We start from the raw sequence: 144179 nt of genomic DNA, 5'->3' as shown, positions 1-144179 counted from the left end.
GCTGACCTCCAGTCCTCTGGCACCTCTCCTGTGACCAGAGTGGTATTGAAAATTATTGCCAGCGCCCATGCTATTTCATCCCTTGCCTCACTCAACAGCCTGGGATACATTTCATCCAGGCCTAGAGATTTATCTACTTTTAAACCTGCCAGATCACTTAGAACCTCGTCCCTTTCTATGCTAACTTCTTTAATTATACCACAGTCCTTCTGTCTGATTTCCATACCCACGTTGTCCCTCTCACTTGTGAACACCGACACAAAGCATTCATTTAGAACCCTACCTACGTCTTCCGGCTCCACACACAAATTACCACTATGGTCCTTAATGGGCCCTACTCTTTGCTTAGTTATCCTCTTACTCTTAATGTACTTGTAAAATAACTTTGGATTTTCTTTTATTTTACTTGCCAATGTTTTTTTATGCCTCCTTTTTGCTCTCCTGATTTACTTTTTAAGTTCCCCCCTACACATTCTATATTCCTCTAGGGCTTCCGCTGTTTTGAGCTCTCAGTATCTGCCATTAGCCTCACTTTTTCTCTTTATCCAATCCTGTATATCCCTCGACGTCCAGGGTTCCCTGGATTTGTTGGTCCCACCCTTTATCTTTACTGGAATATGTTGGCCCTGTACTCTCCCTATTTCCTTCTTGAATGAGTCCCACTGCTCTGACGCAGATTTACCTAAAAGTAGCTGCTCTCAGTCCACTCTGGTCAAATCATATCTGATCTTAATAAAATCGGCCTTTCTCCAATTTAGAACTCTGATTTCTAGCCCATCCCTGTCCTTTTCCATAACAACTTTGAATCCAACGGAATTATGACCACTATCTGCAAAATGCTCCCCCACTGATACCTCTACCACTTGCCCGGCTTCATTCCTTAAAATTAAATCCAGGACCACTGCCTCTCTTGTAGGACCTTCTACGTACTGGCTTAAAAAGCTCTTCTAGGTGCATTTTAAGAATTCTGCTCCCTCTAAACCTATCACACTATGACTAACCCAGTTAATGTTGGGGAAGTTGAAATCCCCCACTATTACTACCCTATTATTTTTACACTTCTCTGAAATTTGCCTACCTATCTGCTCTTCTATTTCTCTCTGACTGTTTGGGGGCCTAGAGTACACTCCCAGCAAGGTGATTGCTCCTTTTTTGTTTTTCAGTTCTACCCATATGGCTTCATTTGAGGAGCCTTCTAAGATGTCATCCCTCCTCACTGCTGTAATTGATTCCTTGATCAATATTGCGATACCCCCTCCTCTTTTACCTCCTTCCTTGTCTCGCCTGAAGACCCTATGTCCTGGAATACTGAGCTGCCAATCCTGCTCCTCTCTCAACCATGTCTCTGTGACAGCAATGACATCATATTTCCATGTGTTAATTTGTGCCCTCAACTCATCTGCCTTATTCGTCAGACTCCTTGCATTAAAATAAATACCAGCCAACCTTGCCAAACTCCCTTGTGCCTTAACTGGCCTATAATTTCTATGTCTTCCAGACTCACTTGCTCTCTCTTCTATTTTAGGCTGTGCATCTCCCCCTTCTGAACCTCCTCTCAGGATCCCATCCCCCTGCCAAGTTAGTTTAAACCCTCCCCAACAGCACTAGCAAGCCTCCTCGAAAGGATGTTGGTCCCATTCCGGTTCAGGTGCAACCCGTCTGCCTCGTACAGGTCCCACCGCCCCCTGAAATGGTCCCAATGTCCCAGAAATCTAAAGCCCTCCCTCCTGCACCATCTCTCCAGCCACGCATTCAACTGGTCGAACCTTCTATTTCTATACTCACTAGCGCATGACACCGGAAGTAATCCAGAGGTTACGTTTGAGGTCCTGTTTTTTAATCTGCTTCCTAGCTCCCTAAATTGTGCTTGCAGAACCTCATCCCTCTTTCTACCTATGTCATTGGTACCAATATATACCACAATCTCTGTCTGATTGCCCTCCAACTTTAGAATGCCCTGCAGCCATTCAGCGACATCCTTGACCCTGGCACCAGGGAGGCAACATACCATCCTGACACCTGTGTGGTGCGAATGTTACTTGTCACTTGTCAGCCCAAACCTGGAATCAATGGGAATCAGGGGGAAAACTCTCCGCTGGTTGGAGTCATACCTAGCACAAAGGAAGATGGTTGTGGTTGCTGGTGCTCAGCTCCAGGACATCACTGGAGTTCCTCAGGGTAGTGTTCTTGGCCCAACCATCTTCAGCTGCTTCATCAATGACCTTCTTTCCATCATTAGGTCAGAAGTGGGGATGTTCACTGATGATTGCACAATGTTCAGCACCATTCATGTCTCCTCAGATACTGAAGGAGTCCATGTCCAAATGCAGCAAGACCTGGACAAAATCCAGGTTTGGGCTGACAAGTGGCAAGTAACATTCGCACCACACAGGTGTCAGGCAATGACCATCTCCAACAAGAGACAATCCAACCATTGCCCCTTGATGTTCAATAGCATTACCATCACTGAATCCCCCACTACGGGGGTTACCATTGACCATAAATTGAACTGGACTAGCCATATAAATACTGTGGCTACAAGAGCAGGTCAGAGGCAAGGAATCGTGCGATGAGTAACTCACCTCCTGACTCCCCAAAGATCTTCCACCATCTACAAGGCACAAGCCAGGACTGTGATGGAATACTCTCCACTTGCCCAGATGAGTGCAGATCCCACAACACTCAAGACACCGTCCAGGACAAAGCAGCCCACTTGCTTGGCACCACATCCACAAACATTCACTCTCTCCACCACTAATGCACAGTAGCAGCAGTGTGTACCATCTACAAGATGCACTGCAGGAATTCACCAAGGGTCATAATACAGCACCTTCCAAACCCACAACCACTACCATCTAGAAGGACACACGGGAACACCACCACCTGGAAGTTCCCCTCCAAGTCATTCACCATTCTGACTTGGAAATATATCGCCATTCCTTCACTGTCACTGGGTCAAAATCCTGGAACTCCTCCCTAACAGCACTGTGGGTGTACCTATACCACATGGACTGCAGCGGTTCTTTCAGGCTGGAACAGGTGACAGCTCTAACAGTTGCTGTTAGTCATCTACTGTTGTTTAAAGGCAGTCACTGAGCACAGAGAAGGGGATACAGTGCATTTTCTCTTTCCAGAAATAAGAAGGTGGAGCATGTACATGCCTTCACCAGGGTAGCGGGTTTCCCCATAGTGCAGGGTGCCATTGACTGGACACACTTGCTTTGCGGACACTGTATTTAAATTCAGAGATTACTGCAGCCACAAGGGGTTCTGGCCCCTGAGTGTCAGGCTGGTATACAAACATACTCGACGCATCATGCAGGACAATGAAAGATATCCCGAAGCAGTCGTGATGATTCTATGCCACTCCAGTATACCATCAGACTTTGACTCACCCCAAGAAACCAGAGGTTAGCAACTGGGTGAAAAGGACTATGTGCTGACCATCTGGCTCATGACTTCAGTGCATGACCCAGGCATGTGTAGGTAGCATGCTTATAATAAGAACCATGCATGCATGGCATGTCATTGAACAGGCCAAAGGAGTTTATCCAAAGGAGCCCTACAGTACTCTCCAGAGTGCAGCTTGTGATTTGTTGTGGTCTGCTGGATCCTGCACAACGTCGCCATCAGGAGGGAACAATCCATGCCACCAGGCAGTGGCTGAGGAGAAGGAAGAGTAGGAGGAAGGGAGAAGGCTAACCAACACATTTTTTTTCTGGCCGGGCAGCTGTGGTCAACTCACCTAATTGAGAAAGCTGTGAAGACAATTCTAATTCCCCATTCACCAACAGTCCCACATCTTAACTTCCCTCTGTCACTGACCATCACAGCATCGTTTTGGTCAAGTGGGGAAATAAAAGCCACAACAAAATAAATAATCCAAATTAACTTTATCAAATTATCCAATATGTCATATAAAAGTCAACTAATCACCCTTGTGCACGCCCTTAATGCCTGTCTTCCATGTGCCTTTGCATGTCCCAGTGCTGCTGCGCAATGCTACCCCAGTGGCTGGCTGAATGACGGTAACTTAAAATGGGGAGAACACTGACAGCTTTGCAGGATGCTTTGCGCAGCTGTGAGGCCTAGAAAGCCTGGCTTTGGACCCTACCAACTTGGCAGGGGCAGCAACAAGCTGGGATGGCTGACAGGGTATAGCAAGAGCACCAGCAGAGTGACAGTGGTGGGAAGACAAATGCATTATCCTGAGAGAGGACGACAATACATGCTCCAGGGAGCCACTGGCACTCTCCTGGGGTGGCAACTAGGCAATCCTAGCAATTTGGAGGACAGATTGCTGGACTGCTGTGAGGCTCTGCAAGCCCCTTTGAACACTGGTATCCACAGCACTGATTCCAGAAGTTTGAGCTTGCATAACAACAAACTGCAATTTTATAACTTCAGTCTAAACTTCCACTGCAGCAAACATTGGATGGTATCTGTTTGTATTACAAAGGAAGTTGAGACATTGGCCATCAGAAGCCAAATCATGGTTGGTCCACAAGTGTAGCAGTGGAATTGGCCACCACTTGTATGCTGGGAAGGATGGACTCCAAACTCTGCATAAAGCTCTTTGCAAATTGATGCTGAACTTCTCCATGCTCCTTGAGAATTAACATTGGCCGGAATTTTCCATCCCTGTTGGCGTTGGGACTCATGATGGGTGTGAACAGATAATAAGGTGGGAAGGCTAAATATCAGTTTTACACCATTGTGAAATCAATTTGCGATCATCTGCTCTGCCCGTCCATGGCGCCGCACGCCAGGAACGCTATTTTAATATTTCTGCATCTCAGTATAAGCCCTGCCTGCTGTAATCATTCCCACACGTCAAATCTACCACCTACGTCAGCGGGAAAACACACCAGCCCAGAACACCTCTTGACAAGTGTGACGTGCAGAAGTCGGGACTTATCATTGGGACCTTGCTCACATCGCGGACATCCGAGGAGCAGAAGATGCTGGAGCCCTACAGCTCCCGGACCCTGGAAGAACACATGCATCACATGCTGGGCGGATTCTCATGGACATGGTACTGTGAAGCAGCTCACGGAAGGTGGAAGACCCCGTTGATGTCTGGGGTCTGCTTCGGGACATCAGTGTCTTGGCCATGGCCTGCTACAGATGATCGTCGAGGGGGTGGAGAGGAAGATCTAGGTTTGACTGAGAGAGGAAGGTGTACTGGGGTGGGGTGAGGGTGGGAGGGGGCAACGAAGATGTCAGGGTGGGGGGAGTTGAGGTTAGGAGGGGGGTAATGAAGGTGTGAAGAAGGAGTCCTGGCAGAGGAAGGAGTTCAGAGGGGGGGAAGGAGTCCAGGAGGAGGAGGGATTTGGGGGGTAAGAAAGAGTAAGGGTGGAGGAAGCAGTAAGCGGTGGGGGGGGATATTCATGTGAATGTGCAAGGGGTCTGTGAAGTTGATGACTGCCCCCTGGGGAGTGAAATGAGAGTGTGCGTGATAGGAGGGAATGGTGAGTATGAGAGGACAGAGTGAGGCGGTAGGGGGGAGGGTGATGGTGCGATGGTAGCAGTAGAAGGGATAGCAAGTGTGGTTGGTGGGGACTTGAAGGCAGGCACAGACCCTGGGGGTGAGATGGAAGAGGTCGTGGAGGTCAATGTGGATGGGAGTGGGATTCTTGGAAAGACAGGGAACATGCACGTTCACCTGGGCATCCCCGAAAGAAAAGGGTTCTGACTGATATGTGATGTTGGGGAGGTAGAAGATGATGCCAGGGAGGCCAACAGTGATGGGGGAAAGGATATGGGTGATTAGGGGAGGGGAAAGGACTGGGGAGCTGAGGACATGCCTCACAACAACCATCTTGTAAAATCGAAAGTGAAAGGAGCCTCGTGTTGGGAGAGCACAGGTGCTGCATGGGAGTGCGTGGGTGGGCGGAGATGCAGGTCAGCTCAGATGGACAACTGAAAGAGAACCCCAGCAGGCAGCATTGAAAATGCTTGGGAAATTGAGCTGAGTGTGATGGATGAAGGCTCCGCGTGCGTGGGAGAATGCTTCCATGAGTCTCTGAAAGGCCCTGCCACAAATATACTTTTCCCTCCAGAATCACTTGTGGGCCAGTTATGCGCAGCTGAACTGCTAATGGGGAGGGTTTGGGTGTTGATGCAGGGGGAACACTCACAAAGCCTGTAAATGAAGCTGAAAAACACCATTACATGTTATTTAGCGAAAGTGAATAAGACCATAAGACATAGGAGCAGAATTAGGCCATTCGGCCCATCGAGTCTGCTCCGCCATTCAATCATGACCGATAAGTTTCTCAACCCCATTCTCCTGCCTTCTCCCGGTAACCTTTGATTCCCTTACCAATCAAGAACCTATCTATCTCGGTCTTAAATACACTCAATGACCTGGCATCCACAGCCTTCTGTGGCAATGAATTCCATACATTCACCACTCTCTGAAGTTTCTCCTCATCTCTGTTCTAAAAGGTCTTCCCTTTACTCTGGCTGTGCCCTCAGGTCCTAGTCTCTCCTACTAATGGAAACATCTTCCCCACGTCCACTCTATCCAGGCCTTTCAGTATTCTGTAAGTTTCAATCAGATTCCCCCTCATCCTTCTAAACTCCATCGACTTTAGACCCAGAGTCCTCAAACATTCCTCATATGTTAAGCCTTTCATTCCTGGGATCATTCTCGTGAACCTCCTCTGGACCCTCTCCAGGGCCAGCACATCCTTCCTGAGGTACAGGGCCCAAAATTGCTCACAATACTCTAAATGTGGTCTGACCTGAGCCTTATAAAGCCTCAGCAGCACATCCCTGCTTTTATATTCTAGTCCTCTCGAAATAAATGCCAACATTGCATTTGCCTTCCTAACGACCGACTCAACCTGCATGTTAACCTTAAGAGAATCCTGGACTAGGACTCCCAAGTCCCTTTGCACTCCAGATTTCTGAATTCTCTCCCCATTTAGAAAATAGTCTATGCCTCCACTCTTCCTATCAAAGTGCATGACCTCACACTTCCCCACGTTGTATTCCATCTGCCACTTCTTTGCCCATTCTCCTAACCTGTCTAAATCCTTCTGCAGCCTCCCAAATACTGCAAACTTAACCAGAAGGCCCTCAGTTCCTTCATTTAGATCATTAATGTATAAAGTGAAAAGTTGTGGTCCCAACACTGACCCTTGCGGAACTCCACTAGTCACCGGCCGCCATCCTGAGAAGGACCCCCTTATCCACTCTCTCTGCCTCCTACCAGCCAATCTTCTATCCATGCTAGTACCTTGCCTCTAACACCATGGGCTCTTATCTTACTGAGCAGCCTCCTGTGCGGCACCTTGTCAAAGGCCTTCTGGAAGTCCAAGGAGATAACATCCATTGGCTCTCCTTTGTCTAACCTGCTCGTTACCTCTTCAAAGAATTCTAACAGATTTGTCAGGCATGACCTCCCCTTGATGAAACCATGCTGACTTTGCCCTATTTTGCCATGCACTTCCAAGTATCCTGAAATCTCATCCTTAATTTTGGACTCTAAAATCTTACCAATGAACGAGGTCAGGCTAATCGGCCTGTAATTTCCAGTCTTTTGCCTCACTCCCTTCTTAAACAGGGGGGTTACATTAGCGATTTTCCAGTCCTCTGGGACCCTCCCTGACTCCAGTGATTCCTGAAAGATCACCACTAACGCCTCCACTATCTCTTCAGCTATCTCCTTCAGAACTCTGGGGTGTAATCCATCTGGTCCAGGAGATTTATCCACCTTTCAGTTTTCCTAGCACCTTCTCCTTGGTAATGGCCACCATACTCACCTCTGCCCCCCTCTCTTGAACTCTGGGGATGTTACTCGTGTCTTCCACCGTGAAGACTGACGCAAAGTACCTAGTTAGTTCCTCCGCCATTTCTTTGTTCCCCACTACTACTTCTCCAGCGTCATTTTCCAGCGGCCCAATGTCCACTTTTGCCTCTCTCTTACCCTTTATTTATCTAAAAAACTCTTGCAATCTTCTTTCATATTACTGGCTAGTTTACCCTCATATTTAATCTTCTCCCTCCTTATTTCTTTTTTAGTTGTTCTCTGTTGGTCTTTGTAGGCTTCCCAATCCCCTGGCTTCCCACTGCTCTTCGCCGCATTGTATGCTTTCTCTTTAGCTTTTATGCTGTCCCTGACTTCCCTTGTCAGCCATGGTTGCCTCGTCCTCCCTTTAGTATGCTTCCTCTTCCTAGGGATGAATTTTTGCTGTGTCTCCCAAATTACTCCCAGAAACTTCTGCCATTGCTGTTCCACTATCTTTCCTGCTAGGCTCATCTCCCAGTCAATTCTGGCCAGCTCCTCCATCATGCCTCTGTAGTTGCCTTTATTCAACTCTAATACCGTTACATCTGATTCCAGCTTTTTCCTCTCAAATTGCAGGGTAAATTCTATCATATTATGGTCACTTCCTCCTAAGGGTTCCTTTACCTTAAGCTCCCTTATCAAATCTGCCTCATTACACATCGCTAAATCTAGAATTGCCTGTTCCCTAGTGGGCTCCACCACAAGCTGCTCCAAAAAGCCATCTTGTAGAGCCATCTTGTAGACATTCCACAAATTCCTTTTCTTGGGATCCACTACCAACCTGATTTTCCCAGTCTACCTGCATATTGAAATCCCCCATGATCACCGTAACCTTGCCTTTCTTACACGCCTTTTCTATCTCCTGGTGTATCTTGTGCCCCACATCCTGACTACTGTTCGGAAGCCTGTACTTAACTCCCATTATGGTTTTTTTACCTTTGCGGTTCCTCAACTCTACCCACACAGATTCTACATCATCTGACCCTATGTCGTTTCTTGCTATCGATTTAATTTCATTTCTTACTAACAAAGCAACTCCACTCCCTCTGCCAACCTACCTATCTTTTCAATAGGATGTATATCCTTGGATATTTAGCTCCCAGTCCTGATCCCCTTGCAGCCATGTCTCCGTAATACCCACCACATCATACCTGCCAATTTCAATCTGCGCCACAAGCTCATTTACCTTATTTCGTATACTGCGTGCATTCAGATACAACACCTTCAGTCCTGTATTTCCCGTACCCCTTCTCATTGTCGTCCCTTTATCTGATGTGCTTGAAGTTAGATTCCTAACCCTTTCCAAACACTCTGTCCTATTTTGTGTTCTGGAGACTTTAATGGCCTCTGCTGGACTCTCCTTTCTTCTCAGTTTTTTCATAATTTTCCACGAAGTTGAATCCACACCCCCCACACGCTAACCTGCTGCTTTGTTTCCCATTAGTCATACTTCTTGGAGTTTTACCCTTTCCTTCCCCCCAACTTTCTAGCTTAAAGTCCTGTTGACAACCCTATTTACCCTTTTCGCTAGAACATTGGTCCCAAATCAGTTCAGGTGGAGACCGTCCCAACGGTACAGATCCCTCCTGTTCCAATACTGATGCCAGTGCCCCACAAAATGGAACCCCTCTTTCCCGCACCACTCCTTTAGCCACATGTTTACTTCCCTTATTCTCGTGTCCCTATGCCAATTTTCACATGGCTCGGGTAGTAATCTGGAGATTATAACCCTTGAGGACCTGTTTTTTAATTTAGTTCCTGATAATCCCCAAACAGGTCCTCTTTCCTAGTCTTACCTATGTTATTTGTCCCGACGTGGACCACAACAACTGGATCCTTCCCCTCCCTCTCAAATATCCTTTCAAGCTGGTTAGAGATGTCCTGAATATATTTTCTGATTACGAAGTGACAAAATATGTTCACCCGTGCAACCACTTGTGATCAAAAATTCGTAACTTCTCTAGGCCTACTGCTTCTTCTAGGTGCTGCCCTGACATCCGCAGGAGTGGAGACAGTCTGTGCAAGGGATGGCCCTGTTGCCTCTGATGACTTGGGCATGGGTCCTCTGGACAGCTGAGGCCTTGAGGGCCCTTGCTTGCTTTGGGTGTCCTCCTGTGGGCTAGCTGCTCCCTCTGCAATGACAGAGGACAAGGTTAAGGGGGTCACAGGCAAAGCGGACTCGGAGGGAGAGGACAGCCTCTGGGATTACTGAGTGGATGACACAGCAGTGTCAAGCTGCTGCTTCTCCTCCCTTCAAGTGCCAAGAGCCCTGGCCTGACTCCTTGAGGGAAAGAAATACCTGGAGGAATGTTGAGGTGCCCCGTTTCCCTCTTGCGTTGCCACTGTTGCTACGGCGATGGAGTGCAGGTCTGCGTGCATCTCCGTGTTCTGCTGGACCTGTGGCTCGATGGCATCTGCCATCCTTCCCATGCGCACATGTGGGCACCATTTCTTCAGAGAGCAGGCAAATGCACTCCTCCGATTTGCGAGCCACTCTGCTGAGGGCTAACAGCAGCTCTGCATGATGTTCCCCCGCCTTCTGCTGACTCTCCACGATAAGTTGGAAGGCCGAATCTAGAGTCTTCTCATCTGACTTTGACCTCACAGATGCCTCATCTCCAGCAGTTCTCCAAGTGCTGGGGAGCTTGGCTGAACCTGCCTCCTCCTGTTGCGGACACGTGTCTGTGTGGTGACCACCAGATTGTGAACCTGAGCCTGCTTTAGATCTAGGTCCCACCGAGGCGCGTGTCTCTGCGCTGATGCAGGGTGTGGTAAGTGCTGTGACGGGTCTTCCAGGCTGCTTATTTCCAGCTCTTCAATGGAGGAGCTCTCCTCTGGCTGGAGGTGAGGACCTGGAAGGAGCTGAGGGACTGGCTGGCTGAGGGTGTCAGTTGCTTGGCAGAGTTCCCTGTGAACCAAAGTAGAGCTAATTAGTGCATGGCAGTAGAGTCAAAAGCAGGAGAGAGAACACTCACAGTTGCAATGAGAAAGGGATAATGTGGTGCAGGATCCTCATGTGGGTGTTCACCCCCGACTTCACCGTCGCCACACGTACGGTCCACATCCTCATCAGCCAGTGCAATAGCATGCTCCTCAAAGTGAGTGAGGGGCCTAATGCGGGCTACTCCACCCCCGGTCTAGGACATCTCCCTGTTGTTGTGAGCCAGCTTCTCCTACATGAAAACAGATGGAGAGTGTCAGCAGGACACATGGCACTGCATGGAATGTTTGTGTGGGGAGCAGAGCCATGGACGGGATGAAGACGCAAGCTCCTGAGGATATGAGCCTGATAGAGATACAAACATACAAATTAGAATCAGGAGTAGGCCACTTGGCCCCTCAGGCCTGCTCCGCCATTCCATAACATCATGGCTGATCTGAATGTAACCTCTACCCCACATTCCTGCCTACCCCCGATAACCTTTCACCCCCTTGTTAATCAAGAATCTATCTAGCTCTGCCTTGAAAATATTCAAAGACTCTGCTTCTACCTCCTTTTGAGGAAGTGAGTTCTAAAGACTCACGACCCTCTGAGAGAAAAATTTCTCCTCATCTCTGTCTTAAATGAGCGACCCCTTATTTTTAAACAGTGACTCCAAGTTCTAGATTCTCCCACAAAAGGAAACACCCTCTCCACATCCACCCCTTAGGATCTTAAAGGTTTCAATTAAGTCGTCTCTTACTTTTCTATGTTCCAGTAGATACAAGCCTAACCTGTCCAGCCATTCCTCACAGGACAGCCCACCCATTCCTGGCATTAGTCTAGTAAACCTTCTCTGAACTGCTTCTAACACATTTACATCTTTCTTTAAATAAGGAGACCAGTGCTATACACAATACTCCAGATGTGGTCTCACCAATGCCCTGTACAACTGAAGCATAACCTCCCTACTTTTGTAAGTAATTCCCCTCACAATAAATGATAACATTCTTTTAGGTTTCTTAATTACTTGCTGACTAACCTTTTGAGGTTCATGCACTAGGACACCCAGATCCCTCTGAATCTCAGAGCTCTGCAATCTCTCACCATTTAGATAATAAGCTTCTTTTTTTATTCTTCCTGCCAATATGAATGATTTCACATTTGCCCACATTATACTCCATTTGCCAGACCTTTGCCCATTCTCTTTACCTATCTATCTCACTTTGTAGCCTCCTTATGTTCTCTTCACAATTTACTTTCCTACCTATCTTTGTGTTGTCAGCAAATTTAGCAACCATTACTTCATTCCCTTCATCCATGTCATTTATATAAATTGTAAAAAGTTGAGGCCCCAGCACTGATCCCTGTGGCACACCACTCGTCACATCCTGCCAACCAGAAAAAAGACCCATTTATGCTAACTCTCTGCTTCCTGTTAGCTAGCCAATCTTCTCTCCAATATGTTACCCCATACACCATGAGCTTTTATTTTCAGTACTAACCTTTGATGTGGCACTTTAACAAATGCCTTCTGGAAATGTAAGTATAGTACATCCACCAGTTCTCCTTTATCCACAGCACATGCGACTCCTTTAAAGCTCTCCAAAAAATTGGTTAAACATGATTTCCCTTTTACAAAATCATGTTGACCCGATTTCCTTGAATTTTTCTCAGTGCCCTGCTATAACATCTTTAATAATAGCTTCTAACATTTTCCCTATGACAGATGTTAGGCCAACTGGCCTTTAGTTTCCTGTTTTCTGTCTCCCTCCCTTTTTGAGTAAAGGAGTTATATTTGCTATTTTCCAACCTAGTGGAACCTTCCCAGAATCTAGGGAATTTTGGAAAATTAAAACCAGTGCATCAACTATCTCACTAGCCACTTCTTTCAAGACCTTAGGGTGAAGTCCATCTGGACCTGGGGATTTGTCAGCTTGCAGCTCCAACAATTTGCTCAATACCACTTCCCTGGTGATTGTAATTTTCCTGAGTTCCTCCCTCCCTTCCATTTCCTGATTTACAGCTATTTCCAAGATGTTACTTGTGTCCTCTGTAGTGAAGACTGAAGCAAAATACCTGTTTAATTCATCTGCCATCTCTCTAATTTCCATTATCAATTCCCCAGACGCACTTTCTACAGCACCAACACTCACTTTGTTAACTCTTTTTTAAATTAAATATCTATAGAAATTCTTACTATCCATCTTTATATTACTAGCTAGCTTTCTCTCGTACTCTCATTTTTCCCTCCTTATTGGCCATTTTGTTGTTCTTTGTATGAGGATGTGTGTGAAAGTTAGTGGTCATACCTTGAGGCATGAGATCCCTGTGGATGTGTGATGGGTTTGTGAGCGTGAGAGCTGAGAGTGATGAGAAGAGCGAATTACCCTTGTGGAATGGATGAGAGCATTCATTCTCTTTCTGTATTGGATGGCTGTCCTCTTTTGCAGGGCGTTGGCGCTGACCATCACTGCCACCGCATCCCATGCTGGATTGATAACCTTGCTTACTGGCCCTCGCCGAGAATGAGGGTAGAGGACATCGCAGCGTGCCTCCACTGTGTCCAGTAGGTGCTTCAGGGAGGCATCGCTAAATCTGGGGGTGGCATGTTTCCTCTCTTTGGCAGCCATCAGTTCTCAGCAGCTTCCCATCCCTTGAAGAGTGCTAGCTCCTTGCAGGGATGGCCATTAAATATGGCACCTGGTTTACTGAAGGACTGAAGTGACGGTGGGGCGGACGAATCAGAGGATGCCCCGCCAGCGAACCGGCGTGTTTCCTGGGAATACATAATTAATGCGGCAGGAATGGGACAATATGGCGTGAAAACCTGCCATTGTAACCAGCGGGTGAAACGTTCTTTTTCCGGCCCGCTTCCACACTTATTACAAATCTGGGATGATTCTGCCCATTGGCTTTTTGACAGGCCTGTCAATGCACCAAGCATTCCATGTGCATGCCCTTCAGCCCTTTTCTGTATCACATCAAAATCCTCAGCTGATTCTTCGGCAGCAGAATATAACATAAAACCATTGAAAAGTTATTCACAGAACGAGGCCATTCAGCCCATCGTGTCTGTGCTGGCTGAAAAATAAAAAAATAAAAAGAAACTAGTTGCCCGTTTTAATGCCACCTTCCAGCATCTGGTCCGTAGCCTTGCAGGTTAAAGCACTTTAGGTGCAGATCCAGGTGCCTTTTAAATGATTTGAGGATTTCTGTCTCCACCACCAAACCAGGCGGTGAATTCCAGATATCCACCACCCTCTGGGTGAAGAAGTTTTTCCTCATGTTCCCCCCTAATCCTTCTACCAATCACCTTAAACCTGTGCCCTCTGGTAATTGACCTCTCCGCTAGGTGAAACAGGGCATCCCTGTCTACTCTATCTAGGCCTCTCATAATTTTGTACACCTCAATCATGTCACCCCTCAGCCTCCTCAGTTCCAAGGAAAACAACCCCAGATTGTCCAATCTTTCCTAATAGCTGCAATTTTCAAACCCTGGCAACATTCTTGTAAATCTCCTCTGTACTCTCTCCAGAACAATTATGTTCTTCCTGTAGTGTGACGACCAGAACTGTATATAAAATTCCAGCTGTGGCCTAACCAGTGTCTTATACAGTTCCGCCCTTACATCCTTGTTTTTGTGTTCAGTATCCACCGTCAAGGATGTCAGTTCCTCCAGTAGATCTTTTCTCACTATGCTTATTGTATCTAATATTTCACACACCCTTCTCTTTAACTAGAATATCTGCATCATCCCTCTCCTTAGCAAAGACAGAGACGAAGTACTAATTAAGAACCCAGCCCATATCTTCAGCATTAGAGCACAAGTTACCATGTACATCTCTGATAGGCCCTACCCTTTCCTTAGTTATTCTCTTGCTCTTAATGTACTGGTAAAACATCTTTGGGTTTTCTTTGATTTTACCTGCCATTTTTTTTTTTACTTCATTCCTGTGCTTTCTATACTCCTCTAGGCTTTCTACAGTATTAAGTTTTTGTGACTGTCATAAGCTTTCTTTTTCTGCTTTATCTTACCTTGTATACTTCTAGATAACCAGGGGGCTCTAGGTTTGGCAATACCGCCCTTTTTCTTTGTGGGGACATGTCTACACTGTGCCCATAGAGTCTCGCTTTTGAATGCCTCCCACTGGTCTGTCACTGATTTCCCTTCACAGAATCACACACAGAATCACAGTGCAGAAGAGGCCCTTCGGCCCATCGAGTCTGCACCGACACATGAGAAACTTCAAGTAGCTGCAACCAGTCCACTTTCATCAGATCACCTCTCAGCTTCATAAAATTTGTCTTTCCCCAATTTAGAACTTTTACTCCTGTTCTATCTTTATCCTTTTCCATAATTATATTAAATCTAACTGTATTATGGTCACCATCTTCAAAATGGTCACCCACTGCTACTTCATCCACTTGCCCTGTTTCATTTCCTAATGCTAAATCTAGAATTGCACTCCCTCTTGTTGGGCTTGTTACGTGCTGGCTAAAAAAGTTCTCTTGAATGCAGTGCAAGAATTTTGTGTCCTCTGTGCCTATTGCATTGTTAGTATCCCAGGTGATATTAGGATAGTTGAAGACCCCAACTATTATTGCCCTATTGTTTTTGCACTCAGAACTTTGCCAAATATTGGCTCTTCTATCTTCCTCTCACTATTTGGGGTTCTATAGTACACTTCTAGAAGTGTGGCTGCCCCCTTTTTATTCCTGAGCTCAACCCATATGGCCTCATTTGATGATTCATTTAGTATATCATCCCTCCTCACAGCTGTAATTGATTCTTTAACCAATAATGCTACATCCCCGTCTTTTTTAGCATCTTTCTATCCTATCTGAAAACCCTATATCCAGAAACGTTGAGCTGACAATTTTGCCCCCCTTTAACCCAAGTTTCCCTTGTAGCAATGATAACATGCTGCCATGTGTCTATCTGTGCCCTCAGCTCCTTGGCTTTGTTTGCTGTACTCCTTGCATTTAAATAAATACCTCTTAACATTGCCAAATTCCTGTGCTGTAAAACTTTTAACCTTTGCTTCTTCTGTCTTTCAGAGTCACCCATTCATTTTCTGTCTCTTGCTCCCTGCTCTGAATTTGTCCTATCTGAATCCGCCCTCAGGTTCCCACCCCCTTGCCAATCTAGTTTAAACCCCTCCCCCCCACCAACAACTCTAGAAAATCTCCCTGCAAAGACATTCGTCCCAGTCCTATTCAAGGGTAAACCATATGGCTTGTACAGATCCCACCTTCCCTACAACCAGTCCCAATGCCACAGAAATCTGAAGCCCTCCCTCCTGCACCATCTCTCCAGCCACACATTCATTTGGCGTTTTTTCCTATTTCCATACTCACTAGCACGTGGCCTTGGAAGTAATCTGGAGATTACTACCTTTGAAGTCCTGCTTGCTAATCTTGTGACCTTGCACTCCGACGAGCTGACACCCATGTTACCTTTCCCCCTACGCTTTCCCGGTGTGCACCACATGCAGATTCCACTTCTCAGCTACCCTCTAAAGTATGTGTACTTGCAGTGCAGTTTCTGAGCTGGTGGTTGCAAGTATGAGATCAATTGATAATGTTTCTTCATCATCAGTTTCTTCTTCCCCTCCCACATCTTGTTTCTGCATCACTCTCTGGCTAGACTGGAGTTCTTGGGTGCCTGAAAACATAAAGGCACAAGGGTAGGGTTGGGGTTAGGGCAGAGGTGCATCCTTACACCATCTGTAGCTTGTAAATCATAAGAGATTGTGGGATGAGGGGGAAGTTGGGAGTGAGAAGGTGGATTAGGTATGATCAGGCAATCAGACCCTCATCTTTGATGTTTTCAGACTTGTCACTGGGCACAGTCTCAGTTATGGCTGTTCCAATCATAGAAATCATTGAAATTTATAGCACAGAAGGAGGCCACTCAGCCCACCATGTCAGCATCAGCAAACAAATAGACATTCATTTCTAGCTCTTGGTCCATTACCTTGTAGGTTACACACTTCAAGAGAGTGTGTGAGGGCCCTGAGCCAGGCAGTCAGCAGCGCCTACAGGAGAGTGTGAGAGGACGACCCCGAGCCAGGAAGTCATCAGCAACTAGAGGAGAGCAGAGGAGATATAAAAACAGCGCAAGAAGTGGTGAGAGTTTGAGAGCAGAGGTGACTGAGGGAGTTTGGTGAGGAGGGAGGGGGTGCTCCTTTCCTTTTCTACCTTTCCTCAGAAAGAAGAGCGGCGGCCTTGTTAAGTAGGACCTGGTGAGTAAATTGGAAAAGTGTAATATTTTTAAACAAGTAGCTATATTTGGATTTAACTGAGAAGTGCCAGGAATAAGGGAAATTTAAAGCTAATATAATAAAGTAATATAAATAATCAAAAGTAGAATAAAGTGGAATGCGTGTCCAGTAATATGTGCGACGTCACGGACGCAGCCGGTGTCCCAGATGACCACATGTGCAGGAAGTGTTGCCAGCTGCAGAAACTTGAGCTCCGGGTTTCAGAGCTTGAGCAGCGGCTGGAGTCACTGTGGCGCATCCCAAAGGCTGAGAGCTACATGGATAGCACATTCAGAGAGGTGGTCACACCGCGCTTAAGGACCTGGAGGTAGAGACGGAATGGGTGACTACCAAGAGAATTAGGCAGGTAGTGCAGGAATCCCCTGGGGTCCCATCTCACAAATTGGTTTTTCGTTTTGGAAGCTGGTTCTTCAGAGAAATGTAGTAAGACCCAAGTTTGTGGCACCATGGATGGCTCGGCTGTACAGGACACGAGGAAGAAGAAAGAAAGAGCAATAGTGATAGGGGATTCATTGGTTAGGGGAGCAGAAAGGCTTTTCTATGGCTGTAGATGTGACTCCAGGGTGGTATGTTGCCTGCCTGGTGCCAGGGTTAAGGATGTCACAGATCGGCTGCAGGATATTTTTCTGGGGGAGGGTGGACAGCCAGAGGTCATGATCCACATTAGTGCCAGTGACATAGGTAGGAAGGAGGATGTGGTCCTGCGATCAGACTTTAGGGAACTAGGTAGAAAATTAGCAAGCAAGACCTCAAAAGTAGTAATCTCCGGATTACTCCCAGTGCCACGTGCCAGTGAGAACAGAAATAGGAGGATAAGGCATATGAATGCGTGGCTGGAAAAATGGTGCAGGAGGGAGGGCTTTAGATTCCTGAGACATTGGGACTGGCTCCGGGGGGAGATGACACCTGTACAAGCCGGATGGGTTGCACTTGAACAAAGCTGGGACTGAGTTCCTTGTGGGGTGTTTTGCTACTGCTGTTGGGAGGCCTTTAAACTAACTCGGCAGGGGAACCAAGAGAAAATATTAGAGAGGAATACCACGGTGCACAAAATACTGAGAGGGACAGATAGCACCAGTATAGAGAATAGTAAGTTAATTGGTGAAGTTGGTAGTAATAAAATCTAAATTAGGGTTACTATGCATGTATATGAATGCACGGAGTACAGTAAATAAGATTGGAGAGTTACAGGCGCAGATTGCCATGTGGAAATATGGTGTTGTGGCAATAACAGAGATCTGGCACAAGGAAGGGCAGGACTGGGTGTTAAATATTCCCGGGTACAAGATGTTCAGAAAAGATAGGAAAGGAAGGAAAGGAGGAGGGGTGGTGGTATTGGTTAAGGAGAACATTACAGTGCTGGAGAAACAGGATGTCCCAGAGGGTTCAAGGACAGAATCAATTTGGCTAGAGTGAAGGCACAAAAATGGCGCAATTACATTGCTCGGTGTAGTCTATAGACTGCAACTAGTGAGAAGGATGTAGAAAAACAAATCTGAAAGGAAATTGCAGAGATTATAGAGTAGTTATAATGGGTGACTTTAATTACCCGAATGTAGGCTGGGACAGTGGTAGCGTAAAGAGCAGAAAGGGACAAAAGTTCTTAGATTGTGTTCAGGAAAATTTTCTACTGCAGTATGTGTCCAATCCAACAAGAAAAGATGCACCGTTGGGCCTGGTTCTTGGAAACGAGGTGGGCCAAGTAGGTCAAGCATCAGTGAGGGAACATGTAGGAGATAGTGACCATTGTATTGTATGTGTTAGGATGATGATAGAAAAGGACGATAGACAGTCCAGAGCAAGAATATTAACTGGACAAGAACCGACTTTGATGGGGTAAGAATGGAGCTGGGCCAGATAGGCTGGAATGAAAGATTGGCGGGAAACGCTATAGCGGAACAATGGGCTACCTTCAAGAAAGAATTGGTTTGGGCACAGTCAAGGTATATTCCATTGAAAGGGAAAGGTAGGGCAAACAAATCCAGAGCTCCCTGGATGAAAAAGGATATAGAAATTAAGATAAAGAAGAAAAAGTGTGCTTATGACAGGCCTCAGGTAGAAAATATGATTGAGAACCGAGGAATACAGAAGGTTCAGAGCGGAGGTGAAAAAGCATATTAGAGAAGCGAAGAGGGATTATGAGAAAAGACTGGCAGCCAACACAAAGGGAAATCCCAGTCTTTTATAGGCATATAAATAGTAAAAGGGCGGTAAAAAGGAGGAGTAGGGCCGATTAGGGACCTAAAAGGGAATTTACACATGATCGAAGGTGCCATGGCTGAGGTATTAAATGAATACTTTTCATCCGTCTTTACTAAGGAGGTAGATGCTACCCAGGCCATGGTGACAGATGAGGAAACTCTGTCACTAGGAGGGTTCAAAATTGATAAGGAGGAAGTGTTGAATAGACTTTCGGTACTTAAAGTGGACAAGTCAACCGGGACTAGATGAGATGCATCCAAGGAAATTGAAGGAAATGACAGTAGAAATTGCAGGGGCACTGGCCATAATTTTTCAGTCTTCCCTAGACTCATGGGAGGTGCCAGGGGACTAGAGAATTGCAAACAGCATGCCCTTGTTCAAAAAAGGTTGTAAGGATAAGCCCAGCAATTACAGGCCAGTCAGTTTAATTTCAGTGGTGGCAAGATTCTAGAAACAATTATTCGGGATAGAATTAGTAGTCACATGGAAAAATATGGGTTGATAAGGAACAGCCAACATGGATTTCTAAAGAGAAAGCCGTGTTTAACTAACTTGCTGGAGTGTTTTGAAGAGGTAACAGAAAAAGTCAATGAGGGTAACGCTGTTGAGGTGGTGTACATGAACTTTCAGAAGGCATTTGATACAGTGCCACACAACCAACTTGTGAGAGAAGTATTGCTCATGGAATAAAAGAGACAGCAGCAACATGGATACAAAATTGGCTGAAAATGGGAAGCAGAGAGTAATGGTCAATAGATATTTTTCAGGCTGGAGGAAGGTTTGTAGTGTAGTTCCCCAGGGGTTGGTATTGGGACCCTTGCTTTTCCTGATATATATTAATGATCTAGATCTTGGTGTGCAGGGGAAAATTTCAAAGTTTGCAGATGATACGAAGCTTGGGAGTGTTGTAAACTGCGAGCAGGACAGTGTAGAACTTCAAGAGGACATAGGCAAGTTGGTGGAGTGGGCAGATAGGTGGCAGATGAAGTTCAATGGGGAGAAGTGTGAGGTAATGCATTTTGGTAGGAGGAACATGGACAGAAAATATAAAATAAGGGGTGAAATTTTGAAAGGGGTGCAGGAGCAGAAAGACCTGGGTGCATATATGCATAGATCATTGAAGGTGGAGAGAGCAGTTAATAAAGAATATACTATCCTGAGCTTTATTAATAGGGGCATAGAGTGCAAGAGCAAGGAGGTTATGCTGAATTTATATAAGATACTTGTTAGGCCTCAGCTGGAATATTGTGTACAGTTCTGGGCACCATATTATAGGAAGGGATGTGAACACACTGGAGAGAGTTCAGAAGAGGTTTACAAAAATGGTTCCAGGAATGAGAAACTTCAGTTATGAAGATAAATTGGAAAGGTTGGGGCTGTTCTCCTTGGAGAGAAGAAGGCTGAGAAGAGATTTGATAGGGGCGTTCAAAATCAAGAGGGGGCTGGGCACAGTAGATATGGAGATGCTGTTCCTGCTCGTAAAAGAATCAAGAATGAGAGGGCACAGATTTAAAGTGATTTGCAAAAGAAGCAAATGTGGCATAAGAAAAATACTTTTTCACACAACGAGTGGTTCGGGTCTGGAATGCACTGCCTGGAAGTGTGGTGGAGGCAGGTTCAATCGAGGCATTCAAGAGGACATTAGATGATTACTTAAATAGAAAAAATGTGTAGGGGTACGGGGAAAAGGCAGGGAAATGGCACTAGGCCACAATGCTCATTTGGAGAGCTGGTGGAGACACGATGAGCTGAATGGCCTCCTTCTGTGGCGTTAAAATTCTGTGATTCTGTGAAGTGCATATCCAGGTATTTTTAAAATGTTATGAGCATCTATGTCTCTACCACCTATTCAGGTAATGAGTTCCAGATCCCCAACACCCTCTGGCAGCTCGCCTCCACCTTCTCAGGGGCAATTAGGGATGGACAAAAAATGCTGACCTAGCCAGCGATGCCCACATCTCATCAAAGAATAAAAAAAAATCTCCTTGAATCCCCTCTAAATTCCTACCTCTAAACCTAAATCTATGCTCCCGGTTCTGAATCCCTCACCAAGAGGAAAAGGGCTTCCAATCCACTCTATCTAGAACCCTTATAATTTTATACACTTCAATTAGAATACTCCCCTCAGACTCCTCTGTTCCTAAGAAAATAACCCTAGCCTATCCAAACTTCCCTCATAACTAAAATTCTCAAGTCCAAACAACATCCTTGTAAATCTCCACCGTACCCTCTCTAATTCACCTTATCAAAAGCCTTGTTAAAATCCATATAGACTATATCAAATGCACTACCCTCATTACCATCCTAGTTTCCTCCTCAAAAGATTCAGGCATGTTAGTCAGGCATGACCTTCTCTTAATAAATCTGTGCTGACTGTCTTTAATTAATCAGTATCTTTCTAAATAAATATTTATCCTGTCCCTCAGAATTTTTTCCAAGAATTTTCCCACCACAGAGGTTAAGCTGACTGGCCTGTAATTACTCAGTATATCCCAATCTCCCTTTTTAAATAATGGTACAGCATTAGCTGTCCTCCAGTCCTCTTGTACCACACATGCAGCTGGACAGGATTGGAAAATGATGGCCAGAGATTCTGCTCTTTCCTCTCTTGCTTCCCTTAACATCCTATGATACATTTTGTCTGGGCCTGGGGATCTATTAAACCTCTCTCATTATGTTAATCTCATCTAATATTTCACATTCCTCCTAACTGATTGCAATGTCTGTATCATTCCGCTCTTCTTTTGAAAACAGATGCACAGCATTCATTAAGAACCATATGAATGTCCTCTGCCTCCACACACAGGTTACCCTTCTGGTCCCTAATAGGCCCTATTTTTTTATTTTGGTATTCTCTTGCTCTTTATGTATTTATAGATATTCTTTGGGGTTTCCTTGATTTTACTTGTCAATATTTTTTATGATCTCTCTTTGATTTTTTCATTTCCTTATAATTTCACCCCTTGTCATGCCCAGTACAGGCATGGAGATATGACATATTTTAAAGCTATATTTTTAAAAAGTGAGCATACAAGCTGTTGAGGTAAGTGCAACACGCCATGTGACTTTTAACATTTAAACTGTAGACAGTAGAGTCTGCCGCCAATACCTGATTAAATATGGACCTCAGTGAAGGAACCTCATAGCCACATGTGAAATTCACATATCTCATTGTTTAAGGATGGACCAAAACCTACAGACAATGGGATTTTCAGGCAAATCACCTCCATGTTTTACCTGGAACATCAAAACTCAATGGGTGTTAGACAAACGTGAAATGGCTCCCATCGTCCTTTCATTGCATAGTGATTCCCCCTCATTTAAACACAAAGACTTTGGCTGTCTCAAACTCTCAAAGTGTGAAAAGCCACAACACAGGATGTTTATTGGCCTAACACACCACCTTATTTGGAAAATGACTTTGGACTTGTATCAGGTCACATGGGTAAGTCATCACGTATGTGTCTGCTTTTAAAATAACAGCAGAAGCTGAGGTAGAGAGGCCAACAGAAAATCATTGAACCAGCTGCTGTCAACAAAGCAGCCAAAGTAATAAACAGCAATACCTTGAAAGTGGGAGAAGCGCTCTCTCCAACCTGCTCCAATCTCCTGGCAATTCAACTACAAGAAGCCTTGCAGCTAAAAGTATCCTCTGGTTTTTAAAGCTTCACTCCAGCCAAAGCATCAACTCATCTAAGAAACTACAGGCATGCTGCAAAAAAAACCTGAAATAATCACATGTTGTAATTGTAATTTTTTTTTCTTTATCTGTATCTAATTTCTGTGTGAGTGATAGTGTGTGTGATTTGATTGAGTGAAACCTCCAGGGCAAGTATGGGATAATAAATTAACATTATTTATTTTAGAACTCACAAAAAAGCTTGCTGCTGGGATTCTTTAAATGGGACAACCACCCTGAGAATAAAAATACACACACCTCACATACAAAACATTTTGATCACAGGCAATAAGAAAATATAAATTTTGTCTGTGACATTCCTCCAATTTTTATACTCCTCTAGGTTTTCTGCAGTATTAAGCCATCAGTAAGCTTCCTATTTTTTCTTTATCCTCTCCTATAACCCCTTGACAGCCAGAAGACCCTAAATGTGTTAGTTCTACTCCTTTTCTTTACGGGAGCACACTTGCTCTGAACCCTCACTCGGGCCAGGATATTTTGGAGGGTGGGGTTTCCCAGCCCATCATCCAAAGAATTGGTGGGAAATACATCCCCACCAACACTGCCTGACCTGCAGCCATTTCACGCTCCAATGAGCATTAATTGGTTGCAAACGGAAATTCTGCCCCTCTCTCAGGAGGGAGTCCTGCCTTACAGAGCTGTTGGCCAACCTGACTGGCTGGAAGCTCTCTAGTCCCTGCAGCAACAGAAGCTGTAGTAGTCAGAAGTGGAAGTTCATGAAGTGCACAGAGCATAAGTCACAGGAGAGTAAGGAAAGGTGAGTTATCATACTATTCGTACTATTTCACGCTCCCCCCCACCGCCTAAAAACCCGCCAGCAGGATAGTGTGAAATTCAGGCCTATCTCTTCTTTAAATGCCTCCCACTAGTCTGGCACAGATTTACCAGCAAGTAGCTGCCCCCAGTCCATTTTAGCTGAATCAGTTATCAATTTAGTAAAATTAACTTTTCCCCAATTGAGAACTTTTATTCCTTGACTACCTTTGTCCATTTCCATAACTACCCGTAAATCTAACTGAATTATGATCACTTCCACCAAAGTGCTTCCCACCTGATACCCCTTCCACCTGCCCAGATTCATTTCCTAAAACTGAGTCCAGAACTACCACTTCTCTTGTTGGGTTTCCTACGTACGTACTGGCTAAAAAAGTTCTCCTGATGCATTTTAAGAATTCTGTTCCCTTTTTCACACTATTTCTGTTCCAGTTAATATTGGGGTAGTTAGCATCCTCCACCATTAGTGCCCTATTCTTTTTGCACTTCTCAGAAATTTGCTTACATATTTGCTCTTCTAACTCCCTCTGACTGTTTTGGGGCCTATAGCCCACCCCCAGTAGTTTGTTCTTCAGTTCAACCTATATGTCATCATTTGTTGATCTTTTCACTATGGCCTGAATTTCACACTCCCCAGCAGGTGGGTTTTTAGTTGGGGGTGGGAGCGTGAAATAGCACGAATGGACTTCCTGCTGGGTTACCGCCATCCCCCACCTCTCAGCGATCTTACAGGCCGCCCGCCCTTGCCCCAATTGAAGCCTTAAGTGGCCAATTATTGACCACTTAAGGGCTGTTTCCCACCCAGCCTCAATTTTTAGGCTGGTGGGAGGATTTCCTGGGTGCGAGCGAAGCTCGAAAATAATCGGGTTTATGCCTTGGGCGGAAAGGGGGTGGGAGGCGCTTCCATTGGGTAACTTCGGGAAACTCCCTCCCCACCTTTAAGGTCCAGTGGCCGCTGTACCTCTATCCCACCCAGCCTCTCCCCCGACTGCCCAGTACCCCACTATTCACCCTTTCAGGCCTTCCCTACCCTCCCTGCTCTGAGACCCTGCAAACTCGCCTTCCTGCGCACTCCTGGGCCTTAGGCTCTGCAAACTTCATGAGCTAGGGTCAAAATCCTGGAACTTGCTCCTGAACAGTACCGCGGGGGTACCTACATCACATGGACTATAGCGGTCCAAGAAGGCAACTCACCACCACCTCCTCAAGGGCAATTAGGGATGGGTAATAAATGATGACCTAGCCAGTGACGCCCACATCCCATGAACACATTTTAAAAAAAACTTCCATTTATGCCCGCTGCAGCTTCTGTTGCTGCAGTGACTAGAGAGCTGCTGGCCAGTCATGCCTGCAGCCATTTAGCGCTCATTGGAGTGTGAAATGGCTGCAGGACAGGCAGTGTCAATGGGGATGTGTTCCTTGCCGACTCTTCGGATGGCAGGACGGGAAACACTGCTATCCGAAATATCCTGGCCCATATCTCCCATCCTCTCTTTAACCAATATTGCAACCTCCCTCCTCCGTTTTTTATCTCCTTTGCTATTTCATTTGAAAATCATAGTTAAAACTGAGGGCGAAGACATGCAATTGTTCTTATCCCCCATCAGTTAACTGCTGTCTGCAGTTGTTAACCACCTTGACCTGCAAAAGAGAGGGAACTGTGTCAGTGAATGTGGTGTAATGTTTTTGGGTGATGTGCCGTTGATGACTGAACAATGTGTTTAATCTGTGAGATGTGGGTGGCTTGTGGCTTGCAACAGTGCGAAGTGCATGAGGGCGAGATGAAACAATGAATGCAAAGTGTGAGTCACGTTTGATAGAGATTGTTGGTAGATGAGTTAAGTGGGCTGGTAAATTAAGCAGTGTTAGAGGTTAGCCATTCAATTGTTTGGTTATGTCATTTGAAAATGCATTCACTGTCTTTGGCCACTTGTAAACTTCTTTTGGTAGTGCATCCAGGTTCTTGGGCATTGATTGCTGGCATTGACTGCAATGGATCTCTGCTCCACTGCCTTTGCACTCTCCATCTGGAAAGCCTCCTAGCCTCCTATGATTAGATGATTTCTCTCCTCCTGTCCACCTCCTGCACCAAGTCCTCCAAGTTCTCCAAGTATGTGCTTGAGAACCATGGGTCCCACCTTCTGATAAGTAGTGCTATTCTTGTGTCTTTTCAAGGTTAACCTCACTCTCAGAATGCCTTCCAGTCCTGCACCTCCCCTTTAAGAGGTGCATTCTGGTTTTAATTAGCACAGGCTAGCTTGAACTTATGCTGGTTTCTCATGATTTTGCACGCCCTGCTGAGGTGTGCAGCCACTCAACAGTGCGGTAGGTGCTGGTTGCATGTGGCAGCCATGTAAATAAACAGGCAAAACAATGTTTGTGTGCTGCCTGCATCACAAGAAAGAAGCGCAGATTAATCAGGAATCAGGGCGATCCTATATTGCCCCATGTCTTACAAGGACGGAATTAGAGCTTTGTCACCAGGTCACTATCAGGCATTTCCTCACCATCATTTCAAGAGTGGGATTGCTGGATGCCCGGAAGCATATATCCCAGCTACAGAAAGTTCCAAATGAGATCAGTCGTCAAAAATAAACCCAGGCTAAGGTATATTCAAAGAAGTGAGGGAAATTCAGTTTAAGATCAATAATCAACAGGTCAGTATTGAACGTTCTCTTAATTCCTTACAATCTTTACAAGGGCTGTTACTGTATAATGAGAGTCATTGTTAATCCTGTGGCGCCAGTCTGGAAGACTGCAAGTATCATATCTGCTGAGTGGTATATGCTCTTGCCCAGTTGTACAAAAACTGAGTGCAGAAATGGCAAAAAAGGACGCCAATCTTACATTTTAGGGATTATTCATACCAATGACATAATGCCACAACGCCACTAATTTTGTTAGTTAAATGCCAAGTTCTCGCAGAAGTAGCAGCAACTCCAGCACTGACTCAATCCACTTTTTGAACAAATAGTTTTTCATCGAAAAGTAATTTACAAAGAGTTTTTTGACAGTTGTGATTTATATTGTTTTTGCATTTCTTGAATGAACTTGTCATTCAGAAAGGAACCCACAGTTTGCAGCCAGAGTTCCTCTTTAAAATGAGTTATTTAGAACTGATAGGGTTATTGAAATACAGAAATTCGAGTGGCTGAAAATGATGTTCCCCGTGGAGCTCCTTTGATTGGTTTGGTAGAGTTTATGCTCTGAGCTCAAGTTAATATTAAACCTGAGTCATTGGTTTACCCACACAGCAGGGCTCGTCTATGTGTTGCTCCCTGCGAGGAGTATTGTATTCTGAAAGAATCTAGGTTAGTTTACAGAATTGACTACTGTCATCATTTCAGTTATTTAATTAACTAGACATTTATTACACAGAGATTTACCCTGATGAGGGCTATGTAGCTACATATCAGGTTGGGTTCTCCCTGTATTAAGCGCAATACAGTAGAAATACAAATTATTAGCAACTGAAAAAAGTGACATAGGGCAGAATTTTCCTGTTGGCGTGCGGGGCGGGCCCCACACACCGACGTGTAAAGTGGCGCACGGTGACATCGGGCGAGTGTCCTGACGTCACCACACGCCATCGCGATATTTTGGTGGGTGGGCGCACGATGATCTCCGATGCACACCCGCCATTAATTAAGGGACCACTTAAGGTCCTTGAGGCACCAATTGACGACGATTTTTCGGGGCCCGTGCGATCTTCAGGTCGTCGCATGGGCGCAACGGGCAGGCGGGTTGGACACATTTGTGTAAACCTCATCCACGGGCAGGATAAGAGGGGTGAGTGGGGTCACGAATGTGCTCAGTCAGATATTTATTTTTGAAAGTTACTGATACTTGCCTGTGTGAGCAGAAATACTTCAAAACTCATACCAGCTGCTTGGACAGGACTCACAATCTTCAGCTCAGGACTCTACAGTGAAGATGCTTTTTGCGGCCTGCAGGTTTCAGGAAGCCTTCCCTTAGCCTGGGAATGGGAGTTGTGCTCTCCACTGAGGAGGAAGGGAGGGCCAGAAGGGGGAGGAGGCCAGGAGTGCACATTCAACCTCCAGGGGAGCCACCTTTGGGAGGAGAGGCGCAGCCACAAGGGATGCAGGGCCAGCGGTAAGTCCAAGGCGGAAGGGGCTGCAGGAGACGCCACTATCCTGCTGCCAGGGTTTACAGGTGGTGAAACAGCTACCTCAATATGTCAGAGCTGCAGTGCCAAAGGAGGCTCCGTCTCTCAAGGGAGACAGACAACTGTATCTGTCAAATGATTGGTCCTGAGATCTCTGCTAACTGTGTGGGTGGACACCCTATGCCAGTGGCTCTAAAAGTCACAACTACCCTCAACTTCTATGCCTCTGGCTCTTTCCAGGGCTCGGTGGGTGATCTTTGCGGTGTCTCCCAATCAGCTGTCCACACCTGTGTCAATCAGGTTACAGATGCTCTGTTTAGGCATGCATTGACTTTCATCCACTACTGTTGGGGCCAGGCAAGCCAGACAGAGCAAGCCAGAGGCTTCGCGGCCATGGCTGGCTTCTCCCGCGCCCAGGGTATAATAGACTGTACACATGTGGCCATCAAGACGCCAGCAAGTCAGCCCGGTGCCTTCGTCAACAGGAAGGGCTTCCACTCAATGAACATGCAGATAGTGTGTGACCACAGGATGCTGATTTTACAAGTCTGTGCAGGGAAACCCAGGCAGCTCCCACGACGCCTATATCCTCAGACACTCCCAGGTGCCGGGGCTCTTCAGTGCTCCAGCCCGGCTGGATGGATGACTGCTGGGTGACAAGGGCTATTCCCTCAGGAGGTGGCTCATGACACCTCTCCGTCATCCAAGAACAGAAGCTGAGCAGCGCTACAATAGGAGCCATGCCTCCTCAAGGGCTGTGGTGGAGAGAACCATCGGTCTTTTCAAGATGCGCTTCCAGTGCCTGGACCATTCAGAGGCCGCACTCCAGTATCCCCCAGATCGTGTGTCGCTGATAGTGGTTGCACTCTGCACTCTCCACAATCTTGCGCTGGAAAGGGGCGACGCAGTGGACGAAGATGTAGATGCAGTGGCTACGGCTGCACACGATGAGTCCAGCAGTGAGTCAAAGGATGAGTACGTACAGGGAAATGCTGAGGGGGTAGACAATGACCCGGGCATACTCCAGGGAGGCAGGGACACCCGGGAGGCTTTAATCCAATGAACCTTCAGCTAGAACACCACAGAGGGACCTATAACAAAAGCCTGTGCTGCAGGCTCTATACTCGATACCTGAGTGCTATATCTGCCTGGATAGGAACATTAACTAAGGGCCTTGTTAATAAATCTCAATGTGACACAACTCACTCATAACATCATGGGTAACCATCCACCTGCATAGGAAAAGCAGCACCCTCAGCCATGGTCACATGTCTAAATTTAATGACATAACAAAATAAACTTAAGGAAACAAAATGACAAAGGTGTTAAACACCACACCATCTAATCATGACCTCATTGCGGGGCAACACAAAAGCACCAGTGAGAAACCCGTGGTGTGCCTAAGGTGCCTTAAATATACGCTTTCGGGTGCTACATCTAAGTGCTCCCCGCTCTCTGGGGCTAGCATTTGAGACAGCCTGCTCACTGTGCTGTCCTGTTGGCCTCGATGACCTTGGTGGTTGTCCTCTGGCCCGTGGAGCCTGTGCTGGCCCCACCTGGGAGGGAGCGGCCAGTTCCACAGCTGGCACCTCCCCAGTCGTTGCGGCCTCACTGGATGCAATGGTCACTGGCAGAAGGGCGGAGGAGCTGCCGCCCTCATCTGGAGCTCCCTGAGAGGAGCCCACAGAGATAACAGATTGCTGCTGCGCCAACGTAAGGTCGCTTTGGACCTCCATGCTCACTGTAAATGGATGGGCACCGAGCTGAGAAATTTGGTGCCCAGACCATCTCCCACACTGGCACTGCCCAGCTTAGGTCAATGCCGATGTGAGGGCTTGCTGGTCCGTGCGCATCCCCAGGAAGCCCTGATTGGTCTCCTGGAGGAGCCTCTCCACGGGAGTCGCCACTCTCTCCATGAAGGACGCATGGCGCTCGGCCATGAGGCTCATTGCATTGGCGATGGTCTGTGTGGACTCCTCCACCAAGGAGACCAAGCCAAGCATAGCCTGATGTATCTCTGCCAGATCCTCCTGCACACCCTGCTGGACTTCCAGCGTTTGCTGCCTCACGGACGATTCCAGAGGCACATCATCAGCCACCAACTGAGCATGTGCCTGGTCCCCTGCAGTCCTCCAACTGCTGGCACCATGGGCACTCTCTGTCTCCGCCAGCTGCTCCAGCGACTGTGAAGTGCCCTCACTGCTGTGCCCCGGGACACTAGCCGATGATCTAATGGGAGCTCAGAAACAGAAATACCTGGAAAAACTCAGCAGGTCTGGCAGCATCGGCGGAGAAGAGCACAGTTGACATTTCGAGTCCTCATGACCCTTCAACAGAACTAAGTTACTTGCCTCCTTGGCTCCTCTGACTCAGGATCTATGCTTGCTGCAAGACAGATGCTGTCGCCGTAATGATGCAGGTGCAGCAGCCTTGGCAACCTCCAAGAGAAGGATTGAAGCTACGGGCATCTCAGCTGGACGCAGGTACAATGGAACAAGTTGCCTCCACCTCTTCTTCAGCCACAGGGGGATCAGCGAGTAGGACTGGGACAGAGTACAATGTGCCACGCAGTTAGTTGCACTTTATGGATCACCTGGGTGATGTTTACTCTGTGTGAGTTTTCATTTATGTGGTTATAAAAATTTTGTTTGTCAGTGTTGCTGAGACTTCTATGTATTATGGATGGGGTTGAGACTGAGAAGAAGGCTGAGGGTGATTTGGGGGATGGGGGAGACCATGGACTTGCTGCGGGCGCTGCGATGGTGGACACACCATCCTCCACTTCTGTGAGTGACAATGGGATTATTCGGATGTGTGTGCTGGCTGGAAAACAAGTTTCAGTGGTTCAAGTTCAGATTGGGAGTCATCTGATATAGATCTGGGAGCCACTCAGGTGAAGCGTTGGTGAATTAGTTTGGACGTGTGGGCATGTCAGCCGGCTGATGGTCGTGAGGCCTGGGATGGTGTCAGCGGTCTCCCTCCAATGTGTGGGCACCGTACTCCTCTGCAGCGCCACCTTCTTTCTTCCCTTCCTCCTCTTCCTCTTCTTTCTCCTCCCCTTCATCCTCTGTGAAAGAGTGGTGTATCATTCCACCATCCTCATTTAACTCCAAATCTCTTTGGATATACATGTTGTGGAGTTTGCAGCAGATGACCACAATACAGGGCACCCTAACTGGCTCATACTATCGGAAACCCAACTGGTCAAGAAAGTGTAAACTCATTGCAGGTACGTGTAAGTAGGTGGCTCTGGTTGTAGTGTCTCTGTGCCTCTGTGTCTAGATACTGCACAGGTGTCAAGAGCCAATTCCTCAGGGATAACTCTTATCTTCCAGTAGCCATCCACAGAGTCTGGATAAAAGCAAAATACTGCGGATGCTGGAAATCTAAAACAAAAACAAAAATACCTGGAAAAACTCAGCAAGTCTGACAGCATCTGCAGAGAGGAATACAGTTAATGTTTCGAGTCCGAATGACTCTTCATCAGAACAGAGTCTGGACGTTGGCCTGAAGTGGTACGACACCCAGGGCTCTTGAAGGTTGAAGGCATCAGGACAGCTGCCCTGGAGCCAAGAGCAGGCCTACAAAATGTGCTTCCTGTGGTCACAGAACACCTGCACATGCAATGAGTGGAATCCCTATCTGTTGAGGAATCTTGCTGGTTGTCTATCAGTGCCTGATGGCTATGTGGATACAATCAATGACCCCCTAGACCTGAGGGAATCCATCAATGCCATTAAATCTCATTGCTCTCTGTGCTGATGCTGGCCCCACTCAATTAAAATGAACATATTACCTTGCCCACTGGAAGAGGGCATCCATGACCTGTCTGATGGCATGATGAATTGCCAACTGTGAAATGCCACTCAGGCCCCTAGCTGACCCCTGAAACAAGCCAGATGCGTAAAAGTTGAGGGTGATGGTGACCTTGACGGCTACAGGTAGTGGACTGTCATGGGCCACAAGGCATCACTGTGCACCATAGAGCAAATGCCCAAGACCTGGACAGGCACAGTCTCCTCTGGCACAGGCACTCTGCCTCCGGCAGCTAGCTAACTCTTGGGTGGTACATCAGATGTCATGGGTAGTGCCTTCTTCTCATTGTAGCCTCCCTCTGTGCTCCTCTAGCCTCCTCCAGACCAGAGAATATCTCCACTGAGGCTCCCCCTCGCTCCTCTGCCTGATTTAATAGCCTGTCCCCATCTCCAGTCCCTGAGTTGTGTTTGGTTTGTGCAGCAGGCCTTCCTCTGCTAACCTCTGCTGGCCAGGTAAAACAGCAGCCTGATGCTCCTCTCAGGACTCTGACCTCTCACTAGTGAGATATACAAACCTCTCAGCACCAACGATGGCAACCCTGTACCATTGTTTGAGCAGCTGGGCATTATTGTCTATCTTTTATATAAGTTGACCAGTGCCTCCATTGACCCTGATGGCTCCCCAATGTGTACACACCAGGTTCACCCTCACATTTGTCATTGGAGGTGAAGGGGGATGGGGCAGTGGAGGAGGGGGCAGTGGAAAGGAATTTTAAGATAGAGTTGCCAATGGAGGAAAGAAGCCAGAATTTATCTTTGCTCTTCGGGATGATTCTGTAGTGAACGGTTTCGTCAAAAGAACGTGAGCACTTAAGTGTGGTCCAACCAGACCTGGTGATGGATGCCTGAACTAGCCGTGCACCAGATATGGTCATGTCTGTGCCCCTTGAACTTGGAGGAGTGAAGGTGGGGCCCATGCCAGGGGAATCATCTTGAGTGGGAGAGAGTAAAGGTTTGCTGAGCACAAGAGCATCAAAGGTGGATGTAAAGAAGAGGTTGATTGATGTTGGCAGAGCTATTGTGATGAATGGTCAGCCAAAGATACCACGTTAGATTTGATGGAGGACATCAGATGACACCTAATGCCTTGCTGTAACACATGATTGAGGGGGTGATAGAGCATCTGAGAAATCATCTCTTCTGATGAACTAACAACAGTGCAGCAATTTCCAGTCATGTTTGAATTTGGATAAGTTTTAAAAGCTATGAAGAATAAGGAATTTTTTTCAAATATAAATAAAAATGATAATTTAAAGCAATATATATCCTCTACTTTATAGGGCAATTGAGAACACTGTAGCCTCACTTTTCAGACCGATCGTCTTTTTACTTCCCAAACAATACAGAGGATTGTCTATATCTTTAATGAAATAGTTCACGCAATAATTCACAGAAAAGCTCCCATGCTCAATGTAAGGGTTTTGTATAGAAAAAATATACTTAGTTATAATCCAATAGAATTTTAATACTAACAGCTTTATAACACTGAAATACAAGTTATCTTGGCAAGAGAATGGGCAGCAAGCATGCAGCTTTGGTTTTATAAATCCAAACCAATATGTTTCTAATATAGAGAAAATAATGTGAACATATTACTGCTTAAAGTACATCACATTTCCCATGAATCTAATGGGAATTTTAGTTTGACTAAATGTGCATTGAAACACTCCACTCCCAATCAGGAAAAATTAAGTAAGAGAGTTGATGACACTGAAATCAGTCTTAATGGAAAGGCAAGGGTGAACCTTGCCACTTTCAGACAACGGGACTCACCGGATATAAAAGTGTTAATTGAAATAGCCTAGCTCTCCAGTGTATGCTAGACTTTCCAGACTCTTTCACTGCTTTGAACCTGGAACATGAAAGAGAGGTATTTATTAGAGGCTGCAGTTTGTGCAACTTTGTTCAGTTTGCTCCTGGTCTGAAGATATCATTAGCCTCACACTCCACTAAATAATGAGACTTTAGGGCTGTCTTATTGAACAAGTCCAGCACACTTGTCCAATTTCAACTGCAAAAGGTCATAAAAGTTAAGTGTTCCAGCAGCAGACTGACTTCAGTGGTAACCTTCAAAGGCTTTTCTTTTCTTCAGGGTTGATAACTTGGATTTGGAGATATCAAAGCTATGCAGCTTTTTACATCAAGACAATTTTCCCCCTATTTAGCACTTCATACTGTTTCTTTTCTTGGAGCATATATGGCCTAAATCCTCCAGCTAGTTTGTTGTGATACAATTCAATCAATTTTACTAAAGCAAGCTTTATTCTAATAGGTATGCAATCCTTTGACTTCAAACTGCATTAATGTCTAAAATAGTAAGGATTTATGAATAGCTTCAAAAATATTCTTTTAAGATCCCGTTAGGTCAATAAGATAGTAAAAATGCCAAAGGATGTTCGAGATTATTTGTTTTTTTAGGGAAAGGACCAACATTGTCCCACCTAATGCATACATATATTTTTTGTTTAATGACAATCCTATATAAATTAGTACCTTGACATTCTACAGATCCTGTTCCTTTTTGCAATCTCTCTTTTGCCTCCACCTATCACTGGCCTTCTATCCAGCTTCACCTGTCCCACCCCCCCTTAAACAGTATATATTTCACCACATTTTTACTTCGCTTCAGATCTGAAGAAGTCATATGGACTCGAAACGTTAACTCTGTCTTTTTCTCCACAGACACTGTCACGCCTGCTGAGCTTTCCCAGCACTTTTTGTTTTTGTTTCAGATTTCCAGCATCCGCAGTATTTTGCCTTTATCCTGTTACTTGATTTATTTTCTTCTTAAGATTTGATGAATGATTAGGCCTAAAGCCCAAAAATACTCAGATTCAGAGAATCATTCCAAATATCTCCTTCCAACATACCTGTACCCTTCCTTTATGGAAAAAATGGATATGATACATTATGATCCTAATTATGATTTTAAAAAAAATCACTGTGGACTTTCCTGGCCCCACTCTGCCGCAGCAATGAATTGGAGCAGCAAAGCTGAAGTGTACTGCTCTCGTCCAGGTCGAGGAGTGCCAATATTTCCCGTTTTGGACCATTTACAGGGTGTGTGGACATCTCTAATAGAGTCTAGTGCTGGCAGAAAAGAGAAGAAATTTGAGTGTAGCTTAGAGTTGCCAAGATGCATTCCTGGAGTTTTGCTCACAGGCATTTCAATCATGATTCCTGACCATGTGATGTCTAATCATATAACATCTGACCACATGGCATCTGATCACAGGATGCCTGATCACGAGTGGTCTGATCGCATGATGCCTGCAAATGTGATTTCATTTACCTTATAAAGAGTGGCCCCCGTGTCATTCCACTTGTGGTTGTAAATTCATGCCAATAGCTGTTGTGCAAGAACTTCTGAAAACCTGGAAGCTACTCCAAGGTGAAGAATGGAAACCAATTGTGGGATGGGGAGCAAATTTTACAGAGAGGAAACCAGAGGTGGGAGGAACTTTGATTCAACTAGTAACTAATAGTAACTCACTGAAAGTGCACCAATATTTACCCGCATAACCAATAGTAATTTTGTAGTTCAGTGAGGGGCTTATATGTAACTGATATAGTAGGTGTAAGCCCCTATATCCTCCATGTAACTAGTAGTAATCCTGGCACCTGTTGATATTCACCAGACATGACAAGTTCCCCAGTCAATGCCCTTTTTAATAGATCTAATCTCTCTCCTTATCTCCGTGGACACTGGCTTGAACTTAGGTTCTGTATGAATCTGCACTGGGAAATGCAGAGTCGATCTGTACTTGTACTTCACGGACTGAATTTTTGTTCTGGAGTTGGGACCTCAGCAACAGGTGAATTTCTGGGCCCCAACCCTAAGTCAAGTGTGCCTGACACCCAGCCCAATTTTTGAAGTATAGGCCAATTAGTGACCAGGGTGTGCTCTCACCATTCAGTTAAGAACAGTGGATAGTCTCCTGAGGCTGAAGGGCCAATAGGAGGCCCCCCCAGCACTTATAGATCATCAGTCCCACCGCAAGAGATGGGCCCTGTCTGCGCAGATGGAAAGAGAGAGAGGGTGCCTCAAGATGGAGGCAACCTCTGAAGAGAGTTTAAAAGTATTAATAAAGGCTGCAGTTGCCCGGCTGTCATTGTGGAGGGGCAGACTCTCCATTAGAGAGTCAGTGGTCGCAGCTGTGGCCGGGTGGGGGTGTACCCTAGGCGGATAGAGCAAAGACCCCTCACTATGGTCTGCCACCAGGAGGCCATCTCCATCCTGTCTGTTTATGGATGTTAGCCTTAATATGCCTTTTAATTGGCTTAATAGGCTACCCACTGCTTGTGGGTCAAAAATGGGCTGGAGGCAGGCGGTGCCATGGTGGAAGACTGGCACACTGGCCGGTAGTGGGAGATTTCCAGCATCCGCAGTAGTTTTTTGTTTTTATCTCAGTGGGAAATTATAGGCTGGTCTGCCTCTAGCCCCGTCTCCACAGCCATTTAAAAATTTGGCCCCACATGTCAAAACTGGCCTGAATCAAAGCGAGAGGCCACATAAAGAACAGATGGCTCGGTATTTGAGGGACTTCTCACAGGGCATATTATCCTAAACTCAGCTCAGCACCAACATTTCTAAACCACTCCCTCAGCTCAAGAAAGGAGAATTTTTGTAGAAATTCCAGCAAGAGGAGGCCATTCAGCCCCTGGTGCCTATGCTGCCATTCTCACCTTTAATTCTCCCAGGTCCTTTCATATTTCTCTTTTCAAATACTTATCTCATTCCCTTATAGATTATGTTCTAGTTTTGGCCTCAATAACCACTTGTGGTGAAATATCTTGAAATCTAATGACCCCCAATTCACAAGCAATCCTTTTCCTTCCCTCCTTGGCTTTTCCAGTGAGAATCCTCTGTTCCATCTACGGAAGCCATCTTTCATTTTTTACCCACGGTACAGTCCCCAGGTTTTGTTCACTCATTTACTTGCTGTCCCTCTCTCGACATCACTGCCATTCACTGTGCCATGGTTGGTGCTCCTGTCTTGCAGATAATGCGAGTCCACAGCCTCACCTCATTCCTCAGTCTCCCTGCCTCTGTTCCCACTCAAACCCCATTCTCCAATTCTGATCATCCTCTCTCTCCCTCCAGACTCCCAATCACCCAACCCCTATTCCTCAGGCTCTCTCTGCCTTTTCCCGAGCATCAATCTCACATTCCAATCTTCCTGTTTACCCCAATCCCCTTCCATCAACCTCCATTCCCCATCTTCTTCAATGCCTGATCCCTATTCCCCAGTTTCCCTGTCTCATTTTGACTTCTGAGCCCCACTGATTCCCAAGCATTCCCACTCCCACTGATTCCCAAATTCTCTCCAACTCTCCCACAACTCCCAACTATTTCTGGTAGAGCAGCTGGTCCTGTACCTCCCCTGTGGTTGGGGTGGAGGGATGGGGTTTTCTGGGGTAGGTTGATGTCACTGCGATGGAGGCCTTTCTGCTACAGCAGTGATTGGAGTGAGGGCATGAGCTGCTACTGTGGTGGCAGGAAATCTTAAATGGCAAAATCCCCTGGGCTGCTGGCATGAGCATCTGGCAGACATACATGTTCCATCCAGGGAGACTCCAGGGAAATCCATGAGGCTTGACAATCCTATTATAGTTGCACACCTCTTAGACTAGAACTTTCTGTTTGTTGATCCTGGGGGACCATCAAATACTAAATACAAATACTAAACCTACTCTTTGCCTTTGACAGCCAGATACTCAGCAGAGTTGATGGGTGAGCAGAAACTGGTGCTGGATAAGATATGGGAAGCAGAGTTTCAGATGACCGGACATTAACAGACCATAGAGGATAGAAGGCTGGCTGGCAGAGCATTGGAATAATCAAGTCTGGAGGAAACAAAGGCATAGAGGTCCTGTGGCAGATGGGCAAAAGTGAACAATGTTATGGAGCTTGAAGTAGACAGCCATGAAACGAATATGAGGTCACAAGCTCAGTGAGGAATTAAGTGCCACCCTGAGATTTTGAACAGTCTGGTTTAACCTGAGACGATGGACAGGGGGATGAAGGCAAGAAAGCATGATTTCCCCTTCCTGCCTCTTTAGCATATCCGGAAAGAGCCTGTATAGGTCCAGTTCTAGCTTCCCAAGAACGCTTAGGAAACCTTGGAGTAATGGAAAAAGGGGGTGGATACATGAGAAACCAATTCTTTCAACTGAAGAAATCAGATTTCTTCAGGGGTAAGGATCAGGAAAAACTGTCCTTTCACTTTAGGAGTACACTTATAAGTCTGGCTTTAGTCTCTCATGCCCAATGAGAACAGATCATACAAGAAGCTAAAATTACAGCAACTTTTTTGGCCTCTACATTTGTACTAATCCAAAGCTTGTTGTTATTTTCCTTCCTGGTTTCCAGGAGGTGTGTGAGATCCAAAAGACTGTAGCCAAGAGACTTTTTAATTCCAAAAGTCGAGGCTGACTTACTGGTAATTTGAACCCCAATGCAAATTTAATCACAAGTCACAAACGCTGTCATCTGCCCTCTTAAAGCTGCCAATGGATCAGAGCCAGAAGAGACCCAGGTAAGTTATGATTTACATTTTCTTAAACAGGGAGTTGGCCAAGTACACAGTGTTGCAAGGGAACATAAGAATTAGGAGCAGGGATAGGCCATTTGGCCCCTCGAGCCTTCTCTGCCCTTCAATAAGATCATAGCTGATCTGATTGTGTCTTCAAATCACTTCCTCCCTGCACCCCTGCATAACCCTTGACTCCCTTGTCAATCAAAAATCTAACCCAACATTGAACATATTCAATAATGAAGCCTCCACTGCTCTCTGGGGTAGAAAATTCGAAAGATTAATGGCCCTGGAACAAAGGCAGTGACCAAATACACCAATTCCAAGTAAAACTGTTCAATGTAATGAAAGAAAATCACGCACTTCAACTGGTCAACAATTTAGTTTAATGTATGTTTAAAACCTATCTCTTTGAACAAGCTTTTGATCACCTGTTCTATTATTTCTTTCTTATACATGTTTTGCATGAGGCCCCATTGACCTGATTGGGTGGATTGTAAAAGGACCCATGGCACTATTTTGAAGGAGTGCAGGGGCTTATCCCCAGTGTCCTGGCCAATAGTGACCCCTTAATCAGCATCACAAAAAACAGTTTACCTTGGTCACTATCACATTGCTGTTTTGTGGGAGTTTGCTGTGCAGATATTGGCTGCCATGTTCCCTACATTACAAGTGACTACACTTTAGAAGTACTTCTGTAAAAAACTTTGAGACATCCGGTGGACATGAGAAGGGCTATATAAATGAAAGTCTTTCTTTCTTTTCCTGACGTGACTTGGTATCAAATTTTGTTTGATAACACTGCTGTGATGCACTTCAGAGCATTTTAAAATGGTAGAGGTGCTATATAAATGCAAGTTCATGTTGTTGTTTAGCATTCTATGATCTACAAATATAGTTGATTCAGTTGAAAATGCTGCATAGATTCTATTATATGCATAAAGATTGGCTAAATTAACTACTCGTGAGAAAGTTGGCATTACAACCATGATGAGGGTGCTTTTCTTCACATATTGTGGCTTTCTTCACAATATTGTTCATCTAGTGAGCTATGGTAGGTTCCAAAGTCATGGCAGGGTCCAGCTATGACAGCATCTGGAGAATACAGTAGGGATTAAGGATTAATACTGTTGTAGAGGCAGCAGAAAGACCATTTGTATCTTTCAGTGGGCTTACTGGAATTCGGCCAGAATGAAACATTGGGGTTTCGCGGGGGCTGGCGGGGGTGGGTGCGAACCCAATTGGCGCCCCCAAACGGGGCCACGCCGACATTTTATGTGGGCGGGCCAATTAAGGCCCGCCCAGTGTGACACGCACCCGGAAGCGCTGAGCGCTCCCTGTGAGGGCGGGGGGAGATTCCGAGTCTCAGCATGCGCACGAAAGAGCGCAGAAATCTCCCTGAGGCACAGAGCTGCCTCAGGGTGATTACATTCGGAATGTAAGTTTTTATTAAAGTCAGAAAAAAAATTATTTAGACATGTCCCCTCATGCGGCAGTGTCACATGAGCCAGGATATGTTTATCAAATGTTTGAAAACTCTCTATTTAATTACTAAACCCTTCATGAAACCTCATCCCGCCCGTGGATGAGGTTTCATGAAAAATGTGAAGGCCGCCTGGGCACTTTGTCTGCCTGCCAGCCTTAAGGTTGGACAGACAGCTCAGGTTATTGTTTTAATTAATATTTAAATGGCCTTAATAGGCCTTTGACTGTTTGGTGGGTGCGCAGCCGAGTCAGCTGCGCACCCGCCGAACTGAAAGACTAAATGACGTGCGGTGACGTCGGGACGCACGCCCGATGTCACCGTGCGTCATTTTACACGCTGGTGAGCGGGCCCTGCCTCCGCTCGCTGACCCGAAAATTTTTCCCATGGTGTAATTTTAACTTTGGTGGTAGTGTAAAATGGGTCACATCAATTTAGTCAGCCATTATACAACAAGCCTGACTCCCTTTGCTTTAAAATCAATAAAAGGGAAAATTTGGCCAGATATAAATTGTCAGTATTTCCATCATTGAGTATAAAGGAATATCAGCATTCTGCAACAGATACTGAATCAATAAAATAAATTGTTATTAAAAAAAGGTGAAAGCAAAGATCTTTAGGGCGATACCAGCCTGTCCTTTAAAACAGATAGGAGCTAAGTGGCAGGAATCAATAGCGCCATTTTTTATGGGAGCAGTTTGCCCTTGATCTGCACCCACCGTTAGTTCAGGAAATCTGTGTCCAGAGCCATCTGATATTCATTTGTATGTAACGACATTACAGTGCCTCTTCAAGTCTGGTGCAACCCTAGAAAAGCTGCACAGGAAATTCAAAGACAGTTCTATTCAGGAGCAGAATGAGGGCAAAGGATTAACACACAATTTTGTTGTGCACATCATCCATTTTTGACATATTATTTGAATGTTAAACCTGGGAAAATCCTCCCTCCAATTGAAAATTATGTGCTTAACCATCTGAGCTCCCAGTTCTTTGCTTCCCATTACCTGGTAGAATTCCCAATAACATTAGGCAATGATCCCAGGGAAAAGATACCTTTTAGATTCACATTCGCTAAGTCAAATACTAAGCAGACTGAGAGTGAGTAGCTGAATATCAGATAAATAGCACTGAAGAGCGAATGTTGCAGTGCTAAATTATGAACTCACCCAAGATGATAACCAGACCTCGCTTTACCAGACCTATTAAAATCACCAACTACAGCCTTCCTTTTTGAAATGCCCATCAACAAGGTGAGAAAATGGTCTTTTCCTTGGCTGTCATTGTCTATCTGTCTGTTCACATGTTCATTTATCAATTGATCATTTCCTAAATTTGTCACTTACCCATCTTGGTCTTTTGTTCAGATTTTCACTTGCTATTACTGATAATGGGACTCAAGAGCAAATCAACTAAAAAGTAATTATGTTCTTGGAAAGCAGTTCAGGATATTATGCCATCTGTTTATCTGTCACTGCAATTCATTTAAAGTAAAAGTCATTTCCCTTATAAATGTTTCAGCTCCATTGCACCATTGTGATGTAAGCTTGACCTTCCACCCTGTAAGTCCTTCGGTCTACAACACCAATCACTCATCAATGATCCATAGCCACACTGAAAGAAAATCCCTGAATGTGCTAATCCCTTTCTTAAAAGGTGAAACATATATGCCCTTTCACTTTAGCAAAGCAGATTGTTATGACTAGTATGTTCTCAATGAGGTGTCAACTATCAAAGGTTTTGTTTTAAAGAATGCACAGTTTTATGTTTTACAAGTTAATCAAGTTGCTTAAGAGCAGCAGAATATATCCAGCAATGTTGGTAAGCAAGGAAGATTAATATTCTGAACAATGCCAATGAACAGCAACTTTATTGTTATTGGAAAATCATACTTACTAAAAGGAATTTCCTGCATTTCCCACATTCTCACCCTACGCTCTCCTTGTCTTCTCTTCTAGTTAGTTTTCTTTTACAAGCTTTGCTGTCAATGTTCTATTCTATTCATTTTTTCTCTCCTCATTTCCCATTATTTTTGCTTCTCCTTGCGTTTTGTTTCTAATTTTCATTCTTTCTCATTTCATGTCTTTTTTGCTTAGATTTTGATTCGTCTCCATTATTTTCTGTCTCCAACCTCTGACACCCATTTGCTTTCCCTGATTGTAGAAAAATTCGAAGAGCAAAAACAGTTCCATTAAAAATATCACACATGAAAAGTTAACCCGCCTCCGCCCAGTTCAGAAGGGTTGGTGTATATTTATAGCATTGCTTCGGCTTAAATTCAGATTTTCATCTTTTAGGACGAATCTTATGGTGGTCTCAGCCGCTGGCTGGAGAGCCGGGGAGAGGACCGCGTTACCTCCTTTGGCGAAGGCCCACTGGATCAGGAGCCAATCAGGCAGCGGAGAGACCATTGGCGGGCCTTTCCGCCCAATCAGGATCTCGGGGATGGAGGTCCCGCCTACCGAGAGCTGCCGGCCAATCAGAGGCTAGCAGCATTTTATGTTCAGCCATGCCATGGGGAGGAGGTGGTGGCTACTGCAGGAAAGGCACCCGCTGGAGGCCCAGGATCGTGGAGTGGTCCAGACCACGGAAAGTCATTGCAGGAGGGGTTTCATGGGTGGGGGGCCGTAGGGGAGTGTAGGATGGGTCGGCAGCAAGGGCAGGGTGTTGGCTCTCAGTGAGCCCTGCCCTCCCTGATGTTGGGTTCCTTGATCAGGCACTATGTGCCTTTGAAGGATCCCCTCCCCCCAGGAAACGACAGCAGTCCGCACAAGTTTACTTATTGTGCACACCGCATGGCGACAGGCCCACCCGCAGCTGGGTTGATACCAGCGGCAGCAAGATGAGGCCCTTAAGTGCTCATTAATTGTCCAGTTAAGGGCTTCAATTGGCGAAGGAGCGAGAAGGTCGACCATGGGCCTTTCCGCCCCGGATTAGAATCGGAAAGGTGGCGGGGTGTTCACCTACCACCCTCCCTCTGAATAGATGCCCTCCCCACCTCCAAACATGCCAGGAGAGAGGGAGAAAGATTTTAAACAAATGGCAATACTATCAAAATTTTTAAGAGATTATTCTCTTTAGCTTCCATCAAACCACTAAGAATATCCAGTCCATAGCTGGTGATTGTGCCAGACAAAGCGTGGACACCACAAGCGCCAACTATTAATTCATCATCCTCAGTACCATCATCAGAGACAGTACAATAAATCAGTGTCAGCAATCTCCCTTGGGGAACATTGATAAAATCATATTCTAGAATGATTTAAGTTATAACCTCCAAATTACTAAAATATGGCATTTTTAACTTTTGTCCATCCATCATTATTGTTAACAGGCAGATATAGATAGGTTAAGTGAGTGGGCAAAGATCTGGCAGATAGAGTATAATGTGGGAAAATGTGAAATTGTCTATTTTGATAGGAATAATAAAAGAGAAGCATATTATCTAAATGGTGAAAGATTACAGAGTTCTGAGGCACAGAGGGATCTGGGTGTCCTAGTGCATGAATCACAAAAGGCTAGCATGCAAGTTCAGCAAGTAATTAGGAAAACTAATAGAATGTTATCATTTATTGTGAGGGGAATTGAATACAAAAGTAGGGAGGTTATGCTTCAGTTGTACAGGGCACTAGTGAGACCACTAGTGAGTACTGCCATCCTGAGGGGCCTTGACAGGATGGATGTGAGAGGATGTTCCTTGTGGAAGAATCTAGAACTAGGAGTCACTGTTTAAAAATAAGGGGTTGGCCATTTAAAACAGATGATGTGAAATTTTTTCACTCAGAGGGCTGAGTCTTTGAAACTCTTCCTGAAAAGGTGATGGAAGCAGAGTCTTTGAATATTTTTAAGACAGAGGTGGATAAATTCTTTGTACACAAGGGGGTGATAGGTTATTGGGGTAGGTGGGATGCAGATTTCAGGGCCTGAATCTTCTGGTCAGTGTGCAGGGGACGGGCCCCGCTCACTGACGGGTAAAATGACGTGCGGTGACATTGGGCGTGCGTCCCGATGTCACTATGCGTCATTCTGATCCTCAGTTCGGCGGGCACGTAGCGGAGTTGGCTGCATGCCCGCCAAACTGTCAAAGGCCTATTAAAGCCATTAACTAATTAAACTGATTCTCAGGGCTGCCCATCCAACCTTAAGGTTGGCGGGCAGGCGAAGAGTCCAGGCGGCCTTCGCATTTTTCATGGTACCTCATCCACAGGCGGGATGAGATTTCATGAAGGGCTTATAAGTGTAATAAAAATTTTTATTAATATTCATTGACGTGTCCCAGCTCATGTGACACTGCCACATGAGAAGACATTTCTGAATATTTTTTTTCTTATTTTTCATAAGCAGACTAATCTCCCTGAGGCAGCTCCGTGCCTCAGGGAGATTTCTGCGCTCTTTCCCTCCTCCTGCCGCCCGCACAGGGAGTGCTCAGTGCTTCCAGAAGCACGTCATGCTGGGCAGGCCTTAATTGGCCCGCCTACGCAAAATGGCAGCACGCTCTACATGCCCGCCCACACCCGCTCCTGAACTGCCCACCTGACGAGGAGAAAATTCTCCCCCAGGTTACTGTCAGATCAGCCATGATTTTATTAAATGGCAGAGCAGGCTGAATGGCCTACTTCTGCTCCTTGTTCGTAGGTTCATATGGAAAAAAACACATTTGTTGAGAAAGTTTTCCAGTGACATTTCATGGTTTGGGAGGGAGAGCCAGAGGCCACAGACTTAAATAGTGGAAAAAAACTACCACAAGTATTGCAAGATTAGACAGCATGTTGCTATAAAATGGTAGGTGTAATTTTTATATCATCAATCTGAATAAAGCCTCACTTTTGGTAGCAAGTCATCAGCTTCTTGAATAAAGCAAGATAGCGACTGAAAGAATTTAGAAAAAATACTTGGGTTAATTTAGTTTGTCCCTTATCCATTTTTGATCCATAGTGGAACTTCATGATCGATAGTTGGTGATCCTGTTTTTCCATTTTGATTTGTGTTCAACTGTGACTTGTTTCTGTTCATTGAATGTGAAATCTGAGCCAATCAGGCGCAAGTGTGTTACAGAAATTTGTCTAAGCGCCAATTTTAATTTGGCCAAACTGTCCTGGTCATGGACCATTTTACCCCTGCGCTCACCTTTATTCCCCCAGACTACTGACTGCCCAAAACTAATGAAAAGTGGCAACTGCCCAGCTGGTGGGAGCACAATGTTGGGTAACAAGACAAGGCAGGGGACTGAGGGAACGGTTCCCACAAAGTAAGGCAAGGGTATTTTAGGAGGATCTTGTGACTGATGGGGGAACACAATTGAATGATTCCCTCATGTTAGCAGACAATTGAAATTTCCCTGGAGACTTACCCTGAAATCAGTTTAATAAGATCTTGGTCTGCAACTTTAACCTGCTCTTAATGGGGCAGAACTGCTTCTTCTGGCCCCACAAGGAATGTTTGTGCCTCCCATGCCCTGAATTCCTCCTTCCTCCTCCTGCCCAACATGGTGCTCCCATCAGCCAGCCAACTTCTGCTTCCCGCCAGTTTTAAGCAGATGTAAGAAAATCTCCTTTGATTAGTTAAATGATTCCTCATGGCTCAGACTCATGTGCATTGTCTTAATGCAAGTTTATTACTGAGACACTAAAGTACAGGACATATTATAGTTACAGACCCTAAGTGATCAGGCTTGCCTTCTTACCTTTGCATTTTACCCTTTCCCCAAAGGCCCTCACTATTCTAGGGAAACCCAACTTATCCCTCCCACTGAAGTCCAGGACCTTCTTCTTTGATGTCATTTCATGTTGCCTGATGCTCTGCAAGTGTAAGAGAAAGAGGTTCCTCTGTACAAGCCTCCAGGCCATGATGAAATGGCTGTTTCTATGGGTAGAATCATCCCAGATTTGCATTAAATGCGGCACCAGGCGGGAAAAGCGACGTTTTACCTGCTGGCCACGATGGCGGGTTTTCACACTATCATCCCAATCCTGCCACATTACTTATGCATTCCTGGGAAACACACCGTTTCGATGGGCAGGTTCTCATTTTCCCGCCAGCCATCACCTCGCCGCTTCATCACGCCAGGTGCCATATTTAAAGTCCAGCCGCGCACACACATCTCAGTGCTTCTAGACCACGATTACTGCAGGGAAGATGTCCACAAAAGGTAAGAAGACTGCAGCCCACCAGGTTTAACAATGCCTATTGGATGCAATAGAGGCCCGCTGTGTTGCATTACCAACCAGGCTTGGGAGGTGGTGGATGCCCTGCAAAAGAGGACAACCACCCAGTGCTGCTACAGGATGAATAGCCTCATCCGTTCTGCCAGAGTAAGTCACTCTTCTCATCACTCTCAACTCATACACTCACAAAGCCATCACACATCCTCAGGGATCTCACACCTCAAGGGACAACACCACTAACTATCACACATACCCTCACATCTCCATCAGGCTCATATCCTCTCGAGCTCAGGTCCTCATCCTGTCCACGGCTCCGCTCACTACACAAACACACCCATGTGTCTGGATCACAGTCCATCTGTTTTCATGCAGGAAAAGCATGCTCACATCAGCAGGGAGATGTCCCAGACCGGGGGGTGGAGTGGCCCACATTAGGCCCCTCACTCACTTTGAGGAGTGTGCGATCGTGCTGACGTGAGGATGTGGACTCTGCCTGCGGTGACGGTGAGGTCGGCGGCAAACATCCACCTGAGGATCCTGCATCATGTCATCCCTCTCTCAATGCAGCTGTGAGTGCTCTCCTGCTTTTGACTCTGCTGCCACACACTAATTATCTCTGCTTTGGTTCACAGAGAGATCTGCCAAGGGACCAACACCCTCAGCCAGCCAGTCCCTCAGCTCCATTCACGTCCTTATCTGCAGCCAAGAGGACACGTCCTCCAGTGAAGAGCTGGAAATAAGTAGCCTGGAAGACCTATCACCGCAGAGGGAGCAGCCGGCCCATGAGGTGGTTCTGGAGGGAAAAGTGTGTGTGTGGGGCAAGGCCTTTTGGAGCCTCGTGCAAGCATTCCCACGCACGTGGATCTTTCACATATCACATTAATCTCAATGTCCTGAGCATTCTGAATGCTGCCCGCTGGGGTTCACTTTCAGTTGTCCACCTGAGCTGACCTGCTCCTCCGCCCACCCACTGACCAGACTCCCATGCAGCACCCGTTCTCGCCCACCACGACTCTCGTTTCACTTTCAATTTAGCAAGCATGATCTGGTTTCACTCTGCATTGTGCACTCCTCCGTATTTTCCCCTCCCTCAGTCACCCATTTCCTTTCCCCCATCACTGTTGACCACCCGGCATCACCTTCTACCTCCCGTTTGTGACCCACCAGCCACAGCCCTTTTCCCTCGGGGATGTCCAGGTGAATGTGCACATTCCCTTCCTGAAAATCCCACCCCAATTCACATTCAACTCCCCGACTTCCTCATTCCCAGGGCCCATGTCTGCCTCTGAGACCTCACCAACCATTCTTGCCGCCCCTTCTACCGCTATCATTGAAACCTAACCCTCCCATCCTACCACGTCATTCTGCCCTCAGTCATTCTCACCATTCCCTCATACCATGTCCAATCTCAGTTCGCTCACCAGGAGGCAGTCATGGACCCATCAGACCCCTCCCTTGCATGTTCACCTGGACAACCGCCCTTCCCCCCCCCAGAACCCCTTCCCCTCCTGGAACCCCTTTCCCCCTCTGGACCTATTCCCCCTCTTTTCCTCCTCCCCCTTAGTCCTCCCATTCCGAACCCCCCCCCACCCCCTGCAGTTAGTCCCTCTCCCTTCTGACTTCCTCAAACACCTTATTTCTTCCACAACCCTTAGTCCTTCTCCCCCGACTCCTTCCTCCAGCCTTACCACTTCCTCCGGACTCACTTCTTCCTCCAGCTTTACTCCTACCCCTTCCCGACTCCCTCTACCCTTACTTCTTCCTCCACCCTTACTCCCTCCCCTCTCTGTACCACTTCTTCCCCCTGGATTCTCCCCCCTCTCTGCACTCCTTCTTCCCTCTGGACTCCCTCCCCTCTCTGCACTTCTTCCTCCCCCTGGATTCTAGCCCCTCTCTGCACTCCTTCTTCCCCCTTGACTCCCTTCTTTCTCTGCACTCCTTGCCCCCGCGACCTCCTTCCCTTACACCTTCCAACCCCCTTCATCTACCTCCCAAGTTCCCGTCTTCTCTCCCGTTACCCCCTCCTCCCCCCTCCCAACCTAACCCTCTCGACACCTTCATTCCACCCCCCCAACCTCAACCCTCCGACACCTCTTCCTTTCCCAGTCGATCCTACACCTTTGTCTTCCACCCGCTTGCCCATCATCCATTGTGAGCATGAACAGTGACTTTCGAACTTCCGTGAGCTGCTTCACAGCAGAGCCATGTCCACGAGAATCCACCCAACATGCGATGCATGTGTTCCTCCAGAATGCTGTTTTTTTTTGAAAAAAATACTTTATTCATAAAATATCTGGAAGAACGTTACAAAACATTTCTAAATCGCCATCACAAAAAGTGCAATCAGATTCAACTTTTACACATGGATCACGAGGTGCTTCAATACAGTCAATGAATATTACAATCATTTCAATATGGTCATTACAGACAGACAGTGTAATGGGATTGGAGTTATCAACATACATCATGTTGCACTCTGGAGTGCTTCAATACAATTAGTATTCAATGCATACATTCATTGTGAGCCGTACAGCCCGAGGGGTCTATACAATTCCCAGCTCCTCGGTGCACTATGGCAGAAAGGTCTTAGGCAGCGACCTTTCCCCATTGCGCCTTTGCAGCGGCTGCCCCGAGCTTTAGTGTGTCCCTCAGCACGTATTCCTGGACCTTGGAATGTGCCAGTCTGCAACACTCAGTCAGGGAAAACTCTTTGCACTGGAAGGTCAGCAAGTTTCAGGCAGACCAAAGAGCATCTTTCACTGAGTTGATGATCCTCCAGCTGCAGTTGATGTTTGTTTCGGTGTGTGTCCCTGGGAACAGCCTGTAGAGCACAGAGTCCTGTGTCACCGCGCTGCTCGGGATGAACCTCAACAGAAACCACTGCATCTCTCTCCAGACCTTCTTTGCAAAGGCACAATCCACAAGGAGGTGAACAATGGTCTCGTCCCCACCACAGCCTCCACGAGGGCAATGTGCAGAGGGGGAAGAGACTCGTGGCATGTTGGAAGGATCTGACGGGGAGGGCCTTTCTCACCAAGCTGCATCTTGGTGCTTGTTGGAAAGTTCTGGCGATAAGGCATTCTGCCAAATGACTTTGACGGCCTGCTTGGGGAACCATCCGACAGGATCCACTATCTCCTTTTCCTGCAGGGCCTCTAAGACATTACGTGCCGACCACTGCCTTATGGACTTGTGGTCAAAGGTGTTTCTCTGCATAAATTTTTCCACGAGGGACAGGTGGTACGGCACGGTCCAACTACTTGGAGCGTTCTGTGGCAGTGTGGCTAGACCCATCCTTCGCAACACCGGGGACAGGTAGAACCTCAGCACATAGTGACACTTGGTGTTTGCATACCGAGGGTCTACACACAGCTTGCTGCAGCCGCACACAAAGGTGGCCATCAGGATGAGGGCAATGTTGGGCACGTTTATCCCCCCTTATCTAGAGGCTTGTATATCGCGTCCCTGCGGACACGATCCATTTTTGACCTCCAGATAAAGCGAAAGTTGGCTCGGGTGATCGCCACCACGCAGGAGTGTGGAATGGGCCAGACCTGCACCACGTACAGGAACAGCAAGAGTGCCTCACACCTGATGACCAGGTTCTTACCCGAAATGGAGAGGGAGCGTCGTTCCCACATGCCCAGTTTTCTTTTCACCATAGACACTCACTCCTTCCAGTTTCTAACACATGCCCCGGTCACTCCGAACCATATCCCCAGCACCTTCAGGCTGTCAGCCCTGATGGTGAAGGGGACAAAGGATCGGTCAGCCCAGTTCCCAAAGAACATGCCCTCGCTCTTCCCACGATTTACCTTGGCTCCTGAGGCCAGTTTGAACTGGTCGCAGATGTGGATCAGTCTGCACACCAACAGCAGATCTGAGCAGAAGATGGCAGCATCATCCATGTACAGGGAGGCTTTGACCTGAGTGCCTCCACTGCCTGGGATCGTCACTCCTCTTATGCCTGGATCCTTCCTGATGGACTCAGCAAAAGGTTCTATGCAACACACAAACAGGACAGGGGAGGGAGGGCAGCCCTGCCTGACTCTAGATTTAATAGGAAAGCTATCTGATTCTGACCCATTGATTGGGACTGTGCTACTGATGTTAGTGTAGAGCAGTTGGATCCAGTTGCGGATTCCCCCCCCCAAACCCCATTTTGGAGAGCACATCCACCATGTAGATGTGTGATATTCTGTCAAAGGCCTTCTCCTGATCCAGGCTGATGAGGCAGGTGTCCACACCCCTGTCCTGCACATAGGCAATCGTATCCCTAAGTAACGCAAGGCTGTCACAGATGTTCCTGCCGGGCACAGCGCAGGTCTGATCAGGGTGGATCACCAATTCCAGAGCAGATTTGACCCGATTGGCGATGACTTTGGAAAGAATCTTATAGTCCACGTTCAACAGTGAAATGGGTCGCCAATTTCTAATTTCCTCCCTTTCCCCCTTGTGCTTGTAGGTGAGGGTGATGATGCCTTTCCTCATGGGTTCTGACATGCTGCCGGCCAGGAGCATACTCTCGTACACTTCTAGCAGGACTGGGCTGATCCAGTCCCACAGAGCCAAATACAACTCAGCCGGCAAGCCGTCGCTTCCGGGAATCTTACTCTTCTCGAAGGACTCAAGGGCCTTAATCAGTTTGTCAGGAGTTAGCGGTTTGTCCAGGCTCTCCTGTGTACTGCCATCTAAGACCTCTGTGATAGAGGACAGGAAGGACTGGGAGGCCGTGCTGTCCGTGGGCTTCACGTCATACAATCCAGCATAAAAGGATTTGCTGATCCTCAAAATGTCAGGCTGCTATGACTTTACTGAGCTGCCTTCTTCCTTCAGGCCGCTGATCACAGAGCTCTCTCTGTGTACCTTTTGGAAGAAGAAACATGAGCACGTCTCATCCTGCTCCATGGAGCGGACTCTGGACCGGAAGATGATCTTGGAGGCCTCCAAGGCAAAGAGCGAGGCTTGCTGGCTCTTCACCTCTTGGTGTTACTCCATGGCATCAACACCCTTTGACTGCAACTGGAGCAGGTTCTGCATGTTTTTTTGGAGTCGGGACATTTCCCTCTGTTCCTTTCTAGCTTTCTGGATGTCTTTGAGGATGAAAAACCTCTTGATGTTTTCCTTGATCGCTTCCCACCAGTGTGTCAGGGACTCAAAGAGGGGTTTCACGGTTTTCCAACCTTTGTAATCCCTCTTGAGCTCCTCAATGTTCTCTGGGGTCAGCAGTTGCATGTTCAGCTTCCATGTCCCCCTGCCAACCCTCTGGGCTTCCTGTAAGTGACAGTCAGCCAGTAGGGGGCAGTGAGGGGGTAGTGGCGGGGTGGGGATGAGTCTGGCGTGCTGGACTTATAATGATGTGCTGATGTATTACAATGAGGTTCCTGATGTCCGATGGCAGGGATTGCGGCCCACCATCGAAGGTCTGAGCAGACAATTGCAAACTGGTTTCATGATGTCGTGAAACCGATTTTTGGCCTTCTCGCCATCTTGTCCGCTCACACCATGGAACACGCCCAACACCAGCAGAAAATCCCCACCTATATCCTTTTGTAGCCTCCACTTCAAAGGTTACTTTCTTACCTATCTTTGTGTCAATAGCAAATTTGGCAACCATCCCATCCATCCCTTCATCCAAGTCATTTATATAAATTATAAACAGTTGCGGTCCCAGCGCTGATCTGTTTGGCATGCCACTCATTACACCCTGCCAACCTAAAAAAGACCAATTATGCCTACTCTCTGCTTCCTGTTAGCCAGCCAATCTTCTATCCATGTCAATATGTTACCCCCATACCATAAGCTTGTGTTTTCCGCAATAACCTTTGATGTGACACTTTATCAGATGCCTTCTGGAAATCCACATACATTTGTAGAAAGCGGGTTCTAGGATTTTGAAAGAATGGTGATAGATATAGTTTTAAGTCAGGATGTGGTGTGGCTTGGAGAGGAACTTGAAGGTAGTGGTGTTCCCATGTATCTGCTGCTGCCTTTGTCCTTCTAGGTAGTATCCTTCTAGGTGGTAGAAGCTGTGGGTTTGGAAGGTGCTGTCAAAAAAGCCTTGGTGAGTTGCTGCTGTGTACCTTGTATATAGTATTCACTGCTGCCACTGTGTTCATGGTGGAGGAAGTGAATGTTTATTTTAATGGATGGAGTGCTGATCAAGTGAGCTGCTTTGACCTGGATGGTGTCAAGAGTTCTTGAGTGTTGTTGGAGCCACACTCATCCAGGCAAATGGAGGGTATTCCATCACACTCCTCACTTGTTTCTTGTAGATGGCGAACAGGTTTTGGGGAGTCAGCAGGTGATTTACTCACCTCAGAATTTTCAATCTCTGGCCTGTTTTTGTAGCCACAATATTTATATTGCTGGTCAAGTTCAGTTATTGATCAATGGTCAGGATGTTGATAGTGGGGGATTCAATGATGGTAATGCCATTGGCAGTGGTCATTGCCTGGCACTTGCATGACATGAATGTTATTTGCCACTTATCCAAATCTGAATGTTGGCCAGGTCTTGCTGCAAATGAAAACAGACTGCTTCAGTATCTAAGGGGCTGTGAATCATACTGAACAACCACAACCGTCTTCCCTTGTGCTAGGTTGGCTTCAACCAGTGGAGAGTTTTCCCTGATTTCCATTGACTTCAGTTTTGCTAGGGCACTTTGATGCCACATTTGGTCAAAAGCTGTCCTCACCTCACCACTTGAGTTCAGCTCTTGTGCCCATATTTGGATCAAGGCTGTGATGAGGTCAACAGTCAAGTGGGCCTGGCAGAACCCAAACTGAGCATCAGTGAGCAGGTTATTGCTGTGTAAATGCCATTTGACAGCACTGTCGACGACACCTTCCATCACTTTGCTGATGATGGAGAGGAGGCTGATGGGGCAGTAATTGTTGGATTTGTCCTGATTTTTGTGGACAGGACATAGCTGGTCAATCTTCCACATTGTCAGGTAGATGCCTGCGTTGTAACTGTACTAGAACAGCTTGGCTTGGAGGCCGACTCGTTCTGGAACACAAGTCTTCAGTACTATTGCCCGAATGTTGTCAGGACCCATATCCTTTGCAGTATCGGGTGCCTTCAGCCATTTATTAATATCACGTGGAGAGAATCAAATTGGCTGAAGACTAGAGCCTGTGATGCTGGGAACCTGGGAAGGAGGCCAAAATGGATCATCCACTCGGTATTTCTGGCGAAAGATGGTTGTAAATGCTTCAGCCTTTTCTTTTGCTCTGGTGCGCTGGGCTCCCCTATCATTGAGGATGGGGATATTTGTGGAGTTTCTTCCTCCAGCGAGTTGTTTAATTGACCACCACCATTCATGATTGGATGTGGCAGGATTGCAGAGCTTTAAACTGATCCTTTGGTTGTGGGATCACTTAGCTCTGTCTATCGCATGTTGCTTCCTCTGTTTGGCATGCAAATAACCCTGTGTTATAAATTCACCAGGTTGACACCTCATTTTTTGATAATTAAGGCGAGGGTTGATTCCTTGGCTTGATGGTAATGATAGAATGGGGGATATGCCAGGCCATGACGTTTCAGATTGTGGTTGTGGTTACATATTGATCTCTCAAAAACATCCTAATAGATACTTTTTTAGATTTAGCATTTTGAACACTGAACTCTCACAAATGCTCTGATAAATTTCACCCACACTGTAGTGTTGTTTTTCACATACATTTGTTTGCTATCAGTATATTTTTTATCATTCTATCCCAGCATACATAGAGCACCTGAAATTAAAATATCATGCTTAAAAATATTTTAAAATGGTGTGGTTAAACAATGTGGTACGAGACAAATCATCTCCTTTACTCATAGAATGGGACTTTTATTTATCATATATTTAAAATTGAAATGAAGAGGTAACATTTGGCTATTAAAGACTCCAAATCCTGAAGTCATTAAACATGAGCCACAAACTGTTTGTGCAAAATTAATTTATTGATTCCACTCATTCTTATTCAAAAGGAAAAGAGACAGAAACCGCAAAGCTTTTTAACAACACAGCAATTATTAACAGCTGTACAGCAGTGATGGTTCAGTTAGCTAGGGGGAGTAAAATATCTTTAAATATATTTTTCTCATGCAGTCCTTGTTTGGATATTAAAGGAGCAGCATATTCATAAATAAGAGCGCATAATAAAATCTTTCTTTTTGTTTGGACAGAAGAGCTGTATCTGAGTTCAATCCCAGTAACATCATTGACTTTGATGATCCTTTTTGATAAGATTTAATCTAGGCATCATGTGTTAATGAACAAGCAGGAATAGGCTAGGCAACCATGAAGGAAATGCTCTTTAAAAATATGCTGATCCACTATTTATTATTCCAAAAACATGTTTTTCCCCTGTTTCTCCTCCTTTGTTTTTCTTTGTCCTTCATTTAAGAATTTTCAGGGAGAAAAAAATGTAAAGAAGGGGAAGTTGTAGGGAATCTGCCCAATTGAGAGATCAACCATATGGTGCTGGAAATGTGAAAGAGGAAATGAATGCTTTTCTAAGTTACATAGGAAATTAATAATGGAATTATGAAGAGTTTGTACAATGTATAAGTGACCATTTCTAAAGGTAGCTTAAATTCAATTAATAAATCTAAGTATAAAGCTAGTGGCCACAAAACTATAATTGATTGTTGTTAGAAAAAACAATTTGGTTCACTAATGTCCTTTAGGGAAGGAAATCTGCTGTCCTTACCTGGTCTGGCCTACATGTGATTCTAGGCCCACAGCAATGTGATTGACTCAACTGCCCTCTGAAATGGCCTAGCAAGCCACTCAGTTCAAGGGCAGTTAGGGATGTACAACAAATGCTGGCCTTGCTGGTGAAGTCCACATCCCGTGAAACAATAATGAATAACAGCTCATGATCCTTGCTAGCTGAACATGTCAGTTCAGAGGAGCCCCACACTGACCAATAGCCAACAAGAGGCTGGCTGATTCTTTGATTTACTTCCCGCTCCAATTTTTAAACCATTGTGGGGTTCAAGACTGAATAATTTGTTGAAGTAATGGATATTCCTGCAACTACATCATATTTCTTCTCTATCCATTATCCTTAAATGGTTTAAGTGAGTGTAGTTAACTGCCCTGTACAGTTACCCTCAATGGGAATGAAAATCCAGGCAGGTTGTTGCCCAGCTTGCCCTCCTTTCAAAAATGCTTTATTTTAACAGTGTGATTTTCTATAGGTTTGACATTGAGCTGATTTGTCTCAATAATAGTTCATAGCACTCTACCTCTTAGAGCTCCTGAATTTGGTGGCTGGGTCATCACCATGATCTGCTCCTGCTGCAGGTCTGTCCACTGACCCCTGTAGAACTGCCAACTTCAGGCCTTTTGGCATTTGTCCTCTAACAGCATCCAGACCTTCAGGCCCAAAGAACTGTTGGGAAGCTACAAGAGAAAGATGACATTTACCTTTTCAGCCTCCCTTTCCTTCCTGCCTGACTCCCTTTAATCCTCCGATCTGACAAGATCCCAGGCACAGTGGTCAATTCCAGCTTCTAAAGCATGCCTCTGGCCCTAATTTTACAAAACTACAAAGCGACACTGATACTCCCATGTTTTAAACACTTTATCAACAACAGAGTATTTCTATGACTTCCCCTTCTCTCTGGAAAACAAGATGGCTCATTGTACATCATAAAAGAGCAAATGAGAGTAAACCAAAGCAATTTTTAAGCAAATGTACCAGCTGTCCAGTGAATAATGGCGCCTCAATGCAATTCTGCAAACTCATCCATTATTGATTGGAAGATCCCGAAGTAAAAAGTTTAGGGGCTATAATAGGTACAATCCAGAGATCAGTTTAGAGATTTGCACTTGCCCTGTTTCAATTAAAAAAACATAATGTGCTAGCATGTGATGACTTGTTTCAATGGACGTAAGTGTATCCACAAAGCTGCAGCAATATTTTTCATCTGAACTGATCTCGGCAACACATGATATTGTTTAAAGAGCGGATGGGGGAAATGTTTATTATGGCCCATTTTTGGGCACCAGGGTTGTGATTTGGGATCTGCCCAGGCCTTTGCCATTGAGGCAGGCAGCATGAAAGCTCCGTACTGCTTCCTTATTTCCATAATTTTTACATAAAGTCCAGCATGGCCTGTGCTGTTGGCTGGTTGCACAAACAACAGGGAGCCTAACGGCCTGCAAGGCTAGTATGTGTTCCAACAAGCCTCCAGCTTTTAAAGGCAGTCTGTCCCCGACTGCACTGAATCAAAGGAGGCTTCTGCTGACTGACAATGCTGCAATTAGAGAGAATTAAGGGACATGAAGCACCAGGGCAGAGAGAGGGCTCTGTAGTCCACAGATCTGGCACTTGAGGCTTTCATCATGGAGGTGAACAAGAGGAGAGGCACCTTGTTCCTGTGGGGAAGCCCTCAAGGTCTGCACTCCAAGGGGAATGAGAACATGTGGCCAGGGAGGTTAATGGCCTGAGTTTGGCCCTAAGGAACTGGCAACAGTGTCAGAAGAAGCTTAATGACCCCCATGTAGGTGGACATGATCAGTGAATGCATCTTCACATGACATCTCCTACCCACCACACCATCATCTCTCACACTGCTCAATGTACCACATTCTCTCATTCACCCAGCAGCACTCATTGACACTTAAGACCCATGCCTGACTCACAAATACTCCAGCTCACCCTCACAAACATACCAATGGTGCCAACCCCACACCCACCTCTTACTGCCTCCACATGCATCTAGCTATTCAGCTATGTCAGGTACATCACTCACAAACAGCGCAACACAATCAGTGACACTCTGCCCTCTTTCTTGCAGGACACGGTGGCATGAAATACAAGGGAGCAGCAACAATGTGCTAGGAAAGCCTTCATCCCCTAAGCACAATGGAGAATGGATGCTCCACATCATGGGGCTGGCAGAGACTGAGGCTGTTGCATCCAGCATTGTTCAGCGCATTCAGGATGATCGTATATTCCTGTCTTCTGTCCCTTCTCAAATCCCAACTCACTGTCACCCTGCTACATGGCATGAGGTGAAAGCTGCAGATGATGTGACCATGGTTCACATGGTCACATCATCTGCACCCCATCTCCCCTCCCATAAACTTTGAGGAAGAAGCACCATTCTTTGACATTTGACACTTACAGCCATCAGTGCTAGTTCTCCAGGGGGTGAGATCACAGATGAATTCTGTTACAGGAGGCTCAGATGAGATCTTGATGGGGCTGCGTCCAGGAGAATGCTGATAAAGATGCACACTGAGTGCCTTGGCAGGCAGCAGACTGCCTCATGCCATTGTTAAGGAGCATGCCCAGCTCCAACATGGTACAGGACATTGTGCAGAACTTGGAGCCATCCTTCCCAGCGTGGCAGCACTAGTAGCCTATGATGGGGCATCTGCTGGCTGCTGTCTTAACTTGCACTGCAGCACAGGCAGAAGTCACCCAATGTCCCAGTGCTGCAGTGGAAGCTCAAACAGAGGTTATGATATCCATGTTTGCTACCAATCCCCTTGATTGCTGCCATCATGGCTGAAAATCTCAATGATTAAAGGAGCTTGCAGGCTCTTATGGCAGCCCAGCAATCTGTCCTCCAACAAATTACGAGGATTGCTAAAATGTTGTCTCTTGGCAGTGGCACCGAGGAGCACAGACCTGCTGCCATCTCCCAGGATTCCTGCTCCCACCACTGCCCCTCCACCAGTGCCCTTGCTGCTTCTTATCAACTAGCCAACCCAGACTACTGCCACCAGTGCTGAGATGGTGCAGTCCAAAGCCAGCTCTCAAGACTTAAAACTGCTCAAGGTCGTGCTGCAAGGCTATCTGCTCCGGCATGTACTGGAGGAGTCTCCCTAAGAGATCCAGGCATCAGAAGCATTACTTGAGCACATCGATTGTCTGTCCCACAATATTCCTGGTGGCTCCATATGTCCCATTATACATGCATTGTCCTCATATAGGAAGGGGTCGTGAACCATGTGTACAGTGGGTAGCCTTTTTGCTGAGATGCCACCCTTTGGTTTTCTGTGGAGGTCCAACAATGACCAGGATGGACATTCCCTGACATTGTGTGTTGGAAGTGGTTGCACACCAACTACACACTGCAGTTTCTGCACTTCTACCCTTTGTCATGTGAGGCCCAAGAACCACGCGTTTGTAGTTGAAGCATCCTGCACCATCAGGAATCATGTTCTCCAGCAAAGGTACTTGCTCACTCATCGTCTTTCTCACTACTGAGAGCAAAAATGATATTTTCTGCTCTGCTGGCATGAATATCCTCCATCACCTTCAAGATGCATCGATGGACGGTGGGCTAGGTTATGTTGGAAATGTCACCCACTCCCGCCTGGAAAAATCCAAACACACAAAATTTCAATGTCACAGTGACCTTTGCGGCCATTGACAGCTCCGTTCTCACTTTACTGTGAGGCTTCAGCTTGGGTTGAAGAGGTGGCACAATTATGTTACCATCTCCTTGTTAAACCTGATTCGCCTCAGACATTGCTCCTGCTTGTTCAGCTGTAAGTGTTTAACATAGTTGTTCGGTGCACATGCACAGACCAAGTTTATGAAATGAGTGTCAAATCAGCTGGAACGTCTGTTTGATGTTATGATCGGGCCCAGAAGTGACTGGGATCCGGGGCCATCTTAGGCCTTTGGGACTGCAGAGGCACCAGTACCAATGGCACAATTAAGTCCAATTTTTGCAGCCTATGTGTTTTAACACATGGCAACCACACTAAAAATTAAAACGTGCCACTTCAACTAGTATAATAAAATATCGCAAGAATACCAATGTCAGGGGAAGCAAAACTTTATACTGTATGAGAAGAGTGTGATGATTGTTTAGCAAGTGGATTTGATTGGTAGAGGCGTTGCCATGGAGAATGCACTAGTTAATGGTGACTGACAGTCAACTGCCAAGCATTGTTTGAAATTTAAACCAGGCAGCTTGACTCTGATTGTTCAAGGCATTGCCCTGAGGAAAGAACCAGCGAATAGCTATCACATATTTTGTTTTTCTGAAACAGGCACAGTATGTGTACATGTTCTTTCTGTCTGCAAAGAATAGGGCCCTATGTATTAATATATGTAACTTCCAATACACACATGTGCCACACTGCAAGTCCAACTGACAATTTTAACTTGGTTGTTAGCATAATTTTTAGCACACTGAGGATTATTTAGCAAACGTGGTCCATTAGCGGAATCACAACTATTGTTGAACACTGTGTTTTGAGTTTGAAAGCACGGGCTGGTTGGGTACAGTCTGTACCTTCCCCTTTGCGAATAGCAGAAGGCACATGCTGTTTGATATGATCCACCAGTCTTTGGGATGTACGGTCTACATACCTAGCATCACACTGGCAATAAAATTCATATATCAATTTACTAATTTGTGTGATAGGCAGAACATCTTTTTGGCTTGACAGCAGCATTCTTGTTAGTGACAAATACCATTCCTATGGCTGCTGCATAATAGCAGCATGAAACAGCTAGCTTCACCTGTTGCTCAAACGTTTGAGTTACCTTGCCCTTCTAGGGTAATCTGAGGTAGACTGGGCACTTTTCAGGGCCGAAAGTGACAGCCTTAGGCCCCTTCATACTTGGCAGTTAACTGTCAGGCACCATTAACTAGTGCATTCTCCATGGCAACACCTCTACCAATCAGAGTCCACTTGCCATCCAATCAGCACTCTCTTCTCATACAGTATAAAGTTGGTGCTTCCCCTGATATTGTTATTCTTGCGATTGTCCTGATGAGTGCAAGATGAAAAGCTTTGACAAAATGTCTTTTTTCAGCCAAACTCAAGTTCTATATTACCTAATGACTATAATAAAATATATGTATTATCGTCATTCATCCACTCCGTTTACAACCTGAAATAATCTCAGTTAGATTTGGTGAGTATGTCACGTCATTGACATGAAATTATTGGGGTAGAATGTAGTCAGGAACTGTTTTTGGGCCCAGACTCGGTGTTGCATGAGCAGAGAGGTGTGAGGCCAGCATCAGGCCTCATCTAAATATTCTTGCACCCAGGGCTGGATGTTCCTCCGCAGGCAATTCGCCCTTCTGCAGGACTGAATTTATGGTCACTTGTCCCACTGGCAGTGACTCTCAGGGCAGGGGAGGACAGCTGGAAGGTGGCCAATCACAGCTGGCAGCAGCGGTTGGCAGTGCGTTGGAGCCAGGAGGAGAATACTTGTCCCTCTCTGTTCCACATATTTATTTTTTAAAATTGCTAATGCTTTTATTGCCAGCAGCTGACTAGATCAAATCAACATTTAGAAAATAATTCAGGTTTAGTTGCTATCAGTCAGGCAAGGCACCAGCTGCCATAATTTAGTACCATTATTCAAATCCCTCTTTTGGCTCCTGCCCCTTCTCCTTGATCCATCAGGTCTCCTTATATAGGAAACTTCCAGCCTCCTGTAGAGGAAGGAACCTTTATTTTGTTTCATGCTTGAGATGATTTTTTAACATATGTTCAGCAGCAACAGGAAGGAACCACCCGCCAGCCCCCATATTAGTGCTATTTAAAGGATAATCAACTATTTTCAAGTTAGTTCTGGATTGATTTCCACCGCTTCTTGCTGCAATTGTATCAGTATCTAATGTTTTCCAGAATTCTTTAAATGCTGTTAAAATCTACAGGGAGTGGCCTGGCATGTGTTGGAAGATTTTGTCCTGACTGCAAGAATTCTGGACAAGCCACTTGCTCCCAGATATGGGTACAGTAATTTGCATCCCTCTTCGATTACAGCATGAATGGGAGAAGGAGCAGAGGTGACACAGAACAGGACAAGCTGCTGCGAGGGAGAGGTGGAGAGGGGAGGAGGGTTCTCAGCAGTAGGCCATATTTGCCCAGTTTGTTCAGGTAATTCTCCTACCTGAACCTCAGTGAGGAACAATGTGTTGGATGTCTCTGCTTCACTGAAGAGATCTTAACTGAAACCTGCCACCTGGTGCAGCTACAACTGCAACCTCAAAGCAGGGCAAGGAGACATAGTTAATGACTGTAAAGGTTACAGTGGCTATAAACTTCTATGTATCTGGCTCCTTCCAGGTTGGAGCAGATGATATTTGTAACATCTCGCAGTTTACTATCCACCAGTTTATATATATATATATAAGGAGGTTCTGTATTCCATGAGAATCGAATATATTTCATACTCTCTCACCAGAGAGAAGCAGGCAGAGCACGCACGCAGTGCTGTGAGAACTGCAGTTTTCCCCAGGGTGAAGAATACCATTAACTGTATGCACATCACTCTGCAGGTACCACATGTAAATCCTGAGATCTACCACAGCTGAAAGGGTTTCCATTGTCACAATGTCCATCTGTATGGATTGTAACCAATCGCAGTGTATTATACAGGTTATCCTGGCAGCAACCATGATGCATTCATTGAGCAAATCATCAATGTGGTTAATCAATGCTTCTCTGTCCAATTTCACAGCCACAGGTCCTGAAATTAATTCACTTATTTTAAATGGGATAGTGCCACCATCAAAATAGTGAAAAAAAAGACACTGACAATACATCTTCATTAGCTTGTACCCTGCGGTATAAATTGAGGGGTATAAGCTGTCATTTTCTATCACTGGTGGGGAGACTTCCTGCCAAGAATGCACATTTGAAATTTAGATGAATGCCCAATTTTCTGATCAATAAATTAAATGGTAGTAAAATCACACACAGCATGCTCTTGAATTTTTGACATGCACTCTAGTAGGTAAGTGATGTGTATTGTCCTCAGGGTAGGAAGTGAGACAATATGCAAAAATCTGTAAGAAAATAGCAATATTACTTTGGTTTGACTGTCATTGCTTTCCCCATTCACCACTCTAATGTCTCTCCTTTATGCACCTTTACCTTTGGTAATGAATACTTTAAACTTCACTTTGCAATGTTAATTAGCATTTAAATATCTCAACTAATTCTACTTTAACTTTAATTTTGTATTATTTACTGCATAAATACTCTATCCTAATTTTTATTTTAAATTCAAGTATATTTTCTACCTGCTTTTCTCAGCCTCCAGCAACTTTCCTGTCTGGATCTGCTTCTAATCCACATCAGTTTTCAATTAGTTCCTGACCAGTGAACAACACAAAAGGGCAGCCTTTTGGGCCAATCATGAGGCTAAACATTGAAGGTTGACCTGGTCACACTTGAGCAGGTTGAACTATCATGCTACATGCTGGCTGGAGTTTGGAAGAATGACCAGGAGCTGGGTTTTATGGCCCCATCCCACCCCATCCCATCCCACCTGGGCAAGTTTTCAGCAAGGGTGCCAGGTAAAACATGATAGGGGTTGAGTTCATTGCCTGCCCTCCCACCTGTTCCCCATAAAAAGGAAGGTGGGCGGGCAGCCCGCCCACCATTTTAAAATAGTTGTTAATGGTCAATTGAGTTTGCTAACAAGCCAATTGCAGCAATATTACGCTGACCATATCATAATATGGTTGGCATGGCTGCAGGCGGGAGTCAGAAAGCCAGTTTTTAAATTACTTTGTTGAAAAGTGGGTGGGAGGGGGTAAGACCATTTGGGAGGTGCCCTCAGTGCTTTGGGAGCACTTAGAATTCTGCCTCCTTTTGTTCCTTTCTGCCTGACCCCCAAAACTCCCACCCCATCTCCTCATCTCCACACCCTTGGCTCCCAGATCCCTCCCCATCCAAAACCCCAGATTTACCTGGGTCTGGATGCCATAGCTTCCTTCATCTCGGGACCTACTTGAATCCCAACACGTCCCACTACATAGCTCTAGCGCTGCTGGGCTGCCAGAGCTGCCAGAAGGGGTTTTCCTCCTACTAAGGGCGGAAATCCAACCCTCACCTCCTCAAAGCTACCCCAAGCATGTTATGGCTGCTGAGTGGCCTTGTTGAACATCAGTACTAATGCCCTGAAAAAGAGGACAGCAAGAGGCTGAATGATCTTCTCTGTTCCGCCAGGGTAAGTCATTTTCTCATCACTCCCAACTCACACACTCACAAACCCGTCACACATCCACAGGGCCCTCACTCACTGCCAGCTCAAGGGACACCACCATTCAGTCTCACACACACCTTCATTGCCCTCATCCCATCCATAGGACTACTCATCACCCACACAGGCCAGGCGTACTTATCATCTGGCCTGGCAGGTGTCCTGCTTACACTCTCTCCATCTCTATTTATGCAGGACAAGCTGGCACACAACAACAGGGAGAGGTTGCTTACTGGTGGAGGAATGCCTGAAATCAAGGTCCTCACGGACTTTGAAAACAGAGCCATCCACCTGGCTGACAATGATCTGGACTGGTCCTGTGCTGACAGTGAGTTTGGCGCTGCTCTACTAAGTGAGAATTCAGCAGTGCGTCATCCATCTGACAACTATGCCGTGAATGATGTGTCCTGTTTCACAGGCCACTGCCATGCGCTAATTATCTCCCCTTGCTTTCGCAGACACATCTGGGAAACAGCTGACAGAATCCATGACTCAGGGCCTCCAATCAAGCCCCGAAGAAACCTCTGAAGAGGAATCTGAAGGCACCCTCCTTGAAGTCCTGTCACAGCGCTCACCCGCATCCTCCACCAGCACACGGACACACACCTTGGTGGGACCTAACTTTAGAGTAGCCTTGGGATCACAATCTGGTGGGCAAATCACACTTTCTGATCCACAGCAAGTGGTGGCAGGGACTTCCAAGGTTTTTGGCACTCGGAAGACTGCTGGAAGCCAGAAAAGTGCTGAGTCCGAGTCAGATGACGAGCCTTTGGACTCGGTTGTGTCACAGTTGCTGGAGCTGCAAAGGCAAGCTCAGGAACATCAGGAAGGGATGTCGGCTGCACTCCTCAGATTGCAAGGCACGATGGAGGAGTCTATTGCCTTCAGACTGAGGTGATAGTGCCAGGATGCCAATGCACTGAGGTCAACACTGATAGGATGGCGGCCGCCATGGGGACCTTGGTCCAGGACATCGCTCCTGCACTGCTGCGCAGGCTGAACACCATCGCTGACGCCATATTTGGCCTCCAACAGTAGGCATGTGAGAAGGGTGCAGGGTAGCTCGATCTCATTCCTGCTACCCCTTATCCTCAAGGAATCAGCTAGGGGCCCTTGGACACCCTTGGAGGAGGATCAGCAGGTGCACACCCCGGGGCGATCCACCTGGGTTACTTCAGGAGTATCCAGCCCTTCTGAATCCCCTCTTCCTGTGACCTTAGCAGCTCCAGTTCCACAGCTCGAGGAGGGTGCCACTACCACACAGCAGGTCCCCGAAAGCAGGCCGGGGCCCTCGGTCTCACCCTCCAGCAGACACCTGTCAAGATCACCACAGACAGGGCACCACAGTCAGCAGGCTGCCTCCACCTCCACCTCCACTGTGGATGTTCAGAAGCTCCAAGACAGATTAGGATTAGGAAAGTTAAGTATAAATAGTTGCACAGCCTGGGCACAGATGTTGATCACTTATACATAATGTTCACTATTGTCAATAAACTCCTAAGAATGTCTCTCTGCCTATGACTCCTTGTTCTGATGAGCAGTGTTCATGCCACTCAGATGTGAAATCTTTCTGCACAAGATAAAGGCCTCTTCCCTGTGCTCTGTGCAGCCTTCAGACCATAGTGATGGTCCGGCCTCACGCTCCCTGGACACATTATTGATGCCTGCACCTTGATGGTGCTTGTCATTGCTGCCAGAATGTAGTGGGCAGGCGTCATAGAGTTCTGTCGTTCTCTCTGTGTGCTCTCAGCACCTTTAAGGCAGGGCTGGTCCCCATCTTTCCAGCATCTGTGATCAGTGATGCTGTGCTCCTGAAGGAGTCAGGTGCTGAAGGCGGACACAAGATCAGATGCTTCTAAAGTTTCATGGCTCAGTCTCTATGATATGACCCTGATCACAGAGCTGCCCTCAGCCAGACAGGAGTCAGACATTCTCAGAGGCTATGTGAAGATCTATGGAATGTACTCACTGCATGTCGTCATCATCCTCCTGCAATTGAGCAGCTCCTAGGGCCTCCACTGCGACTCCACAACAGAAGCATTATCACAGAGGGTATTCGCGCTACCTTAAGCCAGGCTAGAGTCAAATGTCCATAGATGCAATGTGAGGATCTGTGGTGTCTCCTTACTACATGTCGTCATCATCCTCCACAAATCTAGCAACTATGAGGGTCTCCCAAGCATGCCTGCTTAATCTGGTCAGTGCGAGGGCCTCATCGCCACCTTCGATCACTCCTCACTTTCATCATCACTGACACCCTCCTCAGCGGAGGAGACCTCCAGCTCCTGCATCTCCTCCTCAGCCAGCTCCCCTCCCCATTTCAGCCCCAGGTTGTAAAGGGTGCAGCAGGCGACGACGATGCATGACACCCTCTGTGGACTATATTGCAGGGCTCCACCAGACCGGTCCAGGCACTGGAACCTCATTTTCATCATCCCGATGGTTTGCTCCACTAAGTTGCGAGCTGCAGCATGAGCCTCTTTGTTCCTTCGCTCTGCTGCAGTCTGAAGCCACCGCACTGGTGTCATCAGCTACATCTTCTGTGGGTAGCTCTTGTCCCCGAGCAGCCATCCTTGCAGCGTCTGTGGACCCTGGAAGATGTCAGTGCTCTGTGACTGACTGAGAATGTAGAAGCCATGCACAATCCCTGGAAACCATGCACAGACCTGCAGGATGCGTTTGTGGTGGTCGCACACCAGCTGCATATTCAGCAACGGAATCTCTTGTGGCTGACATAGTTGACCATGTGTTGCAACGGAGATCTGAGCGCCACATGAGTGCAGTTGATGGCACCCTGTACCAGTGGGAAACCCGAGATCTGGGCAAATCCAATCGCTCTTGCATCCTGGCTCTTCTGGTCCTGGGTGAAATGCACAAAGTTGTGTCCCCTTGTGAAGATGGCATCCGTGACCTCAAGGATGCATTTATGGGTGGAGGCTTGTGAGCCTGTGGAGCTCTGAAAGAAGCTACTGGTGTAGAAATTGAGGGTCACTGTCATTTTCACGGCCACTGGCAGTGGATGCACCCTATGTCCACCTGGCGCCAAATCCTGCAGTAGCTGGCAGATGTGACTGACCAATTCCCTACACATGCGCATTCTTCGGCCGTACTGGGTCTCGGTCATCTGCAGGATTGAAAGGCGGCCTCTATAGACCCTGGCTGTCACTAGGTGCCAACCAGCGACGGCTCGCTGTGGCTCTTTGGTGGCAGGTGCGGGAGCCCCAGTCGCCCCTTCTTCAAGAGAGTGCTGAACCACCCTCTGCGCAATGAGGTGCCTCAGTCACTTTCTTCTCCATCGTCTTCACTCTCTGTACGCCAGGAGGCATACAGCTAGTTCACCAGGCTCCATGATTCTGATGTACTGTTCCTGCAGGATGGAAGAGAGAGATGTGTGGGTTAGCTTGGGTATTCTAAGAACCTCTCCTGGTTAAGCCTGAAGGCCCCTTAACGAATCCCAGAAATTGCTGGCCACCACTTGATGGCAGAGTTTAGTGCGCTGCATGGATGCCCGAAACCCTACCTTCCTCCGCCCACTCCACCTGACCGATTGGCGACAGCTTTGCCCATTGGACTGCATGCTGTGCTCTCAGCTCAGGTGCAGGCATTCTCTTAACCTGCACTGCAAGGCTGCACTGTTAGCTTGAACCATGGGGGAGACTGGTCCAAACCGGGATGATGACATTGCAAGGGGCTGTGAGCACCTTCACCAGTGACTGCTCCACGGCCAACTTTAGCAAGGAGATTGTACAATGTACCCAGTCATCCAACTGTTCTGTGGTCCACTAAAATGATCATGAATTTGCAGTCTGTGCCCGAGGGGTAAAAAGCTCTGGAACACTTGGTGGCACTCTGATGTCTCTGTGTTGTTTGAGTGAGCAGATAAGCTAGAAGCCCAACTCCAATCATATCAATGTGGCTGCGCCTGAACTGTCACAGCTGCAGAGGAATGGTCACTTTATACAAGGTTACCCTAATATGTGGCCACTTCCAACACCCACCCCTAACCCCCCACACCCCGCACGTGTTTGTGTGCTACCTTCAACCGCAGGGCAGCCTTTGCCCTCCCCCTAAAGTCACCTCAACCGCAGGGCAGCCTTTGCCCTCCCCCCAAAGCCACTTCAACCGCAGGGCAGTCTTTGCCCTTCCCGCCAATATGCCTCAACCTTGAAGTCCAACAGGTGTCCCTCACAAGCGCTCTGCAACGTTACTGTGCACTCACCTCTGGGTTCCCCTCAAAGTGCAGCCCGCCAAGTGCACACCTTTTACATGCTGTTGTGAAACACGTCAGCGTGCAATCATGCCGACGTGGGCAGACGATCCAGTGGAGGAGGGGGTGATGAGTCTGGCGGGCTAACCTTATAATGATATGCAGGTGTATTACAATGAGGTTCCCAACATGCAGGAAACGCAGCCCACCATCGACGGGCTGAGCAGACGATTGCAAACTGGTTTCGCGATGTCATCAATCTGATTTTTGGCCTTCTCGCCATATTGCCCGCTCACGGCACTTAACACCCCTGATGCCAGTGGGCATGGATGATTCCGCCCTTTGTCACACGATTTCACAGTAAGTCACCAGTTCAGATATGGAGAATAGCTTGGAGCTAAGAATTGCATGTGGTGAGTCACTGGACACATGTGAACTGGAGCCAGGGTTAGGGTAAAGTATAATGCAGGTGCCAGCTCCCTGGAAAGTGAGGTTTCACGCTAGTTCTGTTGCAGAAAACTTGGATGAGGACTTCATTGGGCTAGGCTACACCCAAATATCTCCACCCATCTATACACCCAAATGCTTGGTGCATGAGGAAGTCTGTCAGAATGTTTGTGTTCAATGCCAAAGAGATTGGAAGTGTCCAGCACCAACTTGGCACAGTGCTTTGTGCAGGTCTTGAAAGTGATCCTTTCCAACATGGAACCGGTGGCAACCTCCATCAGCACGCCTATGGAACCCTGCATGAAGCAGCACTTGATGGCCAGCATCTCAGTATTCATTGCAGCGCAAGCAGCATCCACCCATAGTCTGAGTGCTGCATTGGAACCTCTCAGTGTTGCCATGCAAGGTCAGTTTGCTACCATGGAAGTTCAGTCTGCTGCCATCATAACAAGAGGGCTTGCAGGGTGTGACAGCAGTCCAGCAATCTGTCCTTCAACAGATTACTAGGATTGCTGAGATGCCACCTAGTAAGTGGCAGTGGTTCCACAGAATACAAACCTGCTATCCTCTCTCAGGATGACAGCATTCATGCTCCCACTCCTGTTACTTCACTGGTGCCCTTGCTGTTTTTTCATTGATGAGATGCGGGCTTCACTTCAAACGTCAGCATTTATAGCCCATCCCTACTCGCCCTTCAGAAAGTATTGGTTAGCCACCTTCTCAACACACTGCAGTTTGTGTGGTGTAAGTACACAGACAGTGCTGTTGGGTCTTATTATATACCATACAAGATGAACTGTGGCAACTCACCAAGTTACTTTACCAGCACCTTCCAAACTTGTGACCCCCAACACCTAGAAGGACAAGGACAGCAGATGCATGGGAACACCACCATCTGCAAGTTCTCCTCCGCGCCACGCACCATCCTGACTTGGAACTGTATCACCATTCCTTCACTGGATCAGAATCCTGGAACCCCCTCACTATGAGAACTGTAGGAACGTAGGAGAAGGAGTAGGCCGTTCAGCCATTCGAGCCTGCTCCACCATTCAATTTGATCATGGCTGATCATCCGCTTCAATGCCTTTTCCCCCCACACTATCCCCATATCCCTTTATGTTATTGGTATTTAGAAATCTGTCAATCCCTGCTTTAGACATACCCAATGACTGAGCTTCCACAGCCCTCTGGGGTAGAGAATTCCAAAGATTCTCAACCCTCTGAGTAGAAACAAATTCTCATCTCAGTCCTAAGTGCCTTCCCCCTTATTTCAAAATTGTGTCCCCTGGGGAACCACCTTATCTGCATCTACCCTGCCTATCCCTGTAAGTATTTTGTAAACTTCAGTGAAATCATCTCTCATCCTTTGAAACTCTCGGGAATACAGGCCCAGTTTTCCCAACCTCTCTTCATAGGACAGTCCCGCCATCCCAGGAATAAGTCTGGTGAACCTTTGTTGCATTCCCTGTGTGGCAATAATATCCTTCCTACGCTAAAGGGACCAAAATTGCACACAGTACTCTATCTAGTTAAGGTCATATATAATGCAAGCAAGACTTTGCTACTGCTGTACTTAAATTCTCTTGCAATAAAGGCTAACATACATTAGCCTTCCTAATTGCCTGCTGCATCTTCATGTTAGCTTTTGAGGTGTCAGCTGTGGCTCAGTTCATAGCACCCTCACCTTTGAATCAGAGGGTTGTGGGTTCATGTCCCACTCCCGGAAACCAAGAACTGTGATTGTACTCGAAAAGAGTTGCAATCTGTGACTGTTGATAATTCGAAAGAGTTTCATGTTAGCTTTCAGTGACATATGGACAAGGACACCCAGATCCCTTTGTACATCTACACTTTCTAATCTCTTACCATTTAAAAAATACTCTGAACATTCTTTCCTCCTACCAAAGCGGACAACTTCACATTTTTCCACATTATATTCCATCTGCCATGTTCTTACCCACTGACTAAGTCTGTCCAAATCCCATTGAAGTCACTTTGTATTTTCCTCACAACACCCATTTCCACGTAGCTTTGTTTCATCTGTGAACTTGGAAATATTACATTTGGTTCCCTCATCCAAATCATTGATATATATTGTGAACAGCTGGGACCCAAGTACTGATCCTTATAGTACCCCACTTGTCAGAACCTGCCAACGCGAGAATTATCTGTTTATTCCTATTCTGTTTTTTTCCTGTCAGCCATTCCTTAATCCATGCCTGTGTATTACCCCCTATCCAGGTGCTTTAATTTTGCTAACCAACCTCCTGTTGGCGACTTTATCAAAAGCCTTCTGAAAATCCAAGTATACTATGTCCACAACTCCCCTTTATCAATTCTATTGGTAATATCCTCAAAAATCTCCCAACAGGTTTGTCAAACATAATTTCCCATTCATAAATCCATGTTGACTATGTCCAATCAGATCATTATTATCCAAATGTCCATTTATCACAAAGAAAAAGCAAAATACTGCAGAAATCTGAAATAAAAACTGAAAATGCTGGAAAAACACAGCAGGTCTGACAGCATCTGTGGAGAGAGAAACAGAGTTAATGTTTTGAGTCCTTATGACTCTTCTTCAGAGCTAAAGAGAAGAAGGAATGAGGTGAAATTTATATTGTTGCGGGGGGTGGGGTGGGGGGGTGAGGGTGGGGGTTCTTTCACAGATTGCTGACCCTTGTTCTGCCATTAACACATTCTGCTTTCTCACCTTTATGCCATCATCAGCACCATCAGCATCTTCTTTAGTCTTTACCACCAGCTTCTATCCTGCTTTACCACCTCCATCCCCCTTAAACAATATAAATTCCATCTCATTTCTACTTCTCTTTAGCTCTGAAGAAGAGTCATATGGGCTCAAAACATTAACTCTGTTTCTCTCTCCAACAGCACTAGCAAATTTTCCTGCGAGTGTATCAGTCCCAATCTTGTTAAGATGTAACCCGTCCATTTTGTTCAGGTCACACCTGCCCCAGAACCAATCCCAATGCCTCAGAGATCTGATGCCCACTCTCCTACACCAGTTCTTCAGCCACGGGTTCATGCTCACTAGCATGTGGCACTGGGAGTAGTCCTGAAATTACTGCTCTTGAGGTCCTGCTCTTAATTTCCTTCCTAACTCCCTAAAATCTGCTTTCAGTACCTCATCCCTCTTCCTACCTATGCCATTGGCACCAATGTAGACCACAACTAATGGCTGTTCATCCTCCCCCAGAAGGATGTCCTGCAGCCACTCCTTTACCCTGGCACCAGGAGGCAACACACCACCCTGGAGTCACATTTACTGCTGCAGAAACACCTGTCTGATCCCCTGACTATCGAATCCCCTATCACTGTTGCTCTTCTATCTCCACTCCTGTGCAGCTGAGTGACCCATGATGCCACAGACTTTGCTCTGGCTGCACTCCCTTGAGGAACTATCACCGACACCAGTATCCAAAATGGAAAACTAATTAGCAAATTAGACTCGGGGACTCCTGCACTACTGGCCTGGTTCTCTTAAACTGCCTGTTTGCCCACCCATTCCCTTTCTACCTGCATGCTCCTAACCTGTGGTGTAACCACCTCCCTAAACATGCTATCCACATGGTTCTCAGCCTCATGGATACACAACAGCGACTCGAGCCGCCGCTCAAGTTCCAAAACCCACAGCTCAAGCCTCTGCAGTTGATAATACTTCCTGGAGATGTGTTTGTCTTGGACACATGGTGTGTCCATGACTTCCCACAAACCACAAGATGTGCATTCCACAGGGCCGAACTGACCTACCTACCATAACCTTAAAAACTATTTATTACAATTAGAATAAGTAGAAAAACTTACCAGTTACTCACCAGTCAGCTTCTTCTTCTGTACCAAAGTAAGACCCAGCTATTGGAGGTTGAAAATGGCAGAAAAAGGAAAGATCACCTCCCTTGCTGTACTCCCTCACTCACCAAAATTCCACTTTACATCCCATGCACTCGAAGAAGCACTGAGGAAGGTCTGTTTTTATACTTTCTGAAAATCAACTGATTAAAGATTCTGAAAACCAGTTTAAGCTAGCTACCTAATTAACAAGCTGCAGCTGACTCAGAGAGCTTATATACCCCTGTTTTAAGGCTGGAATAAAACTGAACTTCTCTTAAAGAGTTATTTTTAGTTAATTGCTAAATTAAAGAAAAATATACACTTTAATTAGAAAATAATCTTTAAAATTCCCACTCACCAGCTCTCAGTGCAAACTGGAAGTCTACCTACACCACATGGATTGTAGCCGTTCAAAAGGCAGCTCACAACCGCCATCTTAAGGGCAATTAGGGATGGCAACAAACGCTGGCCTGGGCGGTGACTCTTACATCACGTAAAGGAATAAGAAAATACATATTTTTCAGTAGCGTTTCATACAACTGAGTATCCTGCCAGACCATTTCAAAGAGAAGTTAAGAGTCAATACATTGCTTTGGGTGTGGGTCTAGAATTAGGGCAGGTAGGATGTCGGTTATGCTGTGGGAGCTCCTGAATAACATTGTGATCCAGAGCAAACATGTCTGCAGTCAAGTGTTTGCGGCTCGAGCAACTTTGGCTCAGAGTCATTGAGCTGAGGCTGAGCTGCAGACACTGCAACACCTCAGGGAGGTGAAAAGTTACCTGGGTGCTTTGTACCAGGAGGCAATCACATCACTTAGGACGGGGTCTTCTGATTTGTTCAGGGGTCAGGGACAGGCGGGTGTCGCTGAGAGTGAGGCAATTAAGGGGACTCAGAGGGCAGGAGTGCAGGGCTGTGAGCCTCTGCAATAGCCTAATAGGTTTGAGGTTCTCTCAGTTTGTTTGGATGAGAATGGGGCTGCAGGGTGGACGAGCAAACTGACCGTGGTACAAAGAGCCATTCAAGTGAGGGGAGCAAAAAGGAATGTAGTGGTAGGAGGGGGCAGTATGGTGAGGGGGATTGACACCGTTCTCTGCAGCAAAGAGCGAGAGTCAGGATGGCCCTGTTGCCTGCCCTGTTTCAGGGTTCAGGACATCTGTTCAGGGCTGGAGAAGAACTTGCAATGGGAGGGGGAGGATCCAGTTGTCATGGTCCATGTAGGCACCAACAGACCACCATGTAGGCCTCCAGCAGAAACCACAATTCCCATTCCCAGGGTAAGGGAAGGCTGTCTGATACCTGGAAGGCCCCAAGTGTTATGACTCCTCCAGAGTCCTGAACTGAAGCCTGTTATTTCTGTCAAAGCAGCTCTGAAGTGAAATGAAGTTGGCCTGTTCACACAAGCAAGCAGCAGTAAGTTACAATCTAAAGTACTAACAACTCGCATTAGCAAGCCAACTCACCCCTCTTATCCCGCCCGTGGATGAGGCTTTTGAAAATGTGGCCTACCCACCTGCCCTTTGTGCCCGTGCAACGCCCTGAAAATCGCACAGGCTGTGCAAAATCGATTTCATTGCTGCCTCAGGGGCCTTAGCTGGCCCATTAATTAATGGCGGGCACGTCTCCAAACTCATAGCGCGCCTGCCTTCCGAAATATCGTGATGGCGCGCGCTGATGTCGGGGCGCACGCCCGACGTCATCGCGCGTCATTTTACGCAAATGTGTGTTGGGCCTGCCCCCACACGCCAACTGTAAAATCCTGCCCAAGGTAATTGGGAAGAGTCAGCATGTTTTTCTGAAAGGGAAATCATGTTTAACCAATTTATTAGAGTTCTTTGAAGGAGTAACATGTGCTGTGAATAAAGGGGAGCCTGTAGACGTACCATACTTTGATTTCCAGAAGGCATGTGATAAGGTGCCACATTAAAGCTTATTGTGGAAAATAAAAACTCATGGTGTAGGGGGTAACATATTAGCCTGGATTGAGAATTGACTGGTTCCAGAAAACAGAGAGTATGCATAAATGGGTCATTATCTGATTGGCAGGATGTGATGAGTGGAGTCCCTTATGGGTCTGTGCTGGGGCCTCAAGATTTTACAATTTATGTCCATGACCTAGATGAGGGGAGTGAAAGTATGGTAGCTAAATTTGCAGATGACTCAAGGATAAGTAAGAAAGTATGTTGTGAAGAAGACATAAGGAGTTTTCAGACGGATATAGATAAGTTGAGTGAATGGGCAAAAATCTGGCAGATGGAACATAACGTGGGAAAATGTGAAGTTGTTCACTTTGGCAGGAAGAATTAAAGAGCAGAGTATTGCTTTAATGGAGAACGCCTGCAGAATCCTGGGGTGCAAAAGGATATAGGTGTTCTAGTGCATGAGCCTAAAAAAGTTAGTATGCAGGTACAGCACATCATCAGGAAGGCTAATGGAATGCTATTCTTTATTATGAGAGGAATTGAACATAAAAGTACAAATATTATGCTTCAGTTATACAGGGCATTGATGAGACTGCATCTCAAATACTGTTTACAGTTTTGATCTCTTTATTTAAGGAAGAATGTAAATGCATTGAAGGCAGTTCAGAGGAGGTTTACGAGACTGATACCTGGAATGAATGGGTTGTCTTATGAGGATAGGTTGGGCAGGCTGGGCTTGTTTCCACTGGTGTTTAGAAGAGTGAGGGGTGACTTGATTGAAGTATATAAGATCCTGAACAGTATTGACAATGTGGAGGTGGAAAGGATGTTTCCTCTTGTGGGTAAGAGGGCACTGTTTTAAAATTAAGGGTCTCCCTTATAAGACAGAGATGAGGGGAATTTTTTTCTCTCAGAGGTGTCAGACTTTGGAACTATCTGCCTCAGAAGGAAATGGAAGCAGGGTCATTGATAATTTTAAGGCAGAGGTAGATAGATTCTTGTTAGGCAAGGGAATTAAAGGTTATCAGGGGTAGATGGGAATGCAGAACTTGAAACACAAACAGATCAGCCATAATCTTATTAAATGGTGGATCAGGCTCAAGGTGCCGAATGGCCTACTTCTGCCCCTATTTCGTACGTTTGTCACAATGGCAAATTTCCTTCCTGAGTGAACCAGATGAGTTTTTATAGCAATTCGGTAGTTTTTATGGTCATCATATTTGTATTTCATTGCAGAATTGTTTAACTTTTAAAAATTCATTCATTCAATGTGTGCATTGCTGGCAAGGCCAGAATTTGTTGCCCATCCCAATTGCCCTTGGACTGAGTGAGCTGCTAGGCCATATCAGATTCAACCACATTGCTGTGGGTTTGGAGTCACATATAGACTGGGTAAGGATGGTGATTTCCTGAGGCTAGCTTAATATCCCAGATTTTTATTAAATTACACAAGCTGCCATGGTGGGATTTGAACGCATGTCCCCAGAGTATTAGCCTGGGCCTTAGGATTACTAGTTTAGCGACATTACCACAATGCCACCATCTCCCCCATTATATGAATTTAAATTCCCTTGCTGCTGTAGTAGGATTCAAACGCAGGTTTACTAGTCTGGTAACATAAACACTGTGCTACTGTTCCCTGTAGCCTGTTACCCAACCAGCTCAGACTGTACAGGCCAGATGGAGACAGTGCAGGCTTCAGTCAGGCTTTCTAGCTCAGAGCTGCTTGAGCCCACCTTCCAAGGACATCTACAATCTGCCCCCACTGAAATTTAGCAGCCTTCTGCTAGCCATGTTGTAGCTACTAAGGAAGCTCCTCATAGCAGCATTAAGACAGGCAAAGGAACACACTGATTGACTTGATGATCTGCCTGCGCTGCATGCTGTTGGTGCCGTTAGGTGTGCAAGCACTAACCCCTGTACAAATTACGTCCAGCACATTTCCTGTCGGAGTTTGAGAAGTCTGGTAGCACTCAAAAAACAGGCACTGTAGAGCCTAATTTCACCCTGCCACTCCCATAATGTTTCAGGTTGTATGTCAATGCAGTGTATTGCTTTTTTTTCAAATAATGTATTTATAGTTAATTTGGTTTTCCCATCAAGCTCAACTTAATCCTGAATCAAGAACACAAAAAATTTTAGAAACAAGAAGAGATTATTTATTTTTTAAATTATCTGGAAATCAGGCAGACTTCCAACGGTTTACAACTGCACAACATTTTCTGAATAAATCAGCTCAAGGGAAAGTAAAATGAGGACTGATTTACCTGCATGGGCACTAACTCACCAGCGTCAGAGTGTTACACCAAGGGAAGTAATGGTGCATCATGATTTCCTATTGGCCCTCATCAAAACATTGAGGGCACACTTTTGATACACTTGAAGGTACATGGTGTGTGCATAATTGCTGGCTGACAAGAAATTTCAGAAACCATTGTGCCTTAAAAGCCTGCGGCAGATCATCAGCACATTGAACTGCAGGAAGCTAATTGGAATATGTGTGACAATATCATTGTTTATTGACCTGAGGCTGCTGGAAAATGGTGAGTGGATGTTTTGGCTATCCCTCAAAATTAATGTCACTTGTAAGTTTTATATAAGATGTTTTCCATGTATTTGTTATTGAAGTCTGTCTTGGAATGCAAGTATTCTTTGTGGTTTTAAAATTCCATCTCCTGGCAATGTTTTTTTGTTTTTCTAGAAGCATAAGATGGCAGTAACGTGAAGAGGAGGGCAAAGGGCCTGAATGTGTTTAATGAGGTGCTCAGAGTATTGCTACGGAAGGCTGTGGAGAGGCAAAGGGCAGTGTTCTACCTTATGTGAAAAACAGCTGAGCACAAAGCATGGCAAAAAATAGCAGCAGGATTATCCCCTGGAAGCATTGTCCAAAGTCTTGAGTGCAGAAATTCATTGACCTCGGTAGAGTGGCAAGATATAGCACTGGCTCTCAAAAGGGACATGGCGATCATTGTGTGTATGTGAATGCATCACATCCTTCACTATCCCTCTTCTTTTGCAGGAGTCCTGAAATCCTCCTCTCTTCATTCTTCTACATTTTCTCTCAGCGTCACTTACTGTGGTAGCACAAACATGTCCACTGCTAGAAGTCCTCATGTTTGACACATTTACCTCCTCTCCCATTCTCTTGTGACGTGGGTTTCTTCAATGTCACTTCTCAGTATGTTATAACCTTCATCCCTGTTTCAATTCTTACAGGATAAATGAAAACACAGGCAAGGCCACGCTTGGCAACTGAAGGCAAATGAGTCTCCATAAATAATTGCCATCTTTGAAAAGTGGGCCACCTCCATCCAAGAAGTTCCAGAATACTACAATATAACATGCTATCAGAAGGACTCTCCTACACTTTCCAGAACCACTCAAACAATGTAAAGTGCTCACCAATGCCATGTTGCTATATAACTGATTCTTGGGATGGCAGGATTGTCAATTGAGGAGATATTTGGCCAACTAGGCCTGTATTCACTGGAGTTTAGAAGAATAAGAGATCTCATTGAAACATATTGGATGCAGGGATTATATTTCCTCTGCCTGGGGGGTTGAGAACAAGGGATCACAATCTCAGGATATGGGATAAACCATTTAAGACCGAGATGAGGAAAAACTTCTTCACTCAGAGGTTGGTAAACCTATGGAATTCTCTACCACAGAAGGCTGAGGAGGCCAAGTCACTGAATATATTTAAGAAGTGTTATGAGACAGCCTTTCGGTAAAGCTGAGTTATTTAAAATTCCCAGAGGGAAACGTTAAACAACTATCATAACCTATATTTTTAAGTGGTATGTTTGAGATGCAACTCTAAATTCAGGAGTCAGACCACCAGTTCTCGAGAGGCTTTATATTAAACTAAATGAAACATTTTATTAATTTACACAAGTTAAATATATACAGATGGCTATGAATTACTACTATAGGGAATAGCAAGCCATAGACTTAACCAGACACCAGGCAAAGCATTTTCACCTTACAAATTCAAAATGAGGTTCCTTTCACTTTGGTTCCTGTGGAGACAGTTGGAGGCTTACAACTACTTTGATCTTACATTGCCTCTGCTCTGCACACATGAAAACTGCTGAAGTTGTACCTAGCACAGCCCATTGAATATAAATTCTCATTGTATCACTAGCCTCTTCTAACAATAAAACACATTTCATAGTACCAATTTTATTAGTAATATAAACATATTGCTTGGTCTCTGCTAGCTAGGTGCCAGATTTCACTCGCCTTCCTGAAAGCTCTGTTCAAAAAATGCAAATGCATTCTATCTCCCTTATATCTCAGAACTTGTACACATCAAAGCGCCCAAACTAGCTGGCTTTAATCCAATTGAGACACACCCACAGGCTAAACCTGTATTTTAAAAGGAAAATATTTTCCAATAATATTATATACATCAATAACTTCATGACATTCCCCTCCATTTCAAAAAATGAACCATCATAATTCTAAAAGATGGCTTCATTTTAATAACCCATCTCAAACTATCGCCTATACTTATTACACTATTACATTACCAGATGCATGCATTAAAATAACAATATATATATATATATATATATATACACAAGTCCTTGGTATCAACAGAAATCACTCCAGTTCAGTGTCCAGGTTTTAAAAAAATGTCTAATTCTCTTTTAAGCTTCAGACTCTTTGGCCAGAAACTTACCTGTATCAGGCGGGCTGGGTGGGAGTGGGCCGGGGCAGGTATGGAACCATTTGCTGCCCGCATTCGACTGTGTGCCACCATTTTACGTGGGCGGGTCAATTAAGGCCCACCCAGCGTGACGCACGATTGGTAGTGCTCAGCATTACCTATGCGGGCAGGGGGAGGAGGGAGAGTTGGGGTGTGCACTCTTTCACGCAAGCACGAAAGAGCACATAAATCTCTCTGAGGCTCAGAACTGCCTCAGGGAGATTATGTACATCATAAAAGTTTATAAATAATAAAGTTAAAAATTATTCACACATGTCCCCTCATGTGACAGTGTCACATGAACTGGGACATCTTTATGAATTATGCAAAAATGAATTAATAATTTTATAAAACATTCAGGAAACCTTATCCCGGCTGTGGTTGAGGTTTCCTGAAAAACCTAAAGGCTGCTTGGGCTCTTCGCCTGCCTGCCCACCTTAAGATTGGATGGGCAATGCTGTTGATTACCTTAATTACTTCCCTAATGGCCTTAATAGGCCTTTGACAGCTTGGCGGGCACGAAGCCACCTCCGGCGCGTGCTCACCGAACAAAATATCTAAATGACAGGCGATGATGCCCGACGTCATCTCGCATCATTTTGTGCGTTGGCGTGTCGGGCCTGCCCCCTGCATGCTGACAGCAATATTAAGACCTTGATAACGCATCTGCAAACAGATTTTCTGTTCCAGCAATATGTATAATCCTTACATTGAATGGTTGTAATAATAGATTCCATCCGAAAAGCCTTGAACTTCTGCCTCAAAATTTGTCCAAAAGCTTCAAAAGATTATGGTCTGTATAAACAATTGTTTCTGATTAATAGTTTGCAACAAAAATTTCAAAATGCTGCAATGCTAACACCAAACACAAAGGGCAGAATTTTCTGCCTGTCGGGCGGGCGGGCCTGACCCAGTCACCGGCGGGCGGGGAGCCGATCCCCGCCAGCGAAGCGGGCCGCACTGCCATTTTACGTGGGCGGGCCACTATGCGCTTCCTGTGCGGGCAGGGGGGGGGGGGGGGTTCCCCAGAAGCGAGAGTGCGCTCTTTCGCACTTGCGCACAAAAGAGCGCATTCATCTCTCTGAGCCAAAGTGCAGCCTTAGGGAGATCGCTTCTGCTTTGAAAAAGATTAAAAATAGAAAAAAAAAAGGGACATGTTCATAATTTACACTATAACTTTATTAAACTTTTTAAAACGCTGCATAAAATCTCATCACGCCGGTGGATGAGGTTTCATGTTTTTTCTATTTGCATCCAGGGCTCCTGGCCTGCCCACCAACCTTAAGGTTGGAAGGGCAGGTTCTTTAATTGTTTAAATGATCCTGTCAATGGCCTCAATTTGAATTGCTTGGCATAATTGGGCGCTGCCAAAACTGGTGTCATAGTTAATACAGTTTTCAAACTATCGAATGACTTCTGACACTCCAGTAAAACTTGTTCCTTTTTAATAGTTCAGTCAGTGGAGCAACCACTTGGCTAAAATTTGGTACAAATTTCCAGTAAAACCTACTCATGCCCAGAAATTTCAAAACTTCTCATTTTGTTGTAGGCACTGGTAAATCCATGATAGACTTGACTTTTGCATCTCTCGGAGCCACCTTACTATGTCCAATGGTATGGCCTAGATACGTAACTTGTGCTTTTGAAAATTCACTTTTAGCCAAGTTCATCACCAAATTAGCTTCTTATAGTCCAGTAAATAATTCTTCCAAATGCTGTAATTGCTCCTCCCACGTCTGACTGAAAGCAATCAGATCATCAATTTAAACCGCAAAATTGCTTAGAACCGGAATTACTCTGTTTGTCAGTCTTTGAAATGTCGCAGGTGCATTCTTCTTACCAAATGGCATGGCTTTAAACTGCTATAGTCCACTTGGCATTACAAAAGCTGATATCTCCTTTGCTGTCTCTAATAACAGTACCTGCCAATATCCTTTTAGCAAGTCAATCTTTGTGATAAATGTTGATTGTCCCACTTTCTCAATGCAATCTTCCAACCATGGTATGGGATATGAATCTGCTTTTGTCACTGCATTCACCTTTCGATAGTCTACACACAGTCTTTGTGTTCCATTCGGTTTTGGTACCAGTACAATAGGTGAACTCCACTTACTGCAACAATATTCAATGATATCATTTTGAAGCATGAAATCAATTTCTTTTTGTTCTTGTGATAACTTTTCTGTATTTAATCTTTAAGGTTGTTGCCTTATTGAAGATGACATTTCTATACATATATCATGTAAAGCTAAATGCATCTTTCCTAACTTATTTCCACAAATAGGTTTATGTGACCGCAACAGCTTTTCCAAATCACTTTGAAACTTGCCTGGAAGGTAACTCAAATATTTCATATAAATTTTCAAGCACCCCCCCTCCTCATTATCCAATTTAATTAGAGGAAAATCAATTTCAGAGTCCTGCACTTTTACCTCTTTCTCATCATCCACCATCACTAATACCATTTTTTGTTCTTCTTCCCTGTCAAAGTACTTTTTAAGCATATTTACATGACACTGCTTCTTTCTTCTATCTGAAGTATTTATTAAATAATTTACTTCACAACTTCTTTTCAATCCTGTAGGCCCACTAAATCTTGCATTTAATGAATCACCTAGTACTGGTAACAAAACTAGTAATTTCTTTCCAGAGCCAAAACTGTGAGTTTTAGCTTTCTTATCTGCTTTCACTTTCATCATTTGCTGTGATGCCTTTAAATGTTCCCTAGACAACTCATATGCTCTGTTCAATCTTCCCCTGAAAATGATACGTAATCCAGGAGAGTAGTTTCTGAACTTTGACCCACCAATTTCTCATTAATCAATTTCATTGGTCCCCTTACCTCATGACCACAAACTGGTTCAAAAGGGCTAAAACCAGTCAATGCATTAGGAGTGTCATTAATAGCAAATAACAAAAATAGAATTCCTGTATCCCAATCCTGTGCATAATCCTGACAGTGTGCTCTTATCATAGTTTTTAAAGTTTGATGCCATCTTTCCAAAGCTCCTTGTGACTCAGGATGATAAGCTGTTGACTTAAACTGTTTTATCCCCAAACTGTTCACTACTTCTTTAAACAACTGTGACAAGAAATTTGACCCCTGATCTGATTGTATTTCCTTAGGTAAACCATATCTTGTAAAAAATTTAATTAACTCCTCCACAACCTTAGTTATAATATTTCTTAAAGGTATTGCTTCTGGTAGACACATCCATTATTGTCAATAAACACTGATTTCCATTTTTAGTCTTAGGAGGGATCCTGCACAATCAACCATGACCCTGGTAAAAAGTTCTTCAAATGCTGGTATCGGGATTGAAGGTGCCAGCTTAATCACTGCTTGTGGTTTTCCTGTTATTTGACATGTATAATACATTCTACAGAATTTGACTATATCCCTATGCAATCCTGGCCAAAAAAAAAACCCTCTGTATCTTTTCCTGTGTTTTCCTAATTTCTAAATTTCCCCCATTGGAATTTCATGAGCAATCCTCAGAATCTCATTTCTATACTCTTATGGGATGACAATCTGATGCACCTCCCTCCAGCTTTCATTTGCTGAGACATGATCCAACCTCCGTTTTCTCATCAAAATACCTTACCAAAGATAATAACATACTGGAATACATTTTGCTTCCATTTCTGAATAAGTTTTCTGATACAACTTAATACAACTTTAATTGCAAATCATTTTTCTGTAATTCCACTAACCTCTTTGAGTTAAACATTTCAGCTGAACTGTCCTGCCTTCCTTCCTCCTGAACAATGTTATCAAATACAGTGCCAGCCAATTGGATTTCGACGTCTTCTTCTTGCCTTTGAACTGCCTGCTTATCTTGTTTGTCTTGTTCTTCCCTATGAGCCTTTGATCTCATTACAACACAACCAGGAAACAATCCAGGATGTTCCTTCTGTAACACCTCTGTTGAAAACACTTCTACAGGCTGCTCAACAACCATAGGCATCACCCACATTTGAGATCCAGCTATATCATTACCCAGAATAAATTGAACACCTGTAATGGCCAATTTTTCCACCAATTTCTCCAACTATAACTTCACCTGTCTTCCATTTGCTCTTTAAATTTACCTTCCACAGCAGAATAGATTTAGCATCTCCATGAATCCCACTTATTATCACCCGCTTTTCCAACATTCCCTTTGAACAACAAATATCACTATCCCACAACATTAAGGATTGACTAGCCCCTGTGTCTGCTAAAACTTTAACATCTTTACCTATTCCACCCTGTACACATGGAAAGACTTCCCCTTCACACACAAAGTCTTTAAACATTTCTGCAACCTGGTCCTCAGAACTCTCTTGAGTAAATTGTGAACACATTCCCACTTCTTTACCTTTCACTGATTCTCCCTGTTTCACCTATACACAAACCACTGGATTCTCCTGTGCCTGAACATCAGAACCCATGATACTTTTACTGCCAGAGCTTTTTTGTACCCCAACAATTCCAACAGACTTTTCCTGCAATCTCCAACACATTGACTCTGTGTGCCCCACTTTATTATAATGAAAACACCTCAATTTTCGAATGTCACTTCTACCTTCAGCACCTTCCTTTTCATTCTGAGAAAAAACTTACTGGGAACTTCCAGCTACTCCTTCTCTTCCCTGACTACCCATCTTCCTTTCACCTTTGCACTTCTTATCCTTTTTCAATTTTAAAGGGTGATGAGAAAAATATTTAGCTCTATGAATTAACTCAATCATCAGCTATATCTGCTGCTTGTCTTACAGAATCAACCCTCTGTTCCTCCACAGGAGTTGGCACTGCAGAAGGGATTGAATTTTTAAATTCTTCCAAAAGAATTGCTTCCCTAAAAGCTGTATAGGGTGTTTCTATTTTACCGCCCATATTCACCGGTCAAAATTACTTTGTTTTACTCCTTCAAACTCAATATAAGTTTGCCCCAGATGTTTTTCCATATTCCTAAATTTCTGCCTGTATGCTTCAGGAACCAACTCATATGCACTCAAAATAGCCTTTTTCACCACATCATAATTCACCAACATTTCTTCTGATAGCAAAGTATATATATCAAGTGCACTACCTAAGAACTTTGACTGTAATAATTGCATCCAGTTTTCCTGTGGCCGTTTCACCTGTTTAGCTAGCTTCTCAAATGAAATAAAGAATGCTTCAATATCTTTTGCCTCAAATTTTGGAAGAGCTTGTACAAATTTAAACATCTCCCCCCTGGGTTCAACTCTAGAGATAAATCCTTCCTTACCTACTGACATCTCTTTTTTAATGCCAACATTTTCAGTTGAAATTCTCTCTCTCTCTTTTGCTCTTCCCTCCTTTTCTATCTGCACAATTTCTAATTCCCTTTTAAAAGCCATTTCTCTGTCCTTTGCTTCTGAATTCAAGCTCTTTCATTTGCAACTGAAGTCTCACTACCTCCAGCTGTGACTCAGTAGTGTCAGGTATCACTTCCAACTGTAGATGCTGTGCAATAGTTTTAATTATATCTGATTTCCTAACCCCTGCAAGTAACCCCAATTTTGATTTATCTGCCAATCTGTTAACTTACTTTTGGTTATTTTTTCCAACCCAATCAGAGTTATCTCTTCTACTCCCAGTCAAGTCTTAGCGATTGCCAAAGCCATCTTGCAGTCTCACCATTTCTAAAATACCTCACCAACTCCTGAATTCAAAGTGCTTCTCGTACTCGTAAGCTTAAGATTCATCAATTCCAAACCAATCAAGGAATCAAAAATATTTTTATCCCACCAGAGCCCCCAATTGTTATGACACAGCCTTTCAGTAAAGCTGAGTTATTTAAAAATCCCAGAGGGAAACTTTAAAAAGCCTATATCATAACCTAAGATAAAAGCAAAATGCTGGAAATCTGAAACAAAAACAAAAATAGCTGGAAAAACTCAACAGGTCTGACAGCATCTGCGGAGAGGAATACAGGTAACATTTCGAGTCTGTATGACTCTTCATCAGAACTAAAGAAATATAGAAATGTGGTGAAAAATAAGCTGGTTGAGGGGGGTAGGACAGGTAGAGCTGGATAGAGGGCCAGTGATAGGTGGAGGCAAAGAAGAGATTGCCAAAGGTGTCATAGATAAAAGGACAAAGGGGTGTTGATGGTGGTGATATTATCTAAGGAATGTGCTAATGGTGACATTAAGGGTAGAAAGCAGGATGAGCAAGTGACAGATGGCCCTAGTTGGGGTGGGGTGGGAGGGAGGGATTGAAATGGGCTAAAAGGTAGAGATAAAACAAAAGATTGAAATAAATTTAAAAATAAGTGGGAAAAGAAATATATTTTTTTTAAATTATAAATTATTGCTAAAAGGGGGATCAGAAAGGGGGTGGGGATGGAGGAGAGAGCTCTATTCAAAAAATGCAAATGCACTCTACCTCTCTTACATCTCAAAACTAGTACACATCAAAGCACCCAGACTAGCTGGCTTTAATCCAATTAAGACACATCCATAGACTAAACCTCTATGTTAAAAGAAAAATATTTTCCAACAACATTATATACATTAGTGGATTCATGACAGAAGGAAATAAACAGATTTCTGGGCTGTAAGGCCATCAAGGGGTATGAGGAGAGCACGGGAGTATGGTGTTGAGATAGAGGATCAGCCATGATCATATTGAATGGCAGAGGAGGCTCAAAGGGCCGAATGCACTACTCCTGCTTCTATTTTCTATGTTTCTATAACTATTCGAAGCTCATTCTTGTCACGTTGAGCTGGATCTTCTGCAAAGCAGCAACCATCGTCAGAATGCTGCTCTGCTCAAACTTTTCAACATCCTGACGGTGCTCTGTATTTCTGGCCAGGTCTTCCGAGCAACTCCCACGTAGGTCAATGTGTTGGATCCTCCGATGGGTCCTGATGTGCACCTTGGGTCATACGTCCAGTCTCCGATGATCCAGAGACTGGAAGATCTGAAGCTTTGGCCTGAATTCAACCTTAGGGGTGTGCCCAAAGTCAGTGTGACCGGAAGTGGATGTAAAACCCATTCCCAGCTGAGTTCTTGCTATGAATGCGATCTTACGCTGGGTGGCCAATTAAGGCCCGCCCAGCATGCAACGCGAAGGCTAGATGTGTTTTCCGTGCATGGGCATGGAACCCATCAGGTGCTGGGTCCAATGGGGAACCAGCGGTTTGTTCAAGATATGGAAGAGGCAGCTCCCTGAAGGTTGCCAGGAGTTGTGAGGGAGGCGAGGGAGTTGTTTGGAAGCAATCTAACAAATGCCCTGCTGTGCAGTCATGGCCTCAGCGCCTGGTAGTAATGGAAGGTGGGGGGGGCAAGTCGGGTGGGCACTCTGCCCCCGTTTCTCAGGTGAATGCCTGGGAGTGCTAGTCGAGGAGTTCAGTGGCAGGCGGCACATCCTAATGCACAGGGACGGCAAGAGAAGGTCATCCCACCTGGACAGGCTTGGACAGAAGTCACCACCCAGGTTAGTGGGCATGACGTGGTGCACAGCACACGCCTTCAGTGCCACAAAAGATTCAATGATCTGCGGTCAGCAAGGTAAGTGCAGAAATGGCATAGACCTGTGCAGAGAACTTTAGTCAGGTGCCCATTGCTCAGAACGTTCAGGGGTCAAAGAGTGTGTATGCCAACTGGCACTTAAGCCTGCCCTGCCAAGGCTGGGATGTCAGCATGACTGGCCTCAGTGCATTGCAGGTTGAGATGTGCCACAGTGCACGGCCCACCTAATGCCCAGGTGGGAGGGCAGTTGGGAACCAGGAAAGATCCTTCAGGGAGACGGAGCAATAATGAGCTACCTTTTCCCGTCAGGAGAAGAGCAGTCATAACGCCACAGAACGGTTGGAGAAGCCAAACCTGTGCATCCACATGAAGCACGAAAGCGGTGCACTGGAGCTGGAATACCTCCAGCCAGCTCACTCCTCCAGTCATGGTGAAGACGAGGGTCTCAGATGACGGTAAGATTGCAGGTGACAGATTTGTGTGCGGTGGGTACTGGAAACATAACGGGCTCCTCTCATCAGAAACTGAACTGGCGTAGCCAGAGAGCCCAGTGAAGCTTCAATGCAGTAGTCACCATGCAGCAGGTCTCCACCGTTTCCTCAGCCCGCCTAGCATGCAGAGTGACTTTGATGATTGAATGTACTGATCGTTTGCCTTCCTCTCGCAGTTGTGCCATCCGCAGGAGCTGCTGGCGGCCCTGAGGATCCCCCATTGATCACAGAAGAATACATCACACCTGCACCAGCATCACTCTGTCTCTCTGAATCAGGCGCCAGCGCAGATACTCACACATCAGTGGGCATTAGTTATTCGGCTCCCCGGGTAATGCCTAGCGGTGAGGGCACATCACACTCACATTAGGAGCTGGCAGAGGCAGAGAGGTCCCAGGGAGCCGACAATTGGAGCACAGCTGGAGACCAGGACCATGCTGCATCTGAGGCAGATGACGAGCTTCTGGAGTTGTCCATCAGGCAGCAGATGCTGGATGTCCAGCGGGATGCACAGGGAGAACTGGCAGAGATCCATGAGACCCTGCTGGGTAGTGGCATCTTCGGTGTGCCCTCCTGCCTTGGCCTCCCTGCTGGCCCTGCACCAACTGAGCCCATACCTCTCCTCCAAAAGGTTTATCTCTGGGGTGCTGCCTGCACCCACCTGGCCTCCTCTTCCTCCTGCCCCTCTCTTCCTCCTCAGAGGAGATTCCACCAGTGGAATACACTATCCCCATTCGATGGGATGCAGAGGAGTAGTGCCTTAAAAATGAAGGAGCACTGTGCTGGTATACTCAGGGGAGCCTTCCAGGGAAGATGAGGACCTGCGATGCTGAAAGGCAGGCTTGACAATCAAATGAGATGCCAAGAAACTCTAGGACGACTCTGTACTCACACAGCAAAGGACTGGCAATGACAGAGAAAGTGCTGCTGTTCCGGGGGCCTTTTATCCTGCCCGTGGTTGAGGAAATGATTAAAACATGAATTCCGCCCGCCCATTCTGCCCGTGCGACATGCTAAAAATTGCATGGGCAATGTAAAATCATGGTCAATAGGCTTTTTAATGACCTCAATTGGCCTTTAGTTATCGGCCGGTGTTGCTCCGACTCCTGCGCATGCCCGCAGACCTCAATATTGCATGCATGCACGATGACATTGGGACGCATGCCCGATGTCTTTTCGCACAATTTTACGTACATTCGGGTCAGGTGCGCAACTTTGTAATGCAAGGTTCTAGTCTTTATCTTTTTAGTGCCTTTTTAGGGTCTTCTCAAGCTTCAAGAAGCAGGCTTGACTGAGACCCGTCTGTCAACAACTCCACGAAAAGTAAAGCACACCCAGCATCCCACCATTGCACTTACTTCATCCATTCGCCAGCTCAGATACATCCAACCTGAGAGATTTAGGTCAGTAGAGAATAGGAGGACAGCATAACTGGTGAGTGACAGATTATTGGTGAACAGGAGCAAGGAAGAGGAGTAGGGAGGTCATTGTTAGTGGGTGAGGTCACCTTCCTTTCCAACTGTTGTCACCAGGGAATCATGGTGTCAACCAGTCACCGAGAAATTATACTTTTTGAAGTTGAAACCCCATTTTTCATTCAAAAGGACAATAACATTAAACTTTCTTGCCAACTGCAGCCTGTCCCATTAACAAAAATGACTGCAGACTGTACCTGAATTGCAGCCGGTATGAGAACAGGGCTGTTGTGAGCTCTGACTCAACTGAATGCAATTTAAAATTAAAAGGAACATTTATGTAACTCCTTTCAGGACCCAAGGATGTCCCGAAGTGCTGTAAAGTCAATAAAGCACTTTTGAAGTGTATTGACTATTGCAATGTACCAAACGCAGGAGTCAATTCGCACATAGCAAGGCTCCACAAACAGCAATGTGTGAACGACCATATCATTTGTATTAGTGATGTTAGTTGAGTGATAATATTGGCAACGGCACCTGGGAGAACTTTCCTGCTCTTTTATGAAAATTGCCATCGGATCTTTATGCCCACCTGAGAGAGCAGACAGCGCCACGATTTCATGTCTCTTCTCAAAGGTAGCATTTCCGACAATGCAACATTCCCTCAGCGCCACACTGAAGTGCCAGTTTGGTTCATGTACTGAAGTGTCTGGAATGGGACTTGGACACTTAACCAGCTGACTCAGGACAAGTGTCTAACACTGAGGCCTAATGCATCCTTCCCAGACACTCATGTGGAGCCACCTGAAAAATCATACAGAAAATTAAGACATAGGAAAATGGGTGAAAAGGATTTGCACCCTTTTTCCCCCCAGTACATAGTATCCATCTTGCTGGCACTAAATGCAAGGAAACTGGTCTTATACTGTGCCCTATAAAAGACCAATAGAATGGTAAACTGTAATACTGGGCTGGATTTAATCCAGCCCATCATGGTGGGAAACATGGCAGCCGGGCCCACTTAGTCATGGGAAAGGCCCGGCTTCAGTCTCCCGGCAGCGGGAAAAGCTCCTGCGATTAAGTTGAAGGGTGTTAGGGGATCACGTGGGATTCCTGCCCCCTGCTGGCAGGACATTGATTAGGCACAATTCAGTGGTGTTTCAGGGGCTAAATGGGAGTCACTTGGCTTACCTGTGCCTCCCGAAGGTCACTCAGCAAACACTATAGAGGGAGTCCCTGGTTATCAGTCACTCTGTGCCTGATCAAGGGCTCCAGAATTGGGAAGGGTGTGGGCCGCTGAAAGCTACCCCTTGCCCTTGCCTCTGAACTCCCTCCCAGCCCTCCGGTGACCCCCAACCCCACGATCCCCATCCCAACCCTCATTCACTAGCATCATTCAATGATCCTGAGCCTCTGGTTGGTGCATTGCTGGCAGCTGCCACCACTTCCAGTGGCAGTGACAGCAATGAGGAGCTGCCAGCCTCGAAATAGCCAGCAGCTCTCAGAAGGCGAAACTTCTGCAGGGTTCCTGAATCCTGTGGATGGCACTTAATACCACAAGGTCCATCAATCCGACAGGGATTCCCCACCGGTTCTCCGACAGTGGGTGAGACCCCGTTGGGCCGCCTAAATCCATCCCACTGAGTCTATCAGTGAGGTAAAAGTATGACTAACCCAACAATATCCTGAACTCTTACCATACAATTCAAATGTATTGAAGATCAAACTCAGGTTCAATTCTTCAGCATGTGAAAATATCATATTAACTTACAAAAATAACAGGCTTCAATATTCTCTTCACTTAATAAAAACAAATATGCATTCATATAACAAATTTTTGTGACACAGTAAGCATTACAGCAGCAGACCTAATTGCAGATTTAATGTAGAGTTTCTTTCTAACAATAACAAAACGTACAAAAATACTTCTTGAACCTTTGATTAAATATTCAGACAGCTGATCCTAGCAGAGCCAAATCACCGTGTGTGTAATGAGTCGCTGTGCATGGAATCTAAATTGTCAGTAATTATATTCTGAAAGGCATCTGTATGTGTGTTACCTTTCACTGCATCTGGCAATTAACTGCTTGCCCTCATTACATTGCAACTTTGAAGTGGAAAGCTGATTAATTAGTATATTCAACTTGTTTTTATATTGGAATTCACAATTACATTTGATTTTGTACAAATCACCAGACTATTGCAGTTTTAATTGATCTGAAAATTTAGAATGTTTTCCCAGCTTCCAGGTTTTACTCAAGTTAATAGAAAATACAGGCAGAGCTTCTTTATGGGAAAACTAAGTGCCCAGTATCCCTTTTACCCAACTGTTCCCATTAAGTAAAGTGAAAATTGTGTCGGAAACAATGCCCATTTGAAATAGTGTGTCCTTGTGCTGATATATATTGTATAATTAGGCAATATTATGCCTTGAATATGTGTTCCTCTCTATCCGAGTTCTTCCCTCTTCTTTGCTGGAATTTTGCACATCATCCTAGCTAAGTGCATGTGTGGTTTAACTGACTCTCCTTCAATGAGGGCAAGCCTGGGCTTTGCTCAGCTCTTCCTCATGGTGGATTGGATGAGCTCAAGAATCCAGAACTTGGTAACAATTATTATTTTACAAAGGTTCATCCTGTTCGATTATCTAACCATGTAGATGAGCAGATGCCCTTCATTTAAGTGTCAAGGGGAAGGTGGCACTTGCAAACCCTGCTTCCAACAAAACCAAACATTCCCACATGATTCTGTTTCTGCAGCAGTATTATTACCTTTCATTTTAGTACATCTGTACCTCTTGTTCTTTCTCAATTAGGCACGGAAGTGCGGTCAGAAAAAATATTTTCTCACCACAGAAGTGGCTTATTATTATGACCAGGCTAACACTGTAAGTATTAAATAACCAGCTTGTCATGGGTAAGTGGCTCACAGTTGTTCTTTGGAGCCAAGATGAACGCTCCTGCCTCTTCTGACTCCATAAAATGCAAAGAAATGTCAAAGGTTTTGGGCCTCCTTTGAGTGCAAGCTGCAACTGGTATTTCTAAGTACTGAGTAACCTAACCAGCAATCCAACCATTTTAACAGTGGCTCAAGCACATGTGAAGATTAGGTGTAGACTTCCACATTGCTAAATTGATTACTGTTGCAACTATTTTAAGCCCATGAAACAGCAACAATGGGCTGAATTTTCGGTTCGTCGAGGTGTAAAATAACCCGTGGTGATGTTGGGCATGTGTCCTGGTGTCATGGCGCGTCATTCAGACTTTCAGTTCGGCGGACACGCACCCAAGTCAGCTGCGTGCCCACTGAACTGTCAAAGGCCTATTAAGGCCATTTAACTGTCAAATAAAATAATTAACGGAGCTGCCCATCCAATCTTAAGGCTGGCGGCAGGCGAAGAGCCCAGGCAGCCTTCAGATTTTTCATGGAACCTCATTCACGGGCGGGATGAGGTTTCATGAATGATTTTAAATTTTGACAAAAATTTTTATTGAAATTATGCACATGTTCCAGCTCATGTGAGTTTCACATGAGGGGACATGTCATAAAAATTTTCTCACCACCTTATTAAACTTTTTGGACTTAAAACTAATCTCCCTGAAACACCTCTGTGCCTCAGGAAGATTTCTGAGCTCTTTCGCGTGTATGTGTGAAATAGCACACTCCTGACTCAGGCAACACCCTACCCCACCCACACAGGGAGCGGTCTGCACTTCCGGGTGCGTGTTACGCTGGGTGGGCATTAATTGGCCCACCCACGTAAAATGGTGGAGCGGACCTGATCGGGGACGCCGATCGGGTCCGCACCCGCCCATGCCCGCTCCGGCACCACCCGCCCGACAGGCAGAAAATTCTGTCCAATAATTTTAAATGTAGCCCCTTGTCTCACAGTTCCTCTAATGCCAATGCTTAGAGCAAAATTAATACAAATTATAATGCCTTCAAAAGGTTAACAAAGAGAGAAACTGACCTCAATAGATTTATCTATGTTAATCTGGAATGTGAGCCTGGAATTTCCTCAGAACTGCTCTTTCATCTCTGTTATAACTTTACCACCGCTTTATGTAAATGGGGTTTCTACTGTACTTCCTACAAAGTTATGAGGACAAAATGGGAACAGCTCCAAGGAAATTTTAGCCATTGGTTAAATAGGGTGTTCCATTGGGCTGGGTATATTTTACCATGAGGATAAAAAATGAGAAAAGATGAAATTAACTTGTATCCTCAAACATCTTTGCAATGTTATTTAATATTACTAAAGTGGTCTTGTTTATATGCTGTGGCTAAACTCAATACTTTCTTTCTAGAATTAGTCTCTTTCCTCAAATAATTGTACAATGCTTCCAATATTCCATTGCTTTAATTTACTCTCCCGCTGTTGTTGTATTTGCCTTCTTTCTCAGATGCACATAAACTAGCAATGCAAAATTTCCTTGTCTAATGTCTACAACTATCCTCTGCTTATCCTGCTCTGTAACAAATTATTAGGAGGACTAGGAGAATGGACCAGATGACTTCTGCTCCAATTTTTCTTCCACTATTGACCAAGCTGAGATTGGAAATAAAATGAGAAAATGGCAGAAATACTCAGAAGGCCAGGCAGTATCTGGGGAGAGAGAAACAAATTTAGGGCTCCAGGTCTTGAACCTGTTGTTAGAACTTGGGAACTCACATGGAGGTAACTGTGACTTTGTGTGATAGTGTGAAATGGGTGTTAGCAAGTTAGCAGTCTGTTTTACATCTTTCCTGGTTTGTATTCCTAACAAGTTTAATGGACCTAAAAATCGGGAGGGATAAAAAAAAACTGCTGGCAACCTGCTATCAACCGTAATCCAATTACCTCCACCATGTGGGGAACCACAGGTACAGAAATGTGTCTTAACATCCTAAACTACAGTGCTGGGTACTTAAATTAATTATTCTACCAAACCGCAAACATATAACAAATATCATTGAAGATGAAAAAAGATTTGAAATAATACAATGCAAAACAATAAAAATGTTCTGGTGCATTTACACTGGAAGCATCTGAGGACTAATAGAAAAATACATTTTAATTGTTAAACTTGAAATTGCTATAGGTTTAAGACTTAAATTCTATAAACGTCATAACTTTATTACAAATATCACTTCAAAGAAAGAGTGGAGGTTTTATTTTTTTTAAAACTCTATGACATATATGATCTCACTTTGAATCATTAAGTCTTTAATGGCCTACCGTTCTGACATTTCCTACCCTAACCCATTTGCCCCTATTTTAGAACTCAAATAGTCAAATCCATTTACTTAGGAAATATTTTATTATTTCAATTTTATCCACTGATTTCTTGAAGATGATGTTGGCAGCCTTTAAATGTCTTAACAAGAATAAAACACAAATCAAGGGCTCAGCAGCAGCATGATTGTCTTATTAGATTTACCACAATTGAATTTAAATATCAATGTAAAAAACATACATCCAAACAGCAATTCTGTATTAGTACCATCCAACTGTATGGAATTAAAAAATCCAAAGTGCCGGCCATAAAATCCATTATGGATATCTAAGGTGAATTAAAACAAGACATAATGCAGCTTGGCTTCAAATGTCCTGATTTTGCACCAAAAGCTAATTGAACAACAGTTATTTATATGGTGTCATACATTTCATACACAGGTACTTAAAAATTCTGCTAAAGAGTGCAGGCATTTGGCCTTAGCTACTATAATCTATTATCTTTAAACCTTTTACTGTAAAAGCATTATATTCAAAAGGTTTTACCAAACAGTAACAAAAATAGATGTTGCACAAGGGATTAAGTGGGAGTTACAGTGCATTTTTTTCATGTCTAGGGCCTGGGCTCAACTTGAGTCCAGACAGAGAATGAAAGCTTCCTCCCTTTAATGGTTGTTCAAGGTGTTAAGTGAAATGAAGACGTGCTGCCTCAATCCAGTTGAGAGTGAACAAGAGTGCATGACAATAAATTATTAGGATGGTTTGTGGCAAATACAACATTTAACAAAAATACATTTAGAAGTTTGGAGATGGCCAATTGTCAAGGTAAGAAAGGGACTCATGTAAATGTATTGCAATTTGGCTAATGCTGGGGTTATAATTCCTCTGGTCACTGGATGTAGCAATGTTGCAAATGTATTTTATTTATAAAGGAACATATTTAAGATTTCACTAGATATGCCAAAGGAATTTTCGTCATTTTGGTACATCTAGGAGCCCATAGAATTTTTATTCTATTATATCAGATCAGAGTTCTTGATAATGTGATTGGCCACAAAGATTAATTGTTCCCCAGCATTGTCATTTCTCAGTACACATGCATCTAAAAAAAATCCTAAAAGGAAAGGAGCTGCCCACTGTCATGAATTTTGCAGTGATATCTTTTAATTTGATTTGTGAGTTACAAGTAATCATTAGTTTCAAGTTACAGTCTGCAATAATCTGAACAGTCAGCAGAGGGTGCTTTGCACCATGGAACTGTACAGTGAATGACCTCTAACATTAAGAAATAACTGATTGATAGGCATCACATAAATCTATTAAGTATATTCATATGTATTTAGTTTTCTGGTTATCGGTGTTCATGACACAATGAAGAAATCAACAGTTCATTTAGCTTTTTAAACTATACTAAAAGTTAAAAAACAATGTAGTCACTGGTTTTATTATTGCTGTATTTAAGAACACTGCATCATGCCTAAACAAATTGAATGTATAAAATACTCTTCCAAAGCACTAATTTCAGCCTCTATTGAGCCTATATTACAGCATACCAATAGTGTCGATGCTTACAATAAAGCATTACTGTATTTCCATAGTGTGCTATAACCACATTATATGATAATTATAAAACACTATATCCATTTGATTGCATGCATATAACACTACACTGTGCCTGCACTGTCCTATTATTACACTGCAATATTCCATACTCGCTTTATATTTAAAACATTAAGCTATTGTAATTCTGCTTCTACCATATCCCACCAGAGACCATGCATATGCATCATTGCCTGCATAAGGCGTGCAGTACAATCTATTACTGAGTGACTTTGGGCCTAACTTTCCCATTTGGATCACATTTACAAATTGAACTACAAAAGCTGAAGTGGACTTGAATGAAAAGTGACCCTGACATTGGAGTGTGCAGCCTTCTACATGAGATGCAAGTGTTGTTGCTGCTGTCATGAAAATGTACAACAAATGAAAAGATCATCTGTTTATAAAACTTTTGAAAAGAGAAGGCAAGTAAGAAAATATAGCTTTTCCCTACATCTGTACTATTATCCAAATTAGTGCCAAAATTATACCAGAGCAAAGTTATATACATTGATATATCCAAGAGTCCACTAGATTATTGACATTTCAATTATGCACCAGAAAAGTTACCAATGGTGTGCAGATTGAGCGACCTATCAGTAAAATAGCATTGACATTACGACACTGAGAGGTGCAGCATTTTACACATTGGCTTTTCACTTTAGCTAACTTGGTTCAAATCTAACCCTGGCTGATAGAATGAAAGTCTCCTCTGTGCTCAGGCAATAATGCTTCCATATAAAGTGCATCTGAGGTGAGTTTCTAAGAAGGATGAGCCCAGAGTACAACTGGTGATTAATTAGCAGTAAATTGGCAATTATATTCAGAAACTGGTGGGAGAAATGGAAACTATGGGCAGGAATGTGTGCCCTCCCCCATGATAATTTTGGAAATGGTTGGGCATTTAATCAGATGGGAGGGTGGTGGGCAGGGACCTCGCCACTTTCCCGCCACCAACCTGATTATGCCTGTGGCAGAAAGGCTGTCCACCATTAATTGAGGCCCTAATGTGGGCAATTAATGTCCACTTAAGGGTCTCGTTCCACCATCGCTGGTATTAACCCAGCAGTGGGCATGTGACTCACAGTGCAGGGAGCACAACAGGTAAACCTTGATGTATTCTTGTGGGCTCCCGGGGGGGTCCTCATTCAAAGGCACTCAGTGATTGATTGAGGGACCTGGCATCGGGTGCATGGAAAGCCACTCTCCTGCCCTAGCTGACAACATCCCCCCCCACCCCCCCCTCATGACTGCACACCACGATCCCCTTCCCACCATCGTCCACCTGTGCCTGGGTCCCTCCTTGACCTAAGGCCTTGGATGGGTGTCATTCCAGCAGCAGCCATCACCACCTCAGTGGTGCTACTGAGTACCAAAGTGCTGCTGGCCTCTGATTGGCTGGTATCTCTAGGTGGTCTGTATTTCTCCTGCCTGGGTCCTCGATCCCAGGGAAAGGCCATCACTGGCTTGTCAAGTGCCTGAGTGGCACAAGATGTGGCGGGCCTTCTCAAAAAGAGGTGATGCAGGGTCTCACCAGTTTTCCAGCTGGTGGCCGAGACCCCATCGCCTCCACAAGATGCTGGCCAATGACTGGCAGAGTGAAATATAGTCTCCTGAATCTTAGGCTAAGCTTTACACTTGTCACAATTTATGTTTTTTTTAGAACTGCCCTCTCTCCACAGTCTAACAGTTGCTGGCTTCCAGCTTTGTAATGTTACCCATCTTCATCTTTGCCTAGGCCCTTCTGTTGCTGAAACCTTCATCCAGGCAGTTGTTACCCCAAGTCTTGACTATTCCAGAGTTCTTGTGGCCAGTCCCTCACCTCCATAAACTTGATCTTATCCAAAACTCTGCAGCCCTAATCCTAACTCACACCAAGCCCTGTTCACCCATCACCCCAGTACTCGATGACGTACATTCATTCCCAATTCACCAATGCCTTGATTTCAAAATTCCCACTCTCCCATATAAATCTCTCCATGGCCTCAACCCTCCCTATCTCTATAACTTCCTCCAGCCTTCCAACCCTCCAAAGAGATCTATGTCCCTTCAACTTTGACCTCTTGTGCATCTCCCATGTCCTTTGCCCCACCATTGACGGCCCCACATTTAGCACTCTCTAACTCGGTCCTAGCCTCTGGGCTTCCTTTTCCAAACTTCTCTGTCTCTCCATCTCCCTCTTCACTTTTAAGATATTGCTTAAAGCCTACCTCACCTGTGCTAATATCTCCTTCTTTGGCTTGGTGTCACCTTTTGCCTGACTATACTCCTGTGAAGTATCTTGGGATATTTTACTCTGTTAAAAGTGCTACAGAGATGCAAGCGGTTGTTGTTCTTGCTGTTGCTGCCATTTGTGGACCTGGTCCCCGATTGTCTGAAACCTTCTTCATATTCGGTACTCACAGTGGTGCTTTACCCTAGCATGGTCAAGCAGTTAACACCTACCCTGCACTTGCAGTGATTTATTTACTGGGTTTAGTTTCTTTGTATCAAACCTTCTCCATCAACAACATTTATTTACTATATTGCTTTTAACATAGAAGAAACACAAAGGAACAAAATGTAAATAATGGTCAGAGGTTGTTAGATAAAATGATCTAATATCTTTGTTCACGGTCACTGGGAAATTCCTCTGAGCTGCAGCCCTGAGGAATTTTGCAGCCAATTGAATAGCAATAAGAAGCATAGAAACTGGCAAGCACATAACAGTACAATACGTAAACATAAAATGAAAACATCAATAATAGTTAATATGAACTCCACAACAACTTCAGATTGAATTCCAAAGTATCAGCAAATTCAATGAACAAAGTTCTGGTTTGTGTCAGCAAAGTCAGCTTGTTTTATATTCCTACAAAACTTTTATGTGAAATCGTCTGCTTAGCAGGAAATAAAACAGAGGGACTCTCATTCTGATTAAATATCAAAAACTACTATAGAGTTTCCAGCTTCTGCTTTTAACTCCTTGGTGTCGATTTCCACTTTTGGGTGACCAACCTGCAGAAGGTGCCAGGCAACTGCCCATGCAGCCAAAAGGTAACTGCATTAACATTAACATTGGGCTATGAGCTGTGGGGGACCATGAGGGGATCCCAATGCAGGGCATCAGACTCATGTCTCTCAGTAGCGAGTTGCTCCTGCCACAGCAAAGGATGTGTTAGGAGCAGTGTTGCAATCACAATGGATAGGAGTACCGCATTCAGTTTATTTTGGTGTAGCTGTAGAAACACCTCTGCTTCTTTGGACCCCACAAATATAATTCCAAACTTGCCGTGGCTGTGCCCCTGTTTGCATATCAAAAGGGGCTTAAAACCTGAGACTGGTGAACATTTCAGGCACCCTTTTGACTACTTTCAAAGTATCATCAGCACCTTCATCAGTTAATAGACAGTAAGGGCACCAACCCCATTTTGAGGCCATCACTGCCCCATTAAAGGCAAGCAATAGAAATAAAAGTTAACACTCCTTGTATATGCAGAGGTGCATATTCACAAATCTTTAAAGTTGACAGGGCAAGTTGTTAAGGCAGTTAAGAAAGTGTATGAGATCACTGGCTTTGTAAATAGGGGCATTGAATACAAAAACAATGAAGACACACTAAACATTTGCAAATCACTGGTTCGGCTTAAGTTGGAATATTGTGTGCAGTTTTAGGAACTGCATCTTGGAATGCGTGTCAATATCTTTGAGATAGTACAGAGGAGGTTTGTCAAGATGAAACCAGGGTTGAGGGACTTCAGTTACATGGAGAATTAAAAAAGCGGAGATTCTTTTACTTAGAGCAGTGAAGGTTATGGGGAGAGCTAATAGTTGTATTCAAAATTATGAGGAGTTTTTGATAGACCATGGAGGGAGAAATTATTTCCTCTGGTAGGTGGGTTGGTAACCAGGGCCAGGATGCCTAGTCGGGTGGGCTCGGTGGGGGAGGGCGGGAGAGGTTGGGAAGCCTGTCACATGAGCAGGGACATGTTATTAATAAAATGATTAAATTTTAATTTAATTTTTAATAGCTGTTGGAAACCTCATCCTGCCAGTGGATGAGGTTTCCTAAAAAATCCAAAGGCCGCTTGGCTTTAATTTGAAGATTTTAAAAAATGTAATTCAATTGGGACATTAATGGCCTTAATAGGTCTTTTAATTGTTGGCAAGCGCGCTGCCGACTCCCATGCGCAGCCTCTGACCGAAATATCGCGCGAGTGCAGGATGATGTTGGGATATTCGCCTGACGTCATCGCGCGTCATATTACGTTCGTTTGGGTTGGGCACGCATCCGCCCGACAAGCTAAAAATTCTGGCCCAGAGTGTTATTGAAAATAATTGGCAAAGAAACTAGAGGGCAAATGAGGAGAGATTTCTTCATCTAGAGAGTTGTTAAGATCTGGAACACAGTACCTGAAAGTCTGATGGAATCAAATTCCATAGTAACCTTCAAAAAGCAATTGAACATGTACATGAAAGAACTAATTTGCAGGGTTCTGTGGAAACTGTTCAGGTGTGAAACTAAATGGGAATATGCTCTCCAAGAGCCAGCACAGATGGGCCAAATGGTCTCCTTCCTGAAAAGCAAGATTCTATGATTCATCATAAAGCATAGAGATCTTCATAATGCAACAAATCTGTTCTTCTTGCATCAAAGCAATAATGCTGCTAATCAAAGAAACAAAATTATTGATCAAAGTCACAATCTTTATGTAAGTCAAACAAATAATTATAACTTTTCTATGCTCTGCCTTTAGCAATGTTACACCTGACCTGAGAGAGGAGAGATGGTGATGATGGTGCATTGGTAATGTCACTGAACCAGTAATGCAGAGGTCCAGGCTAATTTGTCTACAGCAGCTGGTGGAATTGAAATTCAATTCATAAAAATCTGGAATTTTAAGCGAGCCTCAGTAATGGTGACCATGGCCAGAATATTGCCATCGGCGTGCTGGGGTGGGCCTGACACACCAACACACAAAATGACGCGCGATGACATCGGTCATGTGTCCCAACGTCATTTAGATGTTTCGTTCGGCAGGCACGTGCCAAAGGTGGCAACACGCCTGCTGAACTGTCAGCAGCCTAGTAAGGACATTAGAAAACCAATTAAAGTAATTATCAATGCTGCCTGTCCAACCTTAAGGTTGGTGGACAGGCAAAGAGCCCCAGTGGCCTTTGCATTTTTTAGGAAACCTCATCCACGGGCAGGATGAGGTTTTCTGAAGGCTTTATAAAATAATTAATTAATTTTTGCACAATTCACAAACATGTCCCAGCTCATGTGACACTGTCACATGATGGGACATTTAAATTTTTTTTTTGTCCTTTATTTAAAAGTTTCACTCTCAACTTAATCTCCCTGAGGCAGCTCCATGCCTCAGGGAGATTTCTGCGCTCTTTCGTGCGCATGCGCGTGAAAGAGCACAGGCCCCAAATCTCCCTCCTCCCCCTGCCCGCACAGGTAGCTCTGAACACTACCGGCCTGCCCACGTAACATGGCGGCGCGCAGCCAATCGCGGGTGGCGATCGGCCTCGCGCCCACGCCCGCCCACTCCTGCCCAGCCTGCCTGACATAGGCAAGTTCTTGGTCCATGAAACTATCATCGATTGTTATAAAAAAAAACCACTTGGTTCACTGATGCCCTTTAGGGGAGGAAATCTGCCATCCTTACCGTTGTTGGCCTGCATGTGACTCCAGATCCACAGAAATATGACTGACTCTTAACTGTCCTCTGAAGTGGCCTAGCGAGCCACTCAATTCCATGGTAATTAGGGACGGGCAACAAATGCTAGCCTTGCCAGCGACACCCAAATCCCATGAAAGAATTAAAAAAACAAACCTGAGGGTGCTTCATTCTGACACTGAAGCATTGCTAGCTTCTTGTGCTGTGGCTGGTGGGTTTAGACAGTCTCAAATGGGACTGAATTTTTTGCACAAAATTTCCTAAGTCAACTCATTAGCACAAATTGAGATACAGATTTAAGGAGCAAACTATTATTTGAAGAAAAAAGTTGTATGCAAGTCAAATTTAAGGAGGTAGTCTTACGACAGAAGGCAGAAAAAACCTAAAGCCCTCTGGGGAGTATTGCAATCTATTTCAGCCCATTATAAAGACTAAAGGACAAGGAGACTAAGAAGTGACAGGTGAAAATGAAGGGAGAAGAAACCAAAGAAACAGGCAAGTAACGGAGCAGCCAGATTTAAGGTTTGATGTCTGCAGTTCCAAAAGCTGCACTGCATAGGATGATAATGAGGTGAGGGGTGGGGGGGCTACTCTTTACCACATCATGGAATCATTCCCATAGGTCAGCATCGCAGGATTTCTGTAAGAAGGTAAAGCCAAGTTTTATGCCAAGGTTGACTATTAATGTCACTGTCAACCCTATGCACCATGGTAATTGCTGGTACCCTTGCAGCAAAAGGAACTCCACAACATCTGCCTCTCTATAGATTCGGATTCTGAAAAGATCGATCCCATGGTCATGTCAAACAAGTATGCCACGGTCTGCAGAAATAGTTGGTGGCAGCTTAGCCAAAGTCAAAAATCACCCCATGAATCTGGAGTTCCTTCACTTGGACTTTCAAACAGATCCAATGAATGGTTGGTGAATGTGCACTTGGGCAGCTTGGGTATAACCCTCAACAACCAGTGATGATGGGCCCACTTGGGGTCTTGACCCCTGAAGATTTAACATTCACATTTTTTTTTTGATAGTCTTGAAAGCAACCTCATTTATTTCTGGCAGGAGATCTGGTATACCACAATCCTCTGGGCAGGCAATCTTTAGACTAACTCTCCAGTCTTATGGCAATGGTGGGCATCCCAAGTGACACAGGCACCTGTGATAGGTATAATAAGTGAATGGGCTTCCCCGGATTTCATGAACTTCAGAAGAGGTTCAAGGCAGCTTCATCCTGGAACATACACTGGGAAGTGGTCACCTCAGCTCCCACCCCAACCTTATGTGGTTTTCTGAGCCCACGATGACTCATTTATTTCCTTCAATACAATCTCTTTGTAGCAACATAGGAATACTGAACATGATATGCTACAACACTTTAATTGAGTAGATCTTCATCATCTGCCTGGCTGTAAAGAATTATGTTAATTATACACAGGGAGTGAAAACAGTTGGCGAGGATTATGTGCCTGCTAACAGACTTCATCTGATTTTCCTTCCATTTAAAAGTAATGAAAGAAACATTTTGCAGGCTCCATTACAGGTGACTTACCACCCAGCTTTCCTTTCTGTGTCGTGTTCAGGTGATGCTTTGTGGCCTGATGGTAAAGACGAAAATCTACCCCATTATATCCATGTCCAGCCATGTCCTGGGTACCAGAGAGGTGTCACAGCCCTTGGATACAAAAAATAGACTTGATTGCCGCAAAAATCCACCCTGAGATTTCCTTTTCAGGGGCATCTATTGCTGACACCATGGATTACCTTATCATGATGGCAGCTGACACCTGCCGAAAATAAGTGAACATTGGATAATGCAGTGTTGATGATTTCAAATTAGTTGAAAATTCAGAGAGTGGAACCCTTTCCAGTTCATGTCTGCTCTGGTATTGTACAGGGAGGGCCATCTGGTGCAATCTATAACCTTTTACTTTTTCTTAAAGCCTGCCATTTTAATACCGCACAACCTTCAGCACTATTGTCATTTGTTCATGAGAAAGGAATGAACTTGGTGACTACAAGTGATGCAACTGGTATTTGCTTCATACGTCTATGCACAGTTGATCGATTTACATGTATGATGATTTCAGTGGTAACTTGAAATGGTATTTGACTGCAGTTCTACCTGCAGCATGTGGTTTAGCCCCATGATATCCTCCCTCCTGAATTGGACACTCCAATGACAGTTCTTCTCAGGTAAATGAAGACAAGTATGTGGTTGCTTACATATAAGGACATGGGTCAGTAGGTGCAGAGTGGTACCCTTTCTGCTACCAGTGGTATAGCTTAACTTTTCTGGTGTCCCTCTGTAGCTTCTTTTAGGTGGAAATGTTAGGGAATTTCCTGCGCACACTCATCAAAATACTCTGGCAGCACCATTAGAAAAATAGCTGCACCACAGTGAGTGCCACGAGACTCTTCAAATATCTCAATAGCAACAGGAACAAAGCAAAAGGAAAAACAAAGCTCTTGCAGTGGCTCGACTCTGAAGCAATTGCATTACTCTCTTTATATTGACATCCGTATGGAGCCTAGTGCTTAGCAATTCTGAACACCCAGTCTGCCCATAGGCTGGGTAAATGTAACCATGATAAAAGGGTGGAAGTGAGAGGAAACCATGTGAATGATGTCATGATATCATTATGCCTTCATATACATGCTTCTATGCAAATGGACAGTTGCTTCCTTCAGACAGTGCAGGTCTGACCAGAAAATCTGACGGCATAGGAGGAGAAATTGTCATCATTATTAATCTCATCCATTTTTATGGTCATGTTCACCCTTTTTTAATGCCCTAAGAATAAGGCACATCAAATAGGAAAATCTACAGTCTTGTATCCAATAAAGATTTCTGGAAATTGGACATGAGCCTGAATGGAATTTTGGAATCGGAATCCTGGCTGAAACTCTGCACTGGAGAATAAACATCCTTGTAATACTAGAACTAAACTGCATAGAAACATCCAGCAAATGCAGGTAATTGATGTAGCAGGCAGCAAGAAATGGTAGACACATGCTGAAAAGTGAATGAACCACTCTTGCTTCAGTGCTCCTATAGCATTTACATTCCTGCTTCTGTCACTTGATGAATGGATATCAGGGGAATTCTCTCTAATGTAGCTAACATGCTCATAAAGGACCTGTTAACTGACCCTTCATGATGGACATTTTGGTGATAAAGTACAGAAATTGAATGTGTTGAATGACTGCTCTACAAACCTTTCTGTAAAGCTCCTGCAAGTTACAGTATGAGCAACATTTTTGTTGATTTAACAAAGAAGTATTTGTAAAGAAAAGAAAAATAATATTGTGGGTATCTAACATAATTTAATTTTAATTTGCAGTCAGATTATAAAGCTATGAAGAGCTTTATATTTCATTTTAAGTAATCTGGTATAATTAACTTGTAATTTAATTATATGATGCCTTTTATTTACAACTTTGAAAAATACATGAATTTTCTATTATATTCTACATGATGATTTAGTTCCTAAATTTCTACTACTAAGTTACCTTAATTCATAACATTCTCAAAAATAAAATAAATAACTGATCTCTCTCATCCATTTGGTTCTACTCATTTAGATGCAGAAATATTGCAGCAATACTCTTGGACAGTCAGTGTAACAGGATTGATCACATTCACAGGTGTTATTTTAAATTAACCCACCTGCTTCAATGGGAAGTAAAATCAGGTGAGGAGTGAAATGGACAATTTATGCCATTTCAGCAGTTTCCTGCTGAACAGGAAACATTTATTTAGAAAAAAACCTACTTTTTTGGACCCAGCCAGCATCAAATGCCCTGTCCATTAATACCTCAAAATTGCGTTGGAACTCTATGATTTACATCATGGGGAGAATTTTCTCCACGTCCGGGAGACTGAATGGGAGTGGGCACGGGCAGGCACGCAGCCAATTGCTGCCTGCGATTGGCTGCGTGCTGCCATTTTATGTGGGCGGGCCAATTAAGGCCCGCCCAGCATGACGTGTACCTGGAAGTGCAGAACGCTCCCTGTGCAGATGGGGGAAGGACGGAGAGTCGGGGCCTGTGCTCTTTCGTGCATGCGTGCGAAAGAATGCAGAAATCTCCCGGAGGCACAGAGCTGCCTCAGGGAGATTAAGTTGGTAATGTAAAATTGAAATAAAAAAAAACAATTATTCAGACATGTCCTCTCATGTGACAGTGTCACATGAGCTGGGACATGTCAATGAATTTTAATAAAAAATTTTATTACATTTAAAAACCCTTCATGAAACCTTATCCCGCTTGTGGATGAGGTTCCTTGAAAAATGCGAAGGCTGCTTGGGCTCTTCGCCTGCCCGCCAACCTTAAGGTTGGACGGGCAGCCCTGTTAATTATTTTAATTGCTATTTAAATGGCCTTAATAGACCTTTGACAGTTCGGCGGGTACGCAGCCAACTCCGTTGAGCACCCGCCGAACTCAAGATCTGAATGACGCGCAGTGACGTCAGGATGCACACCTGACATCACCGCGTGTCATTTTACCCGTCGGCGACCAAAAATTTCAGGCCCATAAAACCCAATCAACATATTGCAAATGGACTCCTGCCTGAAGCAGGTGGACTATTCAGAGGCTGAAACCAAAATGGTAGCAATCAGGAATTGAGCAGGAGCAGAGCAATAAGTGAATTAAGTGAATTTGGGACTTGACTCACCCATTCTTGCCAGCTGGATATTGTTAAAATTGTCCTCCAAGATTCTATAAACTTTAACATTTGCAATTTTTAAAAAAGAATTTTGCATTAACATTCCCTTTAGATCACTTTCAACAAATGAAGTAATACTACAGTACTTCCAAACCAAAAAAATAGAATTGCTGTCAATCCACTCACCGCCTGATTGTATTTTGTTTCATTTACAAAAAATGATGCCCTCCATTTTTTTATGTACTCCATTACATCTTATATTTACTAATAATAATTCATCATTAATTTCATTAAAGTAATCCTCTTTCTAGTTGAGATGGGTTTCAGTTTATTTTGCAGATGTTTCCTCTCAGTTAATAAGCCACAGGAGATGATGTCTAACATATATGAGGACTTACGAAAAGCATTAATCATTCCCCAGCTGGGGCAGTTCATTTTGAGTAGTGTGAAAAACAAGTACAACATAGTCCTGAATTAATATAATCCCATGGCTTCAGGGAACTTCAGTTCACCTAACTTGGAGTTTGTGTGTTTGAGAAACGCACTGTACCAAGTATTCAGTTACCAAAAAACCCAGCTTTCAAATAAAAAAGGTGCACTTTAATATCTTTTAAAGATGTGATGTTACATTTAAAAAATCATTTTCATTGTCCTCTAGCCCAGTTAGAAAATTAGTCATATTGAATTGCAACAGCCTTGTTCTGAGTCATTCCCTGTGATCTCCACCTCAATGATTGATGGTCTGAATCTGGTCACATCACAGCTGCCAAATTTCTTTATATTGCACTCAGAACAGTCCAAGGACAATAAAACAGACTTGTTTAAATTGCTAAACAAAATATATTAACATATCCCATTTATTAGTACAGATATGAGCCTTGAAATTAGATTATGCAGTGCCTGTCTTTCAGGGGAGAAATGGGTGCTAAAGGGCTCATTATAGTATGTGGCATGCACTGCATACCATAATGGTTAGGGCAGCCTGTAGTTACCCTCCGGACTCAAGATAGGCCCACTGATGGCATCTTCTCTGTGACTGGCACATTACTTCTTGGGGCATGACTGATGATCCAGCTTCCTGGTCACATCCCGGTGATGCAATAGGGCCAGTTGTTTATAGTTCTGTTTCAACATTGCTGATGGGTACATACCAATTTCTCGGCCATGTAATTTGATAGCTCACATATACTAACCATGCAAAAGCACTGTAAATGCAGTATAACATAATTCCCTTATAACAGCCCCGTTCACAACTCTTTCTGTCCTGTTGAAATTTCTGTTCTTTCTTAAGCTTGAAGCAAATTCTTCTCAAATCCTCCGCTCCTATCCAACTACCACAATGCGGTACAGTGATTTGCAAGTTGAAGGTGAATTATATAAATGAGATGTATTCAACTCATTTACATTATTGTTCTATTGCAGGTAAAATATATCTCAACAGTTAGGCAGAATTAGGCATTCAATGGTTGGAGGTCTATATGACAGGTTCATTGGTTTACATTTAAGGCTGAAGTTCAAATCTAAAATGCGCCTGTGATTTTAAGAGTCCTACATGAATTGAGGCTGGGTAATTTCAGCCTATAATAGCAAAGCTCTTCAGCACAAAACAATGGATAAATCAGCAATTTCACTAAGAGAGGCCTAGTGGATGGTTTGCATAAATTTTTTTTAAAAAACTCCACATTGATGCATTAGAGAGTATTTTTGGGGGGGCATTTAATCAGATTAGGAGTCTTACTCTGCATGTGGTTTGGTTGCTCAAACTGGGAAAATGAAAAAAAAAGGAACCTTCTCACCTTAAAAAATATATGGATATTTTGGGCCGTAACTTCCTTGGAATGACAATCAGAATCGGATTGTCACTCCGCTCCTAGTTTTTTTATCAAGAAATCCAGTTGCTCCTTTATTGCCCGCCCTTCTGACTCAGGCCGGCGAGAACAGTGCGGTGCAGCGGGTTCCCAAGGCCTTCTGTCAAGGGCAGCTGAGTCAGAGGTAAGGAAGACATGACCCCCAACCCCACACTTTTTATGGCACTAGCTACCGTAAAGCGGGTAAGTTTAAAGGTCCAGCCACTTTAAGAAACCAGGGAGAAGGTAAGTGCATATGGTAAGTGGGTAGGATTGGGGGGTGGGGGGTGTGGTCAGGCGGGGAGGTCAGCTGGTCAGTGGGGAGGGGGATCAGATGGCAAGTTAGGGCAGGGGGGGGCAGGCGAGATGGCCAGTGGAGGTGGTCAGTGGTGGGGAGGTATGGTCAGCTGGAGGGGTGGGGTCAGTGGGGAGGTGGTGAGTGTGGAGGGTCACATGGTTGGGGAGGTGGTCTGTGGGAGGTGGTGAATGGAGAGTGGTCAGTGGAGGGGGAGGTCAGTGGGATATTGATCATTGTGCGGGTGGTCATGGGGGTGGTCAGGTGGTCAGGGGGGTGGTCAGTGGGGGAAAGTGGTCAGTGGTGGGGGAGTTGGTCAGTGGGAATGAGGTGCTCATTGTAAACCTGGGCAGACTCCATGGGCAGAATTTTTAGGTCAGCATGTGGGCGCACGCCTGACTTGATCGGACGCAAAATTGCGCAAGATATTTTGGTCGGCAGGCATGCACGAGTGTCAGGAGTGCGCCCGCCAACAATTAATGAGACAATTAAAGTTGTTAAAGTTCCAATTGTCCCTGATTTTTCGTGGTCCGTCCAACCTTATGGTTGGTGGACGGGTGAATCTGCCAGGCGGACTTTGCATTTTTGATGAAATCTCATCCAAGGGCGGGATGAGGCTTCCAATATTAAATAAAAGAAAATAAAAATGTATGGACAGAATTTTCATCTTATACATGTTCAAGTGGCTGATTCTGATGCGTGGACATTTTTTTCCAGATTTTAAAATCTTTATTTAATAGTTTTGTAGCCTTCAGCTCCCTGAGGCAGCTCTCTGGCTTTCATTCAGTGCTTGCCCGTGCCCCCGCTTATGTCAGCACTCACCCTCCTCCCGTCCCCCACCCTGGCAGCGCTGAGCATATCAGCTCGTGCTTCACGCTGGCTGGCCACTAATCGTAGTCGGGGGCCAATCGCTGGTGGCAGTTCATTCCCCGGCCCATCCTGGGCCCGCCGAGCGCCTACCTAAAAATCCTGCCCCACGAAAATTGCAGAGGAGTAGAAGGTGCCCAACTCTGCAATGGAGCTGGCCAAGTTGGGAGTGTAGTGTGCAGGCTCGCAGACTGCACCAGCCTGCAGCCTTTAAAGGTCCTGTTGACTATTGGAAACGCTAGGTATGGGGTCGGGAATCCTGGAATCGGATGGCGGCCGCCATTTTTAAAGGGATCCCAAGTCATCCTGACTCAGTGAAAATCTAGGTCTTAGAATTCAACTTGAATTGGCATTAATGAGGCAGTCTCACTCAATCTTAGTTTGATTTAGTCAGAAGGATGACGAGTACAGGAAATGGAAATGTCATCTTGGCTCATTGGAGCAGGGAGGCACTTTTTTGAGATTATAGTTGAAACACATTTGTTACAATATCCAGTCAATCCCTATAATTACAATTTGGGCAATGGAGCAAATTGCTCCTAACAACAATCTTGATGCAAACTTATGTCTGTTTTAATTTCTCTCTAAAGAGCAGTCTTGCCTGCCAATTATCCCTTCTATTTAGTCCATGCTTAGAAAGTTCTAGAGCAACTTTAAATATCAATCTCACTGTGAAAGAAACTTTCCCTCATGTCCACAATGGGAAAAATAATTTAAGGGTGTAACTCCGTCATTTTAAATCTATATTTTTGTTGTGCTGTGGGAAATTGCAGCCTGACATACTTTTAATATTATCTAGCCTTCTAATAAAACCCATCCAAATAAAATTCTGATAAGGATCAGAGGACAGTGATTTAGTCACAAATACTGGCCAGCAATTAAGGTAAAGAGCTATTACAGTGAGGTCAGATACCCTGGCAGCATAGCAGGGAGAGTTCTGTACAAAACTCGACTTGGTCTATTCAGATCGATAACCTTTTGTCAGAACTTGTCAGAAACTTCCTGACAAAAAGTCATTGACCTGAAGCATTGGCCTGGATTTTCATCATTGAGGCAAGTAGCAGGAGCTGGGAAAACTTTCAGCTTTCAGTGCACACCTCGGGAAAAATTGGCTCCAAATGTGCAATCTTCATTTCTGGGGTGTCAGGTGCTGAAAGTAGTTGAGGCAGCTCATCCTGGAAACACTTCTTAGGCAGAGGTAGTCTTTTCACTACTCAGGCCCTATGTAAAGATCCATGCTGTAAGTCAGTCACTACTGGAGGAAGGAAGTTGTCAAGGGTTCATAAGGCACAAAAGTTCACAAGGGAAGACACTTGAGAAGCTGTCAGGTGAGTGAAAGTTCAAAATGCTGGGCAACCGGTTTTTAACGCTGTAGGAGCCTTCTATAGGAAACTTTCGATTGTGAAGTCTGGCCATTGGAAATTTGCAGTGAGTGTGCACACAGCAGTCATTTACTTTGCCAATGTCCAAGGACACTCAGCCATGTAGATGTCTGCATCTACAGACATCTATGCGGTGAAATGAGTATTGCAACACAGGGGCTGGTCTCAGGACCCCACATGCAAATCATTCATGTTCTGTCACATGCCCTTTTAGATATCATAATTTCAAGTGTGGGCACCGAAAAGGCCCTTGTCCATAACCGTGACATCAGCACACTGTCTTCGCTGATCTTTGAGACTCCAAGAGAGAAATCCAGTAGCATCTTATAAGCTCATGAACACACTGTGCCATTTTAGGGTGCTCACACTGCACCCTACGAGGGTTGCCAACAGTCCAGGATTCCCTGGATTCTCCGGAAATGGATGGAAAGGCTGTGCAGACACAGGAGTTCATATGATGAAACCTTCAGGAATATGTCCATCCGCAGCTGGCAACCATACACCCAACTTGTGAACGGACCCACCCATCACACCACTGACCCCCAAGCCCCCCACCCCCCCACTCTAGCTGTAAACTGTTGCCACCATAGTGCATGTGTGAAGGTTCTGCACCCATTTCAGAAAACTTCTTTTCTTCATGGCCTAGGCACTCCTGACCCAGTGAGCCTGACAGTCTGTAATGTCACCCACTTGGCTGACGAAGCAAGGAGCGATGAGCAGGAGCCCACACGGATGAGCCTTTTGATCTTTTACAGCCACTCCACCCCCTCTTGCCTGACAGCAAACACCAGCCTCCACCTGAGAGGAAAGTTCAGCTTTGCAGTTGCTGCTTCATACAACTTCACATAAAGCTTAGAATCCTTTGCCTATATCCTTCAGCTCTGCTCCTGACTCCAGCACCAAGTGGTGTAACACCCACTCTGAGTTCTGGAAGTTTTAAGAGTGAAAATCACAACTTCCTGCTCTGCCCTATCTCTTTAAGTGGCCCAGCTGATTCCTAACTGCGATTTACGCACTGTCCCCCTTTCACACCTCTGCCGAGGATAGGGGCAGGACGTCTGGATCCAGGTCCCATTGACTCCATGAAAATCCTGGCCATTAACTCTATTTCTCTCTCAATCCACAGATGTTGCCAGACCTGCTGAGCATTTCCAGCATTTTCTTTTTCTTATTTCAGATTTCTAGCATCTGCAGTATTTTGCTTTTGTCAAATTATTCTAGGCCTTGTTCAATACTTACACTGAGTGCAAAGGTGAAGAATGTTATACTGGCCCCAGCACTGCTAAGTTTTGATCAGCAGAAAATGCTTCCATCTCAAAAAGTAGAGCAAATAAACATTTTAGTACTTAAACCTAAACAGAATTTCAATGGATAACCAGTAAAAAGAACTGACGTCAAAGTTAATGACCAATGTTAACTGCAAACTAAACCTTCTGATGATTAAATAATGAGATCAATTAACAAATCTTTTAATTAATCTGTCTACTATTTATTTCTGCGTTTGTATTGTTTTTTAGCAACTGTACAATTTGTAAATGAAGGAGGAGAAAGGAAATTTAATGCAATGTTTCTGGTTATGATCTGCTGAACAGAAGCCAGGACTATTATTATTAAAGTAGCTTCAGACCTTTTACCAAACCAAGTGACTCAAACTAACCCAAGTTTATTGAACTCAGTGCCAGCGATGGTACAGTCACTAGTTCCTGAATACATATCAATGGAAAGGAATGGATTTGTCACTCTGTATGATTATATCAACATTTAAGAGGTTTCATTTTGTACAGCTCTATCAAAATTTTATTTGGAGTAAAACAATTTTACTCGACTCACAGCCACCAAACTTAGGATATTCATGGCGATGTATTCACCTTGTAAAAGAAAAAAAGATTTAGGAGTGCTAATTTTAGACAGATGATTAAAATGTGCTCCATCACCTGACTACAGCGATGGATCACAGATGCCCAGCAACAAGTAATACAATGGTCAAATAGCACTAAATCTCTGCTCACCGAAAAAAATGCATATAGGGTCCACAAGCTTTAAAAATCCATGCAAAATATTCATGAAGTTTTGTTTTTGTTTGGCCACCAGTACTTTATCAAAATGCTGCTTGTTTTTTGAACAATGGTGAGGTGTGGATTTTTAATTCATCCCTAGTTATCAACTAGTGGAATCGGCGAATTGGCTGGCCAATCAGTCTAGTGGGAGGCCTGGTACATTTGGAAGGCCAGGCCTCATGGAAACCTATGGTGGCAGCTACCCTCATTATTCTTGTTGCATCCTAGGGAAACACTCCTGCCCCCCAGGGCCCCACAAAAATAGTTTCAACACTTACCATATTGGGCCTCTCCCTCTTGCCTGCTAGGTTTTACTGTGGAGTACATAGACATTGCTCCACCCTGTAGGCCATTAAAATTCCATTCAGGTCCTATGGGCAGAGTTTTACCGCAGCGGGATTTTATATTCCCGCTGAAGTCAATGGGATTTAGAATGTCTCGCCGCATTTTACAGCCCCATCCCTGTAAAATTCTGCCCTGTGTCTGTTGAAGGGCTCTGATTTGCATGGATTCATTAGGCTCCCATCTGATTCAGGTAAGCATCAGGGCTGCTCAGCAGAGGGGCCCAGAAATATGGCAGCAGAGTGGCAATGGGAATGTAATCCTTAGGGTATGGAATTGAGTTGAGGTGAATGACATACAGATGCATTTCATGGGAAGTGAGATAAACACATGCAGGGGAAAGAATAGGATTAGATGATCAGAGGTGGGAGGGGACTCATGTGGAGCATTAACACCAGCAGGGACAAGTTGGGCCAATGGCCTGTTTCTGTGTTGCATATTCTATGCAATTCTATGCAAGTCCACAACATTGATTTTAATTCTGCTACTTCCCAGTTTCCCTTAATGTAATCAGGTGAAATGATCACATGTCAGCCATGGCAGAGCATTCTTCCCCCTGTAACAAGGTGGTGGGTTCAAGTCCCACTCCAGAGTTTGAGCACAACAATCTAAGCTGACATGTCAGTGCAGTGCTGAGACAGATGAGAGGTTAAACTCAGGCCCCATCTGTCCCCTCAGATGGATGTAAAAGATTTCATGGCACTGTTTCTCAAGAGAAGTGGAGTTACCCCTCGTGTCCCGGCTAATATTTACCCATCAGCCAACACCTAAATCAGGTGAAGAGTCATACGGACTCGAAACATTGATTGTGTTCCTCAGGCCTGCTGAGTTTTTCCAGCTATTTTTGTTTTTGTTTCAGATTTCCAGCATCCGCAGTATTTTGCTTTTACCTAAATCAGGTTTTTGGTCATTTTCACATTGCTGACTGTGGGAGTTTGTTGTGCACACGTTCCCTACATTACAAAGTGACTACAGTTCAAAATTGGCTGTAAAGCATTTTGGGATGCCCAGTGGTTGTAAAAGGCACTATATAAATACAAGATTATTTATGAAGTGACAATGGGGGCTTGGGGTAGGGATAGCATATTCAAACCCACTCTACTTTTCACTTGATATCCACAGTGGTGAACTTTCAGCAGGAGTGTTTCAAACACAAGGGCAAAACCTGACCAATTTTCTCTTCGCTCAGAAATGCAGAGAAACTTTTTCTCTTGGAGAGCTGTGGGTCTGTGGAACTCTCTTCCCCACAGAGCGGTAGAGGCAGGGTCATTCAATATTTTTAAGGCAGAGGTAGATAAATTCTTGACTAACACGGGGAGCCAAAGGTTATAGAGGGTAGGTAGGAAAGTGGGGTTGAGGCCACAATCAGATCAACCATGATCTTATTGAATGGTGGAGCAGGCTCGAGGAGCCAAATGGCCTACTCCTGTTCCTAATTTGTATGTTCGTATGTTTGTATGTTATTATGTATGTTCATATGTTTGTATGATCACTCAAGGTTTTGAGGCCAACTGTAACTCCCTTTATTGCCATCAGTGAGTTTTGGTATCACAGCTGGGAGTGGAGAAGATCAAAGCCATGACCTTTCCCTGGTTCATCTAGTCTCTGGCTAAAGCCACTTGGGGTGTCTCACAGTTTCCCATACCAAAAATAGACTTTACAGACTATGTGGAGCCCATTGTTCGCAATTACTCATTTCCAGAAAGAGAGAGAGAGAGAGAAAGATGACTCAGACTAGTAATTGTGGTGGTTTGGCGGGGGGTGGGGTGGGGGGAGGGGGTGGTGTGCGCGGGTGGTTGGGGCTGGGGGGGAGAGAGAGAGTGTAGATTCATGTGGGTCAATGAAAAATGGGACTTTCCCTTACAGGAGGAATACTGTGGTATCTGAAACCACTGCACTTAATTCTCAGTATCAATCAATGGGACAGGTTTATTTTTGTTCATTAAGTAGTGTCATTAAATATTTTATTGAAATAAAAATAACCGTTGTCTTTTTCTTTGCACCGCCCTATCAAATGTCATGTTTTGTTTGCAGTGTCATTCCCCTTTGTGTCATGCTATTTAATTTTAAAGATTTGTATTTTGAAACAATCTGACTGTAAAGGCACATATTACAAATAGTAACCACAATATAATTGAATTTGATATTAGGTTCAAGATGGAGGAGGGAAAACCACAAACCAAGTTTTAAATGTAAGTAAAGCAAACTTTGAAGAATGACAAAGCAATTAACCACAGTAAACTGGGCTGACCTGATAATGGGTAAACCTACAGTGGGTAGCATTCATAGAAGTTTTGACAAAACCTTAGCCTTAAAAGGCAAAAGCTCCACTTGTTTAGCAAACAACCATGGTTAACAAGCAAAATAACAGACAATATCAAGCTAAAAAATAAAGCTTACAAAATGCAAACAGTTGGTAATCTAGCAGACTAGAAGGGCTGAATTTTGCCGCTAGAGTGCTGGTCCAGATATCGGAATGAATTTTGGAAGAGCGAGGGGCAGGGCATTAGACATGATCTTCCCAGAGGTAGCCAATTAAGAAACAACCCCCGTCTGACAGCTCAATCCAATTAAGGTTGGCATCTGGGATCCAGCAATGGAAACTCTAATCAGAATGGCCGGTGGAGATGGTCGCTGGTTGCCCTCGCAGAGTAGGTGTTGTCTGGCTATCAGGAGAAGCTGCAGAGGTGCCACGGAGGTGTTTTCAGTGGGAGTGAAGTGGCTGCCATTGGAGCAGGGCAAGCATTAGTAGAGACATCAGTCTCCATGAAGTGGCTGTAAGGGCATCTCTGCTGCTTGGGGAAAGATCCTCTTTGTGGATTACTGCCAATAAATAAATGTAAGCCCTTAATTCAGTCGCAGCTCAGACCTCCCTCTGCAAAGATGACCCTGATCCATTGTTGAGCTCCTGATACAGCGGTGAGTGAGGTGGGTTGAGGGGGAGGGGCCTGTGAGTCCCAAGGAAAATCTCTTGCGGTGTGGAAATTGCAAATAATTGGCTCATTACCAGCCTTAATTGGCTTCCTGCCACATCCAGGTTTATTTCTATCAAACACGCTAGTCCGCCTCTGGAAAAAGCACCTGAAGGAGGGAATGTGTCAGGGAGCTGACCCGACACACAACTTCCAAATTTCCTCACACATTCGCGTTCAAAGCCACCTCTGTGGACCTCCGGTCAAAGAGCTATAAAACGAGTAATGGGGACGCAATGAAAGTAATGAAATGAGAAATGGAGTGTAAATAAAACACTTTATAGGGATATCAACAGTAAATGTTCTTAATAAATATATTTAGAATGACACTATAATCCAGGGCTCCTTAACTGGGAACATGTGGCCGGCCCCCTAGGACTCCCTGAGAAGGTTGCAAGAGGTCCACAAAAACAAGCAAAAGTACATAGTACAGGGCCTGCGCATTGGCACTTTCATCATCCAAATAGCAATTTATTCTCCACTTCACAGGGCTGCCAATAGTAACAACCAAATGTTCACCTGGTTTTTCACTTACTCTCTTTTGACCATCATTTCCTTGCCCTGGTTGCACATGCTTATTGGAACACACAACAGCAGCAGCACCAGTGGTGTTTGTGCACTTTCGCGGCCTGTACGCAACATACATGTTAGCAGCATCAGAGCAGGGCAGCAATTCTTGAAGGGCAAGTATGGCAAGTGAAGCAGGACTGAGCAGGGTTTGAACAAAATGTTTCAGTGCTATGCCTAAGTTCTGGACTGGAGGACACTATGCTCCCTGGTGCATGGTATCCGATGCTTTGAGCTGCAGGAGATTGGGCCACGCTCATGCCAGGGAATGAAGGTTAGGAAGGATTGTGGGCAATGGTGGGCATAAGGTTTATCATCAAGTAATGAGACGGACTGAGCCCTTCTCAATACTTTAAGCAGTGTTTAATCATTAGTGGCATCCACAGGAAGTCACACGTTTCAACCAATATGGGTGACTCACCTCAAATGCATGTGACTCGCATACCTCTTAGTTTCATCACTTTATAAATTTATCTTCCTTACACAATGTTGATGTTGCTTTTTTGATTTCTGCCTGAGACTTTCCCATGTGTAGCCTTTCTTGGGGAGGGTGGGGGAGGAGGGTTCATTGTGTTTTTACGATCCCCACATACAAGCAAGCGAAATTTTGCAAATACTGGAAATGTGAAATTAAAAACAGAAAATGTTGGAAAACACTCAGCAGGTGGAGAGAAAAACGGAGTTAACATTTCGAATCCCTGACCAGTTCTGAAAGGTCATCAGCCTGAAACGTTACATTAAATGTTTTTCTCTCCCCATAGATAAGACCAAAGCTGCTGAGTATTTCCAGCATTATTTGAGAATCGCTGCTCAGGACCATCAAAACGTTTCACATTAAGTAATGTTACGACCATGTGGGGAGGGGTAAAATGACTCCTCTATTCCCCCACTCCAGGTCTGACCATAACAGGGTTTTTTGAGAATTTAGAGAAGATGTGCTTTGCTAATACTGGCAGCAGTCCCACTACTCACGCTTTCAGATTGTAAAGGAATGGTTAGACAGGTTTTCTGAGGTTAAACAAAGAACAAGATGAGTTTATTGAAGCTATTTCCCGAATTAAAAAAAAAACTAGGTAAATCACAAACACCATTCATACATCACACACATTCGCTGGACCTATACACACCCTGGTATGGATGGTAGAATAAGAGGATAGCTTAAGGATTTTTTACAGTTCGTGAAGAAGATAAAACAAAGGGAGCATACAGTTAGCTGTTCTTTTTTTAAATATTTGTTCTAGGGATGTGGGCGTCACTGGCTAGGCCAGCATTTATTGCCCATCCCTAGTTGCCCTTGTTCAGAGGGCAGTTAAGAGTCAACCACATTGCTGTGGGTCTGGAGTCACATGTAGGCCAGACCAGATAAGGACAGCAGATTTTTGGAGGAGCTCTGATTCATCAGCTGAGGGAGGGCGGGACGTAGTAGTCAGCAGGAGGTTTCCTTGCCCATGTTTGACCTGGTGCCATGAGACTTCATGGCATCCGGAGTCGATGTTGAGGACTCCCAGGACTATTCCCTCCCGACTGCTGGGCCTATCCTGTCAGTAAGACAGGACATACCCCGGGATGGTGATGGTGGAGTCTGGGACATTATCTGTAAAGATTCCGTGAGGATTACTATATCAGGCTGTTGCTTGACTAGTCGGTGAGACAGCTCTCCCAGTTTTGGCACTAGCCCCCCAGATGTTAGTAAGGAGGACTTTGCAGGGTCGACAGGGCTGAGTTTGCCATTGTCATTTCCGGTGCCTAGGTCGATGCCAGGTGGTCCATCTGGTTTCATTCCTTTTTTATGATTTTGTAGCGGCTTGTTACAACTGAGAGGCTTGCAAGGCCATTTCAGAGGGCACTTTTAAGAGTCGACCACATTGCTGTGGGTCTGGAGTCACGTGTAGGCCAGACCAGGTAAGGACGACAAATTTCCTTCCCTGAAGGATATTAGTGAACCAGATGGGTTTTTACAACAATCAACAATGGTTTAATGGTTTCTTTGGCTGGTCTCAATGTGGTGATTCCACATGGTGGCATTTTGTTCAGTTGTCTTCCTGGGTGTAATTGTATGGAGCAGATTTCCACATTTTATTCCCAAAAGATCTCAGTTGTAAATAGATTTCTCTTCCAAGAATGGTTACTTTGCAAATCCGGGCACAATACTTCCAAAAGAGAGAGACACAACAGGCAAAAAGCTTCAGTCTGTTTCAGTGTAGCATCTGATTTCCCTCTGCTTGGCAAAAGTCTTTTAAAGTATCCTGCTGGTTGTATATTCCAGAGAAATTCTATTAATCCATGTCTGCTGCAGTCATTGTTTCGAACAGGTAATTGCATTTTGATGTCTCATCTCAGGAATATTTTCAGGATAGTGTAAAGCCAACAGGGGATGGAATATTTCATGCTCCCCAGGGGGCTTGAGTGTCTGTTCCTTTTCATCCCATTTGGTTGAATGCAGGTTTGTATATTGTAGTTGGCTGGCAGTCCTCCGTTGTCTTAATAGGATTGCAGTTTATTGGTTTTTTTTAAGGCCAGAAAAAGAAAAATTAGAAATTGTATCTTTTTCACAAAAAGCACATCCTCATAACAATCCTCACAGCATATTTCACATGTATCACACCAATAGCTTCTCATGAAACTCTATGCACCACAGCCCCAGCGGCACTATCTGCACTTAGGACTCACTCCTATCATTCACATATTCCACCTCATCCACACACATTTTCCAGCATCACACTCACCTCTTCCTGTCTCCACACCTGCAGCAATTCAGCTATGGCAGGCATATCCAAGCACAGTGCCACATAATCTCTGACACTCTGCTCTCTCTCTCTCCCTCCCACTCTCACTCTCTCTTGCTGGAGAAGGTTGTCCACAACAAGAGGGAGAGGCAATTGACCAGATCAAGGGCTCCACAAATCCAATACCTGGACCAACTGGAGAAGATGGTGCAAGGCATCATGGGGTTGGAGGCAATGCAGTCCATGGCGATCGGTGCAGCAGAGGCTGACCAGGATGTCAGAAAGTGACAGCCTTAAGTCCCTTTTCGACTCCGTATTTTAAGATACTCGTGATGTCTCCCACTGCTACCTGGAAGAATCCAGGGGTGTGAAAGGTAAGGGTGATGGTGACCTTCACAGCCACTGGGAGGGCCATCCTTCTCCTGATGTGAGACTCCAGACCAAACTGAAGGAGATGCCATAGTTCTGTGACCAACTCCTTTAAAAATCTGAGTTTTCTCAGGCATTGCTCATGCCAGTAATGCTTCTGGAAGACCTGTGGTGATAGGACATGTGATGGAGAGCTCTCCTTCTCCTCCCGCTTTGCAGAGCTTCCCCTCACAGTCTCCTCCGTTGCATCTGCTGATCATTTTGCAGACTAAGGGTGGAATTTCCCATGCCCGCTGGCATCGGGCATGATTGGTGGTGTCAGCGGACAATATGGCGCGATCAGTTTTACAATGGCGGGAAACCACTTTGCGATCATCTGCTCAGCCCACCGACGGTGGGCCCCATTTCCCGCCATCGGATGTCGGGAACCTCATTGTTATACATCAGCATGTCAATATTAGGCCAGCCCGTCGGCAAGGGCCTGCCGTTGAATATAGCGCACAAGTATTCGGGGTGGGGCGGGGTAGGTTGGGCGAGGGAAGCAGCCACGCATTAGGGAAACCTGTAGAAAGTGACCATTCCTCTGCAGCTGAGGCAGTTCAGGCGCAGCCACATTGATGTGATTGGAGTCGGGCTTCTAGTTTATCTGCCCACTCAAGCAATGCAGAGGCATCTAAGTGCCACCAAGTGCTCCAAAGCTTTGCACCTCCCTCACCACCACAATAACCCCCACCCCTGGCACACACTGCAAAGTCATGAGCATTTTAGTCGACTGCAGAACAGTTGGACGACTGCACACGTTGTACAATCTCTGCTAAAGCTGGCCATGTAGTAGTCACTGGTGGAGGTGCTCACAGCCCCTTGCAATGTCATCATTCAGGTTTGGACCAGTCTCCCCCGTGGTTCAAGCTAACAGTGCAGCCTTGCAGTGCGGGTTAGGAGAATGCCTGCACCTGAGCTGAGAGCACAGCATGCAGTCTAATGGGCGAATGTGCCGCTAACCAGTCGGGTGGACTAGGGTGGAAGTGGTGGGGTTTTGAGCAGCCATGCAGCGCAATAATCTCTGGCCATCCAAATGGTGGACAGCACTCTCCGGGAATTGTTAAGAGGCTTTCACACTTAACCAGGACAGTTTCTTAGTACAAAAACAGAAAGTGCTGGAAAAACTAAGCAGGTCTGGCAGCATCTGTGGAGAGAGAAACAGAGTTAATGTTTCGAGTCCATATGACTCTTCTTCATAGCTTCTTCACCGCCATTTCCACTTCTCTTCAGCTCTGAAGAAGGGTCATACAGACTCGAAACATTAACTCTGTTTCTCTCTCCGCAGATGCTGCCAGTCCTGCTGCGATTTTCCAGCATCCACAGTATTTTGCTTTTATCTCAGGTTCTTAGTACATCTATGCTAACCATGTGTCTCCCTCTTTCATCCTGCAGGAGGAGTACATCAGGATCATAGAGCTGGTGAACTAGCTGTATGCCTGATGGCCTACAGAGAGAAAGACGATGGAGGAGAGAGCGACTGAAGCCCCTGCTGTGCAGAAGTAGGAGCATCAACCTCAGGAAGAAGGGGCGGCTAGGGCTCCTGAACACGCCGCCGAAGTGCCACAATGATCTGTCACTGGTCGGTGCCTAGTGGCACCCAGAGTTTATAGACGCCGCCTGTCATTCCTACAGATGACCGTGAACCAGCATCGCCGAAGACTGCGCACGTCTAGGGACCTGGTTGCTCACATCTGCCAGCTACTGCTGGATTTGGTGCCAAGGGGACATGGAGGGCATCCATTGCCAGTGGCTGTGAAAGTGACTGCGGCACTCAATTTCTATTCCAGTGGCTCCTTTCAGGGCTCCATGGGTGACCTCTGTGGGATCTCACAAGCCTCCAGCCACAATGTATCCATGAGGTCACGGATGCCATCTTCGTGAAGGCACACAACTTTATGCATTTCGCCCAGGACCAGGACAGCCAGGATCCAAAAGCAATTGGATTCACCCAGATCTCAGGTCTCCCACAGTTCAGGGTGCGATCAACTGCATTCACATGGCGCTCAGATCTCTGTCACAACATGCGGTGGACTACATCAACCACATGAGATTCCATTCGCTGAATGTGCAGCTGGTGTGCGACCACCAGAAACGCATCCTGCAGGTATGCACACGGTTTCCAGGGAGTGTGCACGATGCCTACATCCTCAGTCGGTCACAGATCCCTGCAGTCTTCCAGGCTCCACAGAAGCTGCAGGGATGGCTCCTCGGGGACAAGGGCTGCTGGCAGAGGCCATGGCTAATGACAGCCATGCAGCGGCCTCAGACTGCTGCAGAGCGACAGTACATTGAGGCTCATGCTGCAGCTCACAACTTGGTGGAGCAGACCATCGGGGTGCTGAAAATGAGGTTCCGGAGCCTGGACCAGTCTGGTGGAGCCTGCAATACAGTCCGCAGAGGGTGTCACACATCGTTGATGTCTGCTGCACCCTTTAAAACCTGGCACTCCAATGGGGAATGAGCTGGCTGAGGAGGAGATGGAGGAGCTGGAGGTCTCCTCTGACGAGGAGGACGCCGATGGGGATGAGGGTGAGGAGGTCCTCGGAGGTGACAATGATGGGGAGGAGGCTCTCGCACTAGCTAGACAGAGCAGGCATTTTTGGGAGGCCCTCATAGCTGCCAGATTTGTGGAGGGTGATGACAACATGCAGTGAGGTGACCCCAGAGATCCTCACATTGCATCTGTGAACATTTGACTCCAGTCTGGTTTATGGCAGCGCGAATAGCCGCTGTGATAATGCTCCTGTCATGGAAACACAGTGGAAGCTCTAATAGTCGATCAATTGCAGGAGGATGATGACAACATGCAGTGAGGACACTCCAGAGATCTTCACATAGCCTCTGACTCCTGTCTGACCGAGAGCAGCTTGCTTGCGCTCTGTGACCAGGATTATATCATAGAGACACAGCCATCTGATTCTTTGTCTGCCTTCAGTACCTGAGCCCTTCAGGTGCACAGCATCACTGGCCACAGATGCTGAAGAGATGGGGGGCCACCCCCACCTTAAAGGTGCTGAGAGTACACACAGAGAGAATGCTGGAACTCTGTGGCGCCTGCCCAATAAATTCAAGCAGCAATGACCAGCACCTTCAAGGTGCAGGCATCAGTAATGTTTCCAGGGAGTGTGAGGCCGGATCATCACTTTGGTCCAGAGGCTGCACAGAGCACAGGGAAGAGACGTCCCGGAGCAAAATCTCCATGGCGGCCGCCAACCTACCAGGGTTGATCTTGGTGCATTGCAATGCCAGCAGTATCACCTCAGTCTGAAGGTGGATTGACTCCTCCATCCAGCATTGCAATCTGAGGAGTGCAGCAGACATCCCTTCCTGATGTTCCCGAGCTTGCCTTTGCAGCTGCAGCAACTGTGACATGGCCGAGTCCAGAGGCTCATCATCGGACTCGGATTCTGCAAATTTCTGGCCTCCAGCAGTCCTCCGAGTGCTGAATACCTGGAAAGTCCCTGCCTCCGCCTGCTGTAGATCAGAGAGTACAATGTGCTCACCAGATTGTGATCTCGAGGCTACTCTAAAACTAGGTCCCACCGAGGCGTGTGTCTCTGTGCTGGTGGAGGGTGTGGGTGAGCGTTGTGATGGGTTTTAGGGAGGGTGCCTTCAGATTCCTCCTCAGAGGTTTCTTTGGGGCTTGATTAGAGGCCCTGGGTCATGGACTCTCTTGGCTGTTTCCCAGATATGCCTGCCAAAGCAAGGAGAGATAGTTAGTGCATGGCAGTGGCCTGTGAAAGAGGACACATCACTCACAGCATGGTTGTCTGATGGATGTTGCATTGCTGGATCCTCACTTGGTGGAGCAGCGCCAACCTCACCGTCAGCACAGGACCAGTCCCAGTCATCACCGGCCAGCTGGGTAACTCTGTTTTCAATGGCCATGAAGACCTTGAATTCGGGCATTCCACCGCCGGTCTCTGACCTCTCCCTCTTGTTGTGTACCAGTTGTCCTACATGAATAGAGATGAAGAAAGTGTAAGCAGGATGCCTGCCATGCCAGATAATAAGTATGCCTGGCCTGTGAGGGTGGTGAGTGGTCCCATGGATGGGATGAGGACAATGACGGTGAGTGTGAGAGAATGAATGGTGATGTCCCTTGCACTGGCAGTGAGGGTTCTGTGGATGTTTGATGGGTTTCTGAGTGCGTGAGTTGAAAATGATGAGAAGAGTGACTTACCCTGGCAGAACAGAGGAGATCATTCATCCTCTTGCGGCACTGGGTGGCTGTCCTCTTTTGAAGGGTATTGGCGCTGACCACCGCTGCCACTGGTTCCCAAGCTGGGTTAGCACTTTTGCTGCCCAATCCTGCAGGGGTAGAGGACATCCAGGCAGGACTCCACGACATCTGAAAGGCGCTCGAGGGATGCGTCGCTGAACTTGGGGGCTGCCGTCTTCTTCAGTTTCAGGTCCATGTCTTCCATGCAGCAGTGGTGGTCTGGAAGTACTGAGATTTGTGTTTGCAGCTGGACTTTAAATATGGCACCCAGCATGATGCAGTGGCAGGGTGATGGCGGACAGGCAAATGTGTGTTTCCCAGGAGTGCATAAATAATGTGGCAGGTTTGGGATGATATGGCATGAAAACCCGTCATCGTGGTTAGCGGGTGAAATGTCCACTACTGCACTTAGTGCAAACCTGGGACGATTCCCCCATAAGAGGTGCTGCAACAACTACCTCATTCCTGGGCCTGCACTGCTCTCTTCTCCTTGACTGTAATCACCAAGCGCTACAAAACACCAAGGGCCGAATTTTTCCCTCCTCGGGTGGGTGCGTGCTCGACCCAAAAGGGAGTAAAATAGTGCACAATGACGTTGTGCGAGCATCCCGACGTCATCGCACACTCTTGCGATATTTCAGTCGGCAGGCACATGCGAGAGACGACAGCGCGCCCGCCGATAATTAAGAGGCCTAATATGGCCCTTAATCAATTAATTAATTCAAATTTTTCACTGCCTATCCAACCATTCGGTTGACAGACGGGGGAATAGGCCAAGCCGCCTTTGCATTGTTTGCGAAACCTCATCCGCGGGCAGGATGAGCTTTCAACCAGTGATTTTTAAAAAAATAACTTATAAAACTCATTTTTAACATATCCCTGCTCATGTGACAGAGTCACCTGAGGGGACATGTTTTCCTTATTTTTCAGTTCTTTATTTGTAATATTAAAAATCTTCAGCTTCCTGAGGCAGCTCCGTGCCTTCATACAGTTTTTGCAGCGCACACCCACGCGCATGCGCACACTTCAGTGCTCGTGCTCCTCACGCCCCCCCCCCCCCAGCAGCGCTGAGGCTCCCAGTGCGTCTTTCACGCTGGCTGGCCTTTAATTGGCCGGCTAGCGAGAAATTGCAGTCGGGGCCCCATCGCAGGCGGTGGTCAGTTTCGCAGCTGCTTCCGGGCCCGCCCACCGTGTGCGCCCAACGAGGTATAAATCCTGCCCCAACAATACTCCACAGTGCTCCCACCAACTCAGCCTGCACACATTTTAGTGAAAAACTCTAAACTTGTAACTTATTGTGTGGCTCTTTAAATAGCCCTACTTCAGGGTCTACTTACCTTTCTGCACTTGTATTTTCTTGAGTGGTTAACACATATGTGTTCTAGGTAGTTCAGTTGGTTATCCTGTGTGACGTTAGTATTGTACCCGTTTACATCCTTCCGATAGACACCGAGGATTCACCTGCCTGTGTCCTTCCTCTGCACTAACACTACTGCAAGCTACATAGGAAGCGGCCTACATTAGGTAAGCAACACAAGGTCTCCACTACAAGCAGCACTACACAAACCAAATTCTAGTCCATTAAGTTCCCAATCTCCCTTCTTTGAGTCAGAGCTCTCTTACTACATTTATATCATGTCCGCATGTGTTGGCTTGTGCCTGAAGTTCACCAAAGTTTTCCCCATGCTACATAATTTACTTCAGCTTTGTATTTGTCCCATGTCTGATCATTCTTATTTCTGAACTATTCTTTTTTCTAGGGCTGTTAGCTTCTCCCAGTTCTTGTGCTCCTTGTTTCTCCTCTCTAATGTTTCATGCTGGTGCATATCCTGCAGCTCAGTTAGTTTAAACCCTCCCTCAGACCACTAGTCAACTTTCCCATGAGGACATAGATCCCAGCTCTTTTGAGGTCCAACACATCACCTCGGACAAGTCCCACCATCCCCGCAACTGCTCCCACTTCCCCTGAAATCTGAAGTACTCCCTCCTGCACCACTTCTCCAGCCATTCATTAGTTCATTTTACCCTACTCTTCCTGTACTTCCTCACGTGTGACATTGGGAGTCATCCAGAGATTACTACCTTTGAGGTCTGGCTCTTTAATTTCCTCCTGAGCTCCTGAAACTCTGGCTGCAGGACTTCCACCCTTTCCCTTATAGACAATAACTTCAGGCTGTTCTCCTCTCCCTGCAAATTGTTCTGCATGCGCTCAGTGATTTTGCTTATCCTGGCACGAGGCGGGCACCAGATATGGAACAATTTATATGGAACTCAAGCCAATGGTTACAGAAATGCCTGTCTATCCCTCTGGCTATCAAATCCCCTATGACCACTGCATTTCTACACTTTACTGTGCCCCCCTGTCTAGCCATCTTCCCCACAGTACTGTGATGTGCTCTGGGCTGCACTTGCTCACTGCTCACCACCTGCTCAGGGTATTTGCAGTGAGAGATTAGCCTTTACACTTTGGATGTTGTGAGAATCATATCAGGATGGGTGGCATCATGGCTGCCTTAGATTGGACCTCGGATGAAGATCATCATGCTCATTGCCATCAGCAACAGCTTGCTGTGGAGAGACCTACAAGTGAAGAGAGAGGGAGCAGTAGAGAAGAGGAGCAGTGGAGAGGGAGAACAGCAGAGGGGGGTAGTAGTGGAGAGGGCGAGTAGCGGGGAGAAGGGAAGCAGCAGGGGGAGGGGGAGCAGTGAAGAGAGGAAGAGCAGTGGAGAGAGCAGCAGAGAGAGAAAGGGAGCCACAGAGATGGGGGGATCAGGAGATGGGGGGATTGGAGGAGAGGGGATCAGGATAGAGGGTGGAGCAGCGAGGAAGAGAGTAGCAGAGAAGCAGAGAAATAGAGATCAGCAGGAGGTGATGGAGATGGCTGTAGCTTCATAGGAAAAGATTTACTCCCCGCTGGAACTGTGGTTGTGAAAATGACCACTTTCTTCAACATTTTTGAATCATTCTGGATCCTTATAGGTTGCTATTGGAAACATATCCAGGATCTCCCAGTTGTCTGCATACAAATAAGTGCATAATGCAGGCTACTTATAGAATGTTTGCCAGAAGCCTGCATGAACTCATTTGATTGCTGCAGTTCATGTTCTATGAAGTTTGTCACTCTCTCCTTGGAAGAAAATGTCCGCACAATGCCCTGTGATATCATCCTAGTCATGCTTGATGTGCACTATTTCTCTCTGCAATCGTGGAAGGCTTGTCAGTATATTACACATTTTCTCCTGCTTCTCAATGGCTCTCATTTTCATCAATGGCTCCCAGGGTACAGCATTTGCATCCAACTGAGCAGAGCTTGGAGAGGACTGCACCCTCCAATGCAGAGTCTCCACTGCTGTCCCTGCCACTACTGTCTGCTCCCGTTCACTTGTGAACTGTGAGTCACCAGGTGAAAACTCAACTAGCTGTCTAACTGGACCCACTGAAGTGTGAGTATCTGAGGTGGTGCATGGTAAGCATGAATACTGTGACCATCTACCCTCAGAAGGACTCCTTTGAGGATTTGTCATCCAAAAGGTCCAGTGACTGCTGCTAAGCATGTAAGGGCCCTGGTGGAGAGAAAATATATGAATGAGTACTGCCAAAGTAAGAAAGTTTCAGCTTATCATTGTGAAGACGATAAGTTTTCACTCGCTGGAATCAAATTGACATGACTGAATATTGTATGATACGTTGGTCGTTAGTATTTAATTATGAAGTGTAATCCCCGTCGCCATTGGCAAAGGATGCCAAGGCACCACTGATCTCCAGCAGTTCCTCTTTGGCAGTTATCAGCTATGAGATCTGTGGAGGACCACATCTAGTTTTCTAGCTCTCCCTTGGGTTTTTCACTCCTTGCTGCAACAGGCGAAAAGAACAGACCTCTGAGTGATTGTGAAATGAGATGTGTACATCTGATGGACCCAGTACATTCGATGAAGTATACCATCAGGGAGGGGCAACAAATTACATAAGGATCAAGTTGTGTGTCAGTGGTGGATGGATAGATGGGGATGTAAGGAAGTGCACTGAAAGAGAAGGATGGGTAATCTTGCAAGGCAAGTGGGTGTAAGGAGTACTGTAATGGAGTGGGCTTGAGAAGGAAGCATGAGGAGGTACTGGGGGTGGGGAATGGGGATGTGCACCACAGGATGTAGGAGAATGTACTTACCTTTCCTTGTCTGGTTAGGTTATTAAGTTTTTTCCCGCATTGAATTCAGCAGCATCAAACAATGCTCCTACCGCTGACCTCCTGAACCATCTCCATTCTTTGTAGCAATAGCAGGTTTCTTCCTTCCGTTGCTGGGAAGTATATCTGTCTGGCTCCTGACTGCATCATTAAAGCGGGCACAGTCTTTAAACATCCTGAATCTACATTCCAAAATTGCTGTATCTGTGCAAAACCTCCCAACTCTTCTAGTTTCCATCTTTGGATTGTCCCTTTGAATACTGGAGTTGAGATTGCATCATGTGAATCTGCATCACACCGTCTGCCACACAACTGACACCAAACCCAGAAGTAAAATGATATTGCAGTTTCTTCATTAAAATGCCACGGACAGGCACACTGAAATTACTTATGAGTTTCACACAAGAGGTCGAAATCCCTATGTGCCTCAAAGTCAATATCAGTGCCTTTGTAACTATTTTCACAGTCCAGTAAGAGGACAAACAGTAATGGTACAAGGGAATCTAGAAATAAATCAATGGGAGGAACTTGTTGGATTAATATTGGTAAGTAAACACTAATGACAAAAATGGTATCCCAACACAACAGCCAATTTTCTCACAACAGGGTCCCATAAAAAGCAATGAGAAAATGACTAGATAATCAGTTTTTCTGATGTTTGTTGGTAGATAAGATTTCGCCAGGACACTGGGAGAACTCGCCTGCCCTTTCTCAAAATAGCACCATTTTGTTCTTCCTTAAAAAGCAACTTGGGCTTCAGTTTAATAACTCAACCGAATGGCACCTCTGGCATTCCCTCAGAACAGCACTGGAGTATCAGCCTAGATTTTTGAGCTCAAGGTGTTGGGCGGAACCTGTGCCCTGCCGATTGGTGAGTTTGGTGGCAGGGGGCATTTAACCAGGTAGGAGGGTATCAGGAGGGGACCCAGCCATTTTTCGATCTCCACGGCTAGAGATGGGATAGGTGTTGGGGGGGTGGTGGTGTTCAAAGTCACTAAGCGCCTGATCAAGGCATCAGAAAGGAGAGGGCCTGCTGAGAGCCACCCACCTGTCCTTGCTAACAATCCCCCTTCCTTCCCCCACCCCCTGCAAGTCCCTTCGTCCCTTCCTACCATCACTCACCTGTGCCACGGTCCCTCCTCGATCACATGCCATGAGTAGGTGTCATACTGGTAGCAGCCACCTCTTCCCCAATGGTGCTGATGCGGAACACTTTCACTCAATCTGTAAGCATGACTCAGACCTTCCTGTCGCTTGCCATTTCAACACATCATCCTGCTCTCGTGCCCACATGTCCGTCCATGGCCTGCTGCAATGTTCCAGTGAAGCCCAACGCAAACTGCAGGAACAGCACCTCATCTTCCGATTAGGCACTTTACAGCCTTCCAGACTTAACATTGAGTTCAACAACTTCAGACCATGAATTCTCTCCTCCATCTTTACTCCTTTTTTGAACCAATTTTAAAAAAACAATATTTATTTATTTATTCGGTTTTTAATTTAAAAAAAAAATCCATTTTCTCCAACCATTGCCCACCCACACACTCAGGGCCACCTGCCACTTTAAAAAAAATTTTTTATTATTCATTCATGGGATGTGGGCATCACTGGCTAGGCCAGCATTTATTGTCCATCCCTAATTGCTCTTGTTCAGAGTGCATTTAAGAGTCAACTACATTGCTGTGGGTCTGGAGCCACATGACCAGGTAAGGACAGCAGATTTCCTTCCCTAAAGGACATTAGTGAACCGGATGGGTTTTTACAACAATTGACAATGGTTTCGTGGTCATTATCAGACCTTTAATTCCAGATTTTTATTGCATTCAAATTCCACCAACTGCCATGGCGGGATTCAAATCTGTATTTCTGGATTACTAGTCCAGCAACAATATATCATAATTATATATCATAATTATACATATATGTATATCATAAATATATATCATAATTCGATCAAAGGTATTATCTATTCACTTTCCTCACAGAGGGACTCTGAGGCCAATCGTTGGGCTTCCACTGCTGTGCCAGTGAGATTAAGTGATGAGAACAGACATGAGCTGAAGGCAGCATTTTCATGTTCTGCTGTAAGACTGACCTAATGTCAGAGCTCCTCAACATTGATAAAGAATATCCCAAAGTATAACGATGCCAATGGGCCACTTGTGAACTCTGGAATACCTTCAGTCTTAGGATTTCTGGTATAAAAAAATTGCTTGTTGGAGGGCAACATTTTGAAACAATAAATTCTTTTTGCTTGGCTCATCAGTGATGATGTGGTGTATGGATTTAACACCACATGTTACTACATAATTTCTTAGCTTCATAGTTGGCTGAATCAGAGGCTAAGAACAGGCTAGTGGATGTGATCACCCTGATAGTAATTTGTAAATCGAAAAAAAATTGCAAAGCAAGTACATAAAACTTCTATCATTTTTTTAAATTAACTAACATACTAAGAACATAACAGCACATGGATTGCAACAGCTATTTGTGTAATTTTCGCTGGAATATTCCTTTAATGGAGGGACACTTGATTAAAGCTGTGATGATGTATTAAGAAATAAACTAAATAAGCAGTATATTTTGAAATAATCAACAAAAGAGAATGATCAAAAACACATGTTTAGTGCTTTCTAACTGCAAGGCGTGGTCATTTGAAACCACACGCATCGTAACTGTATATTGTACAATGCAATGCAAAATGTACTGCTGTGATAAATAGGACAAGGGTCAGGCACTGGAAAACTTTTTGTTTATTACTGTGGCACTTAATTGCAGGCTGTGAGTGACATGAAAAAGACATATGGAAACAGACTGAAAACAACTAATGTTGTACTAGAGCTAGGAAATTACAGTTTATAACTTGTTTTGTGCAGCAAAAATAAGGAAGAATAAGTGCATACCTTCATAATTGTATATAAAATTGTGGGGAAAGTTGCTTAATTAAAGGGAAAGGAATGTCTAGGAGGAATGATTTCTGATTAAAAAGCTGCTCTCTCTATCTAGAAAAACATGTACAGTGGAAGCATACTGTAGTGAACTACAGCCTATAGAGATCGAGTTTAGTGAAGGTCTCCCAGTCACAGTGACTCACTTCCCTGCATGGAAAGCAGTCTATTTTTGTGGTCGTATTAGCTGTTTTAGCTGTTTGAATTTCACAGGCACAGGGATTGCATTCTCAGGCCTCTTCCCTCTTTGGTCGATTTAATCCACGAGACTAGACCAACACAATTCTACCAATTGACTTTACTGGCTCAACAAACATCAAGACAAATATGGAGACTTTTCTGTTGCACTGTTGTTAGAAGTTAGGAATATAAATAGAATAGATATATATGATATTTAGCTTGGAATAAGATAGAAGGTCAGATTGATGCTGTAAGTTTCATTTCATTAGAATCAAAAGGAATGAGTATTTCAATATATGACAATTGCTCAGGTACAGGGGAACCCATAACCAGGAGACCTTGCATGGCCAGATGACACCTCAGCAATAGTGGAAAAGTAACTGAGTAGATGTATAAATAAACAGCCATATTCTATAGATATGTTCAGATTGTCCTTTCCCCTTGCATAACAATTGCTGTTTGCTAAAATGTGTAAGTTAACCAGTATGTGAGAACAAAATATGGGTGTTATTGTACCCATAGTGAATCATTACATGGTAAAGTAGTTGATAATGGGAGTCGAATTGTCAGACTGTATGTTTTGTCTATGAGAAGCTCAAAGCGTAAACAGCTGATAACAGACAGAAATGAATAATGGGGTTGTTGGCTAAGTTTGAAGGATGGTGTGTCCCTATAGAACTTCAGTGTACACTTGTTATTCTGTTAGCTACTTGTCATGGTCGGATGTTTTTGCTGTATAACTAGTGTGTTATATTCCACCTTGTACACTGATCAAACTTGACAAACCTATAGTATAGGTTCCAGTCTATCCTGTCTTTCAAATAGTTAAAAATATAACGCCATGAGTGACTGGGGCTCGGAAGTCTTTAGTTGCCCTGGGATAGATATGGTGAGGTCCTACTATTGAACTCTGAAGCTGCTAAATTTCTACCATACTGAAAGTCTCCCCCACCGCCCCCCCACCCCTGCCACCTCCAGCTGGAGTAGTTTGAAAGTATGAGCCTACTGTAAGAATAGTTTGAAGTGCCAATCAGACACCCTGATGCATTTTTCCTGTCAAGGACTTACCAATTTTGCCCTGAGCTAAGGCCCACAGGTAAGCATTGGAGGGAGGGCAGGACAAAAGAGCCAGAACAAGGGAGGGTCAAAAGTGACTCACAACAATTCTGTGGAGCCAAGAGGAATGTTTGTGCTCTTTCTGACCCAACAGAATGCTAAAAGAATTCCAAGTTTTTGCTTCTCTTTCTGAACTGCCTTGACAGATTCCTTTAAAGGCCACAGGTTAGGCTGCTCCAAACATGAAAATTCCACTCAGAGCTTGAATATGGCAGGCTTCAACTAGGACAAACAAATTTAGCACTCCAATTTTCATTCTGAAATGAGCGCAGGAGCACCATTTCAATATTGGAGTGAAGTTGGCGCTCATTTCAGGTGGCCACCAGAGCTGCCAAAAGGCCCCAAACAATTCAGCATGGGCAATTCCAGTGCGAAGAATGTGTAGGCCTCACCGTTAAAATGGTTATGGTTGAACATGTTTTAGACCCATAAAATAGGCACAATTATATTAAATTTAGATCCCAATAAATCTGGAAAATTGGGATGTTATGCAGAGTATTGCATAGCCATTGTCAAGACCAATAATTTATCATGGTAGAATATGTAAAATTCTCTTTTAATGACGTGATCCTTTGGGATTGAATTCCATGTAGATGCCTAAATCATAAATGAGTGATCTTGATTGTTATTATATATTCCTTTATTAATTTTTATCTCAATGTTTTAAAGCCTAAGATACTTAGGAAAATTGTAAGCAACATATAGCAGATTCAGGATTGTGGGGTTTAGCAACAGTGGGAGAGGTAGCTGTGGGGTTTAGCAGCAGTTGTGGGTGGGGGTACTGAGCTTTAGACATATTGAGCAGGTTTTAGGTAATGGAAGCCCTGTGTGGGAGAAACTTGGGCTTGGCATTACTGGGAGAGTGGAAATGTGGAGCTTGGTTTACTGGGGGTTTCCAGGACCCTTACAATACTGGTGTAGTTTAGACTCTGGCAGCAGTTCAGGGGTATGGCAACACTGGGGGGGGGGGGGGGGGGGGTGAGTGGGTGGTGGTGGCGGTGGGGGAGGTCACAGAGCATGTGTCTGAGGCACCAGGCTTTGTCAGTAATAGGCATAGAGGGTTTTGTGATGTAGTGGGAGCAATGGGGCATAGGAAGATCTTGGCAGCTGGTAGCACTGGGGAGCGATGTCCATCAATAACAACAATTTGCATTTATATATCACCTTTAATGTAGTAAGATATCTTAAGGCACATCACAGGAATACATACAAACAAAACAAAACTCAATGAAGGAAACATTAGGGTAAATTTCCCAAAGCTTCTTTAAAGAGGTAGATTTTAAGGGGAGTCTTAAAGGAGGAAAGAGAGTGGCAGGGGTGGAGAGGCTTCAGGAAGGATTTGCAAAGCTTAGTGCCTAGACAGCTGAAGGTTCGGTCACCAATGGTGAGGCAATGGAAGTTGGGCATACCTGAGAATTCACAATTGGAGGAAGATAAAGTTCTCAGCAGGTTGTAGGGGCTGGAGTAGGCTACAGACATAGAGAGGGACAAGGCCATGAAAGGATTTGAGCACATGGATGAGAAATTTAAAATTGAGGCATTTGGGAACCGGGAGTCAAAGTAAGTCAGTGAGCACAGGGTGGATGGGTGAACGAAATTTGGTGCAAGTTAGAATCAGGACAGCAGAGAAGCCAAGACAGCACTTAAAAATTGTAATAAAAACAGAAAATGCCAGGAATACTCAGCGGGTCATGCAGCACCAGTGCAGATAAAACAGAGTTAACACTTCAGGTCTGTCACCCTTCTTCAGGTCAAAGACCTAAGATCCCATGGCACTATTGCCAAGGGGAGCAGGGTAGTTACCCCTGGAATCACGAACAAAGACATTCTGCCTACCACACAACTGAGCAACATCATGTATGAATTTCAGTGCTGGTGCAATGCCAGGTTCGGAGGCTGTATATGCCATTGATTGATTGATCGAATCAAATAGCATGTTCTTTCGAATGTTCATAATAGACAGAGTGCAGAGTACTCAAACAGCCCGGGCTTGCAAAACCCAAAAACAAAACATCTACTGTTAGATGTGATTCTGGATTGGGCCGCACTTCCTGAACAATCCCGAATGTGCTAATAACTACGCTAACAAACAATTCAAGATAATCAGTTGAACTTGTAATGTGGCTCATTTATGCTTGCTAGAAGCGACGTACATTCAGACACAGGGACCTGTTCTCTGCAAACAAAAGGAGTATTTTCAAACCTTGCACCTTTTTTGAATTACCCAGGAGATTGGGGAGCCTATAGTTCCCCATTGCTTTCCCAAGGCAATGTCTTGGCCAATTAGAGCCGACTTACCAACAAATCAGCATCCTTTTTTCCTGGAGTATAAATTGTGACCATTTGAAATTTGGCATTCTTGCGTTTGTCCTGATTAATGCAAGATGAAAAGCTTCGGCAACATGTTTCTCTTCTCAGCAATATTCAAATTCTATATTACCAAGTGACTGTTTGTTAGCTATACCCTAGTTTGGTATCATTTGCAAATTTTGATATTGAGTTACTTATTCCTAAATTCAAATCATTAATGTAAATGATGGATTATGGTGGTTCCTGCACTGATCCTTGTGGAACACTGCTTTCTGCTTTCCTCCAATCTGAATAATTATCCTTTCCCCCTACTCTTTGCTTTCTATTTTTCACCAATTGGTTCTCTATTCAGATGTTTGTTCCCTGATTCCACATGCCTTAACCTTTGTCATCAGCCTACTGTGAGGTGCCTTATCAAAGACCTTTTGAAAATCCAAGTATATGACATTTACTTCATTGCCCTTGTCCACTCTTCCTTCTACCACTTCAAATAATTCTATCTGGTTAATTAAGCTTGAATTGACATTTCAGACTCCATCCTGATTATATTTTAATTATAGTTTCTGTTTCTAGTTTCCCCTCTATCAATTTTTTTCATCTAGATTCCATTATCTTTCCTGCCACTGATGTTAAGATGACTGATCTAAAGTTCCCAGGTTTTCTCCTATTTTCTTTTATGTATATAGGAACAACATTAGGGGCGGCGATTTCTCAGGACTGATGAGAAACTGGGAGCGGGTCCTGACTTGATGAATTAACGTCCGGCAGGTGGTGGGCTGACCACTCAACAGCCAGAGATGGCTTTAAGGTGGCAACTGTGTTATCACCTCATGTGGAAGGAATTGTTGCCGCCATGTTTTAAGGGCTTTCAACATCTGAGCACTGATGCAAAAGGTCTTTGCCTTAACAATCCTTCCTGCAACGACTCCTTGCTTGTTCTTCTCCAGGCTACTTGGACAAGGTGGGAGGTCCTTTTCCACAGAGACAAGAGGAGGAGACCTCTCCACTTAACCAAGCGAACCTGGTGGTCATAGTGGAGGTCAGCAGCCATGAGGTTGCCTAGAGATAAAAGCAAAATACTGCGGATGCTGGAAATCTGAAACAAAAATAAAAATAGCTGGAAAAACTCAGCAGAATTGAATTGCCTAGAGAACCTGGCTGCAGTGCTGCAAGCGGGTCAGGGACCTTTCCTGCTCAGTAATGGTGAGTGCCCGCACACCTCCTACTGCGGGGGGCATGGGGGGTGGTTTGGCAGCAAACAGATAAGTGTGAAGGTCCAGTTGCTGGGGAGGGGGAGCCCACCTTGTCAGTGGTTATGGATAGAGGCTGCAGAATCTCATGAGAAACGAATGGCTGCAACTCAGCCAGGGGTTGCGAGCCTTGCACTGCCAACCCTGTACTGCCAACGCTTGCAAGGGCTCTCCAGACTGGTTCAATGGCACATGCATGCCATTGGCCGCAGATGCAACAGCATCCAGAAGCCATCAATACCACTCCCTACCCCTGCACCAAGGCGGTTAAGCATTGTGTTTGCTCTAGTGTGGCTACTAGCATTATTGTTATATGTCACAAGAGCAGAAGATGGCCCAGAAGGCCAGGGAGAGGGCCTGGATCATTGCCATGTTGACGCCCAGGGATGAGGAGGTCTAGAGCTGCAGGTTTTCATGGTGGCTGATCCATCATGGCTGGTGAGGCAAGAGACAGGAGGGAGCGTCAGGCCTCAGGCTAGCATAAGGGGTGGCAGTGATCTTTTCTCCATTGTACAGGCATCAATCTGAGATGCAGCTGACTCTGTGGGCTCTTACCTGGAGGGATGAGAAGCCCTGGTCATTCTGTTCTCTCACACAGGTCAATCACAGGAACAAAAGACAGAATTTTACGTTCCACAGGCAGGCGCGCACCTGACCTGAATGGGCATAAAATTGTGTGAGATAAGGCTGGGCAAGCGTTCCGAAGTCATCATACACTCGTGCGATATTTCACTCAGCAGGTGTGCGCAGTAGTCGGAAGAGCGCCCACCGGCAATTAAACCCATTAACGGCGCAATTGTCTGCAATTTTTTGTGGCCCGTTGAACCTTACGGTTGGCGGACGGGTCAATCGGCCAGGCAGCCTTTATATTTTTGATGGAATCTCTGTTGGAAATAAAATAAAAAGAAATACCTTGTGGTGGGACCTGTGCAAGGCGGACGGATGGGTCCAACATCCTTGTGGGGAGGTTTGCTAGTGCTGTTGGGGAGGGTTTAAACTAACTCGGCAGGGGGATGGGATCCTGAGAGGAGGTTCAGCAGGGAGAATTGCACAGCCAAAATTAGAAGAGAGAGCAAGTGAGCCTGCAAGGCATAGAAATCATAGGCCAGTTAAGGCACAAGGGAGTTTGGCAAGGTTGGCTGGTATTTATTTTAATGCAAGGAGTCTGACAAATAAGGCAGGTGAGTTGAGGGCACAAATTAACACATGGAAGTATGATGTCATTGCTGTCACAGAGACATGGTTGAGAGAGGGGCAGGATTGGCAGCTCAAAATTCCAGGGTATAGGGTTTTCAGGCGAGACAAGGAAGGAGGTAAACGAGGAGGGGGTATTGCAATATTGAGCAAGGAATCAATTACAGCAGTAAGGAGGGATGACATCTTAGAAGGCTCCTCAAATGAAACCATATGGGTAGAACTGAAAAACAAAAAAGAAGCAATCACATTGCTGGGAGTGTACTATAGTCCCCTAAACAGTCAGAGAGAAATAGAACAGCAGATATGTAGGCAAATTTCAGAGAAGTGTAAAAATAATAGGGTAGTAATAGTGGGAGATTTTAACTTCCCCAACATTAACTGGGTTAGTCATAGTGTGATAGGTTTAGAGGAAGCAGAATTCTTCAAGTGCATCCAGGAGAGCTTTTTAAGCCAGCACGTAGAAGGTCCTACAAGGGAGGGGGCAGTCCTGGACTTAATTTTATGGAATGAAGCCGGGCAAGTGGTAGAAGTATCAGTGGGGGAGCAGTTTGCAGATAGTGATCATAGCTCCATTAGATTCAAGATTGTTATGGAAAAGGACAAGGATGGGCCAGAAATCAGGGTTCTAAATTGGGGGAAGGCCCATTTTAATAAGATCAGATATGATTTGGCCAGAGTGGACTGGGAGCAGCTACATTTAGGTAAATCTGTGTCAGAGCAGTGGGACACATTCAAGAAGGAAATAGGGAGAGTACAGGGCCAACATATTCCAGGTCAGAGGCTAGTAATCATGCGACGAGTAACTCACCTCCTGACACCCCAAAGCCTTTCCACCATCTACAAGGCACAAGTCAGGAGTGTGATGGAATACTCCCCACTTGCCTGGATGAGTGCAGCCCCCACAACACTCAAGAAGCTTGACACCATACAGGACAAAGCAGCCCACTTGATTGGCACCACATCCACAAACATTCACTCCTCCACCACCGGCGCACAGTAGCAGCAGTGTGTACCATCTACAAGATTCACTGCAGGAATTTACCAAGGCTCCTTATACAGCACCTTCCAAACCCACGACTACTACTATCTAGGACAAGGGCAGCAGATAGATGGGAACATCACCACCTGGAAGTTCCCCTCCAAGTCACTCACCATCTTGACTTGAGAATATATCGTTGTTCCTTCACTGACACTGGGTCAAAATCCTGCAACTCTCTTCCTAACAGCACTGTGGGTGTACCTACACCACAAGGACTGCAGTGGTTCAAGAAGACGCTCACCACCACCTTCTGAAGGGCAACTAGGGATGGGCAATAAATGCTGGTCCAGCCAGCGAAGCCCACATCCCCTGAATGAATTTTAAAAATGGCCTCCTTGATCAAGCACCTAGTGACTCTCCTGAAGAGTCCAGGGGATCACTGAATGGAGGTTGAAAATGTGTGCTGGCCAGCATAACATCACCTTGACCATAGAATCAAGGGACCGGTGGGAAGACAAGATCCATCACCTTAACATTCACTCCCTCCACCTCCGAGGCACAATGGCAACAGTGTGCACCAGCTACAAGATGTACTGTAGCTCCATCCAAACTGGTGACCTCTGCAACATAGAAGGTCAAGGGCAGCAGGTGTATTGGAATGCCATCACCTGCAAGTTCCCCTCCAAAATGCACACTATCTTGAACTGAAACTATATTGCCATTCCTTCACTGTCGCTGGGTCACAATCCTGGAACTCCCTCCCTAACAGCACAGTGGTTGTACCTAAACCACATGGACTGCAGCAGTTCAAGAAGGTGGCTCACCACCACCTTCTCAAGGGCAGTTAGGGATGGGAAACAAATGCTGACCAACCAGTGACATCCACATCCCATGAATAAATAATAAAAAGGACTAAGAGGGGGACAAGGGACCTAGAGTCTCCACCAGGTCCTCGTTCTTCTCAGTTCAGCAGTAAGGTAGAAGTGTGCCTCCAAAAAGAGGAGGATTGGCTGCCTTCTGCTTCTCATGGTGTTCCTGTTGTAAACACAGCTCCTGAGCCCCTCTGTCAGTTACACCAGTGCTTCTAGTAGCTGCGATCACAGAGCTGGCTCATTAATATCAACAGCTGCGTGCAGCATTTGCAATGCAAGTTCACCATTGATTCTTTGGAGTTTTGTGACTCTTTTGCAAATTGCTTCCAGGAGCTAATTTGTCTTAAGAAGTTTTAATTTTTGATACCTGAAAAAGAATTGCAAGTCCAAAAAATTGCCATGATTTAGGCATGCTGATGTGCCCTAAAAAGTTATTTGATGGATGATTATTAAAAGATCCTTTACTCTAGTATAGTGCTTGGCTTAGCTGTTGCTTTCATTTTAGTCCAGCACACGTCCCCTTCACCATTCAAATAATTAGGCCCCAATTATATATTAGTTACAGATACACATGGCATTTCTTTGCAAAAACAACATTGTTGGAGTGTGTGTGCTAATAAAATTATACCAATAACTGACTCCTTCTCAGTGTATTCTGTGTGAGGTTGAGCAGTGCTTGCTCAGCCTCTCATCTTCTGCCCTCAGGAAACTTGAAGTCATCTAATCTCTTCTTGTACCAAATCCCAGTCACCCACCCTGTGCTCACTGACCTGCATTGGCTCCTGGTTAAGCAATGCATTGATTTTCAAATTCTCTTTTTTTTCAAGTCTCTCCATGGCCTCACCCCTCCCTATTTCTGTAACTTCCTCCAGTGCTATAATCTGCTGAGTTTCCTGTGCTCCTGCAATTCTGGCCTCTTGTGCAGCTCCAATTTTATTTGTCCCATCAGTGATGGCCATGCCTTTAGTTGTCATGGTTCTAAGCACTGAAATTCCCTCACTAAACCTTTCCATAGCTACCTTTCTTTGCTCCTTTAAGACACTCCTTAAAACATGCCTCTTTGACCAGTGTTTCAGTTGTCTGCCCTAATATCTTCTTATACGTCAAATTTTATTTAATAATATTTCTGTGGAGTATATTGGTCCATTGAAGAGCTGAAAATAAGCAGCCTGGAAGACCCCACACAATACTTAGCCACACCCTCCACCAGCGCAGAGGCACACACCTCGGTGGGACCTAGATCAGGTTCAGGTTCACATTCTGGTGGTCACCACGTGGATATGTATCCGCAGCAGAAGGAGGCAGGTTCAGCCGAGCTCTCCAGCATTCAGAGAACTGCTAGGGAAGAGGTATCTGTGAAGTCTGAGTCAGATGACAAGCCTCTGGATTCAGCCTTCACCGTGGAGGGTCAGCAGAAGGTGTGGGAACATCATGCAGAGCTGTTGGAAGCCCTCGACAGAATGGCGCGTGAGCTGGAGGAGTGCATCTGCCTGCTCCCTGATGAAGTGGTGCCAACATGTGCGTGTATCCCCCATGGGAAGGATGGCAGGTGCCATGAAGATCATGGTCCAACAGAGCAGGCGTGCACACCATCGCAGAAGCCATGGGTGAGGTCTTGCAGTGACAACGTGAGAGGGAAAGGGGGGCACCTCGGCATCCCTCCAGGTGCTCCTTCCCCTCATGGAGTCAGGCTGGGACCCTGGGGCACCCGAAGGAGGAGGAGCAGCAACTGGGTACCCCTGGGTTATCCACTCAGAAACCTCAGAGGTTGTCTGTTCCCTGAGTCCTCTTTGCCTGTAACCTCCTCAACCTCGTCCTCTGACCGCAGAGGGAGCAGCTGGCCCACAAGAGGGCAGCCAAAGCAAGCCAGGGCCCTCAAGACCTCAGCTCCCCAGAGGACACATGCCAAAGTCATCAGAGACAATTGGGCCAACCCTTGCACAGGCTGTCTCCAACCCTGCTGCAGATGTCAGGGCAGCACCTAGAAAAAATGGTAGGCCTAGAAAAGTTTAGAAATTCTGATCACCAATGGTTGCACGGGTGAACACATTTTGTCACTTTATAATCTGAAAATGTATTGACTTTCACTGAATAATGTGTAATGTTGTCTTTCAGCTTCATTGACAGGTTTCACGAGTCCTCCCACTTCATCCTCCCCCACTTGCAGTTCAGCTGCACGCAGCTGGACCACAAGTGATTCTGGAAGCAGTGTGTGTGGGTCAGGGCCTTTCGTAGCCTTATGCAAGCACTCTCCCACGCACGCAGATCCTTCATCCATCACACTTAATCTTACTGTCCCGAGCATTTTCAATGCTGCCTGCTGGGGTTCTCTTTCAGTTGTCCATCTGAGCTGACCTGCATCACTGTCCACCCACTGATCGCACTCCCATGCAGCACCTGTGGCTGTCCAACACGAGGCTCCGCTCACTTTTGATTTTGACAACCATAGTAGTGGTCAAGTATCTTGTCAGCTCCCCAGTCCTTTTCCTCCCCCAGTCACCAATGTCCTTTCCCCCATAACTGTCAATCCCCCAGCATCACCTTCCACCTCCCCACCGTCATCTACCAACCCGAACCATTGTCATTTAGGATGTCCAGGTGAATGTGCACATTCCCTACCTTCATAAAAATCCCACTACCATCCACACTGATCCCCCTGACCTCCTCCTTCCCACCCCTAGGGACGGTGTCTGCCTCCAAGTCCTCACTAACCACTTTTGCTGTCCTATCTACTTCTCTTACCCTCCCACCCTATTGGCTCCCTCTGCCCCCCTCACACTCACCATCCCCTCCTACCGTGCCCACTCTGAGTTCGCTCCCCAGAAGGAAGTCATTGACTCGACAGACCACACCTTTGCATGTTAACCCGGACATCACCACCATCTTACTCCCTCCTCCACCTCAGTAACATTGTCCAGTTTTGCCCCTGCCTAAACTCATCAGCTGCTGTAACTGTAATTCTTGTCCTTCTTACCTTTAGACTTGACTATTCTAACACAGTCCTGGCTGGCCTTTGACTTTCTACCCTCCATAAATTTGAGATCTTCCAAAAGTCTACTGCACATGTCCTATTCGCACCATGTCCTGTACAGCCATCATACGCACTGATGTAGATTGGCTCCTAGTTAAACAACACCTTTATTTTAAATTGACACCCAGTCACATAAGGAAATTTTAAAATTCTCAGCCTTGATTTCAAATCCCTTTATGGCCTAATCCCTCCCTATGCCTGCAACCTCCTCCAGGCCCACAGCCCTCCAAGCTATCTGCACTCCTTATTCTGGCCTCTTGGGCATCCCCAATATTAATCGCGCCACCATTGATGGCCCAGTCTTCAACTGCTTTGGCCCTGAGCTCTCGAATTCATTCCCTGAGTCTCTTTGCCTCTCTACCTCGCTTTTCTCCTTTATGATGCTTCTTAAAACCTACATATCTCTTTTCCTAAGCTTTTGATCATCTGCCCCAATATCTCCTAATGTAGCTTAGTATCATATTTTGTTTTAGAATGCTCCTGTTAAGCACCTTGAAACATTTTATTACATTAAAGGTGCTATATAACTACAAGTTGTTCTTGTTATCTTAATAAATAAAGAACAGAGCAATGTCACACAACCTTGCAAATCATTCATCTGCCAATATCATCAGTGATAATATGTAGGTTACAATTCTTTATTTTATTTTTACGATGAGTTTATAATGTAAAAATGATCTTGCATTTATGCAGTGAGTTATAACATCCTTAGAATATCCCAAAGCACCTCACAGCTGGTGAATTACTTTGAAGTGTAATCACTACTGTTTTGTAGGCAAATGAATTCCTCCCTCAGTCAACATCACCAGAAACAGATTAACTATTCTTTCATCTCATTTACTGTTAGTGGCATCTTGCTGTGCGCAGATTAGCTGGCCCCTTTACAATAATGGCTGAAATTCAAAATGCAATTCAACGAATGTGAAATTATTTACAGCATAATTTTGGGTGTAATAAGACATGATATGAATACAACTTCTTTCCCCTTCAAACAATTAGAAATGGAATCACAGAACTATAACAGTATTAATGGCACTAGTAGTTACTGATTAAGCAGAATATTTTAGTACATGGATTCTTGTTTCAAGAGTCAAGCTGACATTTCTTAGAATGTTGCTTAATTTTGTAAAAACATTTTTGGCTCGTCCAATCCTTTTTCAGATTTTAGTCCTGCTTTTGACATCGGATGTTATTGTGCTCCCTAGATAGTTGAATTGATTGGCCTGTTCTCAATTGTTTCCATTTACTGTGATATTGCATACTGGAATGTGCATTTTCTTTGTCATTGCCATAGTGTACATTTTCTTGCAGTTTTCTTACCCGTGTCTACCACTGTACAACTGCATCGATTAATTTTTTTAAGTCTTCTTCATTTGTTGCCACACAAGTAGTGTCGTCAGCATAGCGGATGTTGTTGATGACGCTCCCTCCTACCCATATACTATCCATCACTTCAGTTCCTCTGAGAATGCATCACAGTACAGGGAGAAACCGTCTACTGAGAGAATACAGTTTTGTCTATTTTTTCTATTGATTACTTTCCAATCACCGAGTTTGTTCTCATTTCTGATTGTTGTTATCTGTTTCCAATAAAGTCCAGTATTCCTGATGAATTGAAGATCTTTCTCATCAATGTAATGAATTATGGATGTGAAGCTTGGAGCTTTGAGAAAGAGGAAGAAAAGAAAATCAACAGTTTTAAAATGCGGTGCCTAAGAAGGATCCTAAGAGTAAGCTGGGTGGAGAAAAGAACTAACGGAGAAGTACTGAATGAGGCCAGAAAAACAACAGAACTCTTAATAATATAAAAAGAAGACAAATGCAGCTCTTCGGACATGTTGCCTGTGCAGAGGGGTTGGAGTGCCTTAATCACTACCAGAAGAGCAAGAGGCTGACAGTGCAGGAAGCAGTTAGGCAACATTAAAGACTGGCTTAACCAGAACTCTAACAACAAGATTATCCCTGTTGCTATGATCGTAAAGTTTGGGAACCATGGTTGTCTACGCCACTCAGCATGGCACTTAGACAATGGCGAATAATTACTAAGTTGGCAGCCATGCTTAGAGTGGTCACAAAAGATGGTGATGTATGTTGAAGCCGAGAAATTTAAACTTTATTGTGTTAAAAATTTATGAACTGTCCTTTCATATTTCACTTATTGTTTGCTTTTATCATCCAAATGATACATCCAAAATAATTAAAGTTCAAATTTGCATAAGGATTTTATAAACATTTATTCATTGTCGCTGGGTCAAATTCCTGGAACTCCTTCCCTAACACCTTTGTGGATGTACCTGCACCACATGGATTGCGGCAATTCGAGAATACAGCTCACCACCGCCTCCTCAAGGGCAATTAGGGATGGGCAATAAATGCTGGCCTAGCCAGTGATGCCCACATCCTGTAAACAAATTAAAAAAATTATATACATCCAGTATATATAAATATGGACAATTTTTATAATTTAGCTCTCTCAACGTAGATTTTAAATGTTATGGTGAGTGCTTATTGGGAATACAGGGATTGAGGTCATGCCCAATTCATGGCCTACACAAGATTTGTTCATTAAAATTAATGGATTGAAAACTGAACACACTGACTAACTTTAATTATGCCTGTATTCCCCAATAGTAATTAAACAAATATGACAAATGGAGAAAGAAATAGTTTCATTCTCATTTATTCCCCTGAATCAGTTCATAATGGGCACATTCTGGGGAAGGGGCAGCTGAAGAACTTCAGCTGGGGTTGTTCTCCTTAGAGCAGAGAAGGTAGAAAGAAGGATTTGATAGAGGTGCTCAAAATTTTGAATGATTTTGATAGAGTAAGTAAAGAGAAACCTTCCAATGGCTGAAGGGTCAGTAACCAAAGTACACAGATTTAAGATGATTAGCAAAAGAAGCAACAGCAACATATTTTCACCCAGTAAGTTGTTGTGGTCTGGAGTGCACTGCCTAAAAATGTGATCGAAGCAGATTCAATAGAGAATTGGATATGTTTGAAGGGAAATAAAAACATTACTGGGCTTTGAGGAATTTGCAGGTAAGTAGGGTGAATTGGATAGCTCTACCAAGGAGTCAGTATAGACATAATGGGCCAAATGGCCTCCTTCTGTACTGTAACATTCTATTATTTTAATCATGGAAATTCCACATGGTGATGTACATGTGCTAGATTACAACTGGACAACACAATCAGCCACATAGTTTACAAATACAGTCCATTGTATACATCATTTTAGCCATTTAGATACCTCTAGGGATAGGCCCTTCAGATTGAAAGAACAAACATCTGTGCAGTGAAATTTGTCTTTGTGCAGTTTTCAACTTAGTGCTTAGTGTGCAGATAAATATAGTTTCTGAAAATTTAACTGCATTAGTGTAGACAAAGGCTAGCACACAACTGGGCAATGGGATCTATAATAATGAAACTAGCTAAAACCTCATTTCACTGGTATGAATAGTGCACTGCATTAATCTTCTATACTACAGAATTTTCCCAGGTCACCACAGAAAATATATATCAAATCAACTAGCATGCTGACTTTAGCAAGTGAAAGATGCCATATTTGTGAGAAAGTGCCTAATGGCTGAAGTTGTCGGGCTATTATGTGAGTGGACTCTGCACAGTGGTTGGTTCCTGATATGGTACAAAACTGTGGCAAAATCAGGAATAGGAGACAGCATCAGTAGCCAGAAACAATTAAGGAGCAAGAAATGGTGACCAGGAGCCTTTGTGGAGCTGGAATACTGGGCACAATTCAGGGGATGTCATAGGAACATAGGAAATAGGAGCAGGAGGAGGTCTTTCACATTCTAGAGCCTGCTCCGCCATTTAAATTGATCATGGCTAATCTTCTATCTTAATGCCATTTTCCTGCGCTATGGCCATATCCCTTCATATCTTTAATGTCTAAAAATCTATCGATCTTGAATATACTCAATGACTGAGTCTCAACAGCCTT

General features: G+C 45.0%; 1 long non-coding RNA gene across 1 annotated transcript; it reads left to right on the top strand.

Moving 5' to 3' along the window:
• The first annotated feature begins 34932 nt into the window (after positions 1-34932).
• On the top strand, positions 34933-142879 carry LOC144673106 (uncharacterized). Its single transcript, XR_013574261.1, has 2 exons — positions 34933-35072; positions 141811-142879. It is a non-coding gene; the product is annotated as an uncharacterized LOC144673106 (long non-coding RNA).
• Positions 142880-144179: the final 1300 nt, after the last annotated feature.

The sequence above is a fragment of the Cetorhinus maximus genome, chromosome 3 (genome assembly GCF_964194155.1).
Source record: "Cetorhinus maximus chromosome 3, sCetMax3.hap1.1, whole genome shotgun sequence".
In the NCBI taxonomy this organism is placed as follows: domain Eukaryota; kingdom Metazoa; phylum Chordata; class Chondrichthyes; order Lamniformes; family Cetorhinidae; genus Cetorhinus; species Cetorhinus maximus.
Note: the sequence above shows the minus strand (reverse complement) of the source record. Positions and strands in the feature narration are given on the sequence as shown.